The sequence below is a fragment of the Amphibalanus amphitrite genome, unplaced genomic scaffold (genome assembly GCF_019059575.1).
Source record: "Amphibalanus amphitrite isolate SeventyFive unplaced genomic scaffold, NRLGWU_Aamphi_draft 000058F_arrow, whole genome shotgun sequence".
In the NCBI taxonomy this organism is placed as follows: Eukaryota; Metazoa; Arthropoda; class Thecostraca; order Balanomorpha; family Balanidae; genus Amphibalanus; species Amphibalanus amphitrite.
Window position 1 is genome coordinate 1,278,759 of NW_024881554.1, and position 140,958 is coordinate 1,419,716.

Below are 140,958 nucleotides of genomic sequence, written 5' to 3' on the forward strand. Positions count from 1 at the left end.
TTGATCGCGCCCGAGCTAGTAGCCACAGTCCGTGTCAGCCTATAGGCATAACCACTGCCTAGCGGTAGCGTGCATGCCTCAAACAGGCAAATAATAATATCAACCAATGAACCATGAAGTCACTGGCCTATGTTATCAAAACCTCACCGGCTGTCCACTCAGGTGGTCACAACTAGTAGTGGTCACCTAGGAGATAGACAATCCGCCCGCACCACTCGACTCGGGAAGCAATCTAGCCACTGGCTGTGTCCAGCCAGCTAAAGTGTTTTCCCACGTGGATAGCACTAGCAGCGTGGCAGTGGGCTCTCAATGCCGCATCGCATTTCTTGTCATGACAAAGAGTGGGACCTCAATGCGTTTAGACCTGCCTCTGCACAGACCGCACACATAGGAACCACGCAGCGCACTGCCCCGCCACCCCGTAGGACAAACACGCATTCGTCATTTACACACACAGTGGGGCGATTGTTCAGGGCGGTGTGTATATGTGGAAGACAAATAGGGATAGGTTAATGCCCTGGAAACTGCCCCGCGCTCCCCTTCTCCAGCAAACATTCCGGCAAACGGGTCTAACTCCCGACAGGTGGGGAGCGCCGTTACGATCATCGTATGTGTGCATGTATATATTGTTCAATATACCTTATATACATATGCAATGCATAAACGGTTGTTATTGTGTCTGGTGGGCAGCGCATGCAGTGCAGTGCATAATCTTAGGCTGTCAAGTGTCGTGTTGTGACCGTGAATCAAGTGTCGCTGAATCTGATTCCATAACAACAATAATTCCATGATTGTGCCTATTCCACTTCGTAACCAGCCTCAACCACTGTAATTCGATCATTTATAAAGAGGTGCTGCTTGCAGGGTTTAACATAGCTGCAGTCGGTTGCACGTCGCTGTGCATGCAACCCAACTTTTCAAACAAAATGCTTGAGAATCATCAAATAAACCCCAGGTCCATCAGCCGCATGTTTGGAGTTGGGCGATAGTGACAGACAGTAGGCCCTGCAGCGGTGTTTACCCTCGACTTCCCGCAGGACGATCAGCACTCGTATCAATCACCGATAACGCGCTGCAAATCTCGCCACTCGACGCCCAATTGCACACCGCACAGTGCACACTGCTCATCGCACCCGGCGATATCAGAGGGTATTCTATGGTTGTTCCCCAGGTCTGTGCAACTGCCGCAGACTGACGGGGCACAAGGTCCGAATGGCCTGATTGCGACACGGCAGTGTATTCACTCACAGAGTCATGGGGGAGCAAAGTGCAGCATTGTATGGCAGTGTAGTACGGCTAAGATTGTACGAATTGGTGCGTAAAATTGCGTGCATCACATTCCCGTCTACAAATTGTACAACATTTTGTCTCAGTAAAACGTCCATTTGTATATAGGGAAAAGCGCTGTTGTTTTATCCTGTCTGTTTTTTTTTATGTGTATGGTAAATGTGTAACCATCCACCTTTCGAAAGTCAAAACCTCAATTCATTCAGGGTAAACCTTCTTTGACAATCATCTCTTGCGATCGGCTAGACAGTGGTAGCCACGGGATAGAAGAGGATATGATTTCTGTGAGCCAGATAAAATTTTAAGAATTTTTGAAGAGAATATGTCGATGCCCTCTGATAAAATTGTCCTTGGGGTAACCCCCTAAAAGCGATGTTTAGTGGCTGGTCCCTCAAAATATGCACATCCGCCAGCCCCCTCCCCCCCCCTGATGGTCGCCTGGAGCACCTTGTGCATTGATGGTCGACTCAGCGCTAGCTTTTCCTCAAGCTGAGGCCTCTTGCACCAAACTACCTAGCTAGGTAAAATCGAAAAACCGGTTTCAGAATAAGCTAATCTAACGGCGGTAAATTTGTTTGCAATAGCCCAATACATAATCCTACATGTGCTTGCTAAATTTTGCACGTTAATTGTTACATTTGAGACTCGGACTGGGCATACGATGCAAAATAATCCGAGCATTGGTGCAAGAGGATTTTGGTGCAAGAGGCCTCTGCTTTCTCTGTCAATTGTCTCACCTACCCGAGCAATGCTCGATACGACTCAACTCGCACAGACGTCGTCACGCTGTCCCCTACCTTTTCAGTCGCAGTGGCGACCACAATCCCACTTTGTAGCGACGCGGGCCGGCAGCGGCGGGCCGCAGCCCTTTGTTGCCGGTGTTTGCGAGATCGTTACGCCAACTATTGGACAACTGTCGGCACCGATCATCGCGCCAAGTGCCGCTAATGGCACTCCGGCCCTCAGCGGGTGCACAGTGCACTCACCGGTTCCGAAATGTCCTTGGCCGGACACCGGGGACAGTTGGCGGGTACGGCTGCTCGCTGGAAAATCGATAGCTGTCGCTCATTGATCTGGTCGCAAAAGTAAGCAGGGATTTGAAAACCGGTATGTTGCTGCTCAAATCATTATAGTGCACTCAAAGAAGAAAGTCACATGAAGTGGCAATGTTTCTATCAATTGTGGGCATTGTGTACATTGCCTAATCAACTTCGAGCGCAACACTTTTTTTATAAATTTAGTCCAAACCTTTTTATAATAGGGATTCACAAGGACAGAGCCAACGCTAAGCGAAGCTTGTTGCGGTGACCCTGCCCTCTACCCTCCGATCGCGCAATTCCGGTTCTATGGCAGAATTTAGAGTCCAAAGTTTTACGTGCGCACATAGCCGCGCACGGCCGGTCCCCTCACTGACTTCGCCTGGCTACGGCCTGCCACCAACCGCAACCATACCTGTCAGGAGGCCCATAAATGTCAAGCGCCCGTCGCGCTTCGAACCCGGACTGTTGTAACCGGGAACGCGTGCTCTCACCACGCGATAGTCCAACGCTCTACCAACTGAGCTACGGGACCGGCTAAACACTGTCAAAGCACATCTAGTAATTTCGCCGCAGCCATTTTCGTCTTCGCCCTGCCCCGCCTAGGCCTACCATTATGCTTGTGAGCATATACCCCAGACAATCGTCCGATTTATTCGAAAATCGACATTCTCCGAGATTCCATGTATCACGTCGTGTGTCCGTATGGCGCCGTTCACGGTCCACCAGCAGCAGCCCCCGGCCTAGAGTCTCCCTCGTCTCCGTCGCCACATTGCCTCGTCAGATCCGTCCGCTATCTCCCGTGTCTCCTCCGGCCCGTCTGTCTCCCCCTGTCTCCGTATGTCTCCGTTTGCGCTCCGCCAGTCACCCTCGGCTGACAGCGGCTCCCGCTCGCCGCCTGACTCGCTCTTGCCTCGTTGACTCCGGGATTTGACGCAGCCCCCGGCTCCCACGCCGGCGGCTATTCATATGATCCCCATAAATACACATAATCCACGGAGGGCGGCCACCGATGAATGTCTGATCGGGACCCGTCCCCGGCTCGTCAGCGCACGTGGCGACATCCAGTGGGTGTGCGACAAACTAACTTACTGCTTGTGCCACAGTGCATGTGAAAAAATCGGGAAACTGATATGGGCTAAGAGCTTATGAAATCGAAGTTGCATCCTTGTTTATGCAATGTAATGCAAAAAAGAGCAATAGGTAATGTCAACGGTCAACTAAGTTCCGCTACAGTTTTGTTGTAGGTGTTGGGAAGTATCAAGTATGGATTCCAATAGGGGCTGAAATTCGGGTCTTTCAGACGTCAGTCACACCATAGGGGAACAGAAACGTCTCCTCTCCTACTGTTAGGTCATATTTCCGACGTGTGCTGTACTGACTGGGAATTAACGCAACCAAAATCCCATGCAGTAGGCACCGGCATATTGTGTCCCTCTTGCAAGCCAAACGAGATTTGTGCACCTCTAAAGCAACTCATCGACAAGAGAAGATCCAGCAAAATACGACGATGGTTAACTGAAGACTGCTCAAAGCTTTGGGTCGTGCCCCTGAACTCTGAAGACTGAAGACATCGGAGGCATGGCAGGGGGGCCGTGGAAATAGGGATCCTGCCAGCTGAGGTGCCAGTGGCTGAGATCATCAGTGATGGGAGAGTGCTGGCCACGAGAGGAGCCCCAGTGCCTGCCCAATGGGACGTAATGAAACGGAATGGCGATGAGCCATCATGGCGTTCCGTTTTTAGATCGATCTGCGGCTTGATGGTCGTTCAAACCATCCCACCGCTAGGAAACCGAGCTAGAGCATTGCGGATGAAAGACTCGAGGGGAGCAGTCGGTGGCCAAGGAGGGGCCGGTCTCTATAAATTGCGTTTTCGTGTTTGCGTTCAGCTGGGAGTTGCTCGGTGAGGCAGGGGTTCAGAGTGAGCTACTCTCCCCTAGGGGCGTTATTACCCCCTGGACGCCCCGGCGTCGCCGCCCCCCCCCCCCCCCGGACGGACTGGAATTCCAGAGGCGGTCGGCGCGGGCCGGTCCCCCCGTGGCCCCGCCGGCCCGGGTCAATACGACCCCGTGTCACGCCGCCCGGACACGCGGCGCCGCCACGTGCCGGCTCAGCGGCACGTGGCGCCGGCACGGGGACGCCGCCACGAGCGCGCCTAATGAGCCGGCCACAAAGGCGGCGGCAGCGCCCGCTTTGTCCCCTCGGCGAAGCGAGCAGCGCAGACAAGATTCGATCATGTTATCTGGGCGCGATGGGGCGGCGATTCGACCACCCCGGCCAGGGGTCGAACCGACCTTCCCGCCGGCTGGCTTCAAGCCCCACCGCCCTTCTCGCGTTGATGTTCCGCCGTTTCCATTGAAATCGATAAATGCGTTAAAATGCGCTTAGGAGAACTTCTAAAGTAAAGCGCAGGAGGTAATTTTGGCTGCCATCCTTGTCGCTGTCTCCATCACCGTGTTGGTTCCCCGGTGTTTCCAGTTCGCTACCGAGCGCCTCCCGCTGTCCCAGTCCCTCCCCCTCCCCTCACCGCCTCCGGTACCCCACGGAGGGTCTCAGCTAGCTCTGCTCTCTCCTTGGATCTCGGCTGAGGGCGTGGCCCAGCCCGTCTGGACGATCGATCCTTCTCCGTCGGCCATGCTGCCAGAGAAAACTACCCTACTCTACCGCGGAGTCTACCGAGATGAGATGACAAGCTACCGGGCTGGCAGCTCTAAACCCGCTCCAATATAGGTACACGGTATCTTATCAGCAGCTCATTCACGGATTCGATTTATTCTCCGTCCTGTGAATAAAGCTAGGTTCTAGCAGTAGCTTCAGTAATTCCTTTTCAAAAGGACTAAAATTTACAGACTAAAAATATTCCAGCTCCCTATCAATATCAATCACTACTGCATTCAAAATAAAATGAAAAACGGCATGATTAAATTAGGTACCTAACTCCATTTTTATTATGATTAGTTGATAAGAAAAGATGCGCTGGCGACGAGGCTATATCGGAGGCTTTATCTTACCAATTTCAAATGTGACTTACAGTGGCTAATGCGGGGATACCCTCGGTACACCTACCAGGCACCGTCTTATCTACCTATCAAGTCTTTGAAGCTCTTACCCATCCTCTGTGACATAACAAGGCTATAATGGCAATGACAGCAGCATAGATAACGTGAACATTGAACAACATGATCAAAGTTATCCTTAGTTCATTTTTTGCGTCGAAGATACACATGTATCCACAACGCTTATTATCTTATTAGTAGTTCATTCACAGATTCGATTTATTCTCCGCCCTGCGAATAAAGCTAGGTTCTAGTTAGCTTCAGTATTTCTTTTTTTAAAAGGACTAAAATTTATATATTTATTTTTATTTAAAACGGAAACGGATAGGTGAAATTTTGACTTTATTACTATTTTCGACAAATTGAATCCACGACCCACTGTATTAAAGTTTAATAAAATTAGTACTCGTATTTACCATCTGACAATGATAGCCGAGAAAGGTCATCTAGCTGTTTTATTCGCCATCCTTTGTGAGGGAGTGCACATTGCACACTGCACTGTGCATGTGCCATGTGGCTCGTGTTGATCCGGTGACAATCCAGCCGGCCGCCATCAGCTGAAATCGTCCAGCGGTTTCAGAACAGCCTGCACCAGGCCAGACATGTGCTTGGATCCGGAAAAATGGATCTGAGATCCGATCCCATGGATCCCGATCCGAGATCCATTCAGATCATAGATCCAACCCCTCAATTTTGTCGAGAGATCTACTGGGATCATAGATCTGACCCTTCAATTTTGTCGCTAGATCCACTCGGATCATAGATCTGGCTCCCCAATTTTGTCGTGAGATCCATTGGGATCATAGCTCATAGGTGCTCAAAATGTTAACAACTTTCTTTCATAAGAAGTTTTGAATACCAAAGTATGGTTAGAAACAAACAATCTTATACAAAGGACATATTAGTACAGGCATCCAGTTACATTATACAGAATACAAAATAAAGGAGGCTCATGACGGTCACAACTTGAGAGAATTGAGTGACATGAAGATTGTTCACAGTTCACATACCTACCAACAGAAAAGTTTGCATTAAAAATTAACATAGAGGTAAGTCAAAGTAATGACTAATGAACAATACATAACTAGGTACCTACCACATCACAATTCATGTTAGAATCTACATAATGATATTGATAAGACAATCTTGCATTAGACAACCATGAGGCTTTCCAGTTTCCACTTTCCAGCTACCACAATTGATTGATAAACAATAAAAGATGATACTGACACATGTGGCTTGGTTAGGTAAAGGTATTTCAATCTATTGAAAGAAATATCTGATAAAATAAACTGAGATATAAACAAAAGTATAAAAATATTCAACAGCCTGCGGAAGCGATGGGAAGCGAAATATCAATTGTAATGGCCTTGGATATTTACCGTAAAATGATTATTCAGTATCTAAATAGAACTCGTGACGTCATTTCAAATGACAAATGAGCTAGGCGTTCTACCTTCGAGTATAATGAAAATAAATAAAAAATCAAACTGGAAATTCAAAAGTCTGGAGTTTTTTTTAAAAAGAATGTTCATTTTTTCTGCCTCACATAATTTTACGATACGATTGTTTGTGAATATCATCTTTGTAGCGTTGAATTTAATGACGTAAAGGTAAGCTGAAACGGTATTATATGGCCCAGAGCGGTGTGCGCCTTGCATCTTTGTTTTATTCATTTTTCAAAAGAATAACAATATCTTACGTCATTAGTTTGAAGGGCCTATTACGGGGAATCTTTTGGAATGATTACGGTTTTGGTCAAATTAAGATTTTCCATTGGTCAAACGATAATGACGTAATAAAACCATATTACCAAAACGTGAGCTGTGAATTTCGTTTGTCTTTTTTTGGGAGGCTCTCTCATAACAAAAGCACAGCATGGCACCACACACGTGGCAAGGTGCCAGGTGCCAAAAGTAGGTAATCTGAAGAAGTTGATGCCATTTTGATCTTGTAATTTTATTTGGAAAGTATTAGAGGTTGGTTGCTATTCTTACTAAATCGAAATTGTGTTGCACATACATAGCTCATACGAACATTCTGGATTGGGATTTCATACCTGGCAGAAGTGGATTGCTGCATGTTTTTAACAAAACTGACCTATTTGGCTTCCAGGTTTGATTCCCTAACATCTGTCCATAGGCGGCAGAACAGGGGGGGGGGGGGGAGTGGCACCAGGGTACAGTGCCCCCATAGATTTTGGCATTTTAACATTAGCCCTACTGGCGTTGCATGGAAAGAATGGGACCAAAATGAAAATCTGCAGTGCCCTGCTGCCACTGCATCTGTCTGTACTGCTTGTTCATTGAATTAAAGTGGCTGTAGCTTGTTGATAAGATTGTCATCAGTGCTGTCATGAAAAAGTTACAATTGGTCACAAAAAGTAGCAATAGGTATGCATGTTCTTGGTTTATTTTAAATGTAGTACAAATGTTTTTTATTTAAATTCAAATTTAATGATGATATCTAATGATTACAAGTGGTCTTAACCAATAACCATGTCCACAAGTGATAATTCTCAATTGTATTGCACTGTAAGGTGTACAATTATGTAGGATAGGGGTTTCATTGGCTACATGTTGTCGTGAGATCCATACAGATCATAGGTCCTCCACAAATTTTTGCCCGCTGGATCCACAGAGATCATAGATCCGACCCCTAAATTTTGTCGAGAGATCCATTCGGATCATAGATCCAACCCCTGAATTTTGTCGAGAGATCCACCCGGATCATAGATCCAACCCCTCTATTTTGTCGAGAGATCCACTGAGATCATAGATCCAGCTCTCGGATCCAAGCACATGTCTGCACCAGGCTGCAGCGATATCGTCTGTTCGCGGACGGTGAACCGGCTAATTCCGAGCCCGAAGACCCGCAATCACGTCGGCAATTGATTGAGTCCGACGTTTGTACGTTTTCCCGCCGGCACCGCGCTGGCTGGGGTGGTAAGTGTACGGCAAAACTGTGACGGAGAGGAGACAGACGTACTGTGACAGGGACAGACTGTGCCGGGTAGACGGACTGGACGATCTGTGACCGACGGACTGTGAACAGATGGTCTGTGACGGGACAGCCGGACTGATACAGACGGAATGTGACATACGGACTATGACAGGGAGCAGACGGATTGTGGTAGGGACACTGCTGGACTATCGCATATGGTAGACGGACTGTGACAGTAACAGACAGACTGTGGCAGATGTACTGTGACAGAGACATAAATAAGTATTTATATAAATAGAAATCATAATATCTTATATAAATAGTCCGTCTGTCACAGTACTGTGACAGACGGACTATTTATCTATTTTATTCATCCATTCAAGAAACCATCAACTGGGTGAACCCCCACACTGCCCAGACGAAGTCGAGTTATGACATGTGGCAGACGGACTGTGACATACGGACTGTGACATACGGACTGTGACATATGCACTGTGACATATGCACTGTGACATACGGACAGTGACATACTGACTGTGTCAGGGACAGACGGACTGTGACAGGGACAGGCGGACTGTGACAGGTGACAGACGGACTGTTACAGTAACAGACGGACTTTGACAGACAGACGGACTTTGACAGACAGACGGACTATGACAGATGGACTGTGACAGTCCAGCTGTGACAGGGATAGACTGACAAATGACAGACGGACTGTGTCAGAGGTCATGAGGCTGCGGCAGGTGACAGAGGGACTGCTACAGGGGACAGGCAGGTTGTGAGTTGTGACAGGGAATAAACGGACTTATACCGGACTGGCTGTGGCCGTGGACAGATGGACTGTGACAGGCGGACTGTGACAGACGGACTGTGACAGATGGGTGGACTGTGATAGACGGACTGTAAGAGGGATCTTATTCGGTAATGTGTGCTCTATCTATTTCCGATCTTTTGGGTTTTTATCTATTCATGGCACATTGGGGTGCGCTGTGCACCATCCAGTTTCCATTCCCGTTCCATTTGTGGGCAGTGCGTACTAACCTCTATTATTCAGCTGTCTAAATGTTCCATCCATTCCTATTCTATCCATACTTGGTTCGTATGTGTGCCCTGTTCATTCCTCATCCATTTCTGTATCGTCAGTGTGCTCCATCACCCGTGTTCACTGCTCCTGCTCCATCTGCGTCTTTCCGGCCAGGCTGCCAGCCAAGGCAGGGACTCCCCGGCGACGTCCCTCGGCAGGCCGCGGGCCGGGTCGGCCGTCACATCTAGCGCACTTCCTGCCGGCTGATTGCACCCCTCCTCCCTCCACTAATGTCAGATCGATGCAATCGTGCACGCGTCGTCCACATTGTCCCCGGGGTCCGCGGACCGGGGGCCGTCTCGGAGGCCGACCGGCCGCTGTGTTTGCGCATCTATTTGGCTGCTATTGGGGTGGTTGGCCGTCGTGCCGCACGTGCCGTCAAAGGGGGCCGCCAGCGCCGGCGGCGGCGCGCCAGCCGCATTAAAACGGGCACCGGTCGCCATGGTAACGACGCAGAGCGACCGGACGATGCTCGGTGGTGCGGGCACAAGTGGCCACGCTCAACATCTGGCTAACGACTTGGGATCGCCACGGGGGCACCTAGGAGGGAGCTGGCGGCCCCGCTGGACGGCTGGGCGCAGCGGGGAGCGGCGCGAACGGCCCTCAGGGGTGTCCTCATCCGCCGGCACCGAGGGCAGCGCGCTGATGGCGGCAAGGCTGCCGGTACAGACGCGTAATGCACTGTCACCGCGTGTGTTACGGGATAGGTGAGCTATCAGTCTAACACTGGGCGCTAACTGCTAGCTGATACTCACATGGCCCAGCCCATACAATTGAGCGTTAGTCATTCTGTGCAGTCTTCAGAAAGATAACGGTGCTTCCTGCCGTCTCTTATCAGCGAAGTAAAGCCGAATTGATCTGCACACTGATAGCTGCACGGCATCTGCCTGCTGGGGTCTAAAGTACAGACCGATCACCGACACCCCCCGAGCACGAGCTGCAATGGTCTATCAGTCCAATAACCTGCCTGCTAGGTCAACAGCTGCTGGGGTTTACAGAACTATACTCTTCGTTTGTTCGGAGTCTTCGGACCGATGCCCTCCGTCTGCCCGCGTCTCCGGGGCTCCCCGCGCCTTCGGCGATCGTCGGCCGGTGGTCGCGCCCGTCGCCGCCGTCCGGTAGCCGATTTATACAGTAATCAGTAGATGGCCGCCGGCCTCCCTTGGGTCCATTAGTGCTGAGGGAGTGGCGCTCCCTCCGAGAGCCCCTGCCGACCGCCTCGTGCCCGAGTAGTTATACCCGGGCTGAGTCACGACTCTGAGTCCGAGTCGGCGAGGCGGAGGAGCATAAGGCGACTGGTGTTATAAATCTAGCCCGAGTCGACGCCAGAGGCATAGTCCCAAGTACCTACTGTAATAACACGCATGGCCTCCAGTATGGCAATAACACGCGTAGTCCCCAGCGGTGTTGTATCACGGCATATGCCTCCATTTGTGTTATATGGCAGGGCTAAGCCAACGCTGCAGGTAGCAAAGCCCTCAGTAGCGTTATGTTCATAGTCAGCCGTCAGCTTGATCAACCTGTTGTCGCATGAAAGATCGCACAGTCTCCATTACTTCTGTCCAAAAGTGTCCACTGCTTCTGTCATCTGCAGTAACAATAACTATGGAGACTGAACCTGTGGTCCGTGAAATATTCACTGAGTCGCATAACTTTTATCGTGTCACGGTAGCTGCAAGTTCTGACTGTATGTCTGCCTGTGTGCTTGCGTGTATGTACAGTCGTCTGCAGAATGATGCTCCACTCCTAAGAATCTATCAGTTCACTGGAACGCTAGGTTTTGCCGTTTGTAACGTTAATTTCGAGCGTCGGGTCACTGCATTTAACTGTAAACTCAGCCCGTGTGATGTGGTACACAGCCTACCACTCCAGGCAACTGTTTGCCTGAGAAAAGTGGAGCGTCATCCTGTAGTCAACTGTACAATGTACATGCATACATACCTACGTTATAAAAGCATATCCGTCTGTACGTCTGTCCGTAATCCGTATGTGTCCGTCTGTCTATCTGTCTGTTCTGTCTGTTTGTCTGTCTGTCTGTCTGTCTGTCTGTCTGTCTGTCTGTCTGTCTGTCTGTCTGTCTGTGTCCGTCCGTCCATCGTCTGTCTGTCTGTCTGTCTGTCTGTCTGTCTGTCTGTCTGTCTGTCTGTCTGTCTGTCTGTCTGTCTGTCTGTCTGTCTGTCGGCCGAGCCTTCAGTAATGCTCCCTCCCCTAAACCCCACCACCACAGCCAGAGACGGCCGCCCGCGGCGTTCACGCGACGGACGCAATAATGGCGCGCCGGAGACAGTCCCGGCGCGCTGCTCACTCGCCGGTGCCGCATTTATGCGTGTCTGTTGAACCGTGCTCCGCGACTCGTCTGCGGGCCGGCTAAAAAGGCGGCCGACAGTGCGCCGTGGTAGGAGCCGCCCGTCGGGTCCGGCACCTGTGTCTGTGCCGACACCGGAGCGTCGGCGACGGAGCTGTGAATACCACCAGCGACGACACGCCGCCGAAAACGAGCCGTAAAAATCCCCACAAGTATTCACAGGATTCGCATGAATGACCGCGAACACTTCGGCAGCCGCCGATGCTCTTTTCTCTATCAGAGGGGAGGTCTATCTGTGAGCTTTGTGAGGCCAGTGGAGGAGGATAAGGCTGTGTGAACCTTGAGCGGTCCTGGGAACTATTTAATCAAATTCACTATTATACACTGGATGTGATGTGGTGGTATTCAACGGGTCCCTCAAAAGGCGGGTTTATTCAGCTCATCACATTCAAGGATCAGTTCAAACTATTCAGTGTTCATTGTTGCATTTACAGCTGAGACATATTACACGGAGGAAATGCGACGCAATGGCTCATGTTGAATAGTGTATTCATCTGAGACCTTGTGGCCTTATTCATATGTGAGTGCCCTGTGGTCTTCAGTAGAACTTTCACTCCAAAACTCTTTTTACACTTCATGGTTTAATTGTTGGTCTTTTTTGCTACTGTTTTAAAGCTCTTTGTCGAATAGCGTTAGTTAGAAGCCATAAAGTGGCAAGTAACGAAACCACTGGTGCTAAATGCAACGACACAAAGAGGCATGAGACACGTTTACACGTTTAGTGCGGACAATATTTAAACTTCTATTGCCACGACCTCAGTTTCATTTTGATCCCTACTCCCTATATCGAATTACGTACCCAAAGCACAGGCAGGGTTGTGCTCGACTCAAAAAAATTTGCCGACTCGACTCATCATTCAACTTCAGAATGCCCTGACTCAACTCTGACTCAAACAAGGAGCTGAGTTTTTTCCTTGACTCGACTCATGACTCAAGCGGCTCAATGAAAATATGAGTTGACTCAAACTTGACTCAAATTTTTTGTTGAGTCAAGTGCCTTGACTCAAAATCGACTCAGATAAAAAAGTTGTTGAGCGGGGGGGGGGTGAAAAAATCCGGCAGCAGGGCCAGGCCTAAGTTTTTAAGCGGGGGAGAAAGAAAAACTTATACTATATATTGTTTCTAGTAAGTTAAGTCAGCTGACTCATGTTCCTAAATGTTTTTGACTCAACTCAATGTCAAAAGTTATTTTACTGACTCAACTCTGACTCAACTCAACACCTTAATATTTTTGTCTGACTCAACTCTGACTCAACTCAACAGCTCAACATTTTATCCGACTCGACTCAAATCTGACTCATTTGATTCAGAGTTGAGTCAAATTTCTGACTCGACTCATGAGTCAAGCACAACCCTGAGCACAGGATAATCAGGAGTTAGATATTGCGTACAATGTTTATTTTAACCGTAGCGTATCACCATGATTAATTAGCCCCGTCCGAGGGACAACTAAATAAACAAGAATTTAGTCGGTGACTATCCAACATAACATTTAAGCCGAAGGACATGGCCACACGGCACGTTTTTATTCATTCATCACAGGATACGGACGAACTTCTACTTGAGGTACACGTTGATGATGTTCTCCACCAGCCAGTCGATGCTGAATTCCAGGTGGTCCCCCTCCGTCGCCAGCATCGCCAGTTTGCCGTCTGTGTCCAGCTGTTGCAGGCCCAGGTAGTCCTACCACGAGAGAACAGTTTAATAGGAACTCACGTGTGTGTGTATGAAAACCATAGGCGGCGGAACGGGGAGGGCACCGGGGCACCGTGCCCCCCTTTGATTTTGGCATTTAAACATTAGCCCTATGGGCGTTGCATGGAAAGAATGGGACCAAAAGTCGGCAGTGCCCCCCCCCCTTAATTGAAGGTGTTCCGTCGCTACTGGTGAAAACTGAAAACAGTCCCATATGAGATAGCGCAAATGCTACGAGGATCAAAACGGCTATATAGTATTTATTAAAGTATCTATTCATTTTTGTGTGCTCGTTTGTCATTCCTCATTCGTAGGGTGCGTTTGCAAGCATCCCGTCTTCCTAATGTTTGTTTCGTTCGCCGAAGGGCGAAGGCACACGTTCTACGCCTAGAAGTGATGGCTAGGACTCAACCGATCTACACTTTTTACCTCATTTTATGATTGAACGACAACAACAATGTTAAGGAAAAAAATAGATGAACCAATAATGTGATTCGCTATACCCGCACGGCCGATGAGCTGGCGCACCCGACGGCCGACATCCGCTGTGGGGCGTCCAAATGCGACGCCCGCGTCATCTATAACAACCAGCCCGACCGACCTGTGACGCGGTGGCGCTCTGGTGCACTCACCTCCGTGTAGATCGGGGTCTGCTGCAGCGGCACCACCACCTGGTCTTGGCCCAGGGCGTAGAAACCAAAGTGAGAGGACTCGCGCGGCACCACCATCGTGTCGTTAGAGAACATCACCAGCACCAAGTTCTCCAGCTTGTTCAGGTTTTCCTTGTACGTCTCGTTCTTCACATCCTGTGACGAAAGGACGAGTCAATAGCCGATTCAGATTTCAGAATCGTGATAAACTGAAACAAATATGACAATTACGTCCAAACACTCCAGAAAATGTAACTTTATGTAAAGGATAAGTAGTAAGTGCTTTGAAAATATCAAATCAACATCCGTATAGCTCAGTCGGTAGAGTGTTCGACTCCGCGTGGTAGCGTAGCACGCGTTCCCGGTTACAACAGTCCGGGTTCGAAGCGCGACGGGCGCTTGACGTGGGCCTCCTCCTGACAGGTATGGTTGCGGTTGGTGGCAGGCCGTAGCCAGGCGAAGTCAGTGAGGGACCGGCTGTGCGCGGCTACGTGCGCACGTTAAACTTTAGACTCTAAATTGTGCCATAGAACTGGAATTGCGCGATCGGAGGGTAGAGGGCAGGGTTACTGCAACAAGCTTCGCTTAGCGGTGGCACTGTCCTTGTGAATCCTTCCTATCAAAAGGTTCGGACTAAATTAGAAAAAAAACATTAATCAGCAATCAGCATGCTTCCCGCTTGAAAATCAACAAAGTCAAAGTGAAGCCCCTTATGAAGAAAATGAAATGGCGCTAATCTGTATTGGGTGACGTGAATTTATACAAGTGAGTCGGTAACTTACGAAGCCAATGAAGCATGTAGAGTGTTATTTGTTTACTTTACTGATAAAAATGAACCCTTTTTAGTTAAGGTTCGCTCGATGGTCAAAGGAATCCGGGCGGCTTCCTTGTTTATGCAATGATCCCCGAGCCAATCCTATCCGGCGAACGCTCGCTTTCTACGACGAATAAGTCGTTGCAGCTTAATTACAGCGACGGACCTACTCGACACAATGACAGCCTAAGACGCATGGGAGCATGGTGCTTGACCTCTAGCTGCACGTCACAAGTCCCCGAGCCGGCTCACCCGTTCGTTGTTGATGTCGGCGAGGAACTGGGACACCTCGACATACTGCTGCTGTTTGAGGGGGTCGTGCCAGTACTGGGCCTGCGCCAGATGAGACTGCACGAAGCTGGAAATGACAGGACGGGTATACGTGCGCGTCAGATTACATGGCCGTTTCGCGGTGAATGAAATACCCCACTGCAGACGACGGTTCCGGGCGTAACCCGTATTAAAGTTTCTCTTCATTCTGTTTCTTTTTTCCTTTCGGGTTAGGTATACTGAGGTAAAAAGCTATTAGGGGGCTAGTAAGAAAATGTGCGCTCAGCTAGTACATACAAAAACTTAGCCACCGCCACGGGTACACGGCATATCGGAGATAATGTAGCATTAGCTGGTGAGAAGCACCGCAGGCGCACAAGGTGGCGCCGTTCCCAGCCTTGAAACTGGGCCTCGCCCACCAAATAAACTCTCCCGACTTCTTGCCCGTCTCACATATGAACTTTAAAGAGGACAGCTTGGAGCCAGAGCCATTGGCCAATATTGGTATTATATGATAGCGTGCTGATTCTGAATTACTTGATTAGGAAAAACGAAAGTCCAACAGATAAGACTGCATCGTCGCATAGGAGGAATATCAATCTATTTGCTTCTTTTCTTTGGATGGAGACTTTCACTGGCGTCCAACTGGTGTCTAACTGAGCAGACGTCCAAGCTGGCGTCTAACTTGGCGTCTAACTGTTGGACAGAGACTTCCAAGCTAGAAACGTCTGAAGTTAGCTGTCGTCAGATAGACGCAGCTGCCGTCCAGCTAGGCGTGTCTAAGGCTTAGACGCGTCTAGCTATAGACGCGAAATGGAAGTCTCCACCCTTTGTTTTCTAGTTCATTGTCTTCATATTTCCTACATGTCAAATGTCAATTTACTCAGGTATCTGTGCCTAAACCTAGTTTTCTATTCCAATATGAGTCCATTAAAATCAACCTATGCGATAAGACTGACGTGTTGAATTTCGTCCGGTACCAGTAACCATCTGCACTATTGCCAGTAATTCACACTTCACGATTCACATGTTATTTCTGACTGACCTTATTTCAAGCTCGACGCCATCCGATAAACCGACGGCACTGATAAGTGAAAGTGTTACAACAAACGGCACTGTTACGGTGATTTACCTTTCATAAGCTCCATAGTCGAGCAGCTCCCGAACGATTTCGCAGACACCCTCAGTACCGAGACAGTTGGGGAGTCCGAACACGCCCTGGTGCTGGCCACCGAACGTGATGAGGTTCTTCATCGGAGGGCTGGGGCACCGCTGCGCCACCGCCCGCCTGACCTCACACACACCACACCAGGTCAAGGTCAATGACACAACGAGACAACACGCGCACAATATTTATACCTACATATTTATCGAATCCCGCATGCGAGGTTTTGTACACATGCACATTCAACGAGTTACGAGACATCTTGAGCGTGCTGATTTACATATACGAACAAATAAAAATTCGATTATGGTCTTCATGAAATTTAAAATTAAATGGGAGAGGGTACAAATAATAAAGATATTCATTCAGCACGCATAACAGCATTCGGTACGATGTCATGACTGCTTCAACTTCTGTCTACACTCACAGAAACTGTCCTCCCTGGGAGAAGCCCATGGCGTTGTAGCCTCCCTGGAGGCTCTCATCAGCAGCGATCTTCTGACAGGCCTCCTCCACTTGGGCGTCGATCGGCATGAAAAAGCCGTTCAAGGTGTCCTGGGGGCGGTCATCTTCACTTAGCTGTTTTCTCAAGAGTACTGTTTGTGCGCATTTATTAAACATGCATACATATATGTAGGTAAAATTGGCCCGCGGAGTGTGGTGAAGAGAGCACCGATAACTAGGAAAAGCGTGAAGCTTGTTGTGAATTTGTTTACATATTTGTAGCTACCATGCATGTCTCACATCTATGATGTTGGGGCCGATCATCAGAGATCGCACGTAGACGCCGGGAATGTTCTCCTCCACAGTCCGCTTGATCATGCCCATGCTGGTCGGAAGGCAGCACGAATCCCCTGTGGATAGTCGAGACATGTTAATTAATGAATGAACCGAAAAAGGAACTGTTCGCCGAGAAAACTTCGGAAGGCTCATCGCTGCTAAGTTGTCTCACGTCAGCTTTATTGACAGAGCTAGTGGAAGGATTGATTGCCAGTTGTCGCTGTTCACCAGAAATCCGGCAAAGATATTTCTTAGGCGTCTTTCTACTCACCCATTCCATGCCACAGAATGACGGGCGTGGGCTCCTGCGCCGCCGCTGTCACCAGCAGCAGGCTCAGCGGCAGGGTCCAGGAGACGGCCATGGCGGACGAATAGCGGCTCCTCTCGGCTCAGCACCGGCGGCGACTGAGAGCGCCCGCCGTGAGACTGTCCTTATGGGAGAGCCGTGTCAGATATGGCCGACCCCACCCCGCTGGGAACCAGCCACCTGTGCCGCGCTCAGTCCCCGCCCAGCAGAGGTGGATTAGACTTCCGAGTGTATTTGATATTTTAGACTGAATTCCTAGTGAAGCCGTCCAAATCTTGCTCACGACGAAGGGAACTAGTGGCCCTATCGTCTTGTCTTCAACAATGCACAGAAAACGGAATTATTAGGGATTTGAAAAAAAAAAACATTCGAATGCTTGTTTTCCTTAGCATGTTATATTATACCTAATCATAATCAGCACTTGGGCAGTTGGCATTAATGATCCCCGGTACGTTTATTGCCGCTGGGCCGCTGTCTATCGGACTCGGTCTCTTCCACTGACGTGCCCTGTCCAATACCGGTTGCCCCGCGACACCCCAGGGTTCCCACAGGAGCGTGTGCCTTGTGACCGCTGGGGGGGGGGGGGGGGGGCACCCAACGGCTACGGCCATGCGGCCCAGTTGTCCACCGACATGGCAGGAGTCTGGAAGCGCTATGTGACACGTTCACTGGCAGCTGTGGTGTTTGTCACGACCTCTGCGCTTCTGCTCTGCTCAAACGGCCGTCTACGGCTCACATACAGGTAAACAATGAGCAGTGTGTGCTGTGTGTACTATTTGCTTTACATGATTTATAACGTACAGCCCACCGCTAAAGTAATGTAGGGTTTTACCAATCTCAACGGTTGGCTTTGACTGGCGATTGTTTAATGCGGAGTGATCGAAAAGAAGATGTCAATGGCTAAAGTTGCAGCTGCAAGGGTGACGATACATATAAGCTACATTCAAAGTTTCATTGTAGTCTGGCTAATCGTTCCTAAGCTTCAGAAGCAGAACATACCCATGACTGAAACCCCACATTACTTCTGCTGTGGACTGTACGGGTGGCCCAGAAAAAACGTTCCGAACTTTGGAGGCCTATATATCAAATACGAGTACAAATAACGAGCCAAAATTTTCATCAAGTTTGCGTCACTTCTTTGCGCATTGGTATGCCAAATTATAACACTATACCATCATTTCCAAGCTGGCAATCTTGAGTTGAATTAAGCAAGACGTTTTTGCTTTTTTTGCCGATGTCAAACGATAGTGATGATTGGGTTAGACGTCCCATGTTATACAAAAGAATAAAAATAGAGCACCTGAATGAAACCAACACGTATGTTCTTATTTTAAATATTTTTGTCTCACTTAGGTGCCAAATATTCAAATACTGAGCCATGGATGTCATTCGTTTCAAGTTTCAACACCAAATCATGTTTCGAGCAGGAGTGGCACGGTGCATGGATTACTGCTGATTACCCTCCTTTCAGTAGATCAAACAGTAAATCGACCGGACAAGGAAAACAAACTAAAGCAGACTGGTTCCTGTGCCAGAAGACCACAGAATAGCTTATGAAAAACAGCATTGCCAGCAGATGACAAAAACAAAACTGGTTGAAAAGCTACCTTTTCCCAGGAATGTCAGCCAAGAAAGCATTTGAGCCACAAGATGGTTAGAAAACTGGAAACTTCTTCCGATGCCGCTGGCACAGAGCCATCGTGGTTGCCTGAGGGAAAGTGTCATCCTGAGACCCGAACCATCAATGAGACTAGCTGCCAGTAGAAGTCATGGCTCTAGGCCGCGGTGCCGCGTGGTGAAAGTGACCCGTTCACTCACATTTTTTAGTAAACATCAGAGCAAAAAAGTAATTTTTACATGGCATGCTTGAAACACAAACCGTTTACAAAGTTATTTACCGAACACCATGAAAATCACACCATTTACTGAAAATGTGTGCCGCATTGACTATTCGAAGTTTCAATGTTGTATCATTATCACTCTCTGAGAAATATTGATTTAAAGTTGGGAACGTTTTTTCTGGGCCACCCGGTATAGGGTGTAGTGAATGGGGTGTGAAGTGAACGATTATCTTTTACGCTTCGGGGTGTTTTTCCACCATTCAAATGACTCCGTTAAAATCTGACAAAATAGATATGCGGTTTACAAGCAAATTGAGAAATGTGATACCTCGTAAATGTTACTCACATCTCATCCTACTCAAAACTCCATTGTTGTATGTTTAAGATTGTTCTCTCGACCTGGGAGCCACCGTCCAGACATTCATGGACGAAAGTATTCAAATACGAGACTGCTGCCGACCAACCAAACGGCAGGGGTTGATGGGGACGAGTTTGTCAGACGCCTTATCGACAAGAACCAGAAGACATTTTCACCGTGGAAGTACTCGGTCGCATGTAGCAAGTACAAGACAGGGTAAGTACCTAAGTACTTAGGAAGAGTCATATACCTATGCGAATTTATGCGCTATTGATGGCACATAGATTTAGATATCGGTAAGACAGAACGATGTTCTGATTTTATCATTTACATGGGAGCACTGTGTATAAAGCAATATAATGTGCCGTATGCGTGCATGCATCGAGAGGGAGAGAGAGAGAGAGAGAGAGAGAGAGAGAGAGAGAGAGAGAGAGAGAGAGAGAGAGAGAGAGAGAGAGAGGGGGAGGTAGATGGGAAGATTGAGCCAGTCAACCAGACAGACAGACAGACAGACAGACAGATAGCCAGACAGACAGACAGACAGACAGACAGACAGACAGACAGACAGACAGACAGACAGACAGACAGACAGACAGACAGACAGACAGACAGACAGACAGACAGACAGACAGACAGACAGATAGCCAGACAGACAGACAGACAGACAGACAGACAGACAGACAGACAGACAGACAGACAGACAGACAGACAGACAGACAGACAGACAGACAGACAGACAGACAGACAGACAGACAGACAGACAGACAGACAGACAGACAGACAGACAGACAGACAGACAGACAGACAGACAGACAGACAGACAGACAGACAGACAGACAGACAGACAGACAGACAGACAGACAGACAGACAGACAGACAGACAGATGGACGGACGGACGGACGGGCGGGCGGACGGACGGACGGACGGGCGGACGGACGGACGGACGGACGGACAGGAGGACGGACGAACAGACAGACAGGCAGGCAGACAGACAGACAGACAGACAGGCAGGCAGACAGACAGACAGACAGACAGACAGACAGACAGACAGACAGACAGACAGACAGACAGACAGACAGACAGACAGACAGACAGACAGCCTTTAGGATAGACAGACAGGCAAACGGATAAGACAGACCGGCAGAGGAACGTAGTCTGTATGTGTCGGAGCCTATCTCCCCTGCAAGCTGGCGCTTTTCCATTGTTTTCCCTGCTGTCTGTGGTCGCGTTACTGCACCATTTTCCACAGGATGGCGCGGTACCGCAGTTTGCCGCTAATGGCGCTAGCGTCGTTCCCGGGCAGCGGAAACACGTGGGCGCGCTACCTGATAGAGGGCGCCACCGGCGTCTTCACCGGAAGCGTCTACAACGACCGTGGCCTCGCCGACAACGGTGCGGATGAGCAAGGGGTATCGTCCAGAAAAAAAGAGGTGGCTGCCACATGAGTTGAGTCATGACCTCTTGGAAGAGTGGCATAAGGCACGAAGCTGCAGGGGTCGACCAAGGATTTGTCAATTTCGTTCAGTGTGGGATAAAAGAAGCTGACATTTTGGCCACATTTAAATCTAATTTTACTTTTACGCCTGTGTTGACTGCAGTGGCGCCGGTCAATCTGCGCTGACTGCAATCACACCTCCAGGGTTCTACGGCGAGACGGTCAGCGAGTCATCGGGCCGCACTCTGCTCCAGAAGACGCACGGCTACACGCTGCTGACGGAGCCGACTCCCTCCTGGAGCTCGAGGAGGCGGATGGTGGAGCGGCACGGCCGGCGTGCCGTGGTGCTCATACGCAACCCCTACGAGGCACTCATCTCCCTCCGCAACTTCGCGGCGGGCCACCTCGGCTACGCAGCCGACAAACACTTCCTAGGAGAAAGTTAGTCTCCCTTCGTGGGATTTCAAACCATACAATTTAAAAGTTTGTGTTATATCTAACCAAAATGCCAACCGCAAATAACGGTTTTTTTGCAACATTAATGCCAACATTAATTTGTCAACATTCAGTTTTAGCTAAGAAGTAAATCGCTTAACCCGCGCCCGGCTGGGGGTCCTGGATTTCCACGCCCTGCTGGGGGGGGGGGGTGTTTGAACACCCCCCCCCCCCTGTAACTCGGCTCCTGGGCCACGTAGCGATACGCAGAAGGCGGCGTTCGAAAGAGCGTCAAAAATAATGACGAAATCACTTCGGTCAATTTTTGGTCAGGTCAAAGGTCAGGTCACCAGAGGTCATTGAAGGCAAAATTTCGCCGATTTCCAGGTCGAATGTCGAAAATTTCCAAGAAGCCAACGCATAACTCGGGAACCAATAGAGCTACAGCGCCGCGGAAAAGCGCATTCGATAGCCCTATTAACGCCCTTTCTGAATAATACTCTCAGATTTGACCTAACGTCAACGGTTTTGCCTGCAGGGGGCAAAAACTGCAAAAATAGCCGATTTTTTCGGAAACAGTTTTTCTGCAATAACTTCTGACCCGAGCCTTGTACGAGCTTACTTTCACCGGCATCGTGTTCCTCTTGTCAAGACGCATCGAATGAACTATAACTTGACCTTGAAAGGTCAACTTTAAAATTTGACCTCAGGTCAAGGTCATGACCTGACCGGAAAGGGTCATGCTGCATATCAGTCGATCCGTATCGTCGAGCTGAACACATCTAAGGCGTTTTCATCGCTCTAGCATGCCTCTATCAAAAGTTATTTGCGAAAAACTGTTAGATACCATTCGTGACCTAAGATGACCTCAGGGCATAAACAAGGATCACGGACACCATTTTCATGCTCAGTGTGTCTAAACCACTTGTAATTCGGTGTTTGGGAGTGTTTATAATGTCTTTCATCCAAAAGAGGCGCATTTCAATTTTCTCCCATTGACTTATAATGGGGAGGTCGCAAAATTGACCTGACCTTAGGTCATCGATATCAAAATTCTGAGATATACATTTTGTACATCCTATTGCTCTTAGCAATCGCTGAAAGTTTCAAAGCGATCGGTCACTCGGTGTAGCTATGACAGACATTGAAACTTTTTATGAGGTGAGGTGACTTCAAGTGGCCTGGTGGCCTGACCTTGAATGACCTTGGTCTAAAATTTTCACAACATGTCACATGTGTAGAATTGATGTATGATAAGGTGTACCAAAAACGGCGGCGCTCCGCGCCGCCGTTTTTGAGATATTGGCGAAAAACCACAAGGGGGGTGCTCAAACACCCCCCCCCCCCCCAGCAGGGCGCGGGTTAATAATTGTCTGTTTCATACCCATCTCGCTCAATAAACCTATGAAAGTGCGCTCAGCCAGTTTGAAAACATATCTGACATAAACGCATTGTGTCCGTGCCAAATGATCTTACTGATCTATACGACTGACGCATGCAATCAGGTGCATTTGAGCTTTGTAGTGTGTAGTGTATGCTTTGTCGCTTTCAAAATGGCACTCAGTCCTTGATCAATGTTACAAACGCGCACCTTTTTACAGCATGGAGTTCTTGGGTGACTTTGAAAGCAAATCACTGGCGAGACTTCTATATGGACTGGCTGAATATGACATCGCTGGCACACGTCATTCATTTCGAAAATCTCCGACATGATCCCGTTTCAGAAATGCGGAGACTTTTGCGGTGAGGATATATATTTTGAATGCCATTGTGGTTTGTGCTACATATTTGGGTAAAATCGAACATGATGTAAGTATTTCATAATCGTTTCGTTTCGTTTCGTTTCGTTTATTTAGGGCTTGTCCACAAGTGGCTATTACGGCCCAGTCAATACATGATAGGTACACACACCCACACACACACACATATACATACATACAATATACACATCAATTTATAAAGCAACACCCGCAAAAGCATACATAAAATATCTAAAATCAGTCATGTCACTTGTCAGTCACTATCTAAAGTGCTGCACCAGCTGTCTCCTGGAACCAGTCGCCTTCACCTCCGGCGGCAGGCCGTTCCATGCAGCGGCGGCTCTATACGAAAACAGTCGCCTGGTCGCCGCCAGTCGAACCCGCGGCAGGTCGAGCACAGCTGCGCCCGCAGCCGTGGCCCGCGTGACTCTATTGGAGACGGCGGCACGCGGGCGAAACATGGACCGCAGCGAGTCGGGGGCGCCGGCGGCGTACAAGGCGCGTTGCACGTTCACCGCGTCACGGCGTGCGATGAGCTCACCAATGCCGGGCCAGCCGAGCGCGCCGAGGGCGGGGGTGATGTGGTCGAATTTGCGGAGACCAGAGACGAGCCGTACAGCGAGATGGATGGTCCTCTGCAGCCGGTGCAGGCGGGATTTGGAGGCACCACCCCAGACTGACGAGCAGTACTGGAGGTGGGGGAAAACGTGGGTTTGAACGAGGATTTTAAGGATGTCAGGGGAGAGGTGATGGCGAATTTTGAACAGTGATATAAGGATTCCATTTGACCGCCGAACGATAGAGGATATATGTGGCTCCCAGCTCAGGGTTTGGTCGAGGAGAACACCCAGCACCTTGATGTGTTTTGTTGGCCGAATAGTTGCATCATCTACGTTAAGGGTGAAGTTTTTGACTTTATCAACTTAATTTTGAGTGCCAAGAAGAGTGAAGCAGGTCTTCTCTCCATTCATTTTTAAACTGTTTAAGCTAAACCAGCGTTGAAGTTGCTGAATGTTCTCCTCGGCCCGGGACTTCAGCACTTGGATGCCAGTGGGATTGGAGGGTGCTGAGTCCAGGATTTGGGTGTCATCCGCGTAGGATATGAGTCGGCCATGGGGGAGGAAGCAGGTAAGGTCGTTGACGAAGATGAGGAAGAGGATGGGACCCACGATGGACCCCTGGGGAACACCGTGGGAGAGTGGGAGGGCCGTTGAGGAGCGGATGAGTTGGGAACGGCCAGAGAGGTAGCTGCTGAACCAGCGGGATGAGATGCCATACCACTCGAGCTTGTTCAGAAGCATCGAGTGGTCGACACTGTCGAATGCCTTGCTCAGGTCGACTGACGTCACCGCGGCAACGTCACCACCGTCGACCCTGCGAGCCGCCCATTCGACAATGTCGAGTATGGCATCTTCAGTGGAGTGGGATGGGCGGTAGGCATACTGGGATGGGGAGAGGATGTGGTTAGTGATGAGGTAGGAGGTGAGCTGAGAGCACACAACCTTTTCAAGGATTTTGGAGAGAGATGGGAGGATGGATATGGGGCGGTAGTTGCCAGGCTGGTTGGGGTCACCGGATTTGTGGATTGGTGTGACGATGGCAACTTTCCATGCGTCAGGGAAGGTAAGGGTGGATATGGATGAGTTGATTAGGTGAAGGATGGGCGAAGGATTCATAACTTGGTTCAAAGATGTTTATTGACTATGAATACAGTTGAGTAATCTCTCATAAGCTGCTTATGCCCTATGGCGGCCTTCTTCGGTCAACCGATGATTTGGCATCTTTAAACTATGCCTACTGTTCAGCAGTGACACTGCAGTTGATTTTCAGGTTTGTTGGAATGCCGGAAAACAAAGGCAGACTAAACTGCATCGAGAAATATCCTGAAGGAAGATTCAGAAGGACGTCATCCGGAAGGCAAATATTTCATCATCGGTAAGCACAGATTAAACGGTTGAATTGTTCCATGATAAGAGATTGTTGCCAAAAATGAGATCCTTTGACTACTTCCTGAAAATTGCTTTGATCAATCGATTGAAGATTGATGAAGGATGAGGCATGCTTCAAATTTTGCATAGCTGTTTATGTTACACATTTAGCAACTATTGCAGAAAGACGGACGAGGGCAGATTCCGCGCCCTCTCCCCGCCGCGGTGTCTCTTTTCTCCAGGTAGATGGCAACCAGCTGCTTTCTAGCGTGCAGATGCGGACATACTTCTCAACTCATTTAGTAGCCGATTTTTACGGCTACGATCTTTCTCATCGCCATCTTTTTCTACCGCAGGGATGTGTTTTCTGCCGAGCACCGCGCGCTGCTGGACTCGGCCATTGAGACCGTTCGGACAGCGCTGGAGTCCGGCGACCACCCACCCCTCCCGCTGGCCCGCTACAAGTACTATCGTCCGGTGCAGAGCAGAGATGGGCCCGGCACCTTCAGCGGGGTATCGAACACCTGACGGCGGGACACGAGGTGACCGCGGCAGCGGTTTACCAGCTACCGAGCAGCTACTCGTATATAACGTGCGGTTGAGGCTATTAGCCACATGATCATTAGACGAGTGACGACATGACGCCGGATCCGACCACTCTGCCCGCATACATCCAAGGTCCTTCGAGACGCTCCACGGAATCAGCTACTTTATGTACAGGGTGGGCCAAAAAAAGTGTGTCACTTTTGAGCAGTAATTTCTCGAAAGTGGTAAAAGATACGAAAAAGAAACTTTCACAACTTAAAGAAAATCGTTTGACAAATTATATGATACCAATTTTATGGAAAAGTTTCAATCGAACTGACGTTATCATCATCATTTCAAAAAGCGGAATCTGTGCGTCTCTTTATTTGCGCATGTGCTCGAAGTGGGCACCGCTAAGCTGAAGGCCATCCGGACACGCGCTCAGAAGCTGACGCCCACCCTCTTCGCGGTGGCTGCTGTCACTTCACGCACGTATTGATCGACGCTGACACGCAGCTCCTCCAGGCTACCGGGCTTGTTGCGATAGACGCTGTCCTTGCAGGCTCCCCAAAACCAGTAGTCCAGCGGGTTAAGGTCAGGACTGTGAGGCTGAGGAGCCCAGTGCTTTTCGCTTCACTTGGAGATCACGCGGCAACCGAAGAGCTCTTGGAGCAGCTGCAGTGTCTCTCGGACCGTGTGCGGTGGCGCTACATCTTGCATGAACAAAGCTTGTAGCGTGATCACCAAGGGAAACGAAAAGCAGTGGGCTCCTCACAGTCCTGACCTCAACCCACTGGACTGCAAGTTTTGGGGAGCCTGCAAGGACAGCGACAGCGTCTACCACAACAGGCCCGGTAGCCTGGAGGAGCTGCGTCTCAGCGTCGAGCAGTACGTGCGTGTTGTGCCAGCAGGCACCGCGGAGAGGGTGGGCGCCAGTTTCCTGGAGCGTGTTCAGACGTGCCTTGAGCGTTGAGGTGCCCACTTCGAGCACATGCGCAAACGTAAAAGACGCACATATCCCTTTTTTGAAATGGTGATGGCAACATCAGTTCAACTGAAACTTTTTCATAAAATGGGTATCATATAATTTGTCAAACGATTTTCTTTAAGTTGTGAAAGTTTCTTTTTGCTATCTCTTACCACTTTCGAGAAATAGCTGTTGAAAAGTGACACACTTTTTTTGGCCCACCCTATACCTGTCTCCGTAAAATGTGAAGGGTGATGGCCAATGACATCACGACATTGCTGCTGAGGAATTGTCTCTGAATCACCCGACTGTGCATGTGCTCCGGTCGTCCTATACCTATAGGGCAATCACGTTTTTAAAATATAAATTGTTATTTATGTCCAGACTGCAGCGTACATGTCTCTCTATAGTTCTGAGCAGACGACGGACGGAGCATGCTCTGACGAAATCAACCATCCATATCGATTATTCTTTCACCTGTCGACAGGGGAAAGATAAGATAGATGCCGTTTTGCGGCCAGTGATCCACGATTGCATTTTTTCTCTAGGCTAACCGGATCAATCCGGTAATCTGTTATCGCTCCAGTCCCGTTCTCATGACCTTTGACAGGCCACCGAGAGGCCCCCGTTCTACGACTCCCTCTGACTACCCTCGTTATCTCCACAGACAGATTAGGCGCTGCCAGCGGCGTCCGATTCGGCGTCGGCGGCCGCTTGTAGGTATCAGTGACACGCCTATCACCTCGGCTTGCCGACCCCAGCGGGGGTCGCCGTTGGTAGCCGGGTACCAAGCGACGCTGACCGCCGTCCCCACTGACGCACATCTGGGGGATTAGTGCGGGGAACGCAGTGGGAAGTCCGTCCACTTTCTTTGCCGAAGAGCGTAATGAGCCCTTTCGACTTGACCCGCATTACTGAGGACAGGCTCGATTGATTGATGAGGAGGCCGTGACAGACCCGACAGACCTCTGACGGCCGGCCATTCAAAGCAATTTGTCGAAATTTACCTTCATAACGTGAGCAACGTCGTGGGTGCCTCTGACTGAACCATGCTTGTAGAATCACATTCAAGTAAATGAATAAATATCCTTCCATTAACATGGCAATCACTGAAACAGCGGGATGTGGCGAGAAAGGAATCACATCAATTTAAAAGTGTGCTATTTCGTTTATTTTCTTCTAACTATGGCGACGTTATTTTGAACTCGACTGGTTAAATCTCCGTCCCCGAGCCCTGCGGTCCGCCGTGTGCGTGGCGTACTGCCGCCGGCTACGAGAGGTCGGGCGGAACGATTCCCCGCAGCCGTGCCAGGCCAGACTTTGGCCGCCTAGCCCGGCTTTGGCTCGGGCGCCGGCTACCGTGCGCCCTTCGTCATTCGCCGCGGAGCTCTCAGTCGAGAACGTTCGTTTGTACTTTGTAGGCCATGGGTGTTTGTTAGTTACCCATATTCGTATTCCGTGCGTCATGTGAATCATATTCCAGTTTCAAAAATGTTTTTATACATAACATGTTTATTACAAAGTATACAGTATTTACAAGCAGGGAAACCCCTGACAGCACGTCTGGACGGGCTCTTGGCACAGCAGTCGCGGCCTGCCGGCGGATCAGTCGAGGCTCGAGGATCACGCGATCTCAGACCAGTGCCGCCAGTACGGGAACCGGGGCAGGCACCGCACCGTCCTCTGCTTCGTCTTGGGCAGCAGCAGAGTCCGTCGCAGCGCGGCCACCTTCTTCGGGTCCGTCAGCCGCTTCTCCGGGAGCTTTGGGACCACGGCCTGCTTGGCAGGTGCCCTCCGCTTCGCTGTGAACAGATCATGCAATATATTAGACAGACATTCAGAATTGCTACGGTACGCTGAATGAGTGCACATTTTTAGCACTTCAGGAGCTTTGAGGAACAAAATACGAACAGATGCTATGCAATTAGACAGACTTTGAACTATTTCGCAATTAATTTTGGTCTGAGGTGAAAGGTCCATTACAGTTTATGAAGGTCCGCTGTTGTTTTCGATAGCTCGCAAATACATAGTTTAGTATTGGGACACGAACTTATCAGGCTATGTGCCAGCCTAGACATCAGAGCAACATTGACATACCCTTTGCTGATCCAGTAAGGTTTCCACCTTTAGCGAGCGTCGGCTTCTTGAAGTCAGGTCTGCTCTCCAGCTTCACGAGCTTGACGCGCAGCGTTTTCAGCGGCACCGTCTCCCTCGGGCCGGTCAGCGACGGCTTCGGAGGGCTGTAGAGCTGCAGTAGATCGGGCGACCGCCTCAGCTCCTCGTCCTGCAGCTCTTCCGGCTGCAACAGAACGCACAATAAGATTAGTAAAAATATAGTGTTTCCTGTGCTAACCAGAAGGACATTGCAGGCTGAACTCTCGAATGTAATCGTAATTCCAGCATAATATAGACATTGGATAGAAGGCTCTATAGTCAACCTTAATTGAGCATTAAAATTAAGAATCTGAACAGTGCACACTTGACACAAGGACGTTTGAAAGACTTATGTTAATTAAGTGAGGCTCCCAGAATTAAACATTTACTTTGAGAGATGCAAATGAGAATTACAAATAATACCCTATGATTTGTAGATATGCAACCGCTTAGGTTTAATTTCAAGGCACTGCCTTGCACTTAACTTCCCCTGCGAGCTTACCGTCAGAAAATACGAGAAGTCTGGCCGAAAATCGTCCTCCGTCCACTCGCACTTTGCGGTCTTCCGTTTCAACTTCGGGATCTTGAAGGTAGGCTGTAAAAGAAAGAAATAACGAAAATGTTAGTGTTTTAGTTAAAATTAACCTATAAGCATTTTTTATAAACTTAAATCGTGATGCAGATAACGGATAAAAGGGCTAGGGCAATTGAAGAAAAGCACTACGAGAAAAAATGTCTGGTACCTATATATTTGACAAGAGATATAAGTACAGGGTGTCCCAAAAGTTCGTTCTCACCTAAATTTTACGTTTTTAGGCTCTCTTGCTTAAAGGCACGCTGAAATTGGTTCGTAATTGAGCTTACGTGGTTGCCATGGCTAGTAGAAATATGCTCCACAGTAGCTAATTTCTGTAGACAAAATAGTTTTTGCTAGAGAGCCCGCTTCCTACAGAGACGGCTAACGCCACAACATAGAGGTCTCTGATACGGGTACGTCTCAGTATTTAGTCAGCACGTGACCATTCGCGACGATTGAGGGTGATTGAGGCCTACCAGTCTGCAGCCAATGTCCATCGCTAACTGGACGCACAGTCAGCAAGTGACGCCGATGATTTGTCGGGAGTCAATCACTGCAAGTTTATCCTCTTTCCAGTCAGCCCTCAGGAGTGAGCCAAGTGGCCAAAACTGTGTGGCGCCAAAGTGGCCATCAAAAAGGTCAACGGGTTAGAAAGTTGGTAAGCAGACTTTTCAGGATGGATTACCAGCTGTTTAAGAGTGTTCTTTCGGGGTACATAACTCAAGGTGACTTAAGCTTTGCTTACCGGAGGGCACAAAACAACCAAAAACGTCTTAAAATGGCCAAACATGAGTTTCGTTATGCCTTAGGCTAAACAAAACTAGAGGGCTGATGACATCAACCAGGTCATCTGGACTAACTAGTCCACGTTCGAGATGAAACACCCGTCCAAACCCGAAACCAACCCCATAAGGGCGAAGGAGGAGGCCTCCGTTTCGTCCCGTTATGCTCCTATGCAAAAGGCCAGGGTCACTGTATTGTGGGATTATAGGCTTTCTGGAGTTGACCAAGCTGCAAGTGGCAACCCAGAAACAGTTTTGGGAAGCAGAATGCTTTTCCAAGAACATCTAGGAGGATTTTCAGCCCTCAAGCTGAACTCGAACCGCGAGTATGAACACATTTATAGAGGAGAAAATGGCATCCGGGAGGTCGTAGGCCCATCTTCAGGCAAGACAGTGCATCAGTGCACAGGTCAAGCAAAGCTTAAAAGCGGTGCAAGGAGACTGTGACAGGCGTTTGTGGCAAGATCACATGCCAGGCACTTCATCGGATCAAAATTTCATAAAAATTTGCTGGTTATGCTGAAATTGAGGCTCGTCGAAGCGTAGCGCTGTTCCAGCCTCGAGGAGCTCACGGCGCATGTCAAGTCAGTCTGGGTTAACTTAAAGCCTGCTATGCAGCCAAACATGCCGGTTGGCATGCCGCTGCATGTATTCATGTGTTTGCCTATTACGAGGGGGTATCGAAAAGTTCTGATCATCACATAGAAGATATAGACCGATTTTGATGATTTTTGGTTGGTAGTATACTTGGTTCTTAAGAACAATGCTCCCGCAAAGAGAATCCTGAGAAGTGGTTTTATCTTATGTAGGGGAGACTTAGAAGTAAAAAAGATGAGTATTGGGCCCATTGAGGACCGAACCGTCATCCTACTAATGCATTTGAAACGGTATCACACTGAGAAAATACACCAAGAACGTGAAATTAGTTTATGGCGAGGAAAGACCATCTCATGCACTTACCGAAAATGAAGAAATAATTTTCAACTTGGTTGCATGGCCCTTGCAGGGGAGTCTAGAAGTGAGTGACTACCAGTGACTGACAAGGTGGTGACTGTGAAGGAAGTGGAGGACCTCATCCTTACAGATCGTCGTGTGGCACAATCGGATGATTGTGCAACAGAAAGGTCTCAATGCTGGCAGTGCCTGAAAATATTATAAGCGAAGAACTATAGCCGATAAAGGAGTCAGCCCGCTTAGAAGTTCGTGTGTCTACTTTGTTCAAGAGAAAAATGTGTCTTGGCCTTCCGAAATGAAAGCTAGGTCTTTTTTAGGAAATTGAAGAAATCTTCGATCATTTGATGACTTGTGACAAATGCTGGGTCTATGTGTATGATCCAGAGACAAAAAGATGATCAAGAAGTTTAAGCACGGCACATCTGTCCTTCTTAAAAGGCGAAGATGCAGAAGCCGATATGGAAGGTCAATGCTATCAGTGTTGTGGATCTGGCCTAGGATAGTCATTACCGACTGTCTTGATGATGGTCGGATAATGATAAGCAAGCACTACTGCACATTTTGGAAGAAGTTGCGAGATGGCCTCAAGCAGAATCGCCGCCAAAAAGCCCAAGAAAGATGCTTTATCCGCACTGACAGCGCCCCCGCCCATTCGTCCTGAGCTGCGATTGAAGAAACAACATGATGTGGACATTAAATCCTACCGCATCTAAGAAATTCACCTGACTGGGTATTAACTGACTCTTAATTGTTACGGGAGATGAAGAATCCACAGTATGGCCGGTGATTTAAGGACAGAAATGACGTCATTGATGAGGTGGAGCAGTGATTAACGGGACAGTGCGATGGTTCTACAATGACCGCCTGAGGCAGCTCAAGAAACGATGCAATAAGTTTGCGGTCGTGTGTGGTGACTTGTAAAGGAGTAATGAACGTCATGTAAAAAAATCAAATTTCTATCACATCTAATTCATGGTGATGATCAGAACTTTTCGATACCCCCTCGTAAATGGGGAGCACATTGAGGGGTCATAAACATATCAAAACGCAATGTACTCTGTTTCACATGCAAACAAAATGTGAGAACGAACTTTTGGGACACCCTGTAGGCCCATTCGTCTCAATGTTAAATCCTAATTATGGGTGTTCACATTCGATGAAAACACAAGCAAATAGTCAGACGGCTCGGCCTCAGGGTGCCTTCGTCAGTGACGATATCGAGATACTATTACATTGATAAACTAGTCAAAATCTTTAACACTTTTAAAGCAAACATGCCTTGGACATTTTTAGCATATTGTCCAGGTCATGTTTGCTTCAAAACGTGTAAAAGATTTTGACTCATTTATTAATGTAATAGTATCTCGATATTGTCACTGACAAAGGCACCCTGAGGCCGCCGAAACGTCTACTTTTTAGAATAATTGCGTGTGTTGTCATCGAATGTGAATACATATAACAATGTCTGACACGATACAAGTTCGTTAAATCTTAAGTGAAAATTAGCTTGAATAATTGCTACAGGTTAGTCTAAATTAGATGTCAGTTTGAACTTAAATCACAAATAAAAAGAGCCTCGTAACGCTCATCAACTCAGCCTAATGAGATATTACATAGTCAATAGTCATTTACCTACTGCAATATTGCAGTGGCTTACCTGTGCGAATTCTTTGAGATCCAACACCACTGGAGCCATACTTCTTCCAGAGATGTGCCTCCTCTTCCTCGACCCGACAGCTCTTCAGTGATGCACCACAAATGACGTCTGGAGTTCAACTGGCGCGTCATGATCCCTTGGGTCCGCTCCTTATATCCTTCCATTACCAGACGACTTAGGTGCCCCTCTACCAGGGGGACGGGCCCGAGCAAAGGTCGGGGGACGGCCGACGCGGAGGAGCGAAAGCGGTGCGGTCTGAGGTGTTCTAAATAACCGCGCCGGCGTGGACTAAGACTTTTATTATAAATGCTATATTATTGTGTGCAAATGTTTGGTGTTCTGCCTGTGTGGTGTGCCTATAGGATTAATAGAAGCACTGTCGGATCCAGGGAACATTGCAGCGCCCAAAGTCGACGACAATTTGCGGCTTTTCGAGAAACGAAAACTTAACAACTTTTATGAGGGAAAGTTTGCTTTAAATTACACAGCAGTGCGTCAGGAAACGAAAGCCAATAAGTTTTTTTTTTAATAATTCAGAGAAACTTTTTGGGGGGTATACCCCCCGCAGCGTGCAAGACCGACTTTCTGGATCCGCCAGTGTATAGAGACTGTTGCTATCATGCTATGTCCATCCTTAATCGTTTTTCGTAGGCTCTGCACTTTGGTGCCGTTTGCGATAGGTAGTTAATTTTCGGTATAGGTTCTTTTAAATTACCTGCTTGCTGATGTTCGTTAGGGTTCATTCATAGGACTTCTTGTATTTTAGATGTGGCCCTGTCGTCAAGTTCGTCTGAGTACGGATAGTTATTTACCGATATTGTTTCCGATATTATGCATGCAACTCTCACCTTACTCTGTGCCAAGTTATAAGCAAAACGCTATTTGAACAAATAGAGCCGTTATCTCAACCGTTTCCAGGGTCTTAGCCGTTCAAAAAAGTATCTTACTTCAATACGAGATCACTGATGATGACTTCTGCGTGACTTTTTATTAACTACTTAAAGACGAAATTATCTTATAAGACTCGGTGAAGCACACAAAGTAAGTTAAAATGAAATCAGTTCACGGCTTCATGTAAAGTTTATTCAAATAATATTATACTGGTAAGGTTGCTATTTGTGACTCAATCTGCTGCTGTTGTTTTATATTAAAAAAATGCGTCATTGGCATTGGTTAATTTGGTGGCGGTACACACCACCGCGCCGATCTGGCGCTATCCGTGAAAAGCTTTGGTATACCGGGTTTGCATTGACCTGGCTGATCGAGTGAAACCATACGGCTCCAGTCCAGCTCTCATGACCTTTACCCGGCCACCGGAAGGTCCCTATTCTAAGACACCCTCCATTCACCCTCGTTATCTCCACAGACAGATTAGGCGCTGGCAGCGGCGTCCGATTCGGCGTCGGCGGCCGCTTGTGGGACGGTCCTCCTGCCATCAGTGACACGCCTTATCACCTCGGTTTGCCAACCCCAGCGGGGGGTCGCCGTTGGTGGCGGTACCAAACGTCGCTTACCGCCGTCCCCAGACGCACATTTGGAGATTAGAGCGTGGAACGCGGTGGGAAGTCCGTCCGTTTTCCCTGTAAAGCCTGGAGCAATTAACTCCCATCAGGTATACTGCGTTTGATGACCCACCACCAAGAGTGAGGAAGGAGCATGTGATTCAAATGTTTGTGTCTTCCGATAGCCGATTAAAGAGAAAGTGACATACCTACCACGTAGCGTTTCGTAGTTCAAACGGAGAATACTGGAATGCGGAAAATGAAATAAGTTCGAGAGAGAGGTGAGAGAGAGAGAGAGAGAGAGAGAGAGAGAGAGAGAGAGAGAGAGAGAGAGAGAGAGAGAGAGAGAGAGAGAGAGAGAGAGAGAGAGAGAGAGAGAGAGAGAGAGAGAGAGAGAGAGAGAGAGAGAAGGCACGGTGCCTTCGGTAGATAAAGAGTGGAGATAAGTGTAATTTTGAACCCTTTGTCAAACGTCAAGCTTTCTTTCGCCTTTGTTTCACAGCGTTTTAGAATACGGCAGCCTGCTGTTAGAGCCGTTAAGTTTTGTCATTTTCTCATATTGCGTTACAGCCGTTTCACCCTTCATACCGCGGATATCATGATATTCCCAGAGGCTGGCTACCCTGAGGCCACGGTATAGACGAAAATTTAAATCATACATGAAAGTCAAATGCTTCGACATAAAACACAGGACAGCAAATGACAGCTATCCTAACTAGTATTTTTCATAGCTCTTCCACATGTGTCATGAGATTGCTGTCTATGGTCATTTTAGGTATCTGTTTTAACATCTAACTCATGATTCGTCCGGCCCGGAGACCAATATTGCATGTAGGAGCCGCATACATAAATATACGATAACTCATCGGTGTTGAGCCGAAAAAAAATGGCTCGTGTTTTCGAGAATAATCAAAGCTGAATCACTATTCAGACGGACCAGACAATGTCACCGATGACCAAACAACCGGTATCACTCCAATGAGAGACGAGCTCGGATGTTTCGACATAAGACACAGGACGCCGACCTGCAATGGCTGTGCACGCTGGCGGAGCTCGTTGAATCGATGACGCTCGCGCTAGTCAGAGGCACGGCGACCGGGACGCAGTGCCTATCGAGACGTGACCGCCGCCGGCGGGGGCGAGAGTGTCGCCGCTGCCGACATGGTGATCGGCACTTCAAGTGGTGTCTTTTGTTTCGAGTGGTGATCCTTGGTTGGTGACAGGTTGATTGTCGTAGAGTGGTGTGCCGCTCTCCATGCATGGTATTGCGAGTGCCTACAAAGGTCACGTCGCGGCTCAATCGCGGGCCAAAGGCCATGAGGGAGTGATGTGCAATATGCATTCCTGGCTATACTGAATAAAGATGTGCTTAATATTGATCCTGGGCATCTTCAAGTTGAGTTTATCAGATAAAAATAGCATACGCATCAGATGTGGGCGTTTTCAAGAGGACAGTCCTGTCATTGATTGGTGGTCAAGAATTTAGAACGTCATACAGCCTTTATGTTAAGTGACAGTGACCCATAGAGAAAAGGAGTTTCGTCGTTTTCGCCAGGGCACCCGTAGCGATTTGTGACTTGAAGGACGTCTCTGACCTGCGCCCGACACGAAGCTGGACCCAGCTGCGATGGGATCGGGCAGCAGCACCGGCGGTGAGTATTATGACGTAAAAATTATTGAATTACTACGCACAATCACTTATAGCCAGGGCGCGAGTGCCCGCGGGTGCGTGCCTATTCTTAGGTCAGTGAGAGAATCCACATATCGGAGGGGCTCAATGATCTGCAACGTCCCTAAAATTATCTCAGAGTGTCCTCTTTTCTTATAAGGTGCCTGTCAGTCTCAGACGGCTCATGCCGGCCCCTGAGGACCTTGATGCTACTATAAGGACGTCGGCAGCCGTCTGAGAGGGATCAGAAATTCTTGGTTTTCAATGGGACCATGCTCCGGCCAGAACTATCGACTCCAACCGACTCAGATTCTGACTCCGACTGCCAACCTCAGGGCCCTCAGTGCCGGTGCAGGGCCCTCTGAGACCGGGTTGGGCTCTTAGAGGCCCGTATTTTGGGTTCTTAAAGTCTATGATGTGCTCCCAGCGACCGTCGTCGACCCTTGAGAGGTTTCACTTGGTCCTGCGAGCCTTTGGCTCCCTCGAGCAAATTGTGAAACAATAAGCGAGCTTGGCCAAGTCCTCACTCTCAGAAATCTGTGTGGGGCCGTTTGAGGCCGGCGCTGGTCCTCATTGGACTGTGTGATGTGAAGTGGGGCATGTGTGCATGGTTTGACATCGGTTCACCTAAATAAATCCCTGTGTTGGTACTTGGTAGTGAGCTGACACTTCAGGGTAAGCTACTTTGTGAGCTGTGGCCTAGTCACTTCTGATATCGGCGAATGGCTCAGACATTGTTCGTAAAACCTAGAGGACTCCAGACCGTTTGTGTTTCATTCATTTTCTGGAAAATTGACTAAATCCAAGACGGTGGCGAACAGGTTACGTCTGTTTCGCGAGTCATTATCGCGAGATTTAAATAAGGCGAGGCACGCGATGCCATCGCATCAAAGCCAAAGCGACCTCAAAGCTTTGTCTTCAGCACGGCTGTCATGGGTGGTCCACTGTTACGGGTCGTGTTAGAAATAGATTCAGCCAGAGCCACCGAAATCGACTGGGTTCCACGCAACAGGGATGCCCGCTGAACCGCGGACAGAAAGCCGTCAGCAATCTAAGACAGGAACGGATGTTACACCTTAGAGCGAGAATATCAAAATGATCAAATATGGTTAACTTTAACCCGGCAGTTGCTGGGGTATTTCGCCACCCACCGTTTGCTGGGGGGGGGGGGCGTTAAACGCCCCCAGCCGATAACTCGAGAACCAATAGGCGCAGCGAAACGCACGAGGCGGCAAACGAAAGAGCGCGACGAGACGCCTCAGATGAGTACTTTAAAGTTGAATTTTGAGGTCACAGGTCGGGTCAAGGTCAGGTCAAACACCTGAAATCGGGCTTTCAGTAGCATGGACTTCAGGACTTCGCAATGGGCGCCTCTCGCCATAAACTCTGTCAAAACGGTGCACAATCCATCTTATAAGGCCTACAAGAGTGTCAGCTCCATATAGGGGTCAGTCAAGCATAGGTCAGGGTCAAGGTCAGGTCAACCGGGTAGGCACATATCCCCGAAAATTAAAACTGATATTCGCAGCCTGTGACACATGTTTTATAAGTGATTTGGGGCGTAGAACACGATGGTGACATTCATTTTATCATATGTGTACGTGTTTGGCTCAAAAAGTTCAATTTAAGAAATTCATGTATCATGGTCACGAAAAATTGCCAAGATTCAGTTCAAGATTTTGGAAAATGCGGAACGATAATCAATAATTGAAGATAGCCATTCGATTGATCATGGTATTGGCAGTCTAAGGGCGTTTACGGCATGTCTGTATGTTTATTCTGTGATTTTATATGATTTTTTGAACATATGCCGTTTTTGGTCGAAAACTCAGAAATCATGACGTCACTGAAACCTCGATATCTCAAAAATTTTCTGACCGAATTTTTTGAAACTTTGTCACAATAAACTTCAATCAATTCTCTACAGGTACCCAAAATTTAACGCGCCTGCGGCGCGCCGTTTTTATGCTATGGCCCGGCAAAAAAAGTGGGGGCGTTTAACGCCCCCCCCCCAGCAACTCGCGGGTTAACTGCTTAATCCATGGTGTGTCAAAAGGCCGCCATAGGGAAATTCATGCTTTTTGTCGCTTTTTCCCTCCTTATGAGTCACTTGATCTAATTAGAGCTTAACTAGGAACGAGGCAGGTCACTTGGACGTATTCGGGAGCCGAATACGGTGTTTTGGAGCCAATACCTGGGAAACCCTACCCGCCCAATGCGAGTTTTTAAGAGTCTGCATGCCCAAATTAACGTTGAGCGCGGCCGTTTTCGGTCGGTTTTCCGCGACCTCGTGGCGAAATCGCCTTGTTTATTCAACCAGGGTGGGCTAATTCGCTTAACTAGGAATGAGGCGTTGAAGAGAATTATTCAAGGAATAGAGCTGTGCAAAAATATTTTTTGTATTGTTAAAACTGTGTCCGCCCTCGAACGATAAATATTGTTGACCCATCATAGACACATCCCCTGGAATGCGTTTGAACTTGGCTGGATCTAATATTAGCGAGTATCTGCTAATGCAGTTTCTTGGCTTACACAGTACGCACACAAGCATACATACTTCCTGCCCTTGGTTATTCCTCACTTGAATGAAAATTTTGCTATAATAACTATTCCAACCAGTTAACAGGTTTTAGTGCAGTGCCAAGTCGGAGCCGTTCAGCGCCGCCAGTCTCCCAGGCGGCGCGTATAGCGGCCGCCGCCGGCCACCGCGCCGCCGCTCTGGCAGAGTGCTTGACTTCATATCTCTGTTGCTAGAAAAGTTGTGGACCGATTTACTTGATTCTTGCATGAAAAGATCCGCCATTCAATTCTTAGCAGATAACGAAAATTTGACGTCAATTGCACGATCCGCTGCCCATATTGTGGTACTGCCATCTATTGACAAGGCTGGCGAACTAAAGCCGGGCGGCTATTTCCACTTTTGACACACCATGCGTTAGATATTTACATTTCTCAGTATAAATTAATAAATCGTTTTACACATCTTCATAGCGAATTCATTTTTATCAGCTGCTGTTCCACCAATACTACCATCATCTGCATTGTGTAGATCGGCATACCGAGTGACGCGATCTCCTCGTTTTTGCAGCCCCGAAGAAGTACATCACGGTGGAGTGGAAGCCGAACCAGGAGACTGATGTGGACGAGGGTGAACTGTTGGCCACGGGTGGCGGCCGGCAGCCGCTGCGGTCCCGCCGCGGCAGCCGGGTGGCGCCGGCAGCCGTCGGCCCTCCCCGGCCCGTCTCTCCGTCCCCCACCTACACGGTGAGCCCGGCGGCCGACGGCGGGACACCGGGCGGCGGCCGGCGCCGCTCCGCCGCCTCTCCGCTGCCGGCGGTCAGCCAGCCGGTGGCGCCGCTCCGGCCGCAGCGGCGCAAGGAGGCTACCCTAGTGAACCAGATGGTGTTCTCCTCCCGGCCGCCGTCCGGGCTGGCGGCCGACGGGCGCAGCGCGGTCGTCTACCTGCCGCAGGTGGAGGTGGATCGGCTGCTGCGGAGTCTGACGGCCGCCGGGCCGGGACAGCCGGCCGGCGCTCTGCCCGGCGTGCCGCCGCCGTCGGCCTCCGGCCGTGACACCGGACATCCTCCGACGGGCGACACGGGCCTCCCCGAGGGGCCGCCGCAGAACGCCCAGCGCCCAGCGGCGTCCAGGGGAGAGAGATCGCCGCCGAGCCACCCACCGAACATCGGTGAGTACAAATTTAGATTCAACACATGCCCCACAGAATACCCGAGGTCATACGAATAAGCTGTAAAGAGCGCCGGGCTGGTGCTCAGTGCCATCCGAGCCCAACCGCCAAGGTATTTAAACACACCCCCCCCCCTCCCTGTCTAACATGACTCCTGGGCAACTTAGCGGCCACACGGGGTGAACGTTGTTCGAAGGAACGTCAAAAACCACAAAAAAAATATTTCAGCCAATTATTCGGTAAGGTAGTAAAAACTAGAAATTCAGATCACCAGAGGTCATTAAAGGTCACATTGCACCTACCGACATTTTTTCTTCTTCTTTTTTTGACAAATTAGTTTGTAAATAAAAAATGAACTAGAGTTAGGTATAGTGCCGAGGAAAATCGCATTCGATTGCACTTTTAATGTTCTTTCTGAAATATGCTGGCAGCGATTCTATTTCCAATTTTAAGTCACAGCCGTAGAAATGAAGCAATGACTGCAATGACCTTGTACAATTCTTGAAGTTCCCTTTCATTGTGACAAGCAAAACAAAAGTTTGCAAAATCACAAGCAAACCTAAGTTAAAACTACCCAGCGCTTCCGGGACGCGAACCCTCGACACACGAATCCTTAGTCCGAGACTACCGGCTGCGATAAATATGGGCCGGGCGGCGCCGCGAGGAGAATCGGCATGCGGATAATACGGCGCTCCTGTGTGCAAAGATCCTCACTCTGCATTACATATGCCGTAAAAGACCGGGTAAAAACTCTTTGAAAACTCTTGTGCACGAGATACAATCACCATTGAGGTCGCTCAGGTTTGCAGGTAGAAATTTCCTGCCTTGATGCCTTGCCAGCAACAATATTTTGCGATCTGCTGGCTTTCCATGCCGTGGAAACTTGTCACGCAGTAGGTACCCATCTGTCACGTTACATCTTGATACGTTCGGGGCGTTCTTCCCCAGTTCGATAATTCAGGTTGTTTTCACATTGTGGTTTGTGGTAGAAGTGTGGCTTTCAGCAGAGTCATTCTTTATTCGCATCCCGTGATGATGCGAGTTTGTTGGGGGATTTGCCGTTTGACATAGGGCCTTGGTTTGACAGTATGTCCTTCAGGAGGCATCTGACAAAGTCCCCCATGTGGAGACGGGTGCGTCCCTGGAGAAGCTGGCGTTTTACGACTCGCCGTGTAAGCTTCCACCGCCGCGTTGGAGGCGGCAGTGCTGGCCGTCAGGCAGCCCCAGAGCGGGGTCAGCGGTAGGGCGTTGGTCAGATTCTTGTTCTCTAGATGATTGCTAATTTTTTATTCGAGTCCGTTTCTACATAGTTCGTATCTGATGAAATCAAGCGGTAAGAAATTTGGTCTTTAATTGTTCTTCCAGTTGTAACTGCATATTAATTATGCCAGCTAATTTATGTGGTCGAAGGATGTGGTATATCGTCTCCCGTGCTCCTAGAAATGTCCACTCGGCTGCGGTGCAGCGTCCCGTTCCTGGCGCGGTAGGTTGGCGGTGTCATGTCGCGAGCCTTCGGCGGCCCCGGGTCCCGGAGGACGACCGACCGGGCCCCTTGCCACGGTCATCGATCACACAATCCCTGGAGACCGAGTGACCGGGTCGCCCCCCCCCCCCCGCAGGACGGGTGCTTCCGTAAACGCCCACTCACGCCACAGACCCACCAAACGGACCCGTCACGTGTGTGACGACAGTTAGCGCCGACACGTGAAATCGCCGCGCGAGGGGCGCATCAACTCGCCGGAAAAGTGTCGGCGATTTAATTGAAAAGATGCTTTTAGGCGGAGGTTTCTAGGCCGGATGCGGGCTGCGACATTGCAATCATAACTAAGAACGATGTTGTGCAGAAATGTAACTCACAGTTGGGTACCACAGCGCCTGCACATGTGCAGGGGGCCGCTGCCACATCTCGATAACGATTGGGCCGATTGTACTTAATTTGGAACACCGTTATGGGATTGGCCCGTTAGGGATTGGCCGGGATGGTCCGTTTAGTAGGGTGTCGTGTGCACTGTGCAGTGCGCAAGTCCGTTGGAGGCACCGCTTCGCAGTTGTGAACCTGCACGGGTCATCCTCGTGCTCGCTCGTTTGTCCTCAAAGGCATCTTGCTGGTGCTCGACATTCGACAATTTCCACACTTTCCGTTGTCACATTCCGCCGCCGGGCGATATCAGCGCTCCGGCCGTCGATTCTGCAGGTATTAGTTGCTGATTCGATCGGCAGATGTCAGTAGCTCCTGGGAGTGCATGCTCATGTGGTCTTACCGCAGATATTTACGAATACGGACAGTAGTAGGTAGGTACATACGTATTCAGTATTGTACTGTAATGTACGTACGTACGTACGTATGGACAAAACAAAAGTAGGTATGGGTATGTATGGGTTAGGCTAGGTTAGGCAGGGTTAGGTTAGGTTGGTTGGCCTAGCTTAGGCTAGGTCAGGTTAGGTCATGAGGTTAGGCTACTTTTTTTGGCGATGCGTAGGTACTAGGCCTAGGTATTGTCATTGCGTTTTTATCGGTTCCCTATAACTCGTACGAACGCTCCTACCTACAGTGCTCATCCTATTGCCTGGTAGACATTCTTTTTTCGACAAAATCGATAATGGCTCGAGGACTATTCAAGTACCTAGGCATGGCAACAAAAAGCGAAATTTCGTTTTGGGGGCAAATATACCAAAACTTCTTTGTATTATTGCCAAACTGGGCGGAAAATGACCTATGACCTGGTGATAGGTACGTACTAGGCCTAGGCATTGTCATCGCGTTTTTTATCGGTTCCTACCTACAACTCGTACGAACATTTGCGCTCGTACTTTTCTCCTACCTACAGTGCTCATCCCATTGCCTGGTAGACATTTTTTTTCGACAATCGATAATGGCTCGAGGACTATTCAAGATGGCAACAAAAAGCGAAATTTCGTTTTGGGGCAAGTATACCTAAACTTCTTTGTATTATTGCCAAACTGGGCGGAAAATGTATAGTAGGACCAGCACAATCTAAGGTGTGGAGCATCGGGCGTCTTGTGTTACGATTTCCGAGCGACCAATAACACAGTTTTCGAGTTGTTATCAGTTTGTCGAAAAACGATACCCACCACGAAGTGAAGTGAGGGCTGTGCATTTGCGATGCGTAGTTTTGTCTGCGAACCATTTATTTAGGCCTGTCCACATCAACTTTGTTTGTTTTGTTGGGTTGGGCCCTTTCGGTCTGACGAGACCATTTCCGGGCCGTAAGGATGATGGGATAAAGTTACCCGTCCAGCGGGGAGCAGGAGGAAGAGGCGTGGAGGAGAAGGAGTTTAATGTCCTGTGGATGGAAATGACGGAACGGAACGGTGTGTCCGCGTATCTACCTTACCGTTCGCGCTTCTATGCGTTGCAGTTCGGTTTCGAATTTGCGTTCGCTAATCGGGTTTCTATACTCGCGGTTGTCGGCTAAGCTGTATCAAATTCGTGCCGGGGAGGACTCGCGTGAAGAATGCAGTGACTAGGAACACGTTAAGCTGACAATAACAATGCGAGCTGGAATGTGGAGTGCCCTGGACACGAACGGGCCCTGCGGCGGCGCCGAGGGCACGCCACAGGTCATTGACCTGGCCAGTGGCGCCGGTGCAGACACTGGGCGGGCCACTGACCCTCGTCTACTCGTCACCCGAGTGTCGTCACAGTATCCTAGCAACTGACATCGCCAGAACCATTCGCTCGACGGCACTTCAAGGCCAGTCATTGTGGAAGGCGACATTTCATTATATTTGAATAAGGAAATGTCGCACCGCCGCTTAGAAACATATCAGTCATTTTGAGGTTCTGTATTTTGTGCCAGCGCTTCTGATACCTAATCACTGGCGGCACTACCCTTGACACCGTCAATTGTTCTTATAAAACAGTTTCTGCTCATGATAAATACTTTCCTTCCTATTTTACACAACAAGGTTTTAGCAATAAAACGACCATTACTCTCTTATTTCTATCAGAAGGCATAAGTTTTGATCAATTCATTAGCATTTTGATGTCACAATGCTATAAACACTAGCGTTTGACGCGAAGCAGACCATGAACGGAGCAGACCAAGCACTCAGAGGACCGGCCAAATGGAACACTCAAAGAATCGCTCTTCTGGAGCACACTCGAACAGAGCACATGGAGTGGACCACACTACCAGAGCACACAGTGGACCACTCCATTGGAGGGCAGTCGGCCTGCGGCGGCGCCTGTGATTGGGGCCAGGGTCAGTCGGCGCCCGGCTGCACTGCACCCTCACCTGTGTCCGGCCCGAGTCAATCGATGGCCGGTGTGCGACGGGGGCGGCCAGCGAGGTCGGCGGCACACGGGGCCAGTATAGCGGACGGTCGGTGACGACCCGGTCACTGACGGGGACCGACCCCACCCGGCGGATGGTCAGGTGGCCGCTGGGCTGCCGTGAGGTCGCGAGTGAGTGCTAGCCTGTGACTGGGGGATAAAGGGAAGCGATCCCTTCCATCACCGCTCCGTGTGGCTGTCCTGAGCAGACCTGGGCCAGCGCATCTCTCACTCAACAGGTAGGTATTCAAGTTTGTTGGTCGGGTGATATTCATCTTACGGCCCGGTAAAACGAGGAGGTGAGACGCTGCTTTTGGCTGATGGCGAGCGAGTTGTTTCTGACTCAGGCGCCTTGGGTGTACTTCAGCTGTATGATCTCGATGGAGGCTAGTCCTAACACGGCCTTTTACCCCGCAGGCCGCAGGCTCTCGTCTCCAGGTTAAATTCGTTTCTGCAGGTACACTTCTTAGCGGGGCAACGCCCAGCATAGTTTTAAGCATTGTTCTATAGATGGGTACTTTATGTTCTTACTTCTTGACGTTCATATGAAGATAAACTCCTCGTACCTAATTCATAGGTTCGTTGCACAACCCCTCAAAACAAATATATTTGGTGTGTTGCAACACTCAGCATTAGGTTTATCAGTCAGTATTGCCTATAATAGACGGTGATTGTGATCTAAAGATCACAATCACCACTGCTGCAGGGCTGCTACAAGAAGCAAACCAATGTACATGCTTTCGTAAATCATGAGCGCAAAAAGCTTAAATAAAAATCTAAATGAAAAAGAAGTCTGCAGCAAAAAAGCTACCAACATGTACTTACATACCTAAAACGTAAAACCACTTCGATGGTCAAGAACTACAGAGAGAGAGAGAGAGAGAGCAACACGCCCATATGATGGTTCACCAGAATCTGCTTCTTGCCGTGGGAGTATGATTCACAAATTAAAAAAGGTACTTGGGTACAGATTGATGTAAAACATATAATTTAGGAATGGGAAGAAAACAATGAAATGCTTGGTGCCAATCGGAACTTAGGCTTTCGGAGTTCTGATTTCGTCCCATGTCCAGTTTGGAATAGGGGCACACAAAATCGGTTAGATAGGCTTTGGACAAAATAGAAAGTTGGAAAATCACGCATCGCATTAAAAGAAGCTATGAAGCATTCGTGTCCGATATTAATTCGTTAATACAACCCAGCTACCTGCTATGGTGATGACAAGCAATTTTAGACCATGCACCAAACGAACATCTAAATTCTAAAACAATTGACAAACAATTTCTGAAAACTAGCACCACTTTTTTCATAGGATCCAGCTTTCGGACAAGTTTCGAACGCATCAGGTCGAGGCTTATCTCCAGTGACCTCAGCTAAAGCTTAGAAATTCGTGGCGTTCAATATTAACTAAGGTTTCTATAATGTGGGGGCAAAGCGAGGTATTTCGGTGCTGTCCGGATCGAAGCCAGCCATGGCGCATTGCATATGTTTGTGAGCTCTTTGTGAGCGGGTGTGTATATTGTACAGTGTACATTGTGCACATTTCGTTCGGTCGTTGACCCCCGAATGCGCCGCAACCTTCACGGGCGTCGCTTCAGTACGGCCAGCACGCCCCGTAATGACGACATTGTCAAATAATGACGTGCCCGTGTGCCCGACCATTGTCTGAGGTGCAAAATCAATAGGCATGGGTTCTATGCGCACCTGGAATGCTAATACTCGGCCCACTGGTATAGACTAACTGAATTATACACATGATTGATGCTCCAACGGCTACAATTCGGTCATTCCCTTCAAGGCGCTTATAATTATTTTCATTTTAGCTTAGGTGTACCTGGGCTGAATGCCCGATCTATTGCTTTTCATACGAACGGTGCACTGGCGATAGGGTGGTCGAGCGGCTTCTCAGCTCGCTTTTAGCTGCCGTTGGGAATGGCCTGCGTTCCGTCTCTAACTGGCCGCGTGACAGATCCGTTGAACTTACGGTGAGCGGGATGGACCGTTTTCGGGTACTGGCCATGTTTGACTTTAACTTCATAATCTGACAAGGAACAGGTCGGCCTGGTATTTTTGCTCAAACTTCTCCTATGCAGAAAGACGAACCGTGATCCATTGCGGTCACATCGCTCCTGAGGACATTGCCTAACAACGCCGGCCGTGCCCGTGCGGCTTCATGTAAAGAGTAATAGGTGGTTCAGGACCAAAAAGGTCTTGACTACATAGACGTGGCGGCTTTGAGGCCGTGGCGGCCAAAATGGATGGCCCTGGCGCCAATGTCACGGAGCTCAACTGTTGAAGTGATCCCTTCTGACCTACGCGAGCGTGTTGGCTGCAGGAAGGCTTAGGTTAATTGGCGCTGAAACACTTGTCATTTTCAGCAGCTAGTTAAAAGCTTAAATAGTTACTCTTATGAGGCTATAAATTGGAGCGACCTCAGCCTTTTGAAGAGAATCTATGCGTGAATATCGGCCTGGCATTAAATCATTCCTCGCGGTCCCAGGTGCGCCACAGTCTCCATTTGACATTTACTCTGACCATTATGCATTGATTTCCACCGCACATGAAATCGGGCTGCGCTGCCATGAGCCATAGATTTGCTTTTAATGCAGGCGACATTAGCTTTACTTCACATTTACGGAGGATACGGCAGTTAGTCCCGTCCTGTAGTTCCACTGTTGGCCTCATAACGAAACGTTTTCCATGAAAATAAAAACAGAAACGTCCACCAATGCTCGTAAGTATGTTTACCGTAGTGGTGTACTCAGCGCTGTAGCTTTATTGGTTTCCGAGTTATGTCCCGGTTTGTTGAAAATTGTCCACATTCGGCCTGAAAATCAGCGGAAAAAAGGCCTAATGTGACCTCTTGTGACCTGACCTTGAACCTTACATAAAAGGACAGAAGTAATTTCGTCATTATTTTTAGGGTCTTTCGAAAGCCACCTGTCGCGTGTCCGTACGTGTGGCCCAGGAGCCCAGTGAGAGGGGAGGAATTCAAACACTCCCCAGCAGGGCGTGGAAATCCAGGAGCCCCAGCGGGTCGCGGGTTAATGATTATTGACTTTGAGTCCGCGGTCACTCAATGCAGCCAAACACATGAAATTTATTACAAAGACGGCACGACTGCGCTGCGGAGTCGAATGTTTACATCTGAGGGGCGTGAAGTCCATTAGAGAATGTTCTAAGAGGTGATATCATCCCGGATGGTCTGGAAACTTCGCCAGGCTTTTAGGAAAACTAAACAACGTGCCAGCATAAATGAAGAGCGAATAGATTGTAGCCTCAGAAGCAGAGTGCGTGGCTGTGGCGACAAGGTCAGCAGCAGCAGCTGCAGCAGCAGCAGCAGCGGCGGCGGCGGTGGCCGCAGTAACAGCAGCAGCAGCAGCAGCAGCAGCAGCAAGCGGTGAAGCGGAGATCACGATGCGGTCACTGGTATTTCCGCTACTAGTCGGGTGTCTGTCTGCAGGTAATGTCATCCCTCACGACATCCCGCTGGAGACCGCCATCGGCGCGGGCCCAGAGCCGTCGGCCGCCGCTCTGCAGTCGGACCTGCTGCAGAGGGTGGACGAGCGTCTGATCCAGCTGGCCGCCCGTCTGGAGTCGCTGACGCACACGGTGGACACGCAGCTAGCCCAGCTGGATAACAGCGTGCTGCAGCTGTACAGGGAGCTGGGCAGCGGCCGGCTGACCGAGGCCGCCGACGAGCTGCGCGGGGTGCTGCAGGAGGCCCGGGCGGCGCCCGCCGACCCGCAGCTGGTCAGCACCCTCAGCCAGGAGATCCGCCAGTCGGAGCAGCTGCTGCAGGCGCAGCTGAACGACACGCAGCAGCAGCTGGTGACGCTGCTGGAGGGCCGGCCCGCCGCCGCCGCGGCATCCCCGGCCACCACGACTGTGATCGTGGAGCGGTGCAGCTTCCCGGACCAGTTCCAGCGGACGGACGAGTGGCGGCCGGCCGACTGCGCGGCCGTCCAGCAGCGCCACCAGCGCAGCGGCGTCTACACCGTCTACCCGCCTGTCTGCGGCAACGGCGGCGGCATCCGCGTCTACTGCGACATGGACACGGACGGCGGCGGCTGGACCGTGCTGCTGAGGCGCGCCGACCTCCCCGACCACCAGGACTTCAACCTCGGCTGGGACAGCTACAAGTGGGGCTTCGGCAACCTCAGCGCCGAGTTCTGGCTGGGCAACGAGTACATGAGCCTGCTGACCAGCATGGAGCAGATGCAGCTCCGTGTGGACCTCCAGGACTGGGAAAACGCCTCTGCCACCGCCAGTTACACGCCGTTCTCCATCGGCACGGAACAACAAAAGTACCCCATCAAAGTCGGAACCTACTCTGGCACTGCTGGAGATTCCTTCACTGGCATCAACGGTTCAAAGTTCTCCACTAAAGACCAGGATAACGACACGTGGAGCAAACACTGCGCGCAGTACTACAAGAACGCTGGCTGGCATAAGGCCTGTCTGTCATCAACTTTGCTAGGACCTTACATGAAGAAAACGATGAAGACCGGCTGGATTGGGATTACCTGGAACCCCTGGAAGGGGAACAAGTATTCTCTGAAGCATGTCGAGCTGAAGATGAGGCCGGTTAACTACATGACCTGGTGTCACAAGCTGGCTCAGGAGGGGGTCAGTGAGTGACAGGTCAGGTGGAACAGGTCAGATGACAGGGTGACAGTCAGCTGACAATCTGACAGCCAGCTGACAATCTGACAGGTCAACGGTAGAAGAAAAGTAAAACACCTCAACCAGAGGTATAACCCATGAACGGTCAGTGTTAGTTGTTCATCGCCTCACGTGGAGTTAGTCAGTACATAAAATACAATTCACCAATTTTGAATTGATTCACGTTATTGTCCTGAGCAATCATGACACGAGCGGTGCCACAAAATTCGATTACCGAACCGCACAGTCTCAATTTCACGAAATATTTTCCTGTCTTCTGGTTTTTGCTTCGAATGGCATTATGTGATTGATATTGGGTTTAGCTAGCCATGCTCGTAATCAGGATAGGTAGCATGCTGTTTGTATAATAGTGAGTCAGCGGACAGTGACATGATCACATGAGTAAGAGCTTGATTTTATGTGCAATGTCTTAGATATCCATTAGGGTGGCACTTAGCAATAGGGTGAATTTTATGTTATCCGATTTTTAGGCGTGCGGGTAGTTTTCTGGTTCCATTCCCGTAAAAAATAATGTGTGCAAAATTATTTTGAAAAATATTGATATTTAGGGGTCGCGAATTGAGGTCAAAGTTGGCAGTTTTGGGGAAAAAATCAACTTTTTGGAAACTACTTTAAACCTATTTGGAATGACATATCTGGTCATTAAGCGTCATATCCGACGTATTTTGACCTTTATTTGCATAACAATTGCTTATCCCATCACTTCCGGTCGATCGTAGCCAGTCCAGGTCAGGCCAAGACAGGTCTGATCTGGGCTGTTTTACCCATGTCAGGCCTGTTTTTGGCCTACGACCGGTGCCTTCTCTCAGTGGAGGTCATATCCTCTTATTAGTGTGAGGAGTAACCGGTCCCTCCTGTTCCAAAGGGAAAACGAGCCCCACGGTTCTATCGGTTCTTGAATCTTGAGACATGCTCATTTTCTGTCAAAGAGAATGTGAAGAAGTTGGAGTCATCCAATCGCCGGCGGGGGAAAGCAGAGGCGAGAGTGGGCATTGAGCTGCACTGGTTTATTGTGCTTTCGGGATGTTCTTCCGTGGGCGCTTCTTCCGACTCTAGTGCCAGTGCCAGCAACAGACTTACCCGACCGTTGCGGCGCGCACACGGAGGGAACATCTTTGACGATGGCGACCATGAGAGAGAAACGTCGACTCACACTCCCAAGCGCATGCGGGCGAGCGGACGAGGAGCGGGCGAGGAGAGGGGACCCGCCTCATAAGTCCTTAGTGGACACTATGAACGCCGCTCTCGCGACCGAGACGTTGGCGAGCTTCCTCACACCATCGTTCAAAAAGCTCTCAAGGATACACGACCTGGACGCGGGGCTCATCATCAATGACCAAGGCCACTGGGAGGACAGCAGCTACCAAACCGCAGCTCGTGTAGTCCGGGAGCTGCGGGTGGTGAATGACTTCACCAGGCGCGGTATGGCGCTGATGTAGGACTGGCACTCATGGAAGACAAAGATTAGCGCCAGTTCTTCCTCCATGTCGTTGAAAAGATCACAGAAAACGCTAACGTGACACCCGAATATCGACTGCAATTGCTAACCAGGCTACACACAAAGTGATCTGGGTGCCCATTGCCCATGATAACCCTCCCTCCAATGAGGCGCCAATAATCTACTAAAGAGGAGGAACTGGAGTAGTGGAGTACATAGACCAGCGTTCTGGCATGGCCGAAGCTGCATGAAATATCAATACACAATATGAAAATGACAAAGAAATGCCTTATTATCATCCGATTACAGCGTAATAGGAAACTCAGAAGCGATTTAAATGATATTTAGATATGCTACCAAAATCTCAATTTTGACCTTGATTCGCGACCTCTAAACATCAATATTTTCCCATAAAAATTTGTCTCCCTTATTTTTTACGGGAATGGAACCGGAAAGCCACCCGCACGCATCAAAAATCAAAAATTGATTTTTAAGTGCCACCCTAATATCCATGCTTTTTCTTTCTTACCTATACCTATCATGTCTCATTTTCGAAATGCGCTGATAGCCTGTTCATATAGATCACAGTGACTAAACTACTATAATAGTTGCAAAAAGGAAATTTGTGGATGGGTAATGCGTCCAATTGATTAATCCAATTGATTTTTGCTTCGTTCCTTTATTGCATTGCTCCGATAAGTGTAAAACGAAATGTACCATGGCATAACAAAATAATATAAGAGACAGTTCGTATAAGAGACAGTTCGTCGCAAAAAAGCGTAGAATGTCAATATAGTGTATGTTAGAGAACACCAAGCCCCTTCATTCGGCACACTGCAGCTTTATACATATACAGCAGTAGTACATCGACTGCTCACACTTTGACAGCGCGTGAACTACATTTTGTTTACAGTGCGTCAGTTACAAAGTCCAGATAGCACGCCGATTACTGACTGAAGGCCAGGGTGTCGGGAGAAGAGCACAGACAGATCGGCTGCGGGACTGCAGATGTGCTGTCGGTTATAGAGCCAGCAGACAGACAGATCGTCGGCGAGGCTGCGCTGCAGATATCCTGTTGGTTAGAATATGACAAACAGAGCGTCGGCGGCCGGCGGTGATCAGCACGCTGAATCCTGAGTGGAGGATGTCCTTTATAGACAGAGCGTCTATTATTGACTGTATTTTGTGCGTCTGCTGCAGAGTGCAGACAGCATACCGATCTCCGACTGTAGCCTGTGCGTAGGCTACAGAGTCTAGACAGCACGCTGATTTCTGACTGGGGGACGTCTCACGTCGGTATCACACAGAGAGCGTCGGCCGTCGGAGGTAATCAGATCCAAGACCTGCACCGTCGTAGCGCCAGTCGGCGTTCGGACTCCGCCGCGTGCGGTCAGGTTGACAGCTCCGCCGACGGAGGTTCCGCCGTGTGCGGACGACGTGTTAGATCCGCCGGCGGAATTCCGCACAGCGCTGACAATGCATTACTACGTCTGGACTGCGGACAGACGGACCAATTCCAGCTATGACTTGGTGTACATATTGCTGTCCAAAACGGTGCACTCTTTGCTAGTTTGGTCACCACGTGCCGTGTGATAGGTATTCAAGCTTGGTAGAGAGTGTGGTGCATAATAATAGTGGTGAAGTGAGCATATTTGGGGACAAACCGACCAAATGGTGATAAGACCTAGCTCAGCGCAGTATGACTGTGTCAGTGAGATAATCAACGAGAATGTCATATGATACAGAGGACTGTGGGTGACAGGTCATAGATCAAAGGTCAGTGGATGACTAAGAACAGGTCAGTGGATGACCGAGGGCTTACAGGTCAAGTTTGAGAGGTCACACATCGGCAGGGGTGGTGCTGCAGACATCGATCTGGAAGTGGTAGTACGTCCCATACAAGATGGCTATCTCCGCCTGAGATGCCTGAGACAATAAACTGGTGAGGACAGACACCGGTGACGATGTAAAAGAAAACAAACACTGCCGACTCGTCTCTGGACAAGCATTAACGGCACCGCATAACTAATGACATGGAGACAGATTTCATCGATGATTTTATGGTCGATGCTCAAATATTATGATTAATTTTATGATCAAACATAAAAAGCTGTAGAAAATATAATGGCAACATCCAAAAGTCACAACATACAAAAATAGAGACAAAAAAAAAAACAATATCCTAGCGATCACCCGAATCACTACAGAAACATGGAATCAAACACAGTCATGTTTGATCGATGACCTGACAACACACAAACCACTGTACTCTCTGCCTTCCATTGCCGCTGTAGGTGGTTGCGATGGAGCACTGCCAAATCGATAGCAATGGGTGTGAATGCGGACGGAGCCCAATCAATGCCTTTTGCCTAATGGTCGGGCTGGTGCCGTGAGGGCGGGAGTGGGCGTTATACATGCAGTCCGATAGGACCCCTACTTATAGTTTTATTTCTAGTTCATTTCCTTATCTAATATCTATTCTAGGCTTCTTCATATTGTTTTTAAAACTTTTTCTGAAATTATGCTATCATTTCCCCTGGACTGGGCGGACAATGTAACTACTGTTTTCATTTCACGTTGATTGCTGAGTGTGTCACCTGAAAAAAACAAGCAGGTCGAGTAACGCACACGTCAGAGTCCGACACAGTGCTGTATTTGGTTAGTGGCCGGCTGGTTGATGTACACTGTACATAGTGACACGTATGCGGCTTCGGCTGACAATGAAGTGGGACTCTGTCAATCTGGGGTAGTGTCGGGTTGTGCTTTTCGAGGAAGGAGCTCAGCGGCTTCTGCAGCGTGAGTTTGTTCAGAGGGAAATTCTGAACACGCGGCTCCGGCTTCGCGGAATACGGCTGTCACGCGGTGAATACGTTAACTATATGACTATATATGTAGTTTGTGCTGGTTTGATAGCAAGTGCATTCAATGTGAAGATATTTCTCAGACGGGACTGCTGGACTGCACTCTGCTTTATCCCTTCTTGTGCTAAGGGCATCAGCACCTCGTCAGCGACCTGTCGGCTGTCGTGGTCCGCGTCCTGCGTAGTGGCAGTGTCGTTACCGTTTGGGTGTCGGAGTGGTGCATGTCTATCGCACTTGTGAAGTTGCGTGTTCATTGCCCACATTGAGTGTCGAGTGCCTGTTACCGACAACGCCCTGTAAAAAGGCTGCCAGTTTAGAATTTACATTGAACATTCTGGAGCTGCACTCACGGTGAATTGCGTTTGGCAGCCCTTTATACCCGGTCGCTATGGTCGTTTAAGTATGCGTTGACATATGTATGTGGCCATGCTGAGGCAATTCAAGGTGTGCTGCATGCCGTACTGCTGCTTCACCAGTGGAGTCACGCCTGCTGTAAAACTGATGAGTGAATGACAGACATGAGAGGTCCGTGAATAGCATTCCCTAGGCAGCTGCACTATGCGTGGATCGAATATGGCAAGCGCTTATTCGCAAATCAGTGCTCGTTTGAGCCTATATGGTCAGATTCCGAGTGCCTTGGGGCATATACAATAGTCGACCTCGGCGTGCAGGTCGGCACCGAAACATCGCTCCGGTCAGGTCGCAAGAGCAACGGCTTTGATAGCTGGCCATAGACATTTATGATTTATCGACTTTGTTTTATCCGTGAGCTCTCAAATGGGAAATGTTCGTTGAGCTGTGATAAAATGACTTTACGACACATCATATGCCTCGTTCTTATCAAAATAATTACAACTTGCTTTGAGCGTGCACCGTCATTCTTTTGTGCAGATAAATGGACTACAAGCCTGAGTTAAGCGGCCTTATAGCAGCTTCCACTTTCCAGCTCCATTGAAGTTTTTACGGGTGCGAGCAGTCATATGAGGAGCTAGCCTCCAGTAGAACCACGAATCTTTTAGACACGATTAGCTAAAGCGTTAGCCAGTTAAAACTTTCCTTTCCGGTCGTCCGTCATTGAATGTGCTTTCTTCGACTGGAGCTCGAGTCTGGCTAATAGAACATGTGGTCACGGAAATGCAGAAAGTTTATGTGCGAGTGCGCTGTGCATTAGCACCTACTTTCCCGTCTCCTCGTAGTTGATGGTTTGGGAGCTGGGATGTGCGGCAAAGAGAATAACATTTTCCGTCACGCAAAGGGCGTGGTTTTTAGGCTAAAGCGTAAGGCCGTGGGTTGTTGGCCAGTCACGCTATCACAGAATAAATGATAACCAATCATAGCTGACCGCTCCCACTGGTCACAGCGGTAACTGCTACCATCATTCATTAGAGACAGCTATTGCCTCAGTGAATTGCCGACAAAAAGACAAAGGTCGCTAGTTTTTTTAAAGAGACTGGCTGGATGCTTACAAGCTGGTAATTGCCCACTGTTTTATACCATGTTTTTCTTCGGCTCTGGAGGTCAGCAATAGCTAAATGTTTCCTTTTTCATGCTCTACTGAAGGCAGGAAAATAAATAATTGTACCTGAATGACTGCCTTGGCTCGCTACTGTGCTTAATGATGCAGTTTTTTACTGAAATGATGCTTGTTGTATACGTATATCCGAAAGATTTCAAACATTGATACTCGATGCTGAACATGTTTGAACGAATTAATTTCTGGCATATCTTGTAAAGAAGAGTTCAAAAATAAACGGCAGCATTAGTGGCTTGAAATACAATAATATGCATCGAAATACGACGGACTGAAACGGACGATTTAAAGCTTTAAGCTATAACTCAAGCCAGCTAGCTGCCTCGTGCCATGGTCCCCAATAACCATGCCCTCATACTTTCGGCGAAGTCGTTTTTTTCAGATCTTCCGTTAGGATGGCGAGTGCCTTTCGAGATTGCCCAGTTTCATACCCAGGCCGCACAAAAACAAGTGCCAGTGACCAGTGTGAAAATGTGAGCCGACTGCTCAGCCGCCTAGTACTCGACTTCCTTGAGACCGTTCGTGCACTGTTTCGTCTTATTTCAAAGCGTGTTTGCTCTGTTCCAGATCGTGATTCTCCAAATCGGACTGTCTGGAACGAGGACGACGCTTCGGTGGTGTGCGCTTCACTGAGAGGCAGCTGCCCACCCGGAGGAACACAGCCGTTGGAACCGCCGGGACGGACACAGTCGCTGGTGCCGTCGCTGTCCCCTGATCACCAGGCGCCGGCCGCGGGCCCACCATCGCCATCGAGCCACCCTCCACCGCCACCTGAATACACTCCTCCGGTACCCGCGGACCCTCCTCCACCGTCTGTGATCCCTCCACCGCCACCAGCGGCCCCTCCTCCTCCGCTAACGCACCCTGCAGCGCCACCTGCAGACGACCCGGCCCGGTCGGCAGGGCCCCCTGTGCCTCAGCTGCAGCTGCCTTCATCTACTGGTGCTACCACTCCGTCCCCTGGTGGCCGGCGGGTGAACTCAGCGCGGCCTTCGCCACAGCGCCGACACCTAGCGGTGACCGGACGAACTACTCGCGGCTCGCGGGGCCCGCGCTCAGCTCGCGCTCCCGAGGGTCGGGCGGAGGTGCGGCACCGGTCCCCGCGGCGCAGCCCGCGCGCCGGTCACTCTCACTCTGACCGTCGCTGTCTGAGCGCTGCACTCGGCGCTCGACTGAACATCGAGCTACTACCGAGCCGCTGCAGCCCGGCACCACCCCGAGAGACTACCGCCGAGCAGACCCCGCGTGAGGAGGAGGTGCCACCGTGCGAGCAGCCGCTGACGCTGGCGGAGATCCGGCGCGCGGCCCAGACCTCCTCCATCAGCCAGGCCATCACCAGCGCCACCTGCCACCAGCAGCCGCTCGTACAGACCGTGCAGACGGTCAGCGTGCACGAGCCGCCCACCGAAACCATGGCGCTCGGATACCAGAAGAAACTGCAGTGGAGCCAAGAGAGAGGTAAGCTGCAGCGTTATGGAATACAATGCAATATGCATGTAATTGTACGCATACTATGGACGCCATGAATTTACCCAAATTCACATTCAAAGTGCATGAACGTTTTCATTTTCCTCCTTTTCTTGTCAACGAACTCGTCGAGCATATACCATGTCCTTTTAATAACACCCCTAGTTTTCTGAGCTCATGTCGCTCGGCGTGTCGTCGCGGGGTTTCACTGGCACAACATGCACGGTGACGGCCCCCGCATGTTACGCAGCCGATGAGGTCGCTAATGATCACTTTACGGCGGTGAAGTCAGACTTCAGAGACGGTTGACTGCTGCAAGTAGCATGTCAGCCACTTCAAGGAGATGTTTCTCACACAGCTATCTGGTGATCCTTTTTGGGAACGAAACCTGCCGAACATTCTCGCTAAAGACAAAAAAAACACACATTTGAGGTCCTAACGGCTATGTTTGAAGCGAACGCAAAATTCTGGCGCCTGGGCTTATAAAGGTTATGGCATCAATTAGAAAACAATGTCACGAAAAAAACGTATGATGATTGCATGAGAGTCTTAGTTTTAGTGAGCATTATTTCAGTTGAGGTGGATTTATTATGTGTCGCACTATTTTATTTATGTCAGCACCGACTTCGTCAGCAACGCATGTCATGTAGAGACGACTGTGAAAGGCACACACTACACAGATGTTTTGGTGTACACCTGTGCCTTTAGTGACGACGCTATTGAATATTAATGACATTGGCTGCAACCTACCGACACCTCTCGCCGGCTTCTGGTTCTGACACGTGGTGACTGGCGAGGGTTATACGAGAGACTTACGCCCCCCCCCCCCCGCCCCCTTACATGGGGATGGGCGTCCTAACACCCCCCTCCCCCCCCCCCACACCCAATCTGTACTATGGCGCGAGAATGACGATCTTGAGAAGCTGTGACTAGAGGTGACAAAAGATGAAAATTTTGGGAACCAGACTCGAACCAGACCCGGCTGGACATTTCTGGAACCAGTCAGACCCGGTCTTAGTTGGAATCGGAACCAGTTGGACCCGTTCCCCAAAAGTCAATTAATACAAACTACTTGTAGGTATCATTAGTTGCATCAAGTAAAACAGCCTATTTCCCACTGCGAATACTCACGAGCTATTGTGTGCAAAGAAACATTCACTTCATATTTTGCAATAATGTGTAGTGTGCAATATGTATAGTTTATGGAAAGACCCGGTTGGACCCGTCAGAAAATTTCCAGGAACCGGTCTGGACCCATATGGGTCCAGACTGGTTCTTTGGACCGGGTCCTCGGTGTTGTATCGTGAGCCTGGCTACGCGTAGTTCAGTTAGCGACCGCCAGGTGGAAACCGGTCGCCGGTTGTGCGGCAGTTCGGCCGCCGGCCCGCGCAGGGCGTGGATGTGTTCTGGTTGGCTGTGCGCCAAGTGGGCGCGCAATCGCAGACGTGGAATAAAGAACTCACATTATATCAAATTGGCGACGAGGATCAGATCAAGGTGAAGCCTTGGAGCTGTGATTGCGAGTGATGGCGAAACGGACCGGTGATCAGTGCGCGGTGGTCAGCGAGGGCGGACAGGCCACGGACGGTGAGGGCGCAAACGTTGCTTAGTACGAATGCTTAGTGCTTAGTATTGCTTAGTATTTTTATTTTCGCGCTGCTACTGGTAGTCTGCCTGTCGCGCGGCGGCCGTGGTCGTGGCAGGATTTCCATGTGATCGCCATTTGTGGCGGCCATGATGCCTCGGCAGTGTGGTGTGCGTGGCGCATGCGTCGGCGTGCTGCACGCTGATTGGTCGGCCGGGGGTGACGCGCAGCTGTGGCAGCGCGTGTGATTGGCCGATTGGTGCGGCGGGGAGGGCCTCAATGCGGTTTGAGGTGCCTGGTCCCCAAGCGGATAATTTCGGCGGGAAGCTGGCGCGCGGCCGGGCGGTTCGGGACGAGTGCGCATGCGCGCGCGGTGACAAGCGCGTGACGTCACTACCACGTGACGCCCCCGTCGAGTAAAGCGCGGGAAACCGCAGCCGGCAGCGCCAAGAGTAAGACGGGCGCAGGGCGGCGCGGTGAGCGGTGACGGTCGGCGTGAGCGGTGGCGGACCGGCGTGAGCGGTGGCCGACCGGTGGAGCGGCGGCGGGCCGACCGGTGGAGCGGCGGCGGGCCGACCGGTGAAGCGGCGGCGGGCCGACCGGTGGAGCGGCGGCGGGCCGACCGGTGGAGCGGCGGCGGGCCGACCGGTGGAGCGGCGGCGGGCCGACCGGTGGAGCGGCGGCGGGCCGACCGGTGAAGCGGCGGCGGGCCGACCGGTGGAGCGGCGGCGGGCCGACCGGTGGAGCGGCGGCGGGCCGACCGGTGGGGCGGCGGCGGGCCGACCGGTGGAGCGGCGGCGGGCCGACCGGTGGAGCGGCGGCGGGCCGGCCGGAGGAGCGGCGGCGGGCCGACCGGTGGAGCGGCGGCGGGCCGGCCGGAGGAGCGGCGGCGGGCCGGCCGGAGGAGCGGCGGCGGGCCGACCGGAGGAACGACGCGCTGGTGAGAGCACGGCAGCGCGATGGATCCAACGGGCATGCAGCTGGTGTCTGCGGGGCCGTACCGGGCAGGCACGGACTTCGAGAAATGGCTGCGAGCTTTGGAGCGATACATGGTCGCCATGGACATCCAAGGGCCTACCAGACGGTGCGCCGTGCTACTACACCTGGTGGGGCCTGACATAGCCGATGTCAGCGACTCCCTGCCGGAAGAGGAGGCAGAAGGATCGGAGGAAGACGAGTTCACCCGGCTAAAAAGGAAGTTGGTACGGTACCTGGTGCCAAGGAATAACGTCGTGGCTGAACGAGGGAAATTCCAAGGAATGACAATGGAGCCGGAGGAAAGCCTGGAGGAGTTCCTGGCCAGGCTACGGACCCAAATCCTGCGCTGCGGCTACGAGCCGGCGCAGGTGAACCGGGAGCTGCGAGACCGCTGCGTCCTGGGCAGCCGAGGCGAGCTGCAGCGGAAGCTGGTGAGGGAAGCGGCACTGAAGGGCGACGAACTCAACCTGGAGGATGTCCGGCGGACGGCACGCGCCCACCGGGACGTCATGGACCTGACGACTCGGTTGTCAGGGGCGCCGGTGCCGGCTGCGACGGACGGGGAGGCAGTCCAGGTGGTGAGACGCCAGCGGCGGGCGGAGACGGCCAGGCCGGCCGAGCGCCCGGGACCGGGCTCGTGCTTCGGCTGCGGAGGCCGGGGACACTGGCGGCGGGACTGTCCGACGGCCAGGGCGGACTCGGCGCCGGAGAGGGCGCGCCCTCCGGCGGCAGGAGCGGTGCAGCAGCGCGGAGTGTCTCGCCCGCCCGGCCCGGCAGACGGCGGTCGGCGAGACAGCAGACGCGGCGGACCGCTCGAGAAGAGGAGGTGCTTCAAATGTGGCAGAACTGGACACCTGAAGCGGGACTGTCCAGGAATCGGACAGGTGGCGTCCGTGGAGGAGGATGTCGTGATGACGGTGGCGCAGCTGACGAGCCAGGACCGGCTGCCACTGGTAACTCTGTCTGTCAACGGCCGGGAGACTGAGATGCTGGTTGACACCGGGTCACCAGTGTCGATCGTGGCGGACGGCAGCATCCCGGGACTGAAGCTGAGACCGTCCAAGATGCAGCTACGCTCGTTCACGGGTCAGCCGGTGCCGGTCCGCGGCGAGGCGACCGTGCAGGCGGAGTATGGCGGCCAGCGGAAGCGGCTGAACGTGGTTGTCAGCAGTCAGCTCCGACACCACCCACTGCTGGGGCGCGACTGGCTGCGTGAAATACGTCTGGACTGGCGGTCGCTGCTGCAGGTCAGCGAGGCCAGCAAAGTGAGCGGCGGGCGGACGCTGAGCTCAGTGACGGCGGCGCACGCAGCAGTGTTTGCAGGGGGCCTCGGCACGATGGAGCAGCGCGCGCACCTGACCCTAAAGCCGGACGCGGTGCCGCGGCGGCTACCACCGCGACCCGTACAGTAGGTCTACTAAAAAAGTCCCCCGCTCCAGAGGCGGCCGGCCGGCCGAACCCCCGGATTCCAGCCCCGACTCTATTGCGCAGGCCGCGGCAGTGACACGGGTCAGGTCGCGGCGCCCGGCGAGTGGGTCAGTTGGCGGCGGCCGGCCGTGGAGTGAGGACGCCGTGTGTGGGGCGCAGCGATGCCACAGTGCAGAGGAGGGGAAGATAATGACTGCACGATGCCGGAAATAATGCCTTTGTGATCTAAATCAAACACCTGCACTGCAGTGCATATCCTCCCTTGCCCCATTCTTATTATGTATATCATAATCCTTCAATAATCCGTAATGACCATTCAACGCAAGCAAGCAAACAAAACAACCCGTTTAGCGGCGACATCATCTCGGATAAAAAAGCGACAGTGATGATTAGAATTGACTTAGCGCGAGGGCAAATCGAGGGGTATATATGTATCATATGCTGAGTATTTTATTCCCATCTAGCAAATTAGGATTGGGGATCTTGTCCAACAAGTCAGCGGCCGTTCTAGAGACAGATAAATACTTTGTTTTCGGTCGCATCATTATCTGCAATAATTCGAAGCGAGGTTTAACCCTCGCCGGCCGAGAAAAAGGGGTGGATGCCGCCACCTTGTATTTTTTTTGTGGTAGCTCAAAGCACACTGATGATAGAAGGCTGAGATTTCATATGCCTTACATTTGATTCAAGCCGGATCATTTGAAATCAACCACGTTTTCACTTTAGGTCACTTAACTATGACGTCTTAAGTAAACCTCTGCAGACTGCACGATTGTCGGTTATAAAATGATGCAAATCCGTAATGCACTTAGTCTCATATAAGCATAATGGGAAAATATGGAAACTGTTAATTTGACGTCGGAAATGACCTAAAACTATACCTCAAGCACATGAAATCGTGACTTCATACATTCTTGGCAAGGTTTAATGCTTCACTTTTCCATTGTTCACCTTGCGTGACGGAGTGCTCGTCAATAGGAGTGCTTCGTCAATAACTCCCGATCAAAATGAGCTAGCCAGTCGGGACAGCCATCAATGGACTCTGCAAGACTTGCCGAATCAAATGTTATGCAACACGTCCTCCTTTCAACAGCTTCGTGACCTGTGTTGCCCTAACATGACATTGACCTAAACATCCTAAATTGCTTCACCTAAGCAAAAAAGCATATAAATCGACGCGTCTGAGAACAGAAAACACGATTGTATCGAAATGACGATAATGCGACCATTTTTTGCGAAGTTTTTCACCAAAAAACCGATCCGATGCCGTGGGGCCCTTGACCTGCCCTAAGAGGTCACTGATATTTTAAAATGGGATAACAGTCGCTGCGCCACGTAACGACGCAAACGCTCGTTTTTTTTTTCCGCGAGGCTCTAGCAGTTAGCTCAATTATAGGAGCTTAACATGGGGTTGGGGAATCGCTCCCTTCTCACTTACTATTTGGCCAGGATAGTGTTCGCAATTATTGTTAAAATCTAACATTTCAAGATTTCAAATGACCCATTTGTTTCCGCCCAAGTCTTTCAATTGAAGGTCATAACACCAGGTCACGTCAAGTGACCTTACCTCAAGGAAAGTTCCTGTGCTCATCATATCTAAATGCATCGACTAACCGATCGCTTTAGAACCTTCAGCGATTTCAATGGGCAACAGTATATGTATTTGAAACGTTTACTTTGCAAGTTTGACATTGCTGACAGAAAGGTCGAGTCAATTTTGAGATCACTAAAGTCAATGGGAGAAAGTTGAACTGCGCTTTTTTGGACGGAACGCATAATAAACACTCTGAAGTCTGAAAACATGTGGTGCCTGATGAGATACAATACTGAATGAGAAAATTGTTTGTTTTGTTGGGAGCCATCTTTTTCGGTCTGAGAAGGCCCTTGCAGAGCTATGACATAACTATGCTCTGGTGTAGAAATTTGGTTGTGCGAGCCAGCGACAGTGATCTGCGGAAGCGTGACTGTTCCCGTGGGACGATTGCCCTGTCGGGGCGTTCCAGTCGTCTCCCCAACGGTCACCCGAAGAGGATTATGTGTCCTGGAATGGAACCGACATCAACTACAGGTTGGCTGGTGGGGTGACCTCCAGTCCAGAGAGGGAAGCATGAAGACTACGGGCGATGCGGATTGTTTTTTCCTGAGGATAGCGAGGACGGAAGGAATCTAGCACCCTTGACCCTTCCTTTTACTGTATGTATCTCAGGCTTTTAAATCTCCTAAGCGTTTTTTTTTCTCGACATCGTCAAGGTGTCATTAATAAAAATATGAAATCCGGGAGGATAAATTAGATATAGAAATTGTGGCCAATAGAACATTATCAGTTGCGTTCAACATACTCGTAAGCATGATCACACACCCAGCTTACACGTGAGCCATGTAATAACTATTTTTGATAGACATGCTTAAGCTATGAAATCATCTAAAAGTGTTTGTAAAGTTCCACGATACGGATCTAATATCCTGCAATGCATCATGACCATTTCTGGTCAGGTCATGTCTTTGAACATCGGCCAAATTCTTCAAATGACCTTTAAAGATCAACTTTTGATTCATTCGAAGCGTTTTGATAAGAGGAACACGAGGCTGGTAAAATTAATTTCATGCAAGTTTAGCTTAAAACTTTTAGTGTTTGTGGAAAAGCAATTGGTTTTCTCATAATACCGATGATGGCAGTTGCTGTTATTTACGTGCTTAGCCGTTGACCTTAATTAAATCTGACAATATTATTCAGACATAGCGGAAAACGAGCTGCTTGTTGTGTTAGGTTAGGCTCTTTCGGTCAATTTCAGAGTGGTAAGGATGACAGGAATTAGGGGGAGACAGGGGGCCTGGGCGGGAGTCCTGGGCCTCATGCTCCGCTGGGGCCGAGCCCATCACGTGGGTTGGATTGCCCTGACACATGGAGAGCCGTGGGCGGTGTTTCACGGCCCCGCGCTGCAGCACGCTGCGCTGCGCTGCCATGCATTGTTGCTGCGGTTGATATGAATTCGGCTCCACGCTAGCGTTACGAGCTTCCGAGTCTGTTGATGCATCTATGGAAATTGGAGACCCAATGCACCGGTGCGCGCAACGCACCCTGTCCAAGCAAAATTTCATCATCGATGACCTCTGGTGACATGATCTTTTGCTCTGACCCGATCTAAAATTGGCTGAAGTATCTTTTCTTCTTTTTGCTACTTTTGACGCTACTTCGAATACCACTTAAATGCCCAAAGCTGAGTTATAAGAATGATGCTCAATCCCCATTTCCACTCCAACAGGGCTTGAGAGTCTAGGCAATAGGCATTCCTGTGGGGCACGGGCTAACAATGACTATCTCATAATCATTGTGGCCATGAACATCTACTGCCATTCATTAACACCGGTTTCGCTGCGCTGAGCGGTGGCCGTCCCATTTGTTGGATTCTACAGCTGGCTGGCGGAAAGCGTTACCGGCCGCCCGTCCACCGCCCGCGGGCCGGACCGAGCGGTCCCGCTGACCCTACCTGACCTGAGCCCGGCGCGATATGGGACGGGCAGACGGGGGTTCGGCTCAGCGAAGGCAGCGCCCACTGGTGCTGGGGACTTTTTTAATAGACCTACTGTACCGTGTGCGCTGCTGCCGCAAGTGGAGAACGATGGAGCCGGTGGGCGCCTGGACGCCAGCGGAGTGAGCAGCGGGCGCCAGGACGCCGGTGATGAGGGCGGGCGCCGGAGCCCGGAGGCAGGCGGGCGCCGGGGCGCCGGCAGGCTCCGGACCGATGAAGTCTGTGGGCGCCGGGATGCGGCTGGGCGCGGGCGCCATGACACCTACGGAGGAGGCGGACGCCGGGTTGCTGGCGAGCGCCGGGACGCTGGCGGGAACAGCGGACGCCGGGACACGGCAGTCTGCGGGTACCGGGACGCTGGCGGGAACAGCGGTCGCCGGGACACGGCAGTCTGCGGGTACCGGGTCGCTGGCGAGCGCTGGGACGCTGGGGGGCGCCGGCGCGCTGGTAGGCGGCGGGACGCCAGCGGCGCCGGGAGGTCAGGCCGGCGGGACGCCAGCGGCGCCGGGAGGTCAGGCCGGCGGGACGCCAGCGACGCCGGGAGGTCAGGCCGGCGGGACGCCAGCGGTGCCGGGAGGTCAGGCCGGCGGGACGCCAGCGGCGCCGGGAGGCCAGTCCGGCGGGACGCCAGCGGCGCCGGGAGGCCAGGCCGGCGGGACACAAGCGGCGCCGGGAGGTCAGACAGGCGGAACGCCGGCGGCGCCGGGAGGTCAGGCCGGCGGGACGCCAGCGGCGCGGGGAGGTCAGGCCGGAGGGACGCCATCGGCGCCGGGAGACCAGTCCGGTGGGACTGCGGCGGCGCCGGGAGCCGGGTCCGTCGGGACTGCGGCGGCGCCGGGAGCGGAGGCTGCAGCGGCTCAGATCGGACTGATACGACGGAGCAGGTCCGGAATCAGCGGGAGGCGGCCGCTGGGACGGTCGTGTCGGCGGCGCTCGGCGAGGCCGGTGCTGGCGCCAGCGGTGGTGCGAGGACGGCCGTGCGGGTGTCGCCCGGCGGTGCCGGCGGGGTCTCTAGCGAAGGCGCTAGGACGGCTGTACCGGTGGCGCTCGACGGGGTCGGTGCCGGCGCCAGCGGAGGCGACGGAAAAGACAGCCGAGCGGTGACAGTCCTCGGGAGCAGTCAGACAGTCACCGAGTGCAGCGGCGGCACAGCGGACTGGCATCGGAACGACCGTACTCGTACGGGCGGCGGAGCGGTTGCGAGCAGTGCCGATAGGGCAGGTGAGGTGCGCGGCGACGCAGCGGACCGGTATCGGGCTGGTCGCCCTCGTGCAAGCGGTGGAGAGACGGTGAGCGAGGCCGAAGGAACAGGTCGCGCGCGTGGTGGCGCTACTGACGGACCGCCGGCAGCGGTGAGCGGTGCTGGTGGGACCGGCGGCGCGCGCGGTAGCAAGCCTAACGTTTCGCCGGGAGTGGTGAGCGGCGCCGGTGGGACAGGACATGGCGCGCGCGGCGGCGATTGTAAAGGACCGCCGGCAGAGGTGCGGCGGCGGTTGTCCGTGCGTCACTCTCAGCCACCGAGGAGGTGGATAACTGAGATGTGATCGGGTGGGAAAATACGTGATTTTACGGAGATGTGATCGGGCGGAAGGATCGAGCGGAAGAATATGTGATTCCGTGTGTCAATAGGTGCCACCGATAAGGTGGATAACAGATGTGATTGGCCAGGGAAAGTGTGGGTCAATTTGTACCGCCGAGAAGGGTGATGACTGATTAGTTATTATCGTTTGGAAGTACAGACTGATAAGCAGTGTAAGGGCAGACGTGCGCGACTCTAAAGTCAGTGAATTTGTAGTTATGTTCGTACCGCACGGATGTGAGCGATGTCAGTGATCGCACTAAAATAGGCGGCAGTGTTGACGCTGTAAGTGACCGGACTGGATTTGACTAGTTTGTGGTGGCTCGCAGGTTGAGTAAGTTATGTTTGATAGTTCGATGTTCGAACTCAAATCCAGGGGGGCAGGGTGTTGTATCGTGAGCCTGGCTACGCGTAGTTCAGTTAGCGACCGCCAGGTGGAAACCGGTCGCCGGTTGTGCGGCAGTTCGGCCGCCGGCCCGCGCAGGGCGTGGATGTGTTCTGGTTGGCTGTGCGCCAAGTGGGCGCGCAATCGCAGACGTGGAATAAAGAACTCACATTATATCACTCGGGTCCACATTTTGCCACCTCTAGCTGTGACAGATAACAGAATCTCTGCGAGTCGATTCTACATATAGTGAATGAGCTGGTGCGCCGGTAGACTGTGCCGCAATGCCTGCGTGTTCAGCGGGACAGCCTATAGCTCCAGGTTCGAGTGCAGGCCGTATAGCCTGCCTCGCCGCTCGCCAGCCCGCGGTTGGCCTTCAACGGCCAGGCACAACGTCAAGTCCCGAGCTCGGAGAAAGGATTATAGCAGAAGCTAAAAACATCACTTGTAATTAATATGACAATGTGGAAATATCCGTTCTAAAACCTCACCGCGCTGCGCTGTCTAGCCCCTCCCTCCGTGCCTCACCGCTATAAGCGCGGTGAGGCGGTGAGGGTGCACCCTCACCCCCGTCTGCACGAGCGACCGGATTCGGACGTTCGTCTGTAGTGGCACACACACACAAAACATTGAATATGCGCGTGCCGAGATTATTGGTTGCCAGCGGGAGCCGCATCCACCTGTACAGGATATTGCGGTTTTGACGTCCGAGGCGTGGCTGAGGTGCAGCTGTTTCTCCATTCTCAGCCGTTCGCCCGACCCAGTGGTGTTTGTTCGCTTCTGTAGTTAGTCTGTTGGCTGCGATGCTCTCCGGCAGTGTAGCACAGAACCCGCAGGATTGCATCAGGAGTGATTGTTTTGTGATTACGTCATGCGTGTTGATCTGGTTATCTCTGTGCAACAGAAGGTGTTAAAGTGAAATTCTCCACAGGTAGAAATTGTTCAGGTCTCAGCAATGCCACGGACCGTGCCAACTGCCAACTGGCAGCGATTAATTGGGTCACCGTGCGCAATGTGACCGATACAAGTCAATTGTAAGTGCATAAAACAAACGGCTCGATCGTTCAAAGGGAGCGTAATTACTGTAATCGCGCGAAGCTGGCCTTCACAGTCCTTTTATTAGCCGCTACAAATCATAGATAAAGTTCTCTGGATCCTTATTGTTACGTCGTGTGAAACCAAGATAAAGCAGCAATGTCACTTGATAGGACTGTCGGCAAGCTAAAAGCGGCGACAAGCAAACTGAGAGACGATTTAATTACTTCTATTGAATCGAAGTTCCGACTTTTTGAAACGATCTTAGAAGACATCGAGGACAGTGCATCGGTAATGAGTACAACTTCCGATTGTGAATGGACAAAAACATGCAACAGGCGTACAAACATGAATAAGAAGGTACATGACTGCAGGCTGGATGGTTTCTTCTCGACCTCTCCTGTCAGTCACCAGTCGTTCTCAAAGACCCTCAAGCGGCCTTCAGTTGACGTCTGGACCTGCTCGGAGGCGTACCCAGCAGAGCTGCCAGCCTGCACGGCCCTCCATGGCGCAGTTACCGCCAGCTGCCGTGGCCCCGTGGCCGTCTCCACCCGTGCAGCTGGGGGTGTGACCGGCAGCTCGGAGCCTCGCCGACAGGCCGGCGGCCCCTGCGGCAGGTGTCAGTCTGCGCCCCAGTCGCGTATCGGCCGTCACCGGGAGGGCGGGGCGGCGGTGTGCTGGCCGGTGGGCTGTCCCGGGATGGACCAGGAGAGGGCGGTCAACCCCGTGGAGACCAGTCGCACACCGAGCCCTGTCTGTCGGTTCGTCCTGTGCGCCCGAGTGTCCAAGAGGCCGAGGGATCGCGCATATCTGACCCGAGGCCGTAGAACTCCGGCTGAGCAGCCGCTTTCAGGTGGGTGTCGTATCTCTAGGCATGAGTGCTCCTGGCATTTGCTTACTGTGTGCATAAAAGGTAGTCTCAAGTGGTTTGGCGCTAGGAAAATTGTTCCAACGATGTTTCTAGCTCAACAGAGCAAACCTAGATCAGTATGTAGATCGTAGCCCCCGTAATCCCCAACTGTAGTACTCCTAGCTTTCCTTCAATGGGTACTTCCGTCATACCTTGTGTATTCGAATTTCAAACAAAGCGAATCATGCATGTAAATCAAACTTTATGTGCTCAAGACAGGCGTCAATTAGTGCAGACCCCAATATGCATTATTCCCTGCGGTCTTGACCAATAATCGGGACCCAATCAGTATTAATGTCTGGATGGTTTATATAGCCCCTTGTTCTGCACGCGTGCCTAACGCTAGCCAATACCGCGGGGTCAACGCCCGATACCGAGTCACGACTGTCGGTGACTGTCACACGATTGCTGATGACTGTCACATGACGGAGGGCAACTATTACATGACTGTCGATGACTGTCACACGACCGTCAGCCTTCGTCACACGAAGACTGTCGGTGATTGTCACACTTGACCGTAGAGGATCGTCGCACCACTGTCGGTGACTGTCATAAAGTATAGTTAGTTACTATCGGTGACTGTCACACGACTGTGAGTGACTGTCACATGACTGTTCGGTGACTGTTACACTAGTACCGGTGACATGAGTCCAGTGTCTACCGGTGACACTGTCTACCGGCGACTGTCGTCCGGCCGGTAACTCGGACCGTTTTCGGCGTCAGTGCCCCACGACGGTCGGTGCCCGCGGCCGGCCGCCCGGTGCCACGTCGGGTGGGCTGCGCCACAGGCTGCGCCCCGTCACCGCTTCGATCGTGCACACAACAGGCGGCACAAGGACCGCCACAGTGAGCGACATACCGCACCAGCTGACTGCACGGCCCGCTGAGTCACCGGGCACAGTGGGCGCCGGACTGACCCCGGACGGGGCCGCCGGCAGTGGTTAGCGTGTGAGAGAAGTTGTGAGCACTACAGTGTAGTGTTGAGTACTATCGTGCACTATTGAGCCCTGCCTGGTAGGCGTTGAACGGTTGCAAACCTGCGCCTCAGTACAGTCAGTCTGTGGGTACTGGCGAGCGCTGGATGTGAACGAAGAGTGCCTGGACGCACGGCAGGCGCCTGCTGATCCAGTGCACCATTCTAGGCAAGGCGCCCGCCTGCTGAACTAATCAAACGACTGTCTGAACGTTTGAACTGATGAAGTGGAGACGACTGAAACTGGTGATAGCGGGCAGAAGATGTAAGTGCCACCGGGACTCGAGAGGAGCGACACCCGACAATGAAGGTATGTGCGAAGAAACAATGCCGATTGTGTGGCCATTTGAGTGCATTTTCAGTTATGTTATATGGTTGAAGTAGCGATCAGACGCCAGCGCATCGTTCTTCCCTCCACACTACTCGCGCGACAGGATGGTGTTTTCAGACGACCTTGACCTGTGGAGCTCCGTGCCATGGGACGTTAGTGCTGGAGACGCCGACGACTGCCATGGAATTTATCGATTCCCGTGAGCTGCCCACCAAATGCCGATGAGTTGAAGGTTGATGGCACTAGTTGATATAGGCTATAGAAACTAGGATACCGTTTACCATAGATAACATGAATCATGTTATCTATGCGTTTACCTATGCACTAAGGATGATTGCACAAAATAAGCAGATTGAAAACTTTCCCAATATATGGAGCTAACAAATGTTGCATCAACCAGAATGATAAGAACGGTAAGGTACCTTTTTTCGTATTGGCGAGCGTCTTTTTTGTGTGCAAAGGGCAGGTTGCGCATCTGTGTAAGTACCTATTGCCAAACGTTCTACAAATCGTTCTTAAAATCGTGATGTGATTTTCATGTGCGCAAATCTGCGAAGCCTGCCATAACTGAATTTAGGATGTCGACAGTCGATTATTATGAAAAGGTAATTAATTGTGCTAGAAGAATCTAGACCTCATCATCAACAGTAATGACACATGCATAATGGGCATGGTTATTGGCACATTTCTGTTCGTCGTAGATTTCATGTCAAGTGGCAAGGAATGGGGATGGGCAATGGGCATGACATCTCCTCGTGTCGAAAGTGTTCATCCCAGTCGCTCTCATCTGGAGCCATTATTGTACACAAAGCGGACATGAGCTTACCTCCTTCCAACCGGGCAGTACAGCACTACAATATGTTATATGTGGGAATTAGTGCCAAGCAGTTGATCGATCCGCCCTCGGCTCGCCGTGGCGCACCCAGGCGTGGACGTTCGCGCACCGGAAATGATTTCAGTCACCTAATAATTCCAGGCTAATCCTCGTCAGCCGAGGGGATGGATCGATAGCAAGCGCTGACGGTCATCTCGCGATTACTCGCAACGAATTAGCATAGAGAGCTGAATGTTGGCTTACTTGATGTTGGAACACCAACCGCATTTTTATGTCGGGTCAGGCCGTTGACCTATGACGCAATAAGCGAGTCTCTGCACAGCCCTTAAATGTTGGAACTTAGCAAACCCTCAGTGCCAGGGAATCGTTGCGGGGGGATAAAACTTTCAAACAGTACGTAGTCGACAGTTATGTTAAAGCGGATCTCAAACCTGTTCCTCAGATCAAATATAACAGTCATTGCCAAACAGGACTGTGACAGAGCTCTGTTGATTGTTTTATTTCTTATCTTGAATTTGCACTATCTGTAGCTCACTATCGCTGAATGGTTGCATGTTTCTGTCATCTGTGATAATACCAGTAAAACGCCTTTTGGGCGACCAACGGAGCGAGCGAGAGGATGGGCCTTGCACGTGCGAAATTGCGAGGGGGTACCTCCAACTAACTTGTGCACTGCACCCTACTAACCGGTCTTTAGCGATGTGCCAAATTTCAGCGCAATCGGCCTAGCCGTTCTCGAGATCTGGAAGCGGCACACTGCACGTGCGCACGTGCAAGCGGGGTCCAAACTGACTTTTGCACGGCACCCTACTAACTGGTCCCCAACCGTGTACCAAATTTGAGCGCAATCGGCCCAGCCGTTCTCGAGATCTGGGAGCGCCCCCTGCACGTGCGCACGTGCTGTAGCACCCCAACCTTAACACATGCACATGAATTATCTGATGGAGACCTAACTGTGTACCGAGTTTCAATTCAATCGGCCCAACCGTTGTGCCGTTATTGAGGTTGCAATTTTGGGGGTTCTTAAAAAATGCCCAACTTTACCACGCGCCGCGCCACGTGCGGTGGTTGGCAAGAACGCATGGTGGCCATTACACCACAGAACTTTTACGTCCAAGTGACATTCAGTAAAGAAGACCGCTTGTCAATCGGATGTCTCGTTCCTAAGATATTAGCTTTTGAAGAGCGTCCCCACGGCCGGCCGGCCGCTCATACTCAGGATTTTCCCTTAATTCAGTATGAGACTCCGCTCGCTTCGCTCGTTCCGTAATCATACCAGTGCGATTGGATTGGATGAGTCATCTTCCCAAATCTAGACGATATCGCATGCCAGAAAGGCTGTTAGAGAAGCTAGCAAACCTTTCTCGGATATTAACCTCACGATGTGACCCTAATAGCGCTTGGACTCTGCTTCGACCCACGCACCCCATAAAACAGCAAATGTTATTTGCTGTCCGATTCAGGTCGAGGTTGTCGGGGCCAGGAAAAAAAGAAATCCATTATTTTACCACAGGTGCACCCATCTGTGAAGTCACGTTTCTGGCTACACGAGAGACCGCTTAATCTCCAGAGCGATGTTTCCCCATGTCATGTCTGTCCTGCCGTTCCGATATCCCGCGCCCTGCTGGGGGGGGGGGGTGTTTGAACACCCCCCCCCTTGTGGTTTTTAGTACACCTTATCATACATCAATTCTACACAAGTTGTGAAAATTTCAGACCAAGGTCATTCAAGGTCAGGTCACCAGGTCACTTGAAGTGACCTCACCTCATAAAAAGTTTCAATGTCTGTCATAGCTACACCGAGTGACCGATCGCTTTGAAACTTTCAGCGATTGCTAAGAGCAATAGCATGTACAAAATGTATATCTCAGAATTTTGATATCGATGACCTAAGGACTAAGGTCAGGTCAATTTTGCGACCTCCCCATTATAAGTCAATGGGAGAAAATTGAAATGCGCCTCTTTTGGACGAAAGACATTATGAACACTCCCAAACACCGAATTACAAGTGGTTTAGACACACTGAACATGAAAATGGTGTCCGTGACCCTTGTTTGTGCCCTGAGGTCATCTTAGGTCACGAATGGTATCTAACAGTTTTTCGCAAATAACTTTTGATAGAGGCATGCTAGAGCGATGAAAACGCCTTATATGTGTTCGGCTCGACGATACGGATCGACTGATATGCAACATGACCCTTTCCGGTCAGGTCATGACCTTGACCTGAGGTCAAATTTTCAAGTTGACCTTTCAAGGTCAAGTTATAGTTCATTCGATGCGTCTTGACGAGAGGAACACGATTCCGGTGAAAGTAAGCTCGTACAAGGCTTGGGTCAAAAGTTATTGCAGAAAGACTGATTCCGAAAAAATCGGCTATTTTTGCAGTTTTTGCCCCCTGCAGGCAAAACCGTTGACGTTAGGTCAAATCTGAGAGAATTACTCAGAAAGGGCGTTAATAGGGCTATCGAATGCACTTTTCCGCGGCGCTGTAGCTCTAGGGGAGAGCGGGGTGAGTTGTATCATGTCCAAGTTGTATCAGGGCGAATTGTGCCAAACTTATCCAATAGATAGCGCTCGTGACACGACCAGCCGACAAGGTTTTCCGGGCGCCACCTTTCCATGTTCTGTCGTGTGGCTGGGTGGACGCGTCTCGAGGTGAGAGCCGATTTTATGTTTTTTTAATGTCATTCTAAAAAATTAAGCTGCAGGAAAATGTGTGTTTTGGGCATTTAGATGTGCACGAATTTGAAAGATCTCCGTAGCGGTGGTGAGGGTAGGTTCTAAGGCTGCGTGAGTGAAAATGAATTTCTCCAGCTGTCCGCTGTTTTTGAGCACGAGGAAGTTTTTTTCCAAGATGGCGGCGAGGTGCATGTTGTATCAGAGCCGGGTGGGGTATGTTGTAACATGTATGTATGTATGTATGTATGGGTATGTTGCTTTTGATCGTGAAAGCTAAGCCCTGGCTCGCGTTTGTAGGTAGCTAGTCAATACTCGTTCCATTTCGGCACAATGTGTTGGCTGCTTTGCTCTTAACGGGTCACTTTTGCGTCTAGTCTGTTGATGTTTCGTTCGTTTCGATGTTTCGTTCGGATTGACCTAAGTTTGATCTAATAAAAGTGAAGCCTATGAGCATATACATTGTATTAACCCCATTTAATGTTGTTGTTATGTTCAAAACCAGTAGTAAGCACACTCCCTGAAACGTGAAATAGTGATACAAATTACCCCACCATGTGATACAACTCACCCAAGCCATGGGGCAAGTTGTATCAAAAACATTGTTCTATTCGGCAGACCGTAGAAGAAAAACTAGTAGAGGTAGCGGAAAAGTTACTTTGCACAAAAAAGCAGAAGAATCAAGGAAGGAGATAGTATGGAAATAATGAGTTTATCACGGATAGTTACGAGGTTATGGGTCTCGGAGTAAAAACTGATACAACCCACCCCACTCTCCCCTATTGGTTCCCGAGTTATGCGTTGGCTTCTTGGAAATTTTTCGACATTCGACCTGGAAATCGGCGAAATTTTGCCTTCAATGACCTCTGGTGACCTGACCTTTGACCTGACCAAAAAAATTGACCGAAGTGATTTCGTCATTATTTTTGACGCTCTTTCGAACGCCGCCTTCCGCGTATCGCTACGTGGCCCAGGAGCCGAGTTACAAGGGGGGGGGGTTCAAACACCCCCCCCCCCCAGCAGGGCGTGGAAATCCAGGACCCCCAGCCGGGCGCGGGATATGTCACGCGTCCCTCTGTCAGCGGCGGGAGCTCTGTGTTGCCCGAGCCGACCTTGGACACTGCCTGCCACGTGCCCGACCGCCGCCTCCACCGACGACGGCGACGACGGCGCGTTACTCTGCCGTTGTTGTGGTGGTATCGACGGCGTCGGCCGGTGCGTGGCGCGTGCGGCGGCGGTCGCCGTGGCCGGCGGGGGGCGGGCTGCGGTGCGCCGCCGGCTCGCCGCCGCCTCCAGACGGGCGCGGGCCGGCACGGCGGCCGGTGGTCAGCCGCCCGAGATGGCCACCCATCTGACAGCCACCCGTCTGCCCTCGATTCCAGTGGACGGAGGGGGCCTGGCGGGACTGTGGAGGACCGCGGAAGACGGCAAACTGAGACAGCGTGATGCCAAGGTGAGCATAAGCGGTCCGGGAGATAGCAGAATACCTATAGAAGAGCAGTCTGTCAGTCACGCCTTTGAACATCGTAAATCCAGAGCATGCCTAGTGCATGCTACGCTTGCAGTTTTTGCATGCGCCGATTGCTAAACGGTAGGTACACATTCATGAGTTCGTTCCGTGCCGTGCAAATCAAAATGTCTGGTCCGGGTGTATGTTTAACTCCATGGATGTCTGTGAACCCGAAACTTCACCGTCTGAAGGAGTCACGCCACACCACTTTGTCCAGGACTAACAGTGGTGATTACCGTAGCGTTGCTGCACGAGATGCTTGTTCAGCCGTGCTAAATTTGACGGAAGAGGACTATTTGATAGAGAAATGTGCAACGTAATGCAGCGTTTTTATAACCATTTTAATCTTAAACGATGAATCGTCTCATTTTAGTCTCATTGCTATCACAGGTGGAATATGGTAATGCATATAAGATCATGTGACGATCACTGATCAATGATCAATGATCATCACCAAGTACACGGTTTAGGTGTAGGGGAGAGCGGGGTCAAATGTAACACGGGGCAATTGTAACAGTGTTAATAATTCATAAACTTACCAATAGAATGAGCTGATGTTCAGACCGAAAATGCGTAATTCTATACTGCCTTTCCCAACGGAGTTTGAAGCGAAAGTGCCGGGTATGTCGATGGCTGTGCACAGTAATGTGTTTTTGAGAGCATTTTGTAGATTTTTATGCCGTTATATTTGATTATAGCTCATTCCCGCCATTGAAAAGATATCGACTTCAGACTTTGTATAAGCGTTGGCAGGCTTGTTGTCGATAAATTGAAAGCATTAAATGCTGCCTACATGCAACATCTTTTTGCGCCAGTTTCGTCTAAAATATGTCAAGGCGCGACGGGGACAATTGTAACATTTTTGCAGGGGTCAAATGTAACAGGTTATAGGTCAGTGGCCATTATGTCAAAGTCGTCAAATATTCAAGGGAGATGAAACATTGCTAGAATTAAGAGAACTGTGAGTTTTGTCGCAATCGGCAGCTTTTCACGCGATTTATTTGCGAAAAACCAAGGGAGAGGAGGTCCATCCAACCCCTGTATAAGTGCGAGGTTTTATTGCCTTCTTCCTGAGAAGAACCGTCCCTACCAAGTCTGGGATGATGAACAAGTGTTCAATACTTTTGTTAAATCAAAGTTTTGGAAAAAAATTGTGTTGCTGTAGCCTGTAAATGAACATGTTACAATTGTCCCCGGATGGTGTTACTTTTGACCCCGTATCTGGGGCGAATTGTAACAGCTGAATTGACTTTTTCGAATAACAATTTTGACCCGAAAAAGAAGCTATTTCGGAAATGTTTTAACTGCATTTTAACCCGCGCCCGGCTGGGGGTCCTGGATTTCCACGCCCTGCTGGGGGGGGGGGTGTTTGAACACCCCCCCTTCTAACTCGGCTCCTGGGCCACGTAGCGATACGCGGAAGGCGGCGTTCGAAAGAGCGTCAAAAATAATGACGAAATCACTTCGGTCAATTTTTTGGTCAGGTCAAAGGTCAGGTCACCAGAGGTCATTGAAGGCAAAATTTCGCCGATTTCCAGGTCGAATGTCGACAATTTCCAAGAAGCCAACGCATAACTCGGGAACCAATAGAGCTACAGCGCCGCGGAAAAGCGCATCCGATAGCCCTATTAACGCCCTTTCTGAGTAATTCTCTCAGATTTGACCTAACGTCAACGGTTTTGCCTGCAGGGGGCAAAAACTGCAAAAATAGCCGATTTTTCTGAAAGTTATTCTGCAATAACTTTTGACCCAAGCCACGTACGAGCTTACTTTTACCGGCATCGTGTTCCTCTCGTCAAGACGCATCGAATGAACTATAACTTGACCTTGAAAGGTCAACTTGAAAATTTGACCTCAGGTCAAGGTCATGACCTGACCGGAAAGGGTCATGTTGCATATCAGTCGATCCGTATCGTCGAGCTGAACACATCTAAGGCGTTTTCATCGCTCTAGCATGCCTCTATCAAAAGTTATTTGCGAAAAACTGTTAGATACCATTCGTGACCTAAGATGACCTCAGGGCATAAACAGGGGTCACGGACACCATTTTCATGTTCAGTGTGTCTAAACCACTTGTAATTCAGTGTTTGGGAGTGTTTATAATGTCTTTCGTCCAAAGGAGGCGCATTTCAATTTTCTCCCATTGACTTATAATGGGGAGGTCGCAAAATTGACCTGACCTTAGGTCAGCGATATCAAAATTCTGAGATATACATTTTGTACATCTATTGCTCTCAGCGATCGCTGAAAGTTTCAAAGCGATCGGTCACTCGGTGTAGCTATGACAGACATTGAAACTTTTTATGAGGTGAGGTCACTTCAAGTGACCTGGTGACCTGACCTTGAATGACCTTGGTCTGAAATTTTCACAACATGTGTAGAATTGATGTATGATAAGGTGTACCAAAAACGGCGGCGCTCCGCGCCGCCGTTTTTGAGATATTCGCGAAAAACCACAAGGGGGGGTGTTCAAACACCCCCCCCCCCAGCAGGGCGCGGGTTAAAGACAAAACATCATAGTTTCTGAAAATAAAAGAAAGAGCTTTATAGCTGCAAACGTGTTTGCACCAGATGATAAAATGCAAAAAATGTTACAATTGACCCCGTTCTCCCCTACCTACGCATAATTTTATCAAAATCGAACTTTCCAGCGGGGAATCATTCATAAGGTAGTTGACTGGGCGGCTTTGTATGGACTGTTCATCGCGGCAGCTATAGCACAGCTAATTAACGTCCAAGGCTGCATGCTTCTGTCTAAATGCCTTATGCATGCAATCTAATACACTGTCGGTAATATTCGTAACAACTGCAAATTATCCAGGAAAAATATCGCAAGTGGTCTTTTGCCGCTTCGGCCACATCGCTATTGTTTTTTTTTTTTTTTTTTTGTTTTTTTTTTTGCTCTAGGGGAGAGCGGGGAGAGTTGTATCATGTCCAAGTTGTATCAGGGCGAATTGTGCCAAACTTATCCAATAGATAGCGCTCGTGACACGACCAGCCGACGAGGTTTTCCGGGCGCCATCTTTCCCTGTTCTGTCGTGTGGCTGGGTGGACGCGTCTCGAGGTGAGAGCCGATTTTATGTTTTTTTAATGTCATTCTAAAAAAATGAGTTGCAAGAAAATGTGTGTTTTGGGCATTTAGATGTGCACGAATTTGAAAGATCTCCGTAGCGGTGGTGAGGGTAGGTTCTAAGGCTGCGTGAGTGAAAATGGATTTCTCCAGCTGTCCGCTGTTTTTGAGCACGAGGATGTTTTTTCCAAGATGGCGGCGAGGTACATGTTGTATCAGAGCCGGGTGGGGTATGTTGTAACATGTATGTATGTATGGGCATGTTGCTTTTGATCGCGAAAGCTAGGCCCTGTCTCGCGTTTGTAGGTAGCTAGTCAATACTCGTTCCATTTCGGCACAATGTGTTGGCTTCTTTGCTCTTAACGGGCCACTTTTGCATCTAGTCTGTTGATGTTTCGTTCGTTTCGATGTTTCGTTCGGATTGCATTGACCTAAGTTTGGTCTAATAAAAGTGAAGCCTTTGAGCATATACATTGTATTAACCCCATTTAATGTTGTTGTTATACTCAAAAGCAGTAGCAAGCACACTCCCTAAAACGTGAAATACCTAGTGATACAAATTACCCCACCATGTGATACAACTCACCCAAGCCATGGGGCAAGTTGTATCAAAAACATTGTTCTATTCGGCAGACCGTAGAAGAAAAACTGGTAGAGGTATCGGAAAAGTTACTTTGCACAAAAAAGCAGAAGAATCAAGGAAGGAGATAGTATGGAAATAATGAGTTTGACACGGATAGTTACGAGGTTATGGGTCTCGGAGTAAAAACTGATACAACCCACCCCACTCTCCCCTACGGCCTAATAAATTCACTCGGTCAATCTTACCGAAGGCCTACACTGTACACAATTACACATATGATCATCTAACTTTTAGGCTCCCGTTTCGCAATGCAAGTTAACGCCCGATTTAGCGGAGCTCTACCGTTTAGTTGGTAGGATACCATTAATCGGTGTCGTGCCGCGACGTTCTAACGAACTGCTGAGCCGGCGGGCTGTGTTGTCACAGTCCGAATCCGCCGGGGCTTTAGGTCGTGTCAGAGACCGGCTCAGCAGCTACCGCGGTAAGCCGGCCCCGGGTTGGCTCAGGCCACAGAACTGCGGGTCAGTGTCGCTAGGTGGGCCAGTGAGGCCAGCGGACCCGCCCAGGTCACACCGCCGGTCATTGAAGGACTTCCGCTGATCATCAGAGACGTATCCCGCTCAGTAAGTAAGCAGTGAATGTTGTTTGTAAATGACCAGTGCAGTAGCTCCCACCAGACTTGTGCCAAGGTCCCAAAAAGGTCCGAGATCCAGGGTTCGCAGAGTCCAAGGTCTGGGACCTTGATGGATCCTGGACCTTGCATTGTCATTTTTGTCGTGAGACCTTGGAAACCCAGGACCTTAAAACATCCATATGCCGCGAGACCTTGGAATCCCAGGACCTCAACATTTGCATATGTCGCGAGACCTTGGAATCCCAGGACCTCAACATTTGCATATGCCGCGAGACCTTGGAATCCCAGGACCTTAACATTTGCATGTGTCGCGAGACCTTGGAATCCCAGGACCTCAACATTTGCATATGTCGCGAGACCTTGGAATCCCAGGACATCAACATTTCATGTGACATCAACATGAAACCTTATAGAAACCCAGGACCTCAACATTTCATATGCCGTGAAACCATGGAAAGCCTGAAACCATGGAAAACCAGGGGGGTCAGGACCTCAAAATTTTGGTATGCTGCAAGACCCTGCAGAATGCAGACCTTCAGTCCCAGTTTTATTATTTGTCATGGGTTCTTAGAAGGGTCTGGATCTACACCATCATTTTCTTGAGGGACCTCAAGAATCCTGGAAGCTGGTCCATGAGGTTTATGTTGCACATGGCCACTAAGGACCCTGCACTAGGTTTTGTTTGTAAACACTTCAATAAATATCTATGGTTGAGCCGCTGAGCGACCAGCTGCAAGGGGCTAAGATGGATACATGAAGAGAAAATGAACCAGACTGTGTACCTAGACATATACAGAGCCAAATCATTATCATGGCTGTGAGGCAGAACTGGAACAAGAGACCTGGTACTTGGTAGCTTTTTACATTATCAATGTTATGGACTATGAAACTGTCAAACAGTGGTCAGTGGTGGTTTGGAAAGTTCTTTTCTAATCTCACCTCGCATATTTTCTGGGGCTTGTTTTCTGGGTTGTGATATGCCGGGCTTGAAGCTACTTGGAAGCTACCCTGACCCACTGACCAAGTAAGTGTCAAACTTATTTGATTTGCAAATCATCAAATCACCATTGAGCAATGAGCATCCAATATAAGCAATGATTCCATGACAGTTCAACTTTTCCGTTTAGCAGGTTTTCGTCGGACAATTTTTCGTCTGCAGATTTTCGTCCGCAGACTTTCGTCTATGCATTTTTCGCCTGTGTATTTTTAAGTCCGCGCATTTTTTTCGTAAGGACATTTTCCCCGCCTCGTCCAGACGAAAAAAATGCCGGACAGAAAAATACTCCGACAAAAAATATACCAAAACAATTCGTACAGACGAATAAATGCAAGACGAAAAAGTCAGACGAAAATCTTTTGATTTTGCCAGGTACGCAACGTGTCGCAACAGGCTTAGAACTCTAACGAGAAACCTTCGTAGGAGCTTCGAAAAACAACTAGCATCAAGGATAAAGGACGATCCAAAAGCTTTCTGGAGGTACACGTCATCAAGATTGAAAACAAGATGTGGAGTTGGTGACCTCAGGGACGAAAGGGGCGAAGTCGCTACATCAAATCATGAAAAAGCCTGTATATTGAACAGGTTCTTTGCCAGTAACTTCACAGAGGAAGGCAGCGATGATCTACCAGTACTGACAGTCGAGCCGGTTTGTCAACCAGCTGATGACATTGAGATCACGCCCGCGACTGTTGCTGAGAAGCTCTCCTCGTTGAAGACAACCAGTGCCCCAGGACCGGACTCCATTCATCCTAGAGCCTTGCGAGATTCTGCAAACGGCCTTGCTCTCCCGCTGTGCACTCTGTTCAGGAAGTCGCTGGACTCCGGAATCCTTCCTCCGGACTGGAAGACTGGGAATGTGATCCCGATCCACAAGAAGGGAGACAAACGGTCCCCGGGAAACTACCGGCCGGTGAGCCTCACCTCTGTCCCCTCCAAGATACTTGAGTCCATGGTGAGAGACCGACTGATCTCGCACCTGACTGACAATGACCTGCTGCACCCAGCTCAATATGGGTTTCTGCCGAAGCGGTCTTGTACTTCTCAGCTCTTGGAAGTTCTGGACGACTGGAGCGCAGCTATTGAGGATGGTAAACCAGTCGACGTATGCTACCTCGATTTTGCAAAAGCCTTCGACTCGGTCCCTCATAAGCGCCTCCTCGGGAAACTGAAGGCATATGGCATCTCCGGCAAACTCCTACGGTGGATAGGATCATTCTTGACTGGCCGCTTGCAGAGGGTGCAGGTCCAGGGAGACGCATCAGACTGGTCCCCCGTTACAAGCGGAATCCCTCAAGGATCTGTCTTGGGTCCTACCTTGTTTATTATCTATGTTAACGACCTACCCGAATGTGTAACGAACTGCGTTCGGATGTTCGCCGATGACACCAAGATGTACTGCCGCGTTCCTACTGCGCTTTCCATGCCAACTCTCCAGCAGGACCTTGACGCCCTCCTTCGCTGGTCGGAAACGTGGCTCCTCCGCTTCAACGCAAGTAAATGCAAGATTATGCACATTGGGACCAGAAACCCTCGCATGCACTACAGCCTCGGAGACAGTGCCATCAGCGAGGCGACCGTAGAGAAGGACCTCGGCGTCATCATAGATCACCAACTCAAGTTTCATGAGCAGACAGCGGCTGCAGTGTCGAAGGCCTCTCAGGTGTTGTCGGTCATCAGGCGGTCATTTGCGAACCTGGACTCAAACACCCTCCCATTACTATTCAAGACACTGGTGAGACCGCTGTTGGAGTATGGGAACCTCGTATGGGGACCGTTTAGTAAGCTGGACCAGAAGAAGGTTGAGCGGGTGCAACGAAGAGCTACTCGCCTGGTACAAACTGTCCGACACCTGTCGTATCCAGAGAGGTTGCGCGCACTGAAGCTCCCTTCGCTATACTACAGACGTCAACGGGGTGATATGATAGCCGTCTATCAGATTCTGCATGGTGGCATGGCGGTCCCCACCGAGAAGCTGCTCACCAGATCAACTTCAGGAAGAACAAGAGGCCATGAGTGGAAACTAGCGAAACCGCGGGCCACGACGTTCATCCGAAGACACTCTTTTAGTACACGTGTTATTAACCCATGGAATGCTCTCCCGCAAGCGGTCGTATCAGCTACGTCAGTCAACCAATTCAAGACCAGGCTGGATGCCCACTGGGCTGACATCATGCAAAGCCTTCCCACCTGAACCCGATCTTACCCAACCTGAGGCTGACTGTCGATAAGCACTGGGAGCTCGCTGAGACCGGGCCCCACAGGCCAAATTGGCCTCCCACAACCCGTATACCGTAAGGTAAGGTAAGGTAAATCTGCCGACGAAGAACCGTCTGACGAAAAAATTATCAGATGGAATTTTGTTCAGAGCCTTCAAGCTAATGTGAATGAACAGTAAGTAAGGTTTGCGCTCGCTGATACTCTAATTCTATTGGCGTAATCGATCAGTTTTTTCTGTGAGCGCTCGCGCAAACAAGACTTAGAATATATTTGAGTTTTTATCCAGAGCTCTGTTCGCACCCCGTTTATTTATCAGCAGACTTATGACGTCGGCGGTCGATTTACGTCACGGGACATGACGTCATCACTGCAAGCTACGTGCTACGTGAAAGAGACATATATGATGCTGTACTGACATTGGTGGCGCACATAAACAAATGCTCTCCGCACTGTTTTGTGTGTTTATTGTTTCACATAGGTATGTTGTGATTATATTCGGTTTTGAAAATTTATTTTTTGTGTTAGGTATTTAATTTTATATGCTGTTTATTTGTTCAGCCATAGGTGGCAGGCATAGAACGTTCATTTTCTATTTGTAAACGATTTTACCTGCGTTTTTGTTTTTGTTTTGGAGTACCTACTTCAAAGAAGAGCATTTCAATTTAGTGTTTGATTGTGTCAGAATATGTGTGCTAAAATGCAATATTTTGCCTCATTAGATTTGCTGTCCCCTGAAGTTTGTAAGGATTAAAATACTTGGCCACTCAATATTGTCATTTTATTTCCCAATTTATGTTCACAGTTATTTATTATAAGTAGGTACTGTGTGGTGATACTTTTGCTGTTTCTTCCTTCAAATTATTGTTATTGCCTTGTGTTTTATCTTGGCATACCTATCCATGTAATTTTTTATCTTAAATATAGGAAAATATTCCCAAGAAGGCACTGAATTCATAGCACTCGTACATGTGGTGATTGTTGGTGATGTGTAACCCGGACCGTGAAGCTGGAAAGCCTACTTATGTGCCACAATTTTTAATATTCAAGTTGATTTTTAATGATGAAATTATAAAAAGTTGTTCAGAACCTTGCACGGACTGGTTTGCATATGGAATGATCAGTTCTCATCAATCCAAACAAAAATATGGCACATGCTCATGAGAACATTTACTGCAGGTCTTTGTCCATTTGCTGGAAAATGCCTTCCGCCAGCTGTCCGGTAAAGTCTTCAGACCTGAGGGCTGAGGCATCATCCTGTTATCACTCTGAATAGCTTGGTGAGGTTGCTGAAGGCCTCTATTACTGCTTCCTCTGAGGCTCTGACCCTGAGGTGCTTGAGCAAAAAGCATTTTGGACTTAAAAGGAGGGAGTCAATTTTCTGATCCCTTGTTTTCTTGGCAGGTGATTTATCGCTGCTTTGGGCCAGCGGCCCATCGGACAGCCTTGAGAAGACCGCCGCACGCTGTTTGCAGTCGGTCGACCACCTGTCTTCAACGGACGGACGCCCTCGGTCCCACTCAGCAATTGACTGAAGCCTATCGCGCCGATATGCTCGCTCATCTTCCATCCTCCCTCGCCCTGCCTGATGGTTTCGACGACCCGGGCTGTGGTCCCTGAGTTTCGGAACCCGTCTCGCTGGCCTGCCAGCAGGAGGCCTGGCGCTCGTCGCAGACGAGCGCTGCAGTGTGGCCAAATGCCTTTAATTTTTTGGCATTGATTCGTTGTGTGACGTTGTTTTGTTCGCATGTGGCCATGTGGATAAGGGTACATAGCCTTATCCTTCTCGTTAAATTTGTTATCTCGAAATAAATGTCACCACTCACCATAAATGTGTTCTACATGGGCAATGACTAACTATTCTACTGTACATTTTACGGATGTCACATTTCATGGTGCTTCAGGATAGATATCACAAGCGTCGTACCTCTTTGTTACGTTGATGACGCACCTGTAACCGCAGGCAATAACAGCCGGACACAGGCTGACACGCGCTATTCACCGTTGGGCATATGAACAGATGGGTGTCGTGATCGTGGGCATGGTACTGCCTAGACTCGGCAATAATTAGGGCATTTTTAATTCTCGCCGAACCTATCGGTTTTCTTCATCAGATGCCGTTTAGGGGGAGGGTAGATGGACTCTGCCCTCCCCGCCCCTCGCCATTTCTGACTAAATTGCGACATTTTAGGGCCGTGCAGAAGTTCACTTACGACGTCCCAAGTCAGTAACCTGACCTGACCTAATAATGTGGTCGGTGTGAAGATCCGTCTTTAATGTTCAAGTGCGCCAGCTTTCATCTCTATACCAGCGCCTTCCGAGCAATTACCTTAAAAAGAAACGTCGAGGCCGACACCCGAACCCCATCTTCTCGGTGGCGAGGGCTAGGGGGTAGTGCTTATTAAGGGAGAATGGCTGTGCTATTTGACTGTGCCATTCGAGCCCTACCAACACCTGTGATGAACCGACGCCCGGTGCGAAAGGAACATCGGCGTTCTCGGGCAGTAGCGGCGGAACACCTTCAATGAAGGGGGGGGGGGCACTACCGACCTTTTGTCCCATTCTAAATTCTTTCCATGCAACGCCCATAGGGCTTATGTAAAAATGTCAAAATCAAAGGGGGCACGGTGCCCCGGTGCCCTCCCCATTCCGCCGCCTATGTTCTCGGCAAAGTTGCCGATGATTTGCAAAGTTTGAATGATTCACTGCATAATGCCAAGTCCTTTTGGCTCCTGCGAGATGTCGCTAGCGCGTTGATGAAGTTCAATATAGAGGTCACTAGCGTCGAGCCATGAAACCCAAGATTACTTTCATGAAACCTACGCAGCTAACGGATGGGGCTGCAGACAAAAGTACGCCAAAAGTACGTCGTGACCGTGGTCTCCACTGCTAAGCGACAATCAAAAGGGACATTGCTCAGCTTGTTTGGCGCACGTGTGACAGCGGCGCGGGGCGCGCCCAACGGCCGCGCCTTCGCTGCGGTTGGCCCACAGCGACCGCACGAACTCTGCGGTTATAACAGCAGCCTACGTCACACACTGCTGGCGCGACTCGAGCTCCTATTGGACAAATTCACGTGGTCTCCGTTGCTAGGCAACAATCTCGTCCATCAGCCAGCGTATGGATGGTGGCAGTGGTTTTGTAGTGCCGGTAACTTTTTTGTCTGCGTTTTAGATCACTTTGTAGCCCCATTAAAAGAAGAAATATCTCACTTTTGTGGTTGCCCATAGTAATCGCACGGCAGCCTACGTCAGCAGCCTGCGTGCGTTTCTCGGCCTCTCATTGGTCAACAGCGAAAAAGTGAAATTTTCCTGCAGGACTGTGTCTGGGTAAACGAGAGCTTTCGATTGATACCCAGTTTTACCACTTTGTGACGTCATTTCTAGGGGAAAACGGGTCATAAAGGTTTCCCTCTACCAGGGCCTTTTTTCCCCCTACCGAATCTGTGCTGTGCTGAATCTGTGCTGAATCTGTGCCAACTTCCGTTACATTTTTATATCAGCGTGCTGTCGGTTATTGCTGGCGCGGCTTGGCCTCTCATTGGTCTAACGAATAGACCACTTGAATTCGACCAATGAGGAGCCAAGAAGTTAGCAGCATGGTCGCAGCCTGCTGATAAATAAATGGGGTGCGAACAGAGCTCTAGGTATTATGTAACTGATTACTGAATGTGCAGAAAATCGAAAACATATACCTATCCAATTCAATTTTTCCATTATGAAGCGTGTAGGTTTTATTTCTGGTTTTTTATCTTGCCTGAAAGAATAGGCACTTGGATTTCTGTCTTCAATAACTGTAAGGTGCTATCCTACATTCCTAATTGTAATGATCAGGTAAGATTGATTTGAAAGGAACATGACAGTACAAAATGCCAGGTACCTATCACAGTATCACCTACCTATATTTTTATGAATTTGTCCGGCTAAAGGAGGAGAGATTGATATCATGATTCATCTTTAACTTTGAGTTGTGTTGAAACTCCCCCTACCTATGTAGTATGTTGGTAAATGATAAAACCACCACAGGTTTGCATAGGTTCTGCCCCTTTCAATGTTGCTGGGCATCCGTTGGCAGAATATTTAGAAGTAAGCCTGCTAATCAGAATGCTAGTTTAAGTTCTTGTTGTGGGACCCTGAATAATTTGGATCCTGAGATGTATTCTTGCCGTGGGACCTTGAGGACTGTGGACCCTGAACTCTGAAGTGTATACTTATCATGGGATCTTGGGGACTGTGGATCCTGAAATTCACGCTTGTCGTGGGACCCTAGGGACTGTGGATCCTGCAATGCATTCTTGTCGTGGGACCTTGGGGACTGTGGATCCTGCAATGTATATTTGCCGTGGGACCTTGGAAACCTTGGATTCTAGAAATTGAGTTTGCCGTGGGACCTTGGAAACCTTGGATTTTAGAAATTGAATTTGCCGTGGGACCTTGGAAACCTTGGATTCTAGAAATTGAATTTGCTGTGGGACCTTGGAAACCTTGGATTCTAGAAATTGAATTTGCCGTGGGACCTTGGAAACCTTGGATTCTAGAAATTGAATTTGCCGTGGGACCTTGGAAACCTTGGATTCTAGAAATTGAATTTGCTGTGGGACCTTGGAAACCTTGGATTCTAGAAATTGAATTTGCCGTGGGACCTTGGAAACCTTGGATTCTAGAAATTGAATTTGCCGTGGGACCTTGGAAACCTTGGATTCTAGAAATTGAATTTGCCGTGGGACCTTGAGGATCCTGGATCTTGATTTTTGGTCACGGCACAAGTCTGGCTCCCACTGGTTAATCTGTTCTTTATCGTTTAGTGCCTGCATGTCTGACAGTGACCGCGGTCCCGGCACGAATGACTCTGTGGGAGTAAGAGCCATCTGCATGTTGGAACCCACAACGATCCGCAATACATACATACATACATACATACATCCTATGGGAAGGGATTGACCTGCCCCGTTGTCTGTCGGGGACCCTGTCGTCTGTGTCTGGTCTGTACCTTATGTCTGTGTTTGACTGTCCTCTGTCCTCGGCAGTCGGCGGCCGAGCGGTGGTCGGCCGAGGCGAGTGGCCGGTCGGACGTGCGACGCGCCCCCTCGCTGCCGCCCATCACCCCTCGCGCCAGTCCCGAGGAGGGTGACACCTCGGGCTACTACAGCGAGGCGCAGCCGGACCGGTGCTCGGTGGAGCCGCCGCCGAGCCGGACCGCCTTGGCTGGGTCGCTCAGCTCGGTCCGGTTCGAGCCGCAGAGAGCCGAGCTGGCTGAGACGGCGGGCCCGCCGCCCGCTCCGGCGGCCCCGCCGGAGCCAGTGGCGGAGCATGGCCCGCCGCCGGCCGCCCCGCCGCCCACCCGCGACATGCCCATGACCTGGAGGTGAGTGCTGCGTGGCAGGTGTATCACTGGTTGGGAAGATATTCTCACACAGTTCGTGATGAGAAGTTTTACTTTACTTATCAACTGAAATTTCAATGGTTTTCATTAGGTATACAACTTCGGTAAATGCCGTTAATCGTATCTGATAACTGTCTAAGGTGCTTCAAAATAGCCGTCCTCTAGACTGTCGTTCCCAGCTTCGCCATCGGGAGCGTGGTAGGCTCTCGTGAATCGCATAGCGGAAGGAGAGGAACCGTTCTGTTATTGGGCGCCATGGTATGTGGAGAACGGAACGAACAAAACAGCGGAATAGATAAGGGTATCTTCGTTGTTAGCCTTATCAAAAACATTTCCTTACATGCAGAAATGTCGAACACGTTTTAAGTAAGCATGTACCTACCAAAAGAATATTTTGCAGAACTCGTCATTTTCGTGAATAATGTACAAAAGGAAGTCGGTGTACGATATGACCTGGGGTCATTGCACGTTACTATGCTGTGTCGTTCTTAAATACCCGCCCTGAAATACTGGCGAACGAATATGACCGATAAAATCGGAAAAATTACACCAAGCCAAGCTAACTGAAGGGTTAACATGAGCCTGAATCTGCCGGAACTGCGTTTGCTGAAGGTTACGCCGTTTCCTAGGTTGCAAGAACAGCAAACTCACAGGCTATTAATTTTGCATATGCACCGAGCTTCTCACAAATTGCTTGCACGTCCATTTGCTGACGATAACTGATATGGTAAACTGGGTGCGCGATGTGCAGTCGATGGGACCCCTGCCTGTCAGGGCTGCTCGCTGCCTGGCGACCCTGCCATAGCGACGTCATGTTGGGTAACAGTTGGAGCTCCGGTACGTTCTGGGGAGGCAGGCAGTGTAACCAGCGCCTCGGCCATGTTGTCGGGTCGGATAGGTAACAGACTCAACGACCGGCGCTGCGGGTCGGTCCTGACCGCTGGGACCCCTGGCCGGCACAGCGAGGGGCGGGCAGCCGCCTCACATATATACCTACTTTATTGATCGGAGGTGCCTGCACTCCTAATGGCCGCCTGACGTGCCCGGGCCCTGTGCCGATAAGCACACCTTTTAGTGCACCGCCGTTCAACGAAGGAAACGGTGTGATGACGGGCATGCTGTGATTATCGTACGCCTCCACTTGAACCGTGGCTTTTCCATTATTTGGAGTGTTCACGAAGGTCTTTGCGTCATGCACTGTGACTGAACCAGAATTCATGGAATTGTTGAAGCTTAAATGAATAGGCGCTCATAAGCCAATGAGCTAAAATTGAAAAACTATAATCCTGCCCGAAGCGCTCTGTAGGTTACTACTCGTCTCTGTAGGTTACTTATTTTAGTTGAAAAATTTATTTAAAATGTGTAATGTAAAACTGAACAGCCATGCAGCATGGAGAATAGTTCCACGTGCGATAGGCAATCTTTGAAGAGTGAATGATGTTTTCCCTATTATCAATTGTCTATCACCTGGACCCATATCGGACCTGCTCAGTTTACGGGCGATTGAATAATCCTGTGTGTTCTTACCAAGACTTAGTATTTGCCCCGTCATAGCCTGTGTCCTGTAGGTATCAGATAAAGCTGCATTACCTGACCTGTCCTTGTCAGGACCCCCTGTGTGACCTGACCTGATCCCATCTAAGCCCGAGATCTGATCCTTCATAACCCGCTCCCAACAAACTCACTGTGACCTGGCCCGTCCCCAACTGACCCTGTGTGAGCTGACCCGCCATAGCCGGTCGCCAACCAACCTGATGTGACCTCACCGGTCTTACGCTAATTCTACTGACCTGATCCGTCCCCAATCAGCCCCTTTTGACCTGACCTGGCCTCAACTGACCCACCGTGACCTGACCCATTCGCAGGCGGCAGCAGCACGCCCGTCAGGTGGCCCAGTTGACCCGCGAGTCGGAGCTGCGACGGCGAGCCCAGACTGCCGACAGAATGAAGTGGGGAGACCGGGGAGTGGGTATCAGCCGACTCTGGGACCCGTGCGCCTCCACGGCCCATCTGCCAGACGTGTGCGGAGGTCGACAGGTCAGTACAGACCACGGAGATGTGTGTGTGTGTGGGGGGGGACACACAGGGAGAGAGGTAGGTCAGTCCAATATTTTTTACAGATAGTTGGGACTCTGGTGGCCTATGGATCGGTCGGATGAGTTGGCAGTCACATTAGGGAGCTTTGTTGGGTCCGACGAAAGACTTGTTGGGTTAGTCGGAAGAGACATGCAGTTGGTGGGCCTTGGTTGGTGGTTAGTGCATCAGAAGGTATTAAAAGATCATTCAGGTCAAGCTACCGTATGGTTATTGGGGCATCGGGCAGCCACAGTCATATGCTCACTGCACGGTAGAAATAGCCGCTCAGGCTCGATCGACATTACCTTGCACGGGGCAACGAAAGCCGATGCCCATGACTTTATGGGACGCACGGGCAGCCATCGATCGACCATCGCTGACCTCGACTGCGCAATGGTGACCCCGATTGCTGGATACAATATGCAAACGCACGGGGTGGGCAGGTACCCTTATCCGGGGTGCGTGAGGTGCCGTCAGGGTCCCGTCTCGCTGCGTCCATGACCCCATTCCGGTGGCACTGCCCTATGGCCGTGTCCGGTGTGGTGACGGCTCTGTCTCGGCGTGACACGCGACACACGGTAGGGCGCTAATGAGCCGATCGGCGCCGCGGGGCGGGGCCAGGCGTCGGCCGGTCAACAGACACGCGATCCGTCTGATCGGCACGGCCCCTGGAGGGTGATCGGCCGTGACCGGCACACGGAGGGAGGTCACTGCTCAGTGCTCATCCTCCGGTCCTCAGTCTCGGCTGGGACGGTCAGTGACGGGCACGTAACAACTGGGATAGTACTTATCTGTTCAGTGTTCAGAAGGTATGCCGAACTGCTCACTGCTCAGCTGCCGAACTAGCGGGCTATTGATGATTTCATAGGCACCAGCGTCCAGCCCTCAGGGCGTATTGTGTGCCCTTGCCAGCTCGGTAGCCATGTATGTCATCACAAGAGACATGCGAATGGTCTACGACAAATTGCCTAGCCGGAAAATGTACCCGCAGGGCACCAGCCAGAGCAGCTATTTGGCTACAATTGCTGGAAAGCCGTTTCTACTGATGAATGATGATCATTAACTGTTATTAGAGCTTTGAGGTCTCCGGGCCGGCGCACCACCGGCGCCCACTATACTGTGCTTTGGCTGATAATGATCGATCCCTCGTTGGCGCTGCCGCCACCGAGTTCACGACGAATAGGTAGGAAAAAAAAGAGGGGAGAAAAGAAAAAAATGTGGAGTAGGTCCCTGTGTCGCAGCGTCACTCCTCTCCTCTCGCGGTCGCGGCCGCTCCCCGACTGAGCTCCCCATGTTATTGCCCGCCCGCCCTGTTTGCGCGTGCCCGTCCCCGCGGCGCCGCCGTGGTCGCGGCTGGAGCCCTCAACGGGTCTTATCGGCGGCGGCCGATAAGACGGTCGTCAGGGGAAGGAGGCCCAATTTTGGGCCGAATAACGCATAATTGGGTAGAGCTTAGCAAAGGGTGGTTTCTGGGACAAAAATGACCGCTGAATCCGAATCTGACCGGTGCGCACCTCTAACTAATGTTGCACCGCTTCCAGAGCACGTGCAACTGCGTGGTTCATCTTTTTTGGAGAATGGTACCTTTTTAATGAATTGCAGTGTAACGTCGTTGATATTTGAGATATTGTTTTGAGATTTTGTCCCTGTGCTACAAACACATGGCGTAATTGAAAGCTGAAGTTTTGCAATGTTCGGGCAGCCGATGACGTCACCGTGACGTCATTTACCTATAAATGAGTTGAAAAAGTCGTCTTGTCCTTAAAGCATTTAACTTTATTCCCGTCGTATGCAAATCAGAGAAGGGAAAATAATTAAACATGATCTATGAACATTTCTGAGTCGGATCATCCTAAAATCGTTTTTCCAGAGGTACGTGTGAGTCACATTGAGAACGTGACAGTCAAAGTCACCACCTGACAAATTTGGTCAAACTGGATGAAGTAAAGTGGGACTTTAAAGTCATTTTATCTTTTACTCAGGTTGATAAGTTAATGGTATACTTTTCAGAGTCTCAAGAGTAAATGTATTTTTTATTTAAATGATGGCAAATATTTCGACCCCCATTGAGGAGCCTTTTTCAATGCGAAATTACATGGAATAATAAACGATGCAGACAGTGCAAAGAATGCAAGTTTCACATCAGCAAAGTAATCCTTGTTTTCCACGTGGTCGACATCACAAGAACTTCCATTAAGTCAAAAATTAATATCCTATCTGGCAAAATACAATGAAAAATTAAGATAATTTAAATGACACACACTCACGAAAGTAGAACAGGCTCATTTTGTATACTGTTAAACACTGACACTACCTATGACACTACCTTGGACATCACTTTGTTGTGCCCCGGTGGATGAAGTAGTACAGCAGAGGCCTGTTTCACTAACAAATAAAGTGTGTAATTACAAAGAAAAAACTTGAGTTTAAAAGAAATATTTACCAACATTTGAAATTTGGATTTCACGAAACCTCCGAGCATGAATTTTGAGTTTAAAATTTACCAACTTTTTTACAAGAACAAAGTTTGTAAGAAACATCGAAATCGCAAACTTTCTGTTTCACGAAGACCAAAAACTTGAAAGAAAACGTTGTACTTACAGGTCCGAAATTCCAGTGGCTCTTACGTTCGGAATTTTATTACTTTTTGTGCAATGATGCAAAGCAATCAATTATTTAAAACAAATATGATATGCTGAGTCATTATATGCTCTTTTTTACTTAGCACAATCCCTACGAACCAGCTATGAGCAATAAATAAATATCGTCATGTTTTGTCATTCGCGCGCCATAATTGCATTCAACAGTCTTCTGCTGTCAAATGTTTTGCGTGTTATTTTCTTTCAATAATAAGATATTGTGAACCATCATTTATACCATTTAGAAACAGCATCATTATTTATAATTTATTCATGCATTTTTTGACATGAATACTAGACATAATTTGATAAAAAGAAGCAATATCTGTAACATGTTGTAGTTCTTGATTAAAAACATTTTTACTGTTTACAAGTTTTTTTGCAAACTCTTTTTATCGGAGGTGCCGCTGGTGATGAAGTTTAGTGAAATCCGATTTTACATAGTTTGCAAAAATACTTATGAATTGTAAAGTTCAAACACTTGTAATCGCAAGTTTTTAGTGAAACAGGCCTCAGATTGGTGAATCACGTGAAATAGTATATTTTTATGATTTTTATATCATTTTTACCGTGTTCTGGCGCTGCGACGGCATTTAAATCGAAATACTGTTGGCGTTGAATTGGCTAAATATCGTTCCTTTGGTCTTATTTATAGTTCAAATTGTACAATTTTTTTATTTATTTCAAGTAAATATCCATTCCTATGAATAACGGAAAGTCAGCGTGGGTTCAGCTTAGTCGTTACGTGCGTTTGGCTAGCGATATAAAATGATCCAGAATTGTGCTTGTCATGAACACTGGGAAAGAAACAAAGGGAAACTCATGTGGAATTTACCTTGACCTCCGCAAGGCATTCGATACAGTTGATATCGAGATACTGCTCTGCAAACTGCATAAATATGGCATATGTGATGAAGCATACTTGATGCTAAAATCATACTTGAATGAACGCACTCAATGCGTTCAAATCGATGATACGCAATCATCTATTCTTCCGGTAAACATAGGAGTACCTCAGGGGTCTATTCTGGGTCCACTCCTTTTTATATTATACATAAATGATTTTATATCCATATGTGATGAACACATATCTGTACTTTTATATGCTGATGATACTGCCATTTTCATAGAAGGTGAAAACAGAAATGCACTTCAAGCCAGACTAAATACATTAATGCCTAAAATTGCTGAATGGTTTGCTTCTAACCAGTTGTCCCTCAATGCTGATAAAACGTACTATCAGCTATATGGTAATCAACCAACAAACTGTGAACTAACAATTCAAATTGATGGTGCTAAAATTACTCGTGCAAACACTGTTAAGTACCTTGGTGTATTTATTGATGATGACCTTAAGTGGAAAACACACATAGCCAAACTCCAAATAATATTATCGAGAAATATCGGAATAATGAATAGGCTCAAATACCTTTTGGGCACAAAACACCTTTTGCTACTGTATCATTCTCTTTTCCTTAGTTATATTAACTACTGCTGCTTCATTTACACAAATACATACCCAACTAGTTTAAATGAATTAGACAAACTTCAGAAACGTGCTATAAGAATAATTGATGGACAGCCAAGACTGGCACATACTGCACCAATATTCAAGAAGTTCAAACTTCTTAAACTTAGGGATATTGGGCAACAGCAAATGTTGCTATTACTGCACAGAAAACTTAGTGGAAACCTACCAATGGCTATTGCAGAGCTTTTTGTAACATCTGAACCTACTAGAATAAATCGTTCCATTAAACATTTCTACAGGGTGTTTCACTAAAAGTGTCAAAAAGTAAATGCTTATTAAAGATATATAAAATAAGCAAAGCACGTGGTTGCGCACGTGGCTTTGTTGCAAATTTTTGGACATTTATGCTTTGGCCACTTAAGACATATTTTACACTCATACGGAGCGAGGGCAGGAGGCCAAAGTTACTAGTCGTTTTTTTCCTTATACAGAACAAGAACAGGTTATTTACACCGCAACAGGAGGGGTGAATTACACTTACATTTGGTGCTATCAGAAACATTGAAACCGTACGCCGACTTTTCAGGAAACGTTTCACTCTCTCACCTCGCTACGACCCAAATTATAAAAGTTTCAAAGGGCTTCTTGAGAGGTTTAAAAGGGTTCCTTTCATGCCGGTTCCAGTCCAAAAAAAGGCGGGTCGCCCCCACCTCTCGGCGGAAATCGTTAAAAAGGTCAGGGTCTTTTTAGGGCCTTTTAAGATAACAAGAAGCTTCTTTCAACATCAGATATAGCCAAGCCCCCAATTTATCAGAAACAACCACTGTAACGGCTGTAGCCACCAAGAACTGGCTGGACCAGAAGTTCCGTTCCCGGGCCGAATAATCAGCTGCCTCACCGCCCGCCCCTGGCCAGCGCGAGGCCCCGATCTGTCACCGCTAGTCTTTGGTTTTGGTCAGTAGCTGTCGCAGAGCTGAGGAAGACTTAAGTCGCATCACTTTTAGAGCTGAAGAGCACAATGCAAGGCTTTGCCGACAGTCTGGACGATGAAGATGAAAACGGGCTGTGAGGCACCTCCGGACACGTGCCGAAACGGTGCATCAAAAGAAGCGGCGGATATGTGGAATAGGTTTGAATGACGGTGATATCATTATTATATATTCAAATGTCCAACAATTGCGGATGGAATGATGTGCAAATGTCCATAGAAAACATTGTTATTTTGTGCATTAGGGCCTTTTACTTTTTGACACTTTTAGTGAAACACCCTGTATGAATCATTTACATACAAAGTATACAAAACGCATACTTTATCGTGGGCCGGGCCCAGAGTCTGGAACAAAATTATGGTGCCTTTATTTCCCAGACTTTCTACAGTACCAGCTTCGAAATCAGTTATTAAAAAGCTCTCCAAAAGTTTCTTTCTTAACCAGTATCATTGATTCATTCAATTCAGTTTGCATGATGATATGCCTCGTGTGATAATGTAATTGAAAATCATCTTGGTTATTGGGTAGTTCTATTACCCGTTACCTCCTATTTCTGATTTCTTTCTTTCTTTCTTTCTTTCTTTCTTTCTTTCTTTTTGATTTGATTTAAACTTAATTTGATTTTGATTAAATTTATCTTATTTTTATTTTTATTTTACATTTTGTCTTTCGTTCTTGGCGTTTCTTGACATTACCTCCCGATTGTGTTCTGTTGACTTATTTATTTTAATTAAATTTTATTTCTACACTTGTCACCTCGGAACTGGCCTCTGTGGGCTGTCCGACAACAAGCCTTGCTTAGTTGGACGGCCCTGCAGGGGTTCAGTAACTGATCCTGCTCGAATTTGACCAGAAAGATCACCTTCAACCATCCACTTTATTTGTATGACTGCTCCCCCTCTATCACCTTCCTCCCACTAACATTACCCTGTATGAGTGTATATCTGTGGGCGTTTCAGGGGTGTAGGAGGGCAGTCACTAACTGTTTGCAGTTGTGACCACTTTGCTTCTCTTATGTTAACATATTAACAGCATGCTCACTCCACAGCTGTTTGCTTTCTTTTGTTTTTTTCCTTACTCTTAGCAGGGAGTGCCGCGACTTGTCATATTAAGTTTGGTCTGGTGTTAACGTAAGGTTCTGTGTGTCGCTGGGATAGAGGGAGGGCGCACTCCTGGTCACCTATTCATGGGTGGCGGCGTAGAAAAAGAAAAAAAAAAGAAAATAAACAGCTGTGGTTTATCAAAAAGGGCAAAAATCACCTTTGTAAGAAAGTGAAATATCTTAGATATTTGTGGAAAACAATCCAAGATCGAAGCGAGACCACACGATAGACGATGCAGGAACAAAACAGTACCTACAAAAATGATCTGAAACCGAATGCCTCCTCATAAACCTGTTTTGTGTGAAGTGCATTTTCTTGGGACTACATTGCAAGTGAAAATTCATTTGTATCAAAGGAGCATGGATTAGTGATTGCGCTGTAAAGTTGAAGCTTGGTGACACCTTCAACAAGCATGCGGCTCGACACCATCAGATGCTCTTGGAACACACATGGAACCGTTTTAGACAAAGCTACAGAATGCAGATTGATGATCACGGGCGCGACGAGCTGAAAATGGAGCTCTCCCAACTCGCCCGTCTGAGTCCATAAGAGATTGAATAGTACCAGCATGCGGCTGCTGGAGAAGGGAGAGCCGGAGCTGGCAGTACGGGCCAAGGAGCTGGCAGGCCGGGAGTATGGACGCCTGACGCGACTCCCTCCGGACGATCCCGCTCGGAAGCTCATTGATAAGACACCGCCACCTAGACTACATTACAGAGCCCACCTCCATTGGATGCGGAAGAAACAGGAAGCCCAGGAGGTGGGAGTGCCGGCACCGTCGCCGCCAGATGAGGACGTTGCTGGCCTCCAGCATCGACCCTGTTTCCGACGAGTGGGGAAGTGGGTGTGCGAGGAAGCTGGACTGGGTGGAGTGCCCGTAGCCCCACTAACCCTGCACCAGGGAGAACCGCCGTGGAAGCAGTACAACACCAACGTCCACTTCGGCTTGAAGCTTCCGAAACCTACCAAGAGGACTGACCCACCAGAATTACGGAAGACTGCAACCCTGGAGGCCCTGGCCGCCTACCCAAATCAAGATCTCACAATCTGGTCTGATGGCTCTGCCCTAGACGGTACCAAGAAAGGCGGCGGAGGAGCCCTCCTCGAACTGCACCGTGAGGGACGCACGATCAAAGGTACCATACCGGCAGAAGTCGTATACCCAAATCAAGACCTCACAATCTGGTCTGATGGCTCTGCCCTAGACGGTACCAAGAAAGGCGGCGGAGGAGCCCTCCGCCGCCTTTGCTGAGGGAGAGCAAGATCAAAGGTACCATACCGGCAGAAGTCGTATGCAGCAGCATGCAGGCGGAGCTGGCGGCGATGTCGGAGGCGTTAAAATGTTTCTTGGGACTGCACCCTCGCTGCCATTCGGTCTGTCCTGCTCTGCTCGGACTCCCTGTCCGGCCTCCAACTGCTCAGCCGAGGCCCAGCAGCGCAGGAATCGGCCGTGACACAGGGCATCTGGGCTCTCCTGCACTCTGCCGCGGCCGGGGGTAGAGCTATCAGTCTCCAGTGGATCCCGGGCCACGCAGGGGTCGAGGGTAATATAGAAGCGGACCGCCTAGCAAACATCGCGGCAACATCAGGTGACCAGCGTCGGATCCCAGTTGACCTGGCCTGTGCGCGCATCGCCATCAGACACTGGGCCGGCCGGCTAACCCTCGATCGCTCCAAGCATCACCCACATTTGGAGAACACCCCTGGCCACGACAACCTCGACCGATGGGGACAGACCACTGTCTCGCAGATCCGCAGCGGCTGCTCACCCCTGGTCCGGGCCACACTCTTCAGGATTGGCCTGGCCATCAGCTCTCTCTCTCTCTGCGGACAGTGCAGCGAAGAGGACACGGTCGTGCACCTGCTATGCGAGTGCCTGGCCGCGCAAGAACGCAAACCCGGCTCTGGGGGCCACTCCCCACCCTCTAGGATGTGCTCTCGGGGCCGGCTAAATACGTCACGGAGTTCCTCGACCGAGTGGGGCGGATCACGTTACCTGTGGACCAGCCCCGGTCTGCCGCGCCCTAGGGCACGGCCGGCAGTGCGCGGAAGAAGAAGAAGGGAGAGCCGGCTGACGCATCGGAAGAGGTGCATCTATCCGAGTCCTGCGTCAGAACGACCAGTCGCTCTGCTCCGTCGACCTGGCCGGCGACTTCACGTACCGGCTGGTTGGCGTCGACAACTTAACGGCGGTGCCAAGCACTCGGGATACTACCTATGTGCGTATGCCGCGTGGCGTGTACTGTACAGAATGGGACGGAACATATTGTATCATCACGACGAGACGCGTCCGCTGGATGGACGAGGCAGACGTCCTGGGCGAATGCCACCGCCCAGGGTGCACAGAGTCACCGTGCCGGCGGCCGGCAGCCGAACGCCTCCTGATAGTAGCCGTGTTACATTATGTGTGTTCGCCTGTGCGTGTGTGTGTATACCTATGTATTTACCAAAAGAGATCAATACAACCAACCAGAATCAAATTCTCTCCGGTTAGTTGTTACGTGTTCTTCAATGCACGGGTATATGACGTCTAAGAACATGAATAACCACAATACATTGATAAGAACTTGGGACATAACACATGTGAAACCCTCTGTGACGAAATTTACGCCCACCTTATTAGGTACGTATGCCAACGTAATAAACTAAAACTACGCCTGTAAAGAACATATCTAATTCTAAAATCTCGCAAGCATACAATGCCTTACGAATGCTTTGCGGCGCCAACACATATATGTATGAACGACTTCTATACCTTACTTTGAATTTCGTCATGTGGCGTCCTGAAAACGTCATCAGCAATTTTTCAGCTATAGCTTTTGATCAAACCACATAAGAACAATGAAAGCATTTTCCATGCGATTATCTTGATAATCGGCCAAGGCGACTGGTAAACTACATGACCATTTCCAGTCAGATCATAACCTTTACTAGCGTGATAATCGACCTGAGCCCATGAACTGCGGTAAAATATAATCTTAACCAATCAAAGCCAATTTGCATACTATTCGATGCGTCTCGGTGAGAGAATCACAACGATGGTAAAATGGACGACATGCAAGCATTGTATCAAAAGTTATTGCACAAAAACTATTTGGGGTATAAACGCACGCTCCGCGGATTTCGCCCCCTGTAGGCCAAAATGGTACCTCCATCCAGACGATTTTTACTTTTTGCAACGGCGAGATATTTTCTGAGCATGCTCAATGCATCTTAAACCCGCCAATGAGCGTATCCTGTGAATAAGGTTAAATGTTTTGTTGTCACATCTCATTTTCTCGTCCATTTACGAATAAATGACGTCACAGTGACGTCATAGATTGTCTGCGATATGCGTTAACTAGAATTTTCATTTATGCAATGAATTTTGACTATAATATTAAATTTTGGCATACAACACAACTACACGACAAGTTTTATTTTAAAATATATAAAAAGGGTACCATTCTTCAAAAAAGAAGAACTACGCAGTTGCACGTGCTCTGGAAGTGGTGCAACATTAGTTAGAGGTGCGCACCGGTCAGATTCGGGTTCAGCGGTCATTTTTGTCCCAGAAACCACCCTTTGCTAAGCTCTACCCAATTTTGCGTTATTCGGCCCAAAATTGGGCCTCCTTCCCCTGACTATGGTTGGATTACGATGCAGACATTATACACCAGGCGATTGACCTAATTATATGCTAAGCTGTGCTTGAAAGAAGGCCAACTTGAGGTTTGCTAGGTGCGCTGGCAGTATACTTTCTGGCGTCTTTTAATTGTTTTATGTTTCATTACTTCTCGTACTACTCCTCGTTCCCTTACCCCTCGCCGGACCTATTGGTTTTCTTCCTACGCGCCGGCCGAGTGGGGAGGGGGGCAAGTACGACCCCCCCTCGCCGTTTCGCCCCTGGTGGAGCTAGCGCGCGTCGCAGAAAAACGAGCGTGTGCGCCGTTACCAGACGCAGAGATTGGTACCCGATTTTAAAGTCCTAGGTCAACCGGTGACCTCTGAGGTCAGGTCAAGTGCCCCAAGGTACGGTTCAGTTTTTGGTGAATAACTTCGCAAAAAAACGGCCGCAGAGCGCCGATTTTGGCAGCATCGTGTTCACCTCGCTCAGGCGCGTCGAATGATATACTTTTTGTCCGGGTCAGGTCAACTTGGGGTGTTGACCTCAGGTCAAGGTCAGGCCAGCACCCCCAGGTCACGAAGTTGGTCGAAAGAAGTCATGTCGTATATCATTTGATTCGGCAGGTCTTCCTGAGTCCATTGGTGGCTTTCCCGACTCGCTAGCTCAATTTGATCAAGAGTTATTGACGAAAAACTAATATGACCTTGATGACGTCATAAATGACGTCACGCAAGGTCAACATTGCAAAAGTGACGCATCTAACCTTGCAAGGAGTGCATCAAATCACGATTCTGTGTGCTTGAGATAGTTGGAGATCGTTCCCGGCGCCAGAATAGCAGTTTTCATTTTTCCCCATTGACTTATAATGGTGAGATCACGAAAATGACCTGACCTCATATGACCTTTAGGAAAAATCCGAGATATGCAAGTTGTGAGACTCATAATGGATACTAGATCCTGCAAGTTTCATTTCCCTGTGACATCTCCTCTGGCAGCGAGGGCGTTGCGAAGTTGCGACATCTGAAGACCGTGCAGAGGTTCACTTATGACGTCATAGACGTCATAGGTCAGTGACCTGACCTGATCCAAAAATGCGGTTGGTGTCAGAAGATCCGGCTTGAATCAAAGGTCAGGTATGCCAAGTTTCAGCTCTCTATCGCCAGCGCATTCGGAGCTATCGCGAAAAAAAAAACTATGGGGGGGCGGCACCCGCCCCCCCCCCCCGGCCGGCGAGGGTTACGTTGTGACGATGTTCTACATATAGAGGCGCCAAGGGGGGAGGTAAATGCTCTCCCCAGACTGACTACCGTCTCTCTCCGTCCTCTAACCACCATCTCTCTCCGCAGTTCGAGGCGCCGCGCTGGGTGGAGCGCGCGGCGGACGGCACCACTGTCGAGGTCGATGACAGGTCACCGAGTGTGGCCGCCGGGTCGGGCCCCGCCTCGCCTGCCGCCAACGGGACACACCCGCTGTTCCGGCTGCCCGCCCAGATGGCCAGGTCAGTCGGAACTGCAGCAGTGACCGGCCGAACGGAGAGGAGCGGTACGATGTGCTGGAAACTGGGATACCGTCTTATTTACGTTACTAAGCGATACGTAATGGAACGTGGCTATGGTGCTTGACTTCACCTCCGAGTCATTCGTCGAAATTGCGATTCGAAGCGTGTAAGTGCTGTCACTTGGTGTATGAAATAAAAGCTGCCGCGAATGGAGCTACAGTCAGCCCTAGTGCTGAGCCGAGATCGGCAGGCGCCACGTCCTCCCTCCTCGAAGTGACGGCTCCCTCCGTTCAGCCGAACCGGGATCAATGGAGGCCCGAGGGGACGCGGTGCCGACTGACGTACCGTCTTCCCGCACCGGCTGCGGCGTGCGTGTGGCCACGGTTGTCATGACAACGGCGTCGTGGCTGTCGGCGGACCCCGCCACGAACTATTTATCCAGACGGAACAAATAAGCTGGCCCCATTTCGCCAATGGAACGCACGCTTGTTTATCGTTCCGGGTAGATTTGTGACACCACCTCGATCGCACTAGATGTAGCCTAAAGATGTCAGCGCTCTCCCTTGCAATCGTGGAGCTCGTGGAGTGCACAACTTGAGTCAGCGTTTTGTAATCAACTTCTACCGCGGTTTTCCTACCGTCTCGTTTTACCGTCGTTGACCGTCCCGTCTCGTTACCAACGCCAAGCTTCAGTTATCTTTCTTTCGATTCCTCCGCAGACGGGCGACGGACTCCGGCCCGGTGAGGGCACGTCGGATCGACACGGCGGCCCCGGCAGCCGGTCCCGGCGCCACCCCACCCGCCGAGGGTCTCACGGACGCCGAGCGGCGGCGACAGGTGGCCTTGCAGCACCTCCGAGACAACCAGAAACAGGCGAGTTCAAGGCAGAGATACACAGAAGCAGGGGAGTCAAACGGGCAGAGGTAACGGTACCGATAAAACGTAAGGACTGAGTAAGTGCCACAGACAAGTACAACCTACCGATACCTGTTACCAGCCGAGCAAACGCAATAGCAGAGCAAACGCACCTCAACCTACCACACCACCACCACCTGCAGTTGACGGTGGCGGCGAGAAGTTGGCGACTCGGCAGCAAAGCGATCGGGTCCCACTAGCCACCAGTCGGTATCCGTCACAGGGGCCACTGACCACATCTCTCCCCCACCACCTGGTGTCATTGTCACCCTGACCGGCGCGGGGTCACGGCTGACACACGACACAATGGGGCGACAAACGACTCTCACCGACCCGTGTCGGCGGCGACGGCCCCACACGGCACCGATCGCCCGGGGACTGCCGATACATCGCGCCGCATCGCGCCGACACACTCGTAACGTCTCAGACTGAGGGCTAACTGAGCAGTGTCACGCTGCTCAACATTGGACCTATTAGTAGGAAAAGTGGAAGGCACGTCATTCCGCAGTGCGACCGGCGTTACGGACATTATAGCACGCTATCCAGTTTCGCGTTTGTTGAGTTCGTATGAAAAGCTCGACATTATTGTTGAAGTTCGTTAGCTAACATCTCCAATCTACATGTTTGCTAACTTTGCTTTTCCACTGGCTTTGCACTGAAAGTAAGTGAAAGTGATAAATCCTTGAATTGATCATATACAGGGTGTTTCACTAAAAGTGTCAAAAAGTAAAAGGCCCTAATGCACATAATAACAATGTTTTCTATGGACATTTGCACATCATTCCATCCGCGATTGTTGGACATTTGAAAATATAAAAATGATATCACCGTCACTCAAACCTATTCCACATATCCGCTGCTTCTTTCGATGCACCGTTTCGGCACGTGTCCGGAGGTGCCTCACAGCCCGTTTTCATCTTCAGCGTCCAGACTGTCGGCAAAGCCTTGCATTGTGCTCCTCAGCTCCAAAAGTGATGCGACTTAAGTCTTCCTCAGCTCCGCGAGAGCTACTGACCAAAACCAGAAGGCTAGCGGTGACAGATCGGGGCCTCGCGCTGGCCAGGGGCGGGCGGTGAAGCAGCTGATTATTCGGCCCGGGAACGGAACTTCTGGTCCAGCCAGTTCTTGGTGGCTACAGCCGTTACAGCGGTTGTTTCTGATAAATTGGGGGCTTGGCTATTTCTGATGTTGAAATAAGCTTCTTGTTATCTTAAAAGGCCCTCAGAAAGACCCTGACCTTTTCAACGATTTCCGCCGAAAGGTGGGGGCGACCCGCCTTTTTTTTGGACTGGAACCGGCATCAAAGGAACCCTTTTAAACCTCTCAAGAAGCCCTTTGAAACTTTTATAATCTGGGTCGTAGCGAGGTGAGAGTGAAACGTTTCCTGAAAAGTCGGCGTACGGTTTCAATGTTTCTGATAGCACCAAATGTAAGTGTAATCCACCGCTCCTGTTGCGGTGTAAATAACCTGTTCTTGTTCTGTATAAGGAAAAAAACGACTAGTAACTTTGGGCTCCTGCCCTCGCTCCGTTTGAGTGTAAAATATATCTTAAGTGGCCAAAGCATAAATGTCCAAAAATTTGCAACAAAGCCACGTGCGCAACCACGTGCTTTGCGTATTTTATATATCTTTAATAAGCATTTACTTTTTGACACTTTTAGTGAAACACCCTGTAGGATCGAACCGAACCATCGTCACGACTGACGTCGCTACAAAAGGCCTCTTAATCTTGTATTATTCCTTGCTGCTGATCTGATCTGTAATGGTTTGCCCTTACTGAAGCCGTTACGGCCATGGTGACATTAGCCGTTTAGCTCAACTACCGTTGGAAATGACCACTTGTCAGCCGGTTCCGTGCCCGTTTCCAATCCATCGCCGCCGCAGCTGGTTGGACCGTGTTTCCACCGCGTCACTCGCAGACTGGGTACCGCTGACCATTGTTCAGGCCGTGCTGCGTCACGTGGGCACATAAAATATACACGACGAACGCACGGAGCCCGCAGCACCGCCCCCATCGACCGGGGCATGAGCCTCGGTGGGTCGTAAGCGAGCGCACACGCGTAGTGAGTAATTAAATCCCAGAAAGGTTAAACATCCTATCGTCCTGGTCCGTGTTTCGCGGTCCGGAACGCCGAACGGGCTGTGATTTGCTGCGCATTCCCAAAAATGCTAAGAACCACAACACATCTATACGAATACGTGCAAGCCTGTCGCAGACACTAGCCAAAAGGCTGTGTTGTGTTGATACATTTTCATTTCCCTAGAAACATCAAGGGACAAGGGCTGTTTATTTTCCATGTAAACTCCACTTAATCCATGGCATGATTCACTCTGTGCCTGGCCGGCTTACCCTAAGGTGCCGGGACGGTCAATACGGGGCTACCTCGGCCATCCCCGTCCCCCTCGCCACTGCGCACGGGCCTACCAGGCCTGCAGGGCTGCACCCCCCCCCCCCCCCCCCCCCAGCGCGCAGTGAATAGCCCTGCTCCGTCGGTGAACAGCCTAAACTGTACGGTATAAGCCGATTTTAGCCACACAAAGGCGATGTTTCCCGTGGTATGGCTGGCGTGGCCTCATCTAGCACATGCCCTCGTCATTAGCTGATGTGTCCACTATCTTGGCAGTTATCGTCGGTTGTCCCTGGTGTACAGATCGACACAGCGAACATCCACCTATCACATGTCGGTATGGCGCTAAAATGAGGTCGCCAGGATCATCCCTTGTAAGCAGGGGGCTCATAGAGGCCCGCGTTTGTGCAACTACTTAGTCATTGTCTGAATGTGAGCCGGGTTCTTCGACCTGAGGCATCGACCATTCCAGTCTGGATCGATGCAGACACAGTCTTTAAGAGAAGCGAATAAGCGGCTAGCATTCGCCATTACATTTGCCTCTTATCAATTCGACTTCGATTTAAATGACTGCCCATGGCGCCCATTTACACCGCACTTAACCCTCGCACGACCAGGCCATTTCTCATAACACGAACGACCAGGGGGGGGGGGTTGTTACGACCCCCCCTGGCGTTTCGAAACGGAAGGTCGTAGAGCTTAGCGGAAAAAACCAACGGATTGCTCTCAACGAGATCTCGCGATTGGTGGTATATTTTTTGGTCCTAGGTCAACATTTGACCTACTTATGACCGGTCAAAGGTCAAGTTTTCCGAAAAAATCAAACTTTTTCAACTTTCCGCAGCGATTGCGGCAAAACGGTGGGAGATATCGACTTGAAACCTTCACTATCGTGTTCCTTGATCAATTCTCTATCGTTTGGTATGTATTTCGTTTCCCTAGCTCTAAAAATGGCGCGTTGGGAGCGCCGGAAGTCGGCAAGGTCACAGTCGGCGGCAGAAATTCGAAAAATCAAAATTTAAATTTTTGAAATCTGATTGTATTTTTGGATTTGGGAGGTCCATTTGCTCCCTATAGAAGCTAATATTGCTGCATATTCCCATTGAGGTGACAAGAATTAGCAAAATAGTGGTTCGGGCGCTTTTCAAAAATAGTACCGGACGCTGTTCCTCTTGTGACGTCATAGCTCCGTGACCTGACCTGACCCGGTCAATTTTCTTGCACCACACGATAGCCAATGCTTGCCCCAACATGCATGGGAAGTTTCATCATGATCCATCAAACAATGTGGGTATCACCGGCAGAAAACCTAGGGATTCGGCGCACACGTTTGGTAACTGTCGGCCGGAGGCTGTACCTCTTATGACGTCATAACTCCGTGACCTGACATGACCCGATCAATTTTTTTCGGCAAAAGATGCGCAAAGGTTGCCCCAGAGGGTATTGAAAATTTCAGCCCGCTACGACAAGCCGTTTAGCGTGCACTTCGAAAAAACCTCAGGGGGGGGGGTTGATAACCCCCCCCCCCCTAGACGTTCTAGGGTTAAGTCTGTCACTGGTCTTGGTGACCGGCCTTTCAGGTCTGGGAAGGTGCGCAGCATTGACCTAATTTCAGAACCAATGGGAGTAGGTATGCGAGCAGATACACAAAGCAAAATACCTACGGACGTTTTTAGACAGATGAGCAATATACGCAAACAGCTATCAGGTGTTGTGCGCTATGCATTGTTTATTATCGTACCCAGATGTGAGCCACTGACAGACCGCTGATGTCAGGTGACCAGTGAACGTCTGTCCCTCAGACGGCCGAGAAGGAGCGCCGGCAGCGCGAGGAGCGGGAGCGTGCCGCGCGAGAGGAGGCCGCTCTCGACGAGCACATCCGGCGGCAGAACGAGCGCGAGCGTCAAACGGCCGAGCGGCAGCGCCTGGCCACGGCCGAGCGGCGGGCGGCTGCCGAGCGACGACAGATGCTGGTCACCGAGGCTATCAGAAAGGCCGAGCAGGAGGCGGCTGCAGAGAAACGGCGGCGACTGCGCGGCGCCGCTGGAGACTCGGCAGCGACCACCACGCGCAGGGAGGAGACGACCGCTCCGGTAGCCAGCTCGACAGCAGAGCCGGCGACCGAGCAGACGGCCGGCGGAGGAGCAGGGGATGGTAGCGGCGGCACGGCGAACACATCACACCGACTCACCTCCCGACCGAGCAACTCCAGCAGTGGAGAGAGCGAGTCGAGCCGGCCGAACGGCCCGAGCGGCCGGGCGCGGCTGAGTCCCCTGCAGAACCGGCGCCGCTCTGAGCCGGCCGCGACAGAGGACCGGCTCGGCTCCGGCCGCCAGCCGCTGCCCGGCCTGGGGCGGCTCTACATAGAGGACCGGGTGCTCACACCCACCAAATACCGCGGTGACAGGACCAGCTCTGGCTGTGAGTTCGGCACACAGACGGAGCCGGGCCGGCGCCAGAGGCCGGCCGAGCTGGTCCAACGGAGGGATGTCACTGTGGGTACTGAGACACCGCCGACACGACACGGCCGCCGCCGGGAGCGCTCCAAGGCGCGGGCCAGGCCGCTGAAGATCGAGGACCGGCCGCGATGGAACGCACCGCAGGTAAGTGGGCTGGTCAGGGACGCCGAGAGGAGACGGCGGCGGCGCCCAGTAACGGCGGTGGCCAGTAACGGCCACGGAAGGGTGGGGACGGGTCAGAGAGGTGGGAGACGAGTGGAACGGGTCATGCAAGTGCCACTGGAGACGCTTATTAGAAACCATAACTAGTGTCCTCAGTGTCTAGAGACCTCAGCGTGCCATTTCGTTAGACATACCGTGATCACGATGCCCGATGTGCTCTGACCCCGCCGACCAGTGTGTGTTCTGACCCATTATGTCCCTACTCTTTCTACCCTGTGTCAGCCGGAGAAGGTGTACCTGAAGCAGACGGAGAAGGACCTGCTGGTGTCGCGCGGCGGCGCCCGTCGGCGGAGGGAACGCCAGCTGAGAAACGAGGACGAATCGTGCTCGGATACGGACACGGGGCCGCCGGACTGGTCGGGAGAACACCGCGCCAGCCGCGACAAACGGACTGATGCAAACAGGTAACGGCACGGAGACAAACATGCATGTCTTGGAACAGCCTCATTAGCTCATCAGCCCAAATAACAGCTCCCTCTCCGCCGTGCAGCATTTACGTTGTCACAGGGCAGTCACCCGCTTGTGTTCACAAAACATGTAGCAGTGTCCTCTGTTTCTGTATCAGTAGATAAGGACACGGGCAGATGCGGACAGCCTTGAGACTGACCCCATACCCTCAGCTGTTTCCAGTACCCATGCTCTCTCACCGGACACTGAATCGTGTCCCATTTCCGTCCCCAGGTCCGGTGTGTCCGAGTGGCGGAACTCGCGGACGGTCCCCCGCTACCGCAGCCACTCGCCGCTCAAGGCCCGAGTCGCCGCCTACTACGCCGCATCCTCCGACGGCAAGTTCTCGTCGTCTTCGTCGTCACGAGCGGCAGCGCGCGCTCTCGGCTCCTCCGTACCTCTGATCACGGCTAGCGAAGTGCTGTTCCTTCCCGAGTACGGTAACGTGGCCCTGGTGCCGCTCAGCCAGCCGCACCTGGCCTATCTGAGCCACGCGCACAGTCTGCCACTGCTCGCCGCCGCCGGCGACATCCCAGTCTACCCGCCCGTCTCTACAGAGAAGGCCCTGCGAGACATCGGCTCCCGCGTGGTGAGTGCGGTAGGTCGGGAGGCGGCGCAATCGCCGGGTTCTACTGAGGACGCGCCGGACGGCGGCGCGGACGGCGACACTGAGCGGGCGGGTGGACCGCCGGCGCGACGACGCTCCCGGAGGGACAATGGCACAGATAAGGAGGACGAGGAGCCACCACATTTGTACAATGAGTCGGCCGGCGCACCACCGCCGGTGCATAAGGCCCAGGACCGCGAGGACCGGGAGGAAGAGGGAGAGGATGAGGAGGAGGAGGCGATAGACCGCGAGGACACGGGCTCGGAGCATTCGTCCGGGTCCCAGGAGCGATCGGAGGCGGCTGATACGGCGGACGGGGCCAGCAGAGGTGAGTTATAGAGAGCGCCGCTGGCACTGGTCGGCCCCGGGTCGACCTTTCATAGAGCCGCCTCAACAGCTAGAGTTGCCTTTTATGCCACACATGACTGGAATTAGCGTAGACTGTTTGAGAGCCGTCCTCTGAATATCGCCGACCTGTAGATAATTTGGATGCAAGAACGGTGTGTTTTTGCATGTCTGTAAATAATCACATTTCCTGAGTTCCGATTTTTTGTGTGCTGCCATTTGCCATAGACAATGCCTGAACGTTGCGTCTGTCCCAGTAGTAGGTAATAAGAGCAGTACCCAGTGCTTAGGCTGAGTTGCCCCGTTCCGCGATCGAAAGTAACGCCTGCGGATATCCTAAGAGCTGCAAACCAGCTTTCAGGGCTAATGAGCTGCCTCCCCTGGCCTGGCCCGTGGCCGAATTGTGGGACCGTGTGGCACCGATCTGCATCCCTGGCCGACCCTGTAGTCCATTCGACGGTCCGCGCCGGGGTCCGGAGCGCCGTTCCCAGACGGTGACCTCACATGTCCCGGTTTCAGATGTCCGCGACGGCCGACTGGCGGAGGCCGAGTGACTCCGGAGGGCTGCGCTTGTGGCTGTTTCAGATTCCGATCGCTCGGAGGCCTCCCAATTGGTGAGCGAGACATCTAGCGAGGCGGTCAGTAAACACAACTTACGAGGGACGTCCACCAGGGACGGCCCGGCCTCGTCTACGTGCATGGGCAGGGACAGTGTGCTCAGACAGCTCACAAAATTGAAACGGGTGCGTTCGAGTCCTAAAACCAGCATGCTTTCTTCCCCTAACTAGAGCATGTTTTGGAAATTATGTGCACATAGTTACATTATGCCGGCATGCCATGAATGCATGTGTACATGACGCTTCCTTCCGCGTCATCCGCTCGAAAACGGGGCCCAGTACTAGGCTACTCAAAGTCGTGCATGGATTAGGTACCCGGGTATCCGTGACAGTGCTCTCTTGTCCCTGTACAGTGTACAAAATCTGTAGCGGTGCTCTCCTTTTTGACCGTGCCAACTTGGACTTCATGGATCATGCACTGAACCATCATGAGGCATAATTACTAAATGTTTGATCAAACGCACGCTTTTACATTAAGCAGTTGAAACTTGAAGCACACCGTTTTAGACAATACATCTACCAGATGCTTTGGTCATTCGTGCTCTTCTTAGTTATATTTTATTGGCCATCCACATTTCTCTCCTGCTAATAGTCTTAGCACATGCCAGCGACTCTTAACTCATCATCCCATCCGTCTTTTGTGAACCGTCACTAGACAGGACCATGCATCTGTGCCTGAACTGCCTGCATTCCCCGTATCAGCCGAACACATCCAACAGGAGTGTGACCTGTGGAAAGAATGGGAATGTTTCGCCAGCTGCTGAGGTCCCATTGTAGCTAGTTAACGGATCAGACCATTCGCTGGACCAGAAATAGCACTGTAAAGCCTCGGTGCGATGAGCCTGCACGGAGCTGTTGAGTACTGTAACCGACTGGTCAACGGCTGCCCCTGTGTGACCTCGACTCCTGCCGACAGGGATTGCTGCGCAGCGGCCGCCAGTGGCAGCAGGATAGGGAGCCGGAGTCGGAGCCCTGCTGATCAGCAAGACCTGCTGAGCAGCAAGACGTGCTGACCAGCGGAATCTGCTGACCAGCAGTATACACTGAGCGGCAGGCAGAGCGGGGCACTGCTGTAGAAAGTCGCGCGCCACTCCCGGCTCGCGGAGTGCGAGCTGAGCGAGTCAGTAGCGCGGCCGAAAAGCCGTCAGCGCCGGCCAACCCTATGGTCTATCATAGGACACGGTGCCGGGCGGCGGCGAGTCACAGGGGCCAGACGGGTACTCTACTGCTGGAAGGGGACGGACGATACGCGGCGGACCTCTCAGACTCCTCCGGTCCCATACTGCCTAGCGGAGACGGTGGGATGACCGACAGGGCCAGTTTGTACTTTTGCAGCGCCCGTGATCGGGACCGGGACCGACTGAGTTGCGGAGCCCAGTCCGCTGATGGGCGCTAAGTGCAATATCTCCAGTGTTAGTGCAATTCAATGTTCGTGCAATCCAGTGCGCTGTGCTAGGTGTGGGCTGGGATTCAGGTATAACATGGGATCAGTTGTGGTGCACAATGACATGATGCAATATACCAGAATGTGAAGAACGCTAGGGAAATGTAACGTCGGTAATCCTGATCAGAAAGCGAATATGTCATAGTTATCTTCCGTAGTACGACCACTACAGCATGAAGGAGAAGAGCTAATACCAATGGTTGAGACATCCCACATTCAAAGAAATCACGTCACTGGGGTTGTATTTTGTCAATGGGCATGACTAAAACAGTCATGAACATGGTACAAAATGTTGCTAAAACCGGACCAACAATAAATTAGACTAACGTGGAGCGCACACCCAGCAAGAAGACGACACCTTGACACAGACACACCATAGCACAAAGTGCGGAAGGCACCTCATGCCCCACCCACAGGTCATGCCTTCAGCTAGCGGAGCCAGCGACCTTTCTAACATTGTATGTGATCTGCTCCGCCCCTGGGTAACCAGTGGACAGCAGAACGAACCCGCCTGGGCAACCATTGACCGCCCCTTCCCCAGAGCTTGCTCCGCCCAGCCTGGACACAGTTGAATAGCACACCGTTCTCTTAGGGTAAACCCAATCCCTCGGGGACCAGCAGGCAGCAAATAAGCCCACCGTTTGTCCCGCCTGGGCTGGCCACAAGTATCGTCCCCGGAGGCTCTGCCCCGCCCCCTGAGTAACCCAGTGGACAGCAGACCCCTGGTCAGAGAGGAGACATACCCTGCCTGAATCGATAACATGCGACCGTGATGGCACACCATCGCCTTCTGGCTTACCCGAGAGATGCATCTGAGAACAATATATGTAAACAATTCTTATAAATCAGTACTCAACAAGGTGCACTACTTCTTTTTGTTTTCCTTCTCTTTCCTTTTCTTGATGTGCTTTTTCACCTTGCTTTTTCGCTTTTCTGCCTTCTGTTCCTTTACGGCCTTCTTTCTCTCCTGAAACACAGACGTTAGCTATGTGACATTTGCAGAGTTCGGTACACAAATGACGAACAATTTATCTCCCGAATATTAATTAACATCGTCAAGATGAACTAACTGAAGTTGTCGGCTGCTTTGTAATTAGTAAATTGTCTGCAGCCGGTCACGCTTATTAGGATGTCTTGTACCCGATGGACAGAGCCAGTCAACTGACGCTCACCTTTTTACTGTCAGGCGATTCGTCCCTGGGCCGGCGTGAGTTGACGAACTTTGAGCCGCCGTCCTCATCCTCACTGTCCTCGCTGTCCTCCTCGCCCGAGGAGACGCTCGCATCACCTTCCTCCCCATCCTCCTCAGAGTGGCCCGCCGTCTGGAGGCATAAACAGAGCGTGAAATATTCAATACTCGAGTTGGGCGAGTGAGCGTCTGACGTTACATACAGCGTGTATGCTGAAATGCTTCAGACGTCACACACTCAAAACGAATCCACTGTCTAATGGAAACCGTCTGACGCCACAAAGTGCCGCAGAGCCCTCTTCCCAACGCCACCGATCCACCGGCACAGCTTCTCTCCGGGACCGCTGATCTACCACCCCATCTCCCCGTCACTGGTCAGTCCCATCCCAATGCCACTAATTTGCCTTCCTCCCCTCCCCAGCCCCTCGCTGACCTGTCCGAGCCGCGTGGGCACCAGCTGCACGGCCGACAGGTCCGGCTTGATGCCCGTGATGGTCGAGTAGATGAGCTCACGCTCGCCAGACTTCGCCTGCTTTATGTCACGCTCGGCGTTAAACACCTGTTGGCAGGCGGGCGTGACCAGGTGATCAGTATGATAAGATAGCGGACTCTGGACAGAACGAACAGCGGACACAGACAGCCGAACTACAAATTTTTGACTGAGCTCATCCAGCCCTAGCTTTATCGCTCGCTTGCGAATTACCAGCGAAGCAAGCGCTTGCTCTTATTTTCAATTGACTTATGCCTTTAGCACTGCAATATTGTATGCACATTGCATAACAGCTACGGCTATTATATGATACCCTTTCAACCAAAATTTCCGGAATCAGGAGCAAAAAAAAACACAGGATCGCCCACAATGCTGGCTTAACGAGCTTCATGGGCAAGGAACTAACGACCAAGTGGCGAGCAGCTACCACCGACCCACAATGCAATACAAATACAGAACCAGACGAACCTCGTCGAGCCGTTTGGGTATGTAGGCGTTCTTGAAGACCTCCTCGTCGACGATCTGCTGGTTGGTGAGCTGGCCGCGCTCGGCCGTCACGGCCATCATTCGCGACAAGTAGTCGGCCAGGTTGTCGGCCCCGATGTTGGGGTCCACGATAAAGTCGAACAGCTCGCGGACGGTCATGGTGGCCACCTGCAGGCGGGTGAAGTAGTCTGCCGGACACGGGGAACAGGAGGTCAGATGCTGAGACAGACAATGAACGGAGAGGGCGGCCGCATCAAACGAGCAGCGGTAACTGCAGTACCAATGAAATGACTCCCGGTAATCGGACAGCCTAAACCCCAGCGCAGGATGTGAACGGCAGGATATTTTATTGCAATATTGCGCTCTAAATCAGCAATTTTATCTTGATTTCAAAGTTTACCGAAGGCCGTATATTTCAGAGCACAACATATGAGCTGCGTGTGCACGTGTGAACTGTGGGATGCTAAGTTATCCCTCCCTGTCAGCCTCACTGGTGATGTTGGTGCAGTCCTTGCGCAGGAAGAACAGCGAGTTCTGGTGGTCGTGCTCCAGCGACTGCGACACGTCAATGATGTACACACGGCCCTTGAAGTACCTGAAACAGAGACACGGACACCACGTCAGCTGGTTACGCCCGCACCGTTGAAAACGAAACAGTGAGTGTGTGGACGAAGGGAAGAAGGGAAAGTAAATCAGAGCGGGAAGAAAGAGACGAGACAGCCAGACAGACACCTCGCCGCTGCGCTGAGAGCAGCCACCTACGCTAAGCGCAGCTACTTAACGAACTCGTCGCTCAGAGTCGAAACATCTTTGTCTGCACACCTTCCCATCGCCCACCAATGCCGTCGCCCCGGCGGTAACTCACAGCATGTTGTACTCGCTGAGGTCGGCGTGCACCAGCCGACACTCGTGGTAGATGGTGCGCATCATCTTCACCACGTCCAGGTACAGCTCGCGCGCCTTCGAGCTGCTGATGGACGCGTCCTGCCGAGGGTGGGGGAGGGAAGTGAGCAGGAAAGACGCCAATGAACGACTGGTAAATATACGTACCAAATGTCTGGTCTCGATCGGTCCCGATCTGTATCCATCGCTCTCCTGACTCTCGTAAAAATAGGCAATAAGCTGAGCATTCGGAGATCGTGAAACGTTTTCAACACATTCCCCAGCTTCTCAATTTAAAACCGACCTAAGAATTCATAAAGAAGAAGCTGAAAGTCGAAACGAAATAAATGAGATTGTTTTGGCAATATGCATAAACTCAGGCAGGTTCTAGTGGAAGCCGAACCCACTGTTATTCAACTGCTTCAACAAACTTTAAATGCACCCCTGGAACACGCCCTCCCCCCTCCCCCAGCCCGGCGTCCCTCCACTGGCCGGTCGGATCGAACCACTAATACTGACGTGCAGTTTGGGCGCGGCGCGTCCCTGCTCGCCGATGAAGCCCATGACGAGCACGTTACTCCTCAGCAGCACCGGCTGGGGGCACGGGACGCCGGCGCGCGTCAGGCGCGTCAGGTTGCGCATCTCCTTCTCGGCCCATGTCTGCACCATCTTGCGCGGGTTGTGCTTGCTGTAGCCGTGACGATGCCTGCAGCAAGCGGATAAGGACGACCGTAATCAGTCAAGAGCTTGCAAAGGTGCATACAACAGTACACGACACAAGAACGAAGTGATATGTATTGAACGCTGAAAACAAAACTGCAAACATTTTGGCGTGAAAAGAAGCGCAGACGCATGTGCATTATGGCAGAATGCAATCTAATCATATTACAGCTCGACAACTAGGAACAGATTAGAAGAACATTACCTACATTATTAGTCCCTGACTCAGAGTATTGGAAATTATGTGACTGTAATGGCGTCCACATTGCAGTGTTCAGTACCTGAACTCGCCAGCCACGTATTTCTCCCTGTCCTTGAACGTCAGGATGGAGGTCTTGTAGATTTTGACGGCGCGCTCTGTGCCCGTGCCATCCTCGTTCAGCGGGGGAGCGCCGCTGGCGTGGAACACGTTAGCCTCCTGAGAAAAACGACAAAATGGGAAATTAGCGAAAGCATCAGCACACGGCGACAGGATGAGCCTTGCATACGAGAGTGGTGCGAGGAAAATATCCGTGACGGCACCAGCACAACAGTATGAAATCAATCTTCATTTCACTATATCCATAATTCGCTCTCTCATGAACAGTTGAACACCTTTCCCACTCCTAGCTGTCACTCTATCTGTTCTATCATTTCAGCTGCCGTTGCCTACCTTGCCCATGGATACGGAGCCATTGATCTCTGTGAAGTACTCGCGGTCCATCAGCTGGTAGAGGATCATCCTGGTGCGCGGGTCCAGCACCTGTTCCACGGTGGCGCGGTCCTTCTTGTCCTTGGTGCGGATCCTGGCGAGACGGCGGTGGGTGTATCGGTGAGCAGAGAGCGCACGGGCCGGCGTAATGCATTGTGAGGCCACTGACCGGTGTAAGATGCAGCATTGCTCGATACGTGTAACTGTACCTATAGGACGGTCCGCTAGCAAGAACCCCCGGCGATACCATGAAACCGTAAAAGCCCGCTGCTTATTTTGTCCCTGATAATACTGACATACCTACCCATAGGGCCTGCTACGTCCTCCTCCCGCCACGGAGACATTAAAACAAACCCGACTTCCACACCCACGTTCCACAGTCTACCTCTGCACAAGTCAGCGTGATGCCTACCTGGCCGAGTCATCCCTCTTGGCTGCCTCAGAGATCTGGTTCCTGACGGCGTGCGATACCCGCGGGCCGTCGTAGCGGTCCAGGGTGATGCGGTTACTGTAGCGCATCATAAGGTTCTTTGACGGCTGGAATTTCTTGCCACCGCCTCCCGCACTTCCACCGCCCTGTGAGGCCCCGCGGTGAGACAAATACTCCTTGGTCAAATCTGAAAAGCATCATATCTATTCTATCAATCAAGATCCCTCTTCAAACACCAAACAGGATGAGACTCACAAATAATTTGGACTGTAGGGATTTACAAGAACAGATACATTTGACACAACAAACACAGCTTGCCACAAATAGGGCTACAAACTGCTCAAGCAGCAAAACACATCTTTATTTGATCTTTCACATGTTAAAGCATTGTTCTTTCTCCAGATTTGCAATGTCTTCATTTTGTATTATAAAACTAAGAGATATAGACATGAATCATGACTCATTCGAGCCATTGATCCAGAATCAACAATACTACAGAAATCTACAGAGATCAGCAGCAGCCACACCCACCCTTCTTGCAGGATGGATCCCAGTCGTAGAACTCAGCATCCTCATCACTCTGATAGTCTTCATCCAGGTCCTGGTCATCTGTAAATGATGTTTCTTCCTTGGGTGCCCTTGACACCTCCTGGGACAGCTCAGAGGCATGTGTGCTCAGTTCTGCCAAGCCTCCAGTAACAGCAGACACTGCTGGCTGAAATGCACCCTGCCTGGGACAGAAACAGAAATGGTCAGAATAGTAAAACAGGGAGCCCTTACATGATGCAACATAGCAGCTGACTCCTAAATTTGTTTCACATTATTTCTTTACAACTTATTCAAGCCCTTCAAACATTTGAACACAAGTACAAGGTTAAAACGGGAAAAAGCAAAACTTGTGTTGCATCATGTATGTTACATACCTATAATCTACCCACCTTCTATAAAAATAGCTGCTGCAATAGTATAAATAGCTGCAGCAATATACTGGCATTTAAAGACCACACAAGTGAGAATGAGCAATCAAAATGCTGCAGAGTAACACTGTAACATTCATACCATTATATTCAAACATTTATAAGATACATAAAATTAATAACATTAGTAGCATTAGCTGATCCTTAGTTTTATGAAACAATGAAAACATGATTGCTTGTCATCATTGTCATCTAATTGCCAACACATTAGTCACTATCCAGCAGACATTAAAAACATTTGGGACAGAGTCTGTATTCATCACATTTTGCCTTACTTGTTGGAAATGTTGGATGATTCCAGTGCTGTTTGATCATCATCTGCATCACTAAACTGTCCTTCTGTTATATCCATAGTTGACGCTGAAATAACAATGATTACAAAGTTGAAGTGCACAAATGCTAGTCATTCCAATGCACAAGCATCTGTGCACTTATTACTCATAATAAGTGCACAGATAACTCATATACACTCATAATCTATAGATGCAGTGAGCCACAGTATATAGATAACATAATCTTTAGATTGAGATGCAGTGAGCAGTGAATAGTGACAGCCAGCCTTGAACACTGAAGCGTGGTAGGATTCCACCTTCATTTGATGTGCCTTCCCAACAATCTGAATCACTGCTGCTTGCTGTTACTACGGCACGGCTGCTGATGGCGATGCTGTTTGTCTAGCTATAAAAAAATATAATTGATAACAACCCTAGATCAAGATGGGCCCAAAACCCTATACCAAAAATTATTTAACATAAAAAGTAGGTACCTACCTAAGCTGTAGAGTAAATTAAATCAAAACAGTTGAGTGAAACAAATTAAAAGAGAATCTGAACAGCAAACTTACTCATACTGGTGGCACAGAATGATGATCCAAGACGAATACAAGTTTATGGCTTATTCAATGGAGTGGTGAGTGAGAATGCGTACAGATGACCACGGATGAAACTGAACTCCACGGCGACCACCATCACCAGACCAGCACCACGTGCCAAAGTTTCACCACCGAAAGAAATGCGCAGCGCAGCAACACCACCACATGCAATATTTTGACACTTGTGCGCAGTAAATGTCTAGACGTGAATTAGCACACCGCCACTAAATTATTATTTCCAAGGATAATGCCGAGATTCCTATAGTTTCCTATGGATAATACCATTACTCATCCGTTGACAGGTCCGATTAGTACAAGCCGTAGTCTGACAGGTCGGAAGGTCGTAGGTTTAAAAAAAATTGCCTTTTACTTAGGTACGAATCGATTGAGCAACCTTTTGCTAAATGTTACAAGCAGTGACTCATGCCCGTGTTCGACTGTCAGCATACCAACATGTGCTCGTGAGGCTCCCCAGCTTAGTCGTGCTTGCCTTCGCCCAACCATGGATTACCTTCTACCTATCCATACTACTTCATCTACTACTTCACCATGGTACTACTTCATCCATGGCCCAACCACCTGCACCACAGTCAAACGGCAAACCGTCTGCCGGTCAATAGAAGTCGATAGCCATGCATTCCAACACCTCCCCAACTTTGCTGTTGGAGCAACTATCTTACTAAGTTAGATGCATCACCAAAATACAATACAACTTCGCTAATAACCAAAATGACTACCACGGATTAAGAGTATATACAGGCGACTGTTCGTTTCAAAATGACTAACAGGATCAGCGGGTATGGACAGCAAATTGTTCGTCCAAACCAAAACATCTCATGTGCAGTATCTAAAACATAGACTTTGGTTTGAAAACTGAAAAAGAATGAAGTTTGTATAGCTCAACTGTGCCGCAGGATCATGGCATTGAACACGTAGTGCATTGGACAGTCCCAATAAGGCCAATTCATTGCCAATAATTTCATCGAAGTTTCTTGTTCCTCATTTGATAAAAAGACTAGCCATATCACTTATGCTAACCATCTAGCACTGCACCATTAACAAAAGGATGCTAATCAGCATGCTCTTACATTGTTTGTGGGGTCATCAGCAGAACAAGGATGGATAACACAGGCGGCTAAAAGTCGGACTTCATCCTGGCTACTACGCACGAACGGCTCGTAACCCGGATAAATTCAACACTGATTTGTTTCGATGCTGTATTGACAATGAATGAGAAACGAAGAACTACGCGATCGCGGAGCGCGGGAGTCGGCGGTTCTGCGGCGGTTCAAACCTCGTCACGGCGCTGGAGCTGAGCGAAACGTACCACCGCGTGGGTCTGAGCGAGCCAACACCGCGCTTCGTGAGACACATCACCTCCTCGCCGACAGCTGCGTCCAATGCACACATGTATCCTGCCTGCACGTAGTTACCAGCTAAACACACAGGCACACGCACCAACACACACGCACGCCACACGCATATATGCCCACACTCGCGCTTTCATAAGAATGTTTCCGCGGAGGCGGAGATCCAAGTCGGTATTGGCCGTACCGATAGTTCAGTACGGCTAGTACCGATAGTCGATATCGACGCTAGACGCCTCGCGGGCTAGCGTTCGAGCTGCTCCGGAGCAGCCCCCGGCGCCGGAGCCGGGGCGGCCGTCTGCCCTGCCCGGAGCTCCCGGCTGTCGCCACACACCAACACTGATACACCGGAGCACACGCAAGGTACTCGCCGCGCGCACACACAGTCACTGCGTCGCCGAGGATTCACAGAGTACCTCCAGCCACTAGAGTTGTCAAGGGCTGGCCACCAGAGTTCGTTCCGAGCCGGGCACCAAGATCGGTCCCGGGAAGACCGGCCGTCCGGGGCACTCAGACCCGCAGGCCGACACGCCGCTCAGTGTCGCCCTGGCGAGCTTCCCACAGCGGCGGCTCTTAGCTGTTCTGGTGGCCGTTTTTCTTGTGCACATACATTTCGTGTTTGGTGCGGAATGTAGCGCCGCAGGCGCACGAGAGGGGGTCCAGCACTGAAACGGAGGAACGTCGTCAAACACGTGGTACGGCGAGTAACCACAGAGGCAGAATATGCGTCTAGGAAGAGTACACTTGAGAGCCGTTCTAAGTATCCCTCGATACGCATTTGTATCCGAGACACAGCAGAACTGAGGAACGTGTGTAAGGTCGGCTAGGTATCAATCGGGTAGTCTTACCCCGCGTTCGATGTCTCCTGGACGACGAAGATTCTACGTCGTCCGGCCAATCCCGTTCTAGGTCAGCGGGGGCTCGGCTGCGGTTATGAACCGTGATTGGCCGAACGGCGTAGAATCTTTGTCGTCCGAGACATCGAACGCATGGTTAATCTGCCATTCGCGACTGGAGACAAATTATAAAGGATATTTGGCTTCGGGCACAGCCTCCACGGGGATCAACGAGGTCACATTGTGTTATGGCTGCCACTCTGGGGATGGGTGTGCCAGATCAGATCCTGACCGCCACGGATCACTCACCTGCGGTCCGCTGTGAGGAGCAGGAGGCGACGGCGGCACCATAGCAGCCCGCCAGGCGCCAGGAGCAGGAGCAGGAGTGACACGCAGCCGCACGTTGCTGCTCAGGAGCACAAGCACGCGGGGACGCTCGCCGTTCGCGCGCCGCCGATGGCGCCTTACGGAGGGTCTCGGTGAGACCGACGTACAGGAACAGGGAGTGGATCGGGTAGGAGTTGAGGTGGAGGAGGATGGAGGGTGGGTGCCCAGCGTATACACTGCACAGCGCACCGGGGAGTTCAGAGTTTGTGGCGAGGTGAGAGTGAATGATGTCGGGCAGGTCCCTCCCGAGAGCGCCGCACGGTGTGTCGAGGAGGACCGAGTTTGTGGCGCGACAGAAGTGGTTACGGTGTGAGCTCCTGACGGAACCATCGGACAGGCCGCCGGGACGGACACAGTGGGCGCTGTGACAGAATTGGATGGAGGACGGCCCCCGGTCGACACCAAGGAGCAATGCGCCGGGGTGGGCCGAGTCTGTTTCGTGATACCGAGGACCCCTGACGGAGCCGGCGCATAGGGCTCCCGGACGGATAAAGTGGGCGGTGAGGCAGAGATGGATAGAGGGAAGGCATCTGACTGAACCGCCGCGCAGGGCGCCGGGTTGGACCCAATACATGCCGTGGTGCAAGCGGACGATTGACAGGTCACTCGCGAGCGCACCGCACAGGGCGCCGAGGAGGACAAAGAGAGTGTCTTGGCAGAGCCAGCAGTGGGCTGGGTTCGGGTGTCTGGTAGGAGCGATGTGCAGGGCGCCGGAGAGGCCGGAGAGGCTGGAGGGGCCCGCGGGAGTGCAGAGTCTGAGGTGGACGAAAGCCGGGTCCCTGGCGATGCTGCACGTGGCGTCAGAGTACACCAAGTGAGTGTCGTATCAGCGATAAGTACAAGCCAGGGACCTAGAAGAACGCCAAACAGCGCGTTGTGGTTGGAGGACTGAGTGTCGGGACAGAGTTGATTGCCTAGTGGAGGCGCCCGACGGGGTGTCAGGGTGGACCAAGTGGGTGTGGTACCGAAATAGAGCAGGGCGTGGGCGTCTGACAGGGGCGCCGGGGTGAGCCGGGTGTGTGTGTTGCCAAAGGGGGGTGGGGTGTAGGTGCATGGCGGGGGCACCGTGACGGGCGCCATGGACCGAGTGGGTGTGGAGCAGGAAGAAGGCGGGATGTGGGTGCCTAGCGGGGACGCTGCGCAGCAGGTGGCCCTAGTGATTGTGGTGCCCCATGGGAGGGAGATGTGGCCGCTTAGCGGGGGTGCCGGACAGGATGAGGATCGGGCGAGTGGGGTGCCAGAGGTGGGCCAAGGATAGGTCTCGGTGGACGGCCGGCAGCCGCCGTCGTCACTCGGCCGGTCCGGGTTCTCGGACCGCGCTGCCACGAAGAGCGGTCGACCGGGTACGTTACAATAGGACCAGGTATAGCGCGCACCATCCAGCTGGTACCACCGAGCATGGCAACACGCCGTAGGACGGACCGCGTAACAGCGCCGTAACACATGGAAACATCACGGAACAGGAAACAGCATGACACATCTGCGCACGTTTCAAGGATATACACAACGTTGCGATAATCAAGCAGCCTTTGCACGTCTTCATGCGTGCATATTTGATAATGAATCACGAACGAATCAAGAACTGCTATCGTTTTCACGAGCGCACTTGCTCTTCATAAAGACGTACGCAGGTGTTTCGGCGGCCGGCCGCGGGGCCGGGTTTGTGTGGCACGGCCGGCACCAGCTGCTGGCGAACGGCGCTGGAGCGGCGGGAAGGCCCGCTTCAACGGTCGGGGCACCACCAAGGGCACGTACCCGGGCAGCGGTCGGCACCGGCGCCGGCCCCGGGCTGGAGACAGGTCAGGACACAGGGAGGAGGGCGGGACTGCTGAGAGCCGGACGGAAGCACGGAGGGCGAGAAAGAGATGGAGGAGCATGGACAGTGCAAACATCGAACAGGCAAAGGCAAGGGTGGTATGCTGACACAGGCTCAAGGTGACACAATTTTGAATGCATTGAACAAGGATTCCACATCGGGAAAGCCCGAAAGTGCGTAGGCGGCGGGCGGCATGAACGGTCTATGCATTTTACTAGTGGACAGGGCTGAACAAGCTTAAAAATTTTAATGGCGATGTGCGGGTACTGACTCCGGCCGATCAATCGCTGGCCTATGCAATCGTTTGACCAATTTCGGAGAATTATAACACTCTTGGGGAAAATCGTCCCAGTTGAAGCTATAGGGACAACACAACATCTACAAAATGTTGACGCGTAGCTAAGATAAAATCGAATAATAGTGGCACGAACGTTCGTCTTAATGTGTCTCTAACAGGCTGCGCAAAAACTATGGCGACGGCGGAGAAGCTGGGGACGAAGAAGGCGGACACGGAGGTGGAGATAAAGACAAAAAGTAATAGACATTCTGGTGACAGCGAAGAAGACGGTGGCAGTGGCACTGAAGATGATGACAGTGACGGTGGTGCTTGGTAAAGACGGTGACGGTGACGGTGACGGAGGCACCCACCTTCCGAGTGCATGATGGCCACGTGGGTGCGCAGGGTGGCCGCGTCCCGGTAGATGCGGCGGCAGTGCGGACACGGACGCGGCTCGTGGAACGCCAGCAGACGCTGCTCTTCCAGCATGGTCTCGACTTCGCCCGCGCCGGCGCCGCCGCCGCCGCCGCCGCCGCCGTCATCGACATCGCCGCGGCCGGCGCCATCTGTCGGCAGCGGCAGCGCACGGCCTCAGCGCGCCGCAGAACCAGCCGGGACCGGACGGGATACCAAGACCCGGTTTACTTCACCAGGCAGGACTGGGGTGGCGCCCGCAGGAGTGGAGTGGCGTTGACAGGACTTGGGTGATGTCAGCAGGACTGAAGAAGCGTTGGCAGAATTGAAGAACTTCAGCAAGACTGAAGTAGCGTTGGTAAGCCCCAGAAGAAGTCAGCGGCGTTGGCAGGGTTGAAGTGATGTCAGCAGGATCGTGGCAAAGTTATAAGGATTGAAGTGACGTCGGCAGGTCGACTTATAACTGCAGGACTGTGGAAACATCAGCAGGACGTTGGCAGGTGCTGAAGTGGCCTTGGTAGGGCTGAAGCAAGGTCGGCAGGACTTGATGGATGTCAGCAGGATTGCGGCGAGGTCAACAGGACTGAAGTGGCGTTGGCAGGACTCAGGTGAAGTCAGCAGGACTCAAGCGACCTTAGCAGGACTGGAGTAGCTTTGGCTGAAGTGCGGCTGAAATGTCAGCAGGAATGAAGTTACGTTAGCAGGACCGGCATGTCAGCAGGACTGGGGAACGTCAGCAGGCCCAGGAAATGTCAGCAGGACGTTGCCGATGGCGACGTTACCAGCAGCACACTGATGCCAGCAGGACGGAGGCAGCTTTGGCGGAATGGGATGACGTTGACAGGACTGAGATGAGGACAGGACCGATGTGATGTCAATGGGTCATCTCGCGCGTGAGATACTGCATTTCTGTATATAGCGAATAGTGACGCAACATTCATCTTCTTCTCACCAGATGGTTAGCCACACGACCGAGCAGCAATGAGCAATCCAATCACAACCGCCTCCTACGTCCCCAGCTACCCACCGCCGCCAGGCATTCTAAAATCACCTACATTTAGTTAGGCAAAGCCGAAAAATTCAAAATGGCATAACAGGGTCTCGTGCAGCCAGTATTCAGGCAGATTTTGGGCCCTCCTTCAGCAGTAATGCCATTCGACAATGGCTCCATAATAGGATAAAGGAATGAATAAGGATTACGTAAATTTATAAACAAAACAGGTGCGATAGGTGGGTATGCATATTGATCCAGCAAAATCATATCTTATAGCAAAATGTCACAATGGATACAGCCAAAATATAATTAATTAAACACAAAAAGAGCATATGCCGATCACTGAAAGACTGCTTTACTGAAAGATTCGGATACTTCCTTCATGGATGCGTACCAACTTGCGTACCAACTACCAGTCGTGCAATGCGCATTCACTACACACCAACGAAAGGCGCAGCATGAATCGCGTTCCTGCGGTACATCAAGCCCTCAGCGATTGATAACGCCATCACTTTTGACCATACATAACCGGCTAATAGTCGGCGCCGACCGAAACGCCTTCAGTTGGTGCTTTGAATGATGACTGTGATTAGTGAAGTCATATTCCAACAAAAGCGATTCCTCTGATAAAAGCATTCCTACAGTTTTTCAGTGTTAATAAAGGAAATTCGGAGAGTAACGCGAGGTGGTTCAGCGCTGACTAGCTGCCGCCAGCGCACCCATGATCGAAATGAGACCCACTCAGCCACAGTCTGGGACTAATAACAAGTATGTGACTTACCGTTCTTTGGCATTGATGATACTATTGCCGCCTCCAGATCATTGGGCACCCTCGGCTCTGTAAACAATAAAAACAAATAAAAACACTTGTCACAGTGAGAAGATTACACAAAAGGGAAAACGCATACCACCCAAAAACCGCAAGCCAGAAGCTCTTGTAGCCGAGCAATAGTTTATGACAACCACGCCGCTGCCTAGTGACCACGGTTGCCACGCGTCGTCTCTATGGCCTCTGTCGGCGCCGACTCACCTAGTTTGACTTTGACGGCGAGGTTTCTGAGCTGCGATGAGAATGTGAAGCCCTCGGGACTGGGTGCCGCGTCAGCGTCCGGCTCGGGCCGCGGCAGCGGGTACAGCAGCTGGTCCTCGGTGGCGCCGCTGCCCTGTGACCAGCCGTCACCCTCGGCGTCCTGGGAGGGGAGGAGTGTCATCGAGTGGCCCCGCTAGCCCATCACCACCAAAACAGCACCAGCGTCTGCAGATACGTCACAATCCCAACCCAGCTCTGTGAGACCGTGATTGACCATGTTTTCAGCTAAGACTGTGGCTCGACCCTGTGAAAGTCCCGTTCAGCCGATCCCTGCCACCGTCAAACGGCGCCCCGGCCCACCTGTTCATCCAGCAGCGTCTCCGGCTCCAGGCCGTTGGACTCCTCGTCGATTCTCAGCTGACCGTCGCCCTCGGTGTCGCTGCCGCCTGCCGGACACGCAAACCACAGAACAGCGTCCGTCAGTGGCGGACACAGCACACAGACAATGGGAAACAAACCACAAAAAGCTTCAGCGGACACGTCAGCACAACAGGCACAACACACACAAATAGGACACGATACATCGACACGAGCACCGACAACTGCTGACAATGTTGGCCCGTCTACACTTTGCGTTCGTTTCTCAATGCTCCCCACGAACCACCCTTAGGATCACCGAAGTCACCTCCCACCCCAACCGGCCTCTCCAGTTCTCAGATTCTCCGACCCGTACCTCCGACGCCGTTGGTGTCTCTGGACTCCTCGCTCTCGACGCTGCTGCGGCCCCGGCCGTCCGCCGGAGCCGGTGCCAGGGGAGGGGGCGCCGACGGCGGCGCCTTCTTGCGCGCCTTTTTGGCGGCCGGGGAGGCCGTCGGCGGCTCGGAGGCGGGCGGCGCAGGGGCGATCCGCTTCAGTGGCCGGCTGGCCGTGCTGGTCGGCGTGCTGGTCGTGCTGGCCGACGACTGCTGAGGAGGGAGAGGATGCAGTCAGAGATGAGCAAGGCACATGACGAACGTCGGCTAACAAGCAGCTGAGTTCACAAGGGTTAATGCATCGCAAAGTAATGCGATGCATGAACCACTTGCCTGAAATGATGAGGCAAGAGAATAAAAAAAAACGATAAACCACAGATAAACAAGTTCGACGATTATTTCGAGATCATTCCTTTTAAGCAGCGCAGCACAAGCATTCAGTGTTTATTGTTAAATGAATATAAAGCTGTTCTCTTTATACCAAGCTAATTAAATATTGTGTTAAAAAACGGACCACATTCAAAAGCAATTGCATCACGTATGAGGTCACCGCTTACCGACCGTGTAGTCCCACAAAGAGTCCAGCCACCCGTGTTGGCGGACGCCCGTCCCTCCGTGACAGTGTCTCACCTTGTTGGCGCTGGGCGGCGGCGCGGCGCACAGTCCGCGGATCTGCAGCATCTCTGCCGCCTTCAGCAGGCCCGGTATCACCTCCTGCGTCACGTTCACCTCGCCGTGGTACATGAAGTGCACCAGGGCCTCCAGCTCGGGCCGTGACACGTCGTGCAGGATCAGCACCGGCGACTCGGACGTGTCCGCCTGACACAGACAGACAGAGATGAATGGTCAGAGGTTGGACGGTTAGACATGGCTCTCCAATATGAGTAATTATAACTTGAACAGATTAAGATAAAAATGTGCTGGCTGTGTGGAAAAGACAGAATGGGAAATCAGAGTAACATTGGGAATTAAAATGGTCAATAGACAGTGGGAATAGCACAGTATAATAGAACTCGAATCAGACCATAAATATGTTTTGTCAATTCCATGATCTCCTTGAACTAATCTAATTTGTCCCAGCATTTGTTTGTCCACGCTGTTACCATCTCTACAAATTCTACGCATAAGAGCATATATTCATAAATGTCAGCCTTTGTTCACACACAATTTATTGTGAATACTCTTTCATCACACTACATTAAGACAACCAAACCTACAAACCCTTCGTCAGACCCTTCAGACAAGCAAACCTCCTCTTCACCCTACATTCACCTAACCCATTCTTGCTGTATGTCACCAAAAGACCATAGAGACCTGCCATGGCATTAGGTCAGGTACCTACTCGGCCCTCACTTACTTGGACCCCATCCCCATATTTCCTATCAAAGGCAACACCCGAAAAAGGGAGTCTTATCGGGCCAGTCTGCAGAGTACAGCAATTTCGACGAGATTTCGTCGGTGCTGAGGGCAGCCTCGAAGCTCCGCCCACTGCGTCCCTACGTCAGCCTTCCGTCACCGCACACAGCGATCGCTGTGGCCGGTCGGGACTGGCCACAGCGGACCGTCCACCGCACGCAGCCGTGACGTCAGAACCGCCTACCCATCCCCTACCCCCACGCCTGCTGGACGTACCGCACACACCGCACGCAGCAGTGTGCGGTGCCCGTGAACACCCCTCCGGCTTGTTCGGCTGGTGCGGATTTGGTGCGGTGCAATGTGGTTTTGGCTTGGTGACGGACATGGCGGACCAAACGAGATAGATAAGGAATTTTTTCTTAAAATTTTGGGGCGTCCACATCAACATGTGATTCAACGTGTTCTCAGGTCTAAGTGAGTGTGCCGTAGTCAGAACAGACTATCCCAGCGCAAAGGTCAAAGGTGGTCCCATCAATCACGTGGGTTGTCCCTTGTTGTGACCCAGGCAGAGGCTAATCAACAAACCCACCAGCATGCAATGTAATTACTGAACCTGGCTTCCCAGTCAGAGGCTAATGCTAATCACGAACACGCGTGTTCTTATATTACTGTAATATGCTTTTTGTTTCAGTTACGTGGTGCATATTTCTCATTTCCATACTATGGAGATGGCAGGCTTGTGGCTCATATCATCAACTGAGGTCAGTGTGGGCTCAGATTGGTCATTTTTGGGTTTAGTGTGAACTTTTTCAACTCTCAGCCCGCCATGGTACAGATTTTCCGGCTCTGAAGGATTGGTGCAGATTTGGAAATTGAGCCAGTGTGCCTCATCAACCTGCAAGCCACACATTGCAGTATGGTTATCAGGTATCCAACCATGCAAGCAAGCTTACCACCAGCAGCTTCTTGAAGTAGTAGGAGCATGCCGAAAGGACCATTTTATGGCCCCGCATCTTGAAGCCACCCTGGATGGCCAGGGTGACATCTGTAAAGGAGTCGTCATTGCTCCAGATTGTGTTGAAGGCATACTTCAGGTGCTGGGAGAAGTTGTTCCACTTGAGGCAGTACTGTTGATTTTCCATCTGTAACAGAGAACAAGGGTCACATTTCACTGATAGCCACAAAGATGGTTATCAGCTATGCAAGCCCTTCCACTCAGAATAGGTCAACAGACCACCTTCATTTGTATCACTTATAGAGTGTGCAAAAGTGGTGACTTTGCAGCCCAGACGGTCAGGGATGGTTGCTATGGCCAAAACTTACCAGACAGAATTAAAGTACACTTACAGTGAGCATGATCGGCACTGCACTGCACCCTTGAGGCCAAGTAGCCTTTCATATTTCCACACATTTCATTATAATCTCTTCCGCACTTGACAGAAGCATAAACACCAGAAAATATAAGACATAAAACGGACAAAATTATCATTTTCCCCAAATTTCTGAGCAATAGCAAAGGTTCTAGAATTTGTTGTGATGCTTACTTGCCTGTAATTGAGCAGGAAAGACGCTGAAGTCACAAACTTGAAAAAACCAGAATGACCTCACACAGGTCGGCGACCTTGACCTTAAAGGTCCCGATATGGATAGCTGTTTGAATTGAAGGCTATTCTGTCGTGGTGAAGACCGGCATGTCCCACGGGCAAAAGATACCCACGCTCCATTCACGCATTTTTGCTCATTTCAGTCGACAGTTCACTAATTATAACCTATTATCTTATCTAATTTATTATAACCCAATCAACTACACACACAGCCTCTCGCCACACACAATCACTTATCACGCAACTTCTATTTACACGCTGGGTCTCGCACTTACAAGCGCTTTACTATTCTTGCATCATTTCAATAAAAGGTACATTTATCATAATGTTTTGATTTTTTAAATATTACCTATTTCATTAAAAAATGATGTTTGTATAATTATGGTATATTTAAGAATGAAGCAGGTAACAAAGAAAAGAAAAGCTAAATATACGTCATACATTCTCTTCTTTGGCAAGCAACGCATTATGCGTGATATTATTATATTAGAGAAACCTTGTTAATACTCATATGAGTTTGGAACTCTAGCCTACTGATGCCATAAAATCTTAAAATAATCGAAATTTTTATGAGGTTTGAGGCATCTTTCGGCACAGATTCTATTGAATATGGCATTTGCCTGTCCTTTTTAACCTTATGTTTGTGATGAATGAAAGTAATTCATTGAAACAGTGACTATGATCCGTCCGAGCTCCGTTATGCTTACGTCATAAATATTTTGCATTTTCTGAACTCTTATTATTGAGTTTTATTTTAGGTTCAAAACGCTGTAATATCTATATTTATTCGAAACAGCATTCCCAATGTTCTTGCCTAGCTGTGTTTCATCCGTTTTTTTATTTATTCGCTTCAATCCGCTTCAAGGCCGTATAGAGAAACCAGCTCTAGAAGTCTTCTACATTTATGGCGCTTCAAGACTCAAATCTTATACAAATGCTTGTGTGTGAAAAGCCGACGGGTGTGGGCGTTTTTGATATTTCTCATTAATCAAATAGGCGGTGTCCATTGATCTTGCATTGATCATAAATTTGCGCGTTTAGCTGCCATAATAATGTGGAATATTTGATACTTCTATATACATATTCATCTTTGCTTGTAAGTGGAGGAGAGACACCTTACATTGTAAGTTGAAGCATTTGTCTGTGGTCATCACAATCTGAATCAGTCAATGCAGTCAATCCCGACTGGAAAAAATGCACGCTTTCGTCGAGAACTCGAGCGTAGTTGGGCGTTTGCGCCGAACATTTTCGGCGTACTTCGGCGTAAATCGACGGCTTGCGCCGAAATTTTCGGCGTACTTCGGCGTAAATCGCGAGAAAAAAAACGTCCGGGGGGTGGCACCAACCCCCCCTCGGCCGGCGAGGGTTAAATGTCTTCGGGAGTTAAACATCTTAAATATCACTTAGGTATCTTGTCTCGTGTTCGTCTCAGGGTATTTAAGTCATGTTCAGTGAACCTGATTGCGACGCTCCCACGGCGGGAACAGTTCACCGATCCAGAGTGAGGTTATGGATTGTCGGATCCCCTAGTTCAGATAACGTATGCTATCGTGTGCGTATTGACCATTGTGATTCCTGTATTTCCGGCGTGTGGTTTGTGAGCGGACGCTGGCAATCGGTCCCGCGTGGCCAGTGTTCCATTTTTCAGACTTTTTGGTGGCAAATCACACCTAATGGGGAAAATATTTTCATCCCTAAAATATGAAAGACTGACTTAACTTCATCTCTGAAAAGAGTTTCATGTATTCCCAACAGCCAGTTCACATGTCACTTGACAGTTGATGCACCCACATCCTTTTGTTCCACACCCTGTCAAGATCCTGACTTGAAATCCTGGTTTATCAGTTGGTGTAAAAATTGGCATTACACCATTTTGCAAAAGTACTTGTTATTTACTTTCTTTTTTCTCATCCTAGGATTTTTCTTCTTCATCGGCACACCCAACCAATATCCCACGGGCGTAGGAACGTCATGAAAAGTGGGTGGGCCACCCTGTCAAGGGGCCTCCTTTTCCAGGGGGCCTCCTATTTTCAGGGGCCTCCAACTTTTGCCTCGTCCTGCTGGCTGCTTTCAAGTATGACCTCCAAATCTAGCTTCTGAGATCGGGCAGATGTACCTACCCAGGGGCGTAACCGCTTAAGCGAACAGTGCGGAAAGTCCGCACCATTTTTAAAACTTATTCCCCCTCCGATTTTTTTTTAGAATCTATTTGCCGCGAACGGCGCATGACCCCTGAAAACCCTTAAGGCCGCCGTCCACTGTGCGGAATGCTTGCGGTCCGTACGGAATTTAGGTGGGCGCATCCGGTCCGTACGGAAATCGTGTGCGGACCGCATCCATGTTGTGTGGACACATATCGCTAATAATTGGCGTAATTGTATTCAGTCCCGACTCGGAAGTCACGTTATGCAAGTCGCGCGTGACCTCCCTCGAGCTAAATTCGAAATCGGGTTATCAATCGACATCCGAAGTGGCTGTCGCGGCTGTCGCAGAGACGAAGTACCAAAGTACGACGTGTTGAACTTTGTGCGGAGAACGCAGACGGAATGGATGCGGACATGGCCCGTCGCCCGTCTTCGAGTTTTCAATTGCAAATTTAAGATTGAATTTCAACTCTTTCAAGACAAAGTAAATTAATATTATTTCCTTGGCATGGCACCATCTTGTGATGCTTGGCAATGGCCATATTTTCTTTTTGTAACAACTGATATCGAGTGTGCGTGAGCTCTCCGTTTGCTGTCCGGATGCGGAGACATTCCTGACCGACTCCGGACGGAGACCGCATGCGCCCATAGGGCTCTCTCTGTGTTAAATTCCGTACGGACCGCAAGCGCTCCGATTAGTGGACGGCGGCCCGCTTTACACAAATGTCTTCCTCGTTTCCCAGGTGCCCCCATTAGCTTCATAGGCGCCCTCTTTGGCATATAAGCGCCCTATGTATAGTCATCAGAGACATCCCTGTATGTCCCACAGTCGCCCCGTTGTCGCATACAATGTGCGCTTAGCATAGGCGTCTCTCTTTTATGGACACTTGAAGGCGCCTCTCTTTGCCATGCCTCTCCCCTGTTTCTTATGAATGCACCCCCATGGCATTGATGAATTGCAGTCGCAGACCTCTATTGCATGTGGATGCCCATATATGTAGGCCTCAGAGGCGCCCCTCTTTCGCATTGAGGCGCCCCTATGGGCTTCATAGGCGCCCCTCTATTGCACGTAGGTGCCCTACTGTCTCAGAACCGCTCCTCTTTGGCATGCAGACGCCCATCTTTCGTACGGAGGAGCCGTTGTGGTTCTTAGAGACGGCATGGTGCTCCCAGACGCAGATGGGGCTCTCGGAGTCGACAGTGTGGGACCTTCAGTCGCTGATGGTTGCCCGCCAGATGTGAACCCTCGGAGACGCCGGTATGGGGCCCTCAGAGATGCCGGTATGTGGCCTTTAGAGACACCGGTGTGGAACCCTCAGATACTTCAGTGTGAAGCCCTTACAATTGCTGGTATGGAGCTATGAATGCGCTGGCTTAACTCCCTCAGAGGCCGGTACATGGACATTAGAGCTCAGTGAGAGCTTGTGTGGTGCCTTCAGTGGCCTTGTGGAGCCGTTAGACATCAACATGGTGCTCTCAGGAGCCGGTGAGTCGTCAGAGTCATCGGTGTGGGGCCTTCCGAGCTCCGGCCTCCGAGATACTGGTGTGGGGCCCTGAAAGGTGTCGGTGTGGGTCCTTCAGATGTATACCTATAGAGCCTTGAGATGCACGCACAGGTGTGGTGGCCCACAGAGGCGCCGGTGTGGGGCCCCCAGAGCCACCGATATAGGGCCCTAAGAGACACTATATATAGTTTGAATAGAAGGGCCTCTCAGACCATCAGTCTCATGGGCCTCCTCTGGCTAGTATGAATAGAAGGGCCTGTTAGACCATCAATCCTAGGGGCCTCCTCTGGTTAGTATAAATAGAAGAGCCTCTCAGACCATTAATCTCAGGGGGCTCCTGTGGACATTATAAATAAAAGGGCCTCTCAGACCATCAGTCTCGGGGGCCTCCCTAGAAAAGTGTAAATGTGGATAGAGGGCCCCCTCAGATTCAACAGGAGTGGACCTCTCTGACTATCAGTCTCATGGGCCTCTTGTGGCCAGTATGAATATAAGAGCCTCTCAGACCATCGGTCTCAGGGGCCTCTTCTGACTAGTATGGATAGAGGGCCCTCCCAGACCACCGGTTTCAGGGGCCTCCAGTGGCCAGTTATATGAACAGAAGGGCCTCACAGCCATCAGCCTCGGGGGCCTCTTCTGACTGGTGTGAATATGAGGGCCTCTCATACCATCAGTCTCAGGGGCCTCCTCTGCCTAGTGTGAATATGAGGGCTTCCCAGGCCATCAGTCTCAGGGGACTCTTCTGACTGGTGCCGGATTGAGGGACCTCCCAGACCGAAAGTTTTGGGGTCTCCTGTGGCCAGTATGAATAGAAGGACCTCTCAGTCCATCAGTCTCATGGGCCTCTTCTGCCTGGTGTGATTATAAGGGCCTCTCAGGTCATCAGTCTCAGGGGCCTCCTCTGACTACAGTGTAGATGGATAGGCATCCCAGACCATCAGTCTCAGGGGCCTCTTCTGACTATTGAGGATAGAGGGGCCTCCTATGACTAGTGAGGGTAGGGGGCCTCAACTAGACCGCCAGTGTCAGGGGCCTATTCTGACTAGTGTGGATGGAGGGGCCTCCCAGACCACTAGTCTCAGACCTCTGACTAGTGTGGATAGAGGGGCCTCCCAGACCGCCAGTGTCAGGGGCCTCCCCAGACCAGTGTGGATATTGGGGCCTCCTCAGATCCACTAGGGCCTCTCAGGCCATCAGTCTCAGGGGCTTCGACTGACAAGTATGAACAGAGGGCCTCCTTGGATCCATCACAGCCCCTTGGAGTCCGTGCGTGGGGATTCGTGGAACTTATTTTTACCGAGTTTGTTTATTCTGGAAGGTGACGACGTCCTCTCAAATCGAGACGAGGGGCCTCGAGTAAAAAGTGGGTGGGCCAAAACACATGGTTGGCCCCCCCACCTCGAAAAGTGGGTGGGCACTTGCCCACCTGGCCCCCCCCTGTTCCTACGCCTATGCAATATCCAATTTTAGAACACTGCGCGTGGCCTGGTATCTGCCCGATCCCATCGGCCGTGCTTGCACCACGCCTGTTGAAGGCCCCGTCAGGCGTCAGTCACCGGCTGGGCACTACTGCTGATCAGAGCCGGGCAACAAAATAAAGGTTACGTTATGGAACATGCCAGTGAGTTTGTGAGTCAGGAGATTTTGTGATAGCGAACCCTGGTGCTCGGTCCCGCATGGCCTGCTGATGTCTTTTGTCTGCCCGATCCCGTCGACCGTGCCAACAACCGTCTGTAGACAGTAGTCACTGGAAGACAGTCACACACACACGCCAGCCCCCCCCCCCCTCGACGAAAAGTGCGTGGCTACAGCCTGCAGCCATCAGTAAGCCTTGAAAATTTTCGGCGCATTAAGCATGGCTTGGTAAAATAATTTCGGCGCATAAACCCTTGCGCCGAAATTTCGGCGCATCACCTCCGCCGAGAACTTCAGCGTAGTGGAGGCATTTTTTCCAGTCGGGCAGTCAATCAGTCACACTGCAGTCTGCACCTGACCTAGACCGCAAACTGCAAAGTATGCTGAAATCGTCAGGAGCTAGTTGATGTGAGGGTGTCAGGTGATGGGTGCTGTGGAAGAGATTACCTTTTTTGGGTGGATGCTGACTGCAGGGTCGCAGTTTCGTGTGTTACGTTTTCCTGAACTGCTTTCCTGGCAAAACTATTACCTACCTACCTAATTTCCTGAACCGATTTTGGCCATAATCGGTTTTATCCTGTATTGCTTGCATCGTTTTAATGTGCCATGTTTGCGTTTGTGTCTCTCCCCCCCCCCCCCCGATACCCAAGGTCAATAAACGAATGAATGAATGAATGGCATAAAACAGGTGTCACACTTGTTTTTGCGCCCAAAGAGAAGCACTATACCCACAGATGTCTTTTTTAACCAAACCTGATCTAACCTAACCTAACCTAACCTGACCTAATCCTACCTGACCTAACCTACAGCCTAAACCTACAAACCTGCAACCTACATCTCTGGTTAAAGCACCTCTCCTTAGTTTGTAAAAACGAAGGTGTGATGCTTGCTTCATGACTAGGTACCCAAATTTGCACATAATACATAAGGTTTATTGATGGAACAATTATCCAATTAGGGTAGTTTTTCTTAAGTGCAGATTCTGAATTCTTTCAGAGAAATCTTATGTTCTTATCAGGATGGCTTGTGGGAAATCCCAACCTGGTTTGTGTGTTGTGTGCTATGGTTTGTTATATTTAATATGTTGCCATGTTTTGCAGTACAATGCTGATGCCCTATTTTTATGCTATGGTCTGTTGATTTTCCTGTAATCTACCTAGCTGTGTTGTGTTACATTGTTTACATTGATATTGTGTTATTTAACTACCTTTGTTTACTTGCCCCTATTTCATAGCTCTTGACAGCTGGAGTAAAGCCTTACTGCTTATATAAGTATTCAGTTACATGTCTATTTAATTTCTGGGAAAATGGACCAACTTTGTTTGTTTAGATCTAACCAATTCAGTGGAAATTCTACCCAACCTAAGTATCTTTATTGTAATAAGTTATATATGATAAATTGTAGTAGCCATTTATCCTCCTTATGTTTTAATAAATAAGGTAATAGGCATGCATTTTTTAATGTAGTAAGTATTAGGTTAAAATGGTTAAGGCTGGAAAGCACTGTGAATTTGGTCTGCTTACCTACCTGAAAACAGTAAAAAATGTGGAACTTAAAGGCATAAGGCAACTGCTAACTTGATGCCATGCACATTGCACACAATGGACAAATGGAGTTGTTGCCTGTTGGACTGCTACTTATTATCATTCCATTTGCTTGAATGCTCCTGTTCTACTAATTTTAACAGAATTTGCCAGTACACCACTGACCACTGAGCTCTGGCAAGGCTAAGTGCAAAATAAAATCTATAATTACTTTTACAGCATGCCTTGCTTAGCAGACCTGTAGGTCCACAACCACTTACTTGACCATTGACCATTATTGACTCACCACATTGACTTTGATTATCAGCATTGCTTTCTTTTCTATCTAAATGAATAAGAGCTATCAATAAATCATGTGAAACTTCTTTGAAGCTAGACCTTGGTTCATAAAAAACACCAAAGTTATCAGTGACTTAACTGCCTCATTGGCCTGTTTTATTTAAGAGATGATTCTTTCATGCAGACTGGGAAAGTCCCAACTCCCAAGTAATTGATGTGCCATTTTCCCATGCAAGCTTAGCTTACATGCCAAGATGCCCTTCATACCTGTATTTGAAATAGATTTGTAACGCATTGAAACTTTGTTCCCGCCCTTGCCAGACCAATCAGTGTTCTACATGAAACCGACCTCGGCCCTCGCCGTTTTGCCGATTATTGAGCTATAGCTTTGCGGAAAAACCGAGCGTGTTTGTCTATATGAGACCCAGAAAGTCATACCCAAATTTAAGATCTATGGTGAACTGGTAAACAGCAATATCAGGTCAGAGACCCAAAATTAAGTTAGATGTCTTGTTTTATGTATATAACTGTCATTTGGTCAGGCCTAGCACAGTCCAATCACCAACTATTCGTGAACTCAGCTGACAGCACGCACTTTTATCGATTTATCGCACAATCAGTAGGACTCAGGTGCTAAGACTTGTGACGTCACGCTTATCTATGCGTGGATTCAGCTTATCATCGCATAGCTGTCCACACAGATAAGGCTCGTCGAACGATCTCGGTCTCACAGATGAAGCTGATAGAGGGTGGCGGTGCTCCCACCTGCGGGCTGTGTTTTGACCGTCTCCGTGTATCATGTCCCTGTGATGTGATTGCGAGAACAGAGGCCAGAGTTTCTATCTCGTTGTCGTAGTGGGGGAGGGGTGAGGGACTCCACTAGAGAGGTATGTGAAGACATGAATGAACCTTGGCTTTTCTCTATTACGCATGCTGGAGGATATTCTGCAGCCAGTGTCGAACTATCCAGCTCTGTACGGTTACCGCGGATGCCAGTCTGCGGTGCAGCCGAGTGGGTGAGACTGACCGCCTCTCTCACTCACTGTCTGCTCTGTCCTCGCCAGGTGACGTGACGGGCCAGTCGCCAGGCCATGGGCAACCGTCAGTCGCTGTGCTGCGAGGGCGGCTCGCCGCCGGCCGGCCGCCGCTCACTGCGCGAGGACCGCTACATGACGGCCGGCGGCTCGACCCCGGCCGGCGGCGTGAGTAGCACCGTGTCCGGCACACCGGCCGGCGCTGCTGAGACCGACGGACGAGAGCCGGCGCGACAGCGCGACGAGTCGGCCGCCAACCTGCAGCACATCAGCGAGCGAGAGCCCGACGACCTAAACGACGACCCGTCACTGCACCCGTCCGTCGGGCCGCTGTTTGTTGAGCGCAGCAAGTCCAGCATCGAGAGTGAGTGTAGGGACTGTGTAATAAGCATGTACCGGCTGCTGCGCCAGCTATCCGCAAACTTTGGCCTAGCCTGCCTGAGATATTATCGGCACAGAGACAGAGGTCTAGTAAGATGAAACACCGTGTCTATCTTATCGGTTCTCCCCACTGCCATTCTCGTGATCGTAGAGATCCTCTGTGCAGTATGCTCACAAAGCATGTAAAGATAAAATCGGTAGGCACTATTTATTTAAACGCCTCACTTTGATATTATTTTCGTTTTGATAGGCCCAGTATTTTGATTTTGAAAAGTGAAAAGTAGTGCTGAGAGGCTGACAAAGCCTGCTTCTTTCTATCGCCAGATGGGATGATCAGACGTAGAAGCAGAAGCAGAAACACGGTAAGTACGAGCGTTCTCGAGACGGGAGCTAACACGTTCCGGCCTCATGATTGATTCTTGGGGATGTTTGTAACTATGCGCTTGGTTGAGCCTGTCTTTTGGATTTGCCTGCACAGTGTGTCTTTGTGCACTGTTGTGTATGTTTTGAAACGGACGTGATTTCATGCAGTTTTGTATCTGTCCCTTACAAAGACACCTTACAAATTGTTTCGCCATTCCGTAGCTGGTCGAGGACCGGCCTATCATCAAGAGCAGCAGCTGCAGCACGATCTACATCGACGACAGCACCGTGTCGCAGCCCAACCTGAAGAACACCATCAAATGTGTGGCGCTGGCCACCTACTATCACATCCGGAACCGGACCGCCGACCGGACGCTGCCCATCTTCGACGAGAAGCTGCACCCGCTCACGGTGAGGCAGTTAGCGAGGGGAGAGTTGTGTCAAACTGGGAGGAAAGGGGGCAATACGCAGCTGCAATACGGAGCCGGGATATACGTAGAGCGAGTATTTGACCACTGCAGTGCAGCCCCAACCAGCCGGCCACGCAATGGGGACTCGGGCAGACAATCCGATCTGGTATGATTTACGAATTCGGCTGAAACCGGCACTCCCCCTGCCCCCTTCCCCCTCACTACCTTACGGTCCACCATGTCCACCTGATCCCTCCCCGTCCCCCTGCCCCTCCCCCCCCCCCGTTTGACGCACTAGTTCCTTAGTGTGACGCGGGGACTCAGTCGCAGGTGGACGGGAGCCGGTTCGCTCCGGTCGCCAGTTCTCCCATCACAGTAATGGCCTCCGGTGCGCCGTCACGCGACGGAGGGGGGGGGGTGGACCGCGCCCACGGCTGATGGACTCGAGCGTCGGCGGAGAGCGGGGGCCATCGATGTCGACACGGAAGCCCCACCTGTTCGGGTGCGATTGGCAGTCGGCCGGTCCGGACGGCAGTCGTGGCTGTCTGTTGGAAGACGTCAGCGCCGGTTTTCTGCGATTGTTTCGACCCGCTACTGGTCGTTATCCCGGTGATGAGCCGTTGCTCGGACCACGCTCGGGAATCATAATAGGTTGAAGCAGCAGCCACTTAGCAGAGCAGGGGCCGGGGCTCTGTGACAACAGGCACTCATACGTCGGTCCAATCTCTCGGTTGCGACATTGGTGCGACTCTATTGCTGCAGTCAATCGAATCAAAGCAATCCGACTTTGTTCGACGATTTTTTCGTTAATTAACCCTATTTCGATCTGGGAAAGTGGCTACTTCATCCTACGAATTTGATACATTGACCATTGGTTTGCTTTCAGGACTAATTCTGAGACCTCTCTGAGATAGTACCTAGCTTATTCAGGCTGGCATCTTTTTGGTCTGTGACTAACACCACCCTTCGACCGTCGGCAGTGAAATACCACCACCGTCGACCGTCCCTCGGTGGTCATTGGCGCCGCCCTCCGTCCCTCATTAGTCAAGTAACCTCACCCTCCGTTTCCAGCAGTTCATTGATGACATGCCTCCATTGTTCACCACAGAAAGACGGTGTGGCCGATGACTACGACCGGCACAACCCGGAGCACCGGCAAATCTACAAGTTCATCCGCACCCTGTTCACGGCCTCTCAGCTGACGGCCGAGTGTGCCATCGTCACACTGGTCTACCTGGAAAGGTAAGAGGACGGATCTTATTCTTTCGTCGTCACCCTGGTTTATATGGAGAGGTGGTACCGTGGTCTATAACATATAGAGGTTATGCCGCATATAACATAGAGAAGTCATACCGCTCTAAGAGTCTTAGTCCATACATTTTGATAGTCCGAGCCTCTCGGCTGATACCGAGGCTTCCGTGTGCGTTAGCTGACGCTGAACGGCGCGATTTGTATGCTTTAACGGCTAGTTTGTGGTCAATGGAAGTAGGATTGGGCGGCGGGCGCCCCTGCCCCTGTTATAATGGCGCTGTGTTATCGGGCACGGGATCAGCCGCCCACTACCTACCTGATCATGCTTGTAAATCAAGGTGTCAGATACCGGTACAGATTCTTGTGTAACACCGAGCGCTATATTACAGGGGCGGTATATCGTCTGTCGGTTGTGCTGTTTTGATGGGGAGGGGGATAAAACTCCTATCGTTGGTTTAGGGTATCGCTGTGCCTGGGCAGGCTGGTGACCTGTCCCGTGTACGAACTGGCTGCGACATGCCCATTGTCCCGTGTTGTCCTGACTACTGACGTGTCCCTTGTTGTCCGTACAGGCTACTGAACTGACGTATGCTTTACCTGGACAAGCTACTGGCATGTCCCGTGTTGTCCGTAATGCTCATAGGCCCCTTGTCTCGATAGGCTGCTGACATGCCCCTTGTCCGGACAATCTACTGATATGTACCGTTTTGTCCGGACTACTGACGTACCATTTTTTTCGTACAGGCTACTGACGTATGGTGAGATGGACATCACGCCCGGCACATGGCGCCGGATCGTGCTGGGTGCCATCCTCCTCGCCTCCAAGGTGTGGGACGACCAGGCTGTCTGGAACGTCGATTACTGCCAGATCCTCAAAGATATCGCCGTCGAGGACATGTGAGTTGGCTGGGGGCCGCACGGCAAGTAGCGGAACTTCGGCTGTTTACGGAGGGTGGGTGGGACCAGCGCTGAGGAAGAATAGCAGCTGAAGGGAATGATCCACCTCAGGCCCCTAAAAACGCAGCAGCATGTTTTGCAAATGTCGTATATGGACAGTCACTGCAGCCGAACCTCCGGGATCACTTGTTTTTGTTTATTTCGCGGTTCTGCTAATGCAGCTCGTTTTGCTAAGGAGGGACGGCCTGTGGGTCGATGCTCGATACCTCTGTTACGTTAATGACACCACATTCTCCCGGCAGGAACGAGTTGGAGCGCAAGTTCCTGGAGGTAATCCAGTTCAACATCAACGTGCCGTCGAGCGTGTACGCCAAGTACTACTTCCATCTGCGCACACTGGCCGAGGCCAACGACCTCTGTTTCCCCACGGAGCCGCTCAGTCGAGAGCGCGCCCAGAAACTGGAGGCCATGTCGCGCGTCTGCGAGGATAAACTGGCCGCCGACCTGCTCCGCTCGGGCAAAAAGTGGTCGAGCATGGACAATGTGAATCAGCACCGGCGCAGCGTGGCGATACTGTCTTAGCGCGGCGCGCCCGGCGGCGTGGCGGCCGCCCCCAGCTGTGATAGTAGGCCCCGGACGGCGGCCGGCGCGTGGCGCTCCCCCCGGCGCGCCGTCAGAGGTCCGCCCCGAGCGGCCGACCGAGTCTGTCCGTCTGCCGGCCGGTCTGTCCGCGTTTGTGTGCGTGTGTGCGCGGGTGTGTGTGAGCACCGAGTGATGGGGCCGGGCCGCCGTAGATTTTATGGGCGCCTCGCGCTCGACCGGGCGCTAGTCAGCCGGTCTATGGCGCGTGCGTCCGAGGACAGTCCGCCGAGGCAGCGGCGCGTGCGGCGACTTGTTGCGAGCTTTGTTTACACATGTGCTAGGTTGATGTATGGTGCCAAACTGTGTGCTGATTTCTCTGTATTTTGATGATCTCTTGTCCGTGTGTGCGCGTGCCGGCCCGGCTCGCTCCTGCCGCCGGCGACTGTGCTGTGGTGGCCGGGCGGCGGCCGCGCCCCTCTAACGTTCCAGAGACAACATTCGCAGTGAGACAGGGTCGCTCTACGGGGGAGGGAGGGGCGAGTCGAACGGGGCGAGTTTCTACTTCTGATCTAGCGGTGCTGACCCATGTGGGTTGTGGTGAACTAATATGCTGACATCTCGCCTGTGTCCTGTGTGTGCCGGACTTGTCGCTGGATCGGCTGCCCGCCGGGCTCTGCAGGTTAACTGAACTGTGCACTTGAACTGTACACCAGCTAGCAGCTCAGTGGTATCTCCTAACACGTGCCCCAGCTATCAGGTGTGTTCTGTGCCGGGCGGGCAGAGTGTTTTACACACGGTGACCCGGTCAGCCGCGGCACAGCGGGGCAGTGGCGGCCGTCCGTCCTTGCTGCTGAGCTGCCCCCTGTCGGTGACGGCCTCACAAGACCAGGCTCCGGTCCATGCGACTCGCTGAACTAGTCCGTGGCAGGGAACTCCCGGAAACTGTATTGTTCTGTTTCTTTAATAGCTTACGCCGAGTATAATGAATATGACACTGGTATGGAAGGAGCACTGACATTTATTTTTGGAGAGGTCGCTGGGGTCTGACAAACGTGTGAAATCCCATGGCTGTTGAAATTAGCGAGATGCTTTATTCACACAGTCGTCTGTCGGGTCTTCTACAGTGGCTGTCTGTCAATGCACCTTAACAGTGACTGACGCTAGAAGCGACAGTCGTCATCGTTCGCTCAGCAGGTTCTGCCTTGCTGAGTTCACGCCCTGACACCGGGGCATGTGCAGGCAGGTGCTGAGCTGAGCTGACCCTTCCCTCCCCTTTACTGGCGGGGATTGCTTACTGGGATACAAGCTTGCCCTCGCAGCGGTCACGAGCCACGTTGCTCTCCGGAAAGGGGGTTCTGCGCCATCGGAACGTTAGGTTCGTCCCTCAGTAGCAGTGAAATCCACGGCGACGGTGCGGCCTGCATAATCATAGCCGCATCCTAGATCCCCTGTTTTTTTTTCGTGCCCTGGGACCTTATTTCATGACGCGCAGATACTCGCCGCTACCAGGCATTGGCATGCGGTTTTCAAGGAAATATAGCAAAAGCGCCAGTCTTGTTTCGATTGAAACCGAGCACCAACCCGTGGTGGCCGGCAGTGTCGGCTCGGGTAGCGGCGTGCAATGAAACAGGGGCCCTCGGGCCTGGTACAAGCTGGCAGTTAGCATAAGCATTGAGCAACGCCTCAGTAGGTATTGCCGTTGGAGTTCCTTAGACTGTGACAATGCTAGAGGAACAGAGTATGATTGAGTGATGGACGTTGCGCCGCCCGCAATAGAAATGCCGCGTTGCATGGTAGCTGCGTGTTCAGCCGGTGGATGACAGGCCCCGTTTCACCGTCCCGACGCTACGCGCGCTGGGAGCTACGGCATACCAGCGGCGCGTTGGGTTTCCACGCACGCTCGCAACGCTGAGGCGTCGAGCCGAATTCGCCTCAAACGTCGCACCAATACAGCAGCGCGCGGCCGTGAAA

General features: G+C 50.6%; 8 protein-coding genes across 20 annotated transcripts; 4 read left to right on the forward strand and 4 right to left on the reverse strand.

The window, feature by feature from the left end:
- Nucleotides 1-13,148: 13,148 nt before the first annotated feature.
- On the reverse strand, nt 13,149-17,578 carry LOC122378387 (palmitoyl-protein thioesterase 1-like). Its single transcript, XM_043359395.1, has 7 exons — nt 17,418-17,578; nt 17,111-17,220; nt 16,794-16,921; nt 16,334-16,489; nt 15,184-15,289; nt 14,100-14,273; nt 13,149-13,455 (listed from the first exon to the last, which is right to left on the reverse strand). Exons 1-7 carry the CDS (start codon nt 17,506-17,508, stop codon nt 13,330-13,332), a joined length of 891 nt encoding a protein of 296 aa, XP_043215330.1. The 5' UTR covers nt 17,509-17,578; the 3' UTR covers nt 13,149-13,329.
- A 266-nt stretch (nt 17,579-17,844) lies between these two features.
- LOC122378388 (WSC domain-containing protein 1-like) lies at nt 17,845-26,240 on the forward strand. The gene is made up of 7 exons (XM_043359396.1): nt 17,845-18,195; nt 19,680-19,868; nt 20,903-21,045; nt 21,293-21,529; nt 23,125-23,266; nt 25,114-25,218; nt 25,568-26,240. The coding sequence occupies exons 1-7, from the start codon at nt 18,086-18,088 to the stop codon at nt 25,737-25,739; spliced, it is 1,098 nt and encodes a 365-aa protein (XP_043215331.1). The 5' UTR covers nt 17,845-18,085; the 3' UTR covers nt 25,740-26,240.
- A 1,957-nt stretch (nt 26,241-28,197) lies between these two features.
- Nucleotides 28,198-32,947, reverse strand: LOC122378389. Its single transcript, XM_043359397.1, has 4 exons — nt 32,828-32,947; nt 29,360-29,452; nt 28,801-29,002; nt 28,198-28,505 (listed from the first exon to the last, which is right to left on the reverse strand). The coding sequence occupies exons 1-4, from the start codon at nt 32,864-32,866 to the stop codon at nt 28,327-28,329; spliced, it is 513 nt and encodes a 170-aa protein (XP_043215332.1). The 5' UTR covers nt 32,867-32,947; the 3' UTR covers nt 28,198-28,326.
- A 40,587-nt stretch (nt 32,948-73,534) lies between these two features.
- LOC122378338 lies at nt 73,535-97,069 on the forward strand. The gene is made up of 4 exons (XM_043359294.1): nt 73,535-73,664; nt 86,249-86,586; nt 88,470-88,641; nt 96,911-97,069. The coding sequence occupies exons 1-4, from the start codon at nt 73,551-73,553 to the stop codon at nt 97,067-97,069; spliced, it is 783 nt and encodes a 260-aa protein (XP_043215229.1). The 5' UTR covers nt 73,535-73,550.
- Nucleotides 97,070-104,871: 7,802 nt separating this feature from the next.
- Nucleotides 104,872-109,489, forward strand: LOC122378339 (protein rpi-1-like). Its single transcript, XM_043359295.1, has 6 exons — nt 104,872-104,877; nt 105,054-105,854; nt 106,155-106,336; nt 106,614-107,314; nt 107,917-108,074; nt 108,865-109,489. The coding sequence occupies exons 1-6, from the start codon at nt 104,872-104,874 to the stop codon at nt 108,925-108,927; spliced, it is 1,911 nt and encodes a 636-aa protein (XP_043215230.1). The 3' UTR covers nt 108,928-109,489.
- Nucleotides 109,490-109,617: 128 nt separating this feature from the next.
- On the reverse strand, nt 109,618-116,300 carry LOC122378390 (serine/threonine-protein kinase RIO1-like). Of its 5 annotated transcripts, none has more exons than XM_043359401.1 (13): nt 116,108-116,300; nt 115,533-115,617; nt 114,812-115,011; nt 114,263-114,467; nt 113,812-113,944; nt 113,441-113,577; nt 112,959-113,145; nt 112,423-112,541; nt 112,049-112,152; nt 111,540-111,745; nt 111,015-111,140; nt 110,565-110,714; nt 109,618-110,359 (listed from the first exon to the last, which is right to left on the reverse strand). In XM_043359401.1, the coding sequence occupies exons 2-13, from the start codon at nt 115,607-115,609 to the stop codon at nt 110,258-110,260; spliced, it is 1,746 nt and encodes a 581-aa protein (XP_043215336.1). In that variant the 5' UTR covers nt 115,610-115,617; nt 116,108-116,300; the 3' UTR covers nt 109,618-110,257. The 5 variants fall into 5 exon arrangements, with proteins under 5 accessions (XP_043215336.1, XP_043215333.1, XP_043215334.1 ...); XM_043359398.1 differs by having other exon boundaries at nt 116,102-116,300; XM_043359399.1 differs by having other exon boundaries at nt 116,028-116,278.
- Nucleotides 116,301-117,331: 1,031 nt separating this feature from the next.
- Nucleotides 117,332-127,271, reverse strand: LOC122378391 (protein tramtrack, beta isoform-like). 8 transcript variants are annotated; one of them, XM_043359403.1, is made up of 10 exons: nt 126,906-127,271; nt 126,311-126,499; nt 124,632-124,820; nt 123,983-124,214; nt 123,610-123,695; nt 123,250-123,409; nt 123,001-123,057; nt 120,346-120,507; nt 118,641-120,037; nt 117,332-118,160 (listed from the first exon to the last, which is right to left on the reverse strand). In XM_043359403.1, the coding sequence occupies exons 2-10, from the start codon at nt 126,497-126,499 to the stop codon at nt 117,930-117,932; spliced, it is 2,703 nt and encodes a 900-aa protein (XP_043215338.1). In that variant the 5' UTR covers nt 126,906-127,271; the 3' UTR covers nt 117,332-117,929. The 8 variants fall into 8 exon arrangements, 6 of the variants coding, with proteins under 6 accessions (XP_043215338.1, XP_043215339.1, XP_043215340.1 ...); XM_043359404.1 differs by having other exon boundaries at nt 123,983-124,211; nt 126,906-127,201; XR_006256009.1 differs by having other exon boundaries at nt 118,641-120,507; nt 126,906-127,211.
- A 182-nt stretch (nt 127,272-127,453) lies between these two features.
- LOC122378393 (cyclin-Y-like protein 1) lies at nt 127,454-139,995 on the forward strand. Of its 2 annotated transcripts, none has more exons than XM_043359411.1 (7): nt 127,454-128,057; nt 135,134-135,467; nt 135,809-135,846; nt 136,070-136,258; nt 137,366-137,499; nt 138,253-138,405; nt 138,708-139,995. In XM_043359411.1, the coding sequence occupies exons 2-7, from the start codon at nt 135,161-135,163 to the stop codon at nt 138,985-138,987; spliced, it is 1,101 nt and encodes a 366-aa protein (XP_043215346.1). In that variant the 5' UTR covers nt 127,454-128,057; nt 135,134-135,160; the 3' UTR covers nt 138,988-139,995. The 2 variants fall into 2 exon arrangements, with proteins under 2 accessions (XP_043215346.1, XP_043215344.1); XM_043359409.1 differs by having other exon boundaries at nt 127,658-128,084.
- Nucleotides 139,996-140,958: the final 963 nt, after the last annotated feature.

Excerpts from the sequence above, each read along its gene's own strand:
- LOC122378387 (XM_043359395.1), bottom strand. The coding sequence starts at position 17,508 with ATGGCCGTCTCCTGGACCCTGCCGCTGAGCCTGCTGCTGGTGACAGCG. Across the intron at positions 16,490-16,793 it reads TCCCAGGGAGGACAGTTTCT|GCGGGCGGTGGCGCAGCGGT; the intron begins GTGAGTGTAGAC and ends GTGTGAGGTCAG. Across the intron at positions 14,274-15,183 it reads CCGACATCAACAACGAACGG|GATGTGAAGAACGAGACGTA; the intron begins GTGAGCCGGCTC and ends CTTTCGTCACAG.
- LOC122378388 (XM_043359396.1), top strand. The coding sequence starts at position 18,086 with ATGGCAGGAGTCTGGAAGCGCTATGTGACACGTTCACTGGCAGCTGTG. Across the intron at positions 21,046-21,292 it reads CCGTGGCCTCGCCGACAACG|GGTTCTACGGCGAGACGGTC; the intron begins GTGCGGATGAGC and ends TCACACCTCCAG. Across the intron at positions 25,219-25,567 it reads AGGCAAATATTTCATCATCG|GGATGTGTTTTCTGCCGAGC; the intron begins GTAAGCACAGAT and ends TTTCTACCGCAG.
- LOC122378389 (XM_043359397.1), bottom strand. The coding sequence starts at position 32,866 with ATGGCTCCAGTGGTGTTGGATCTCAAAGAATTCGCACAG. Across the intron at positions 29,453-32,827 it reads ATCTCAAAGAATTCGCACAG|CCTACCTTCAAGATCCCGAA; the intron begins GTAAGCCACTGC and ends TTTCTTTTACAG. Across the intron at positions 29,003-29,359 it reads ACTTCTCGTATTTTCTGACG|CCGGAAGAGCTGCAGGACGA; the intron begins GTAAGCTCGCAG and ends GTTCTGTTGCAG.
- LOC122378338 (XM_043359294.1), top strand. The coding sequence starts at position 73,551 with ATGGCCACCCATCTGACAGCCACCCGTCTGCCCTCGATTCCAGTGGAC. Across the intron at positions 86,587-88,469 it reads GACATGCCCATGACCTGGAG|GCGGCAGCAGCACGCCCGTC; the intron begins GTGAGTGCTGCG and ends ACCCATTCGCAG. Across the intron at positions 88,642-96,910 it reads ACGTGTGCGGAGGTCGACAG|GGCACGGCCGGCAGTGCGCG; the intron begins GTCAGTACAGAC and ends GCCGCGCCCTAG.
- LOC122378339 (XM_043359295.1), top strand. Across the intron at positions 107,315-107,916 it reads GGCGGACGGGGCCAGCAGAG|ATTCCGATCGCTCGGAGGCC; the intron begins GTGAGTTATAGA and ends TGGCTGTTTCAG. Across the intron at positions 108,075-108,864 it reads AGCTCACAAAATTGAAACGG|GGATTGCTGCGCAGCGGCCG; the intron begins GTGCGTTCGAGT and ends TCCTGCCGACAG.
- LOC122378390 (XM_043359398.1), bottom strand. Across the intron at positions 115,012-115,532 it reads TCATCCAACATTTCCAACAA|GCAGGGTGCATTTCAGCCAG; the intron begins GTAAGGCAAAAT and ends TTTCTGTCCCAG. Across the intron at positions 112,153-112,422 it reads CTCAGCGAGTACAACATGCT|GTACTTCAAGGGCCGTGTGT; the intron begins GTGAGTTACCGC and ends TCTCTGTTTCAG.
- LOC122378391 (XM_043359403.1), bottom strand. The coding sequence starts at position 126,499 with ATGGAAAATCAACAGTACTGCCTCAAGTGGAACAACTTCTCCCAGCAC. Across the intron at positions 123,696-123,982 it reads AGACACCAACGGCGTCGGAG|GCGGCAGCGACACCGAGGGC; the intron begins GTACGGGTCGGA and ends CGTGTCCGGCAG. Across the intron at positions 120,038-120,345 it reads CCGGCCGCCGAAACACCTGC|CGCGGTCCGAGAACCCGGAC; the intron begins GTACGTCTTTAT and ends TCTTCGTGGCAG.
- LOC122378393 (XM_043359411.1), top strand. The coding sequence starts at position 135,161 with ATGGGCAACCGTCAGTCGCTGTGCTGCGAGGGCGGCTCGCCGCCGGCC. Across the intron at positions 135,847-136,069 it reads GAAGCAGAAGCAGAAACACG|CTGGTCGAGGACCGGCCTAT; the intron begins GTAAGTACGAGC and ends GCCATTCCGTAG. Across the intron at positions 137,500-138,252 it reads ACACTGGTCTACCTGGAAAG|GCTACTGACGTATGGTGAGA; the intron begins GTAAGAGGACGG and ends TTTTTCGTACAG.